The 123,193-nt window shown below is 35.7% G+C and overlaps 1 protein-coding gene across 3 annotated transcripts; it reads left to right on the top strand.

Moving 5' to 3' along the window:
* Positions 1–9,898: 9,898 nt before the first annotated feature.
* Positions 9,899–122,806, top strand: LOC124639598. Of its 3 annotated transcripts, none has more exons than XM_047177039.1 (8): positions 9,899–10,152; positions 33,409–33,435; positions 64,787–64,819; positions 92,558–92,751; positions 94,382–94,563; positions 109,589–109,848; positions 110,496–110,720; positions 120,789–122,806. In XM_047177039.1, the coding sequence occupies exons 4-8, from the start codon at positions 92,587–92,589 to the stop codon at positions 121,883–121,885; spliced, it is 1,929 nt and encodes a 642-aa protein (XP_047032995.1). In that variant the 5' UTR covers positions 9,899–10,152; positions 33,409–33,435; positions 64,787–64,819; positions 92,558–92,586; the 3' UTR covers positions 121,886–122,806. The 3 variants fall into 3 exon arrangements, with proteins under 3 accessions (XP_047032995.1, XP_047032994.1, XP_047032996.1); XM_047177038.1 differs by having other exon boundaries at positions 109,589–109,863; XM_047177040.1 differs by lacking the exons at positions 9,899–10,152; positions 33,409–33,435; positions 64,787–64,819; positions 92,558–92,751; positions 94,382–94,563 and adding an exon at positions 108,602–109,241 and having other exon boundaries at positions 109,589–109,863.
* Positions 122,807–123,193: the final 387 nt, after the last annotated feature.

The raw sequence follows: 123,193 nt of genomic DNA, 5'->3' as shown, positions 1-123,193 counted from the left end.
TCTGCACCAAATTTCATACAAATCGGTTCAGTAGTTTAGGCGTGAAGAAAAGACAGACAGACAGACAGAGTTACTTTCACATTTATAACATTAGTTAGGATTAAAATGTGGGTGAATCAGTAAATACGTGGGTTTCGCTATTGTCGGGGCTGCGGGATTATTCGAAAGAGTTACCGCGGCCCTGGTACATAAAAGGCCTACGAAGGAACATGATGGGTTTAGTCAGTAAGAGTCTGACACTCCCTCACGCTGTTAACCCAATGGTTTCGCTATTGTTAGTCAAATGATTACCTACTAATGGCGGTAGTTTTTTTAAATACCCTGTAAAACAATAACTGTTTACTTTCGTTTTTGTTAATAAAATGACTGTCTACCAATAGTTTTTTTTTCTTAATAAATACAACAATAAACAAAAGTTGTTTTAAGAAAACTGACGTTTATGTCGTCGATGAACTTGGTCGGAAATGTCTCTTGTTTTTTTTTTTCTTCTTCCTTGTCATTGCAATCTGTGTGGGTGATATTCATCAATAGGTACTTATGACATGATGAATCGTGTGTGAGGTGCAGGTCCAGTCACACGCCCTCTTAGTTTATGTTCTCCCCTTATGTACTCCCTTTGTATTGTTGTCCCCTTGTAGGTATACTAATGTACTTCCTTATATATATCCCTTATGTACTCCTCTTATGTACTTTCTGATATACTCCCCTTATGTACATCCCTTATGTACTCATCTTATGTACTTATATACTTCTTTATGTACGTACACCCTTTATATACTTCCTTATGTTCTCCCCTTATGTACTTCCTTATATACTCCCCTTATGTACTCCTCTTATGTACTTCCTTATATACTCCCCTTATGTACTCCTCTTATATACTCCCCTTATGTACTCCTCTTATATACTCCCCTTATGTACTCCTCTTATATACTTCCTTATATACTCCCCTTATGTACTCCTCTTATGTACTTTCTTATGTTCTACCCTTATGTACTCCCCTTAAGTACTCCCATCATAATAAAATATTAGATATAAATATTACCCCAGATAATAATTCTGTGTTTGATTCCATATACCTAATGTCATCTTTAATAGACCAATCTTGGCTCTAATGAAGTGATCATTGGTCAGATGTCAATTGCCAATGACCCATATTGTTTATTTGAACGCGCTTATCTCAGCAACTACTGGAAAAATATATGAAAAATTATTTTGGTGTTAGATATAGCCCATTCATGGGGAAAGGCTATATAGGGATAGGCTACTTTCAATCCGAGTGCGTAGAGTAGTTCCCAAAGGATGCGGATGAAAACGCTGATGGAAGCTAATAGTACCTACCTATAAGTTACCTATGATATAGGTATAATTCTTATCTCTGTAATACATACATAGGGAGTCTTTTCCTATGGTTTTACTGAGTGAACACTATCAAAATTGCTCCATACACATACTTACCTAAATATGACGTCTCAACAACACAGTTTGAATTTAGAACGCAACACATAATTTGTAACAAAATCCACGTCCACGGCTCTAACTATCGACATAATTCAGCCTTTAATAGAGGTGCACCTCTGATTATCGATATAAACATGTGCACAGCTCTATAATAACGTCGGTATGTCGACTGGCGTATAATTTACTGCGGACGTGTCGACTCTACGGTCAAAGCAGCGGTATATGATAACGTTAGACCGTAGATCATAGGCCTACGAAGGTATTATGTTATGATAGAAAGATGTGATACTTCTAGCCGACTATCGGCTACGGAGGCTGTTCTCATGTAAGGAGATTTGCCAACTGCGCAGGACATATAGATATATAAGATATATAAGATAGGACACAAGCATTCGCGCAGACACAGGTGCACTGACTATTCCTTCGCTCTCATAGCCCATGGGACGGCAATCCCACACGACCGGAGAGAGAGCAGGCGCAGGACCGACATTTACGTGCTCTTCGATGCACGGGTGTATCAATCACCAACTTCCAGCTCCGGGCTACTTTGTGAAAGTTTCTAAAACCCACAAAATCGTGCTCAGCAGCCGCACTTGCGACAGCTAGACCAACGAGGCAAAGATGTTGAAGGTATGTCAAGTCAGTCAATCAGTAAATCAGTATTGTGTTATTGGTTTTCTGTTCTCTTCTCTGTTACGAGAATGTTTTAGGTAGTTTTTAAGTCCTATTTATTTACTTACAACAAAAATATGTGTATTGTTTTTTTTATATTTATATAAACATGTTTTTTAACTGCAAAGGAAATAATCAAAACATGTGTGCACGTTAAAAATATGTTAAGTATAAAAACATGCTAAGAATGTTGCTTATTTTATAAAATCAATTTGTTTTGTAAATACTGTAGGCGGCGACAAAGGTGACAAACACATTGTTGCTCGTGACAAACGAATTGTTTAGCTTCATGCTCACTTGAGATGAAAACTGACACTGAAGTAATGAATTGGGTCTTATCTTAAAGGCACACTTATCAAAATTGACCACGGCGAAGGAATCGAATTTTAGAATTCTTTACGATATGTGAAACCGCAAGAAACATTGTACATTTGAATTTGCGTGGCGAATTGAGAGTCACAGAATCAAATATCTGGTTGACTCTGACAGGTGTGAATTCTTTATTAAGTATGAAGAAAAATCGACGTTTTTCCGACCTGTGTCTACGTGGTCTAATCAAAACCGAGCCCTATTCAAGCCATAAACCACTTTTCGCCATCAAAAAATCACCAAATGGGTGGTCAAAAAACCATCAGATACCATTTAAAGTCCTATCAAAATTATGGCCAAATAAACGTTGAAGATAAGCGATCGGAATCGTTTAGCACAATCGGATGTGTGTCGGTAACCTATAATTTGGCCGTAACCGAGCCGGCTTAAAACCGGACCGGTTGGGCACAGGTTGTGACATACATACAAACTTTCTTCGGTTCACAAAAATCGGCCCACGCGGGTGACAGAAAATGAAATGTGAATAATTAAAAGTAGATTTTTTGGGAGTGACTGTTAGTAACGGTTGACAGAGAGGAATGGAAGCGGAAAACATATTGCGCTGAACACAATTATAGATGAAACAGACGGGGCTTGAAGAAGAAGAATAGTCGTTTTTTGAAGTTGAATTTACATCCTAAGTTTGCCTATTTTTAAAGGAAATCATACTAACACATATCCATGGTATCACGTGCTTCCCGAGGGACCTACACCGCGCACCCGGACGAAATGTAGCCTATAATAGTCTTCAGGTTCTACCTTGTCTCTTACTAAATGTCATCTCAGTCGGCTCAGCCGTTTTAGCGTGAAAGAGTACCGGAGTACCTGACTTTTGGATTTATATACAATAGTTGTGTGTCTAGTCATTCTCTATTGACATAGTAACCAATAAAAGTTTATTTTTTTATTTAATCAGGACTGCGTACTGTAGCGCGTGGCGCGCTGGGAACCGGGGATCTTCAGGATATTCAATTAAAACATTAAAAGGAACTTTAACTTTGGTTTATTTTCTGACTCGGGGGTGAAGTGACATACTTCAATATATAAAAACTATTCTATTTCTATTTATATCATTGTCCGGCCAGTATCAATTACAATTAATAAAACCTACTTCTAATCTACTTCAGTACTACATCTCTACAGTACTCTTACAAAAGGTCAGTTGCACACTGCATTCAAAAGCTGCAATTTAAATAAATTACGAATTAGATAATCCTCCTTTCACAAATATAGATTTAAAAGGTCTTTCTCAATCTATGCATAACAAATAATTAAGGTGATATCAATCAATTACTTGACACACAAAACACTTATACTTGTCTAATCGTTTTACGTAAGACTGTGTAACAAACTAACTTCAACTAACCGTTTCACCTGTGTCATGAAGGAACTAATACTTGCATCTGAATAAAAAGTAGTCCGTATATCCTTCTTCGATAAATGTGCTATGAACCTGAAATAATTTTTCAAATCGGACCCGTAGTTCTCGATATATCCGCATTCAAACAAACAAAAAGTCTTTAGCTGTATAATTTGACTATTGGTGTTTGCACAATAGGAATGTGACAGTGGTTACGTGATTATTTCTTGCACTTAAATGGTGTTAATTCGTATCTACCATTTGTATTATAATATATCATGCTTGTTCTTCTCAGTCTATAAGGTACCTAGTTACTTATAATTCTTAATGAGAAAAATTTTAGAGTATTAATCTGGAACTTCCCTTACTTATTTTGTGGATATCTTGTTCTTCATCAGACTTTTCGGCACTACTATTAATTTTTGCAGGGGCTGACAGGGCTCTCAGAATTATCTATCAAAACACTTTGCTTAGTAAGCACAATTTGTTTTGCATCCATACCCATACCATGCATCTAAATCCCTACTAATATTATAAATGCGAAAGTAACTCTGTCTGTCTGTCTGGCTGTTACGCTTTCACGTTTAAACCACTGTACTGTTTTTAATAAAATTTGGTACAGAGATAGAGTTGGCCTTGAGAAAGAACCGGAAAGAACATAGGATAGTTTTTATCTCGTACTTTTGAAGAATTCTCTTGGAAACGCGATATAACCGAACTCTACGCGGGCGAAGCCACGGGCGGAAGCTAGTACTATTTATAAATTAAAGCCGACACCTATCCTACAACTGGACATTATACGTAGGCACACAGCTTATGTTTTTGCATATTTTTTCAATAAAACTCATCTAAAATGGACTCGCATTCCCCATTAATCATCTTCCAATATATAAATAAACGGTATTCAAGCATTCAGTATAATTTTCTTTTAATTTAAAGGCTACTAGTTTGTGCCGGCGGCGTTGCCCGAGTTTTTACACACATTATATTTTATAGCACTTAAAGATGGTTTTCAATTATGAAAAGATTTTTTGCAATCCATTCAATATTCTCAATAAATACAGACACATTAAAATTTATTATTACAATAGTTTTGTCCAAATTAAATACCGATATGCGATAGGTACATAAAAATGTTTCTTTTCCTTGTATTCAATATGACAAAATGTTGTGCTCTTTTTTTGGATATTTTGCTGTCATTTGAGAGGTAAATACCTATGTAAAAAGAAATAAATTTAATTTAATTAAGAATGAAAATAAATTCATTTAAGCAATGCTTGAGTTAAGATAGACAGTGGATATCACAGCTGCCAAAATTATATAACCACGCAGCTGTACGTGTATGATATATTATTGTAATATTTACTAGTTTCATAAAACGCGAGTGAAACTGCGGGCACAGTAAATCTAGATACAACAGTTTATCAACTGCCCGCGGCTTAGATTGGAATGAACTAATTGTTTTACAGCTCGATCTAATTAATTCGAATTTGTTTGACCTTATTGGCTCGTTGTTTAGAACTTAGTACTTACTGCAACTGCTAAGTTTCAGGTTTACGATTCCATTCCCAACTTTTCTTTTGAGAAAATCATTGTGATATATTGTATTACGCTATTAAATAATGTCAAGTTAGTGGCAATTGTACTGCAAACGTACAGAAAAAGTAAACTGAAGAGTAAGATAAAACGCCAAGAGCAGCGTAGGACCTCCTCAAACAATGTGGTCAGACGAGGATGTTTTGTGAGGCTGCAATGGCCGCAAAAGAGGCGTCGAATCAGGGAAAAGAGCAGCTATTACCTACCTTTCTCCTCGGCCGCAGCAGACGTAGTGGGTGTCTCAGGGTGGCTGATCTCCGGCCACCATAAGTCGTTTCTTTATTTCAAATTAATAAAAATAATTAATCTTACAGAATAACAGCTGATATGGTATAAATTATTTTTAGTTAATTACCTCATAGTTTTCATAATTTTACAACTATATTGATGACATAATATTTTGAAACTGACCCGATGTCTATTGCCATGTGTAATAATATTACAAATATATGCATAAAATATTGCATTTTTGTTCTCACGCTATGCAATATTTTGCATTAATTAATTTACTACTGTTTCTAAATTATTGGGCCCCTTGTGAAATGTGCATATTTTTAAGATGAACGCTTTCCTAATGTGTTTTTCTAGAACATGCTTGTTTCAAGATTAACCGAAATATTATGTTTCGTAGTGTTTTTCAGAAGGAGGTGCAGTCACAAACCACCGATGTTTTTTTTGTTTTTTGGAAATATGTAATGGATTTGCCGTTAACAAAAGTAACGAAAAACTATGTTCGACGAGCTTATTTCTATAAAACTTGGCTCCCTAACCCTTCCCAAACTACGATGGGGTCGACTTCCCGTCTAACGAGGTGAAGCTGTGTAGCAGCGTTATATATTCCTATCTATATGATCATCTGACCTAATTAGATACCTAGTACGGTATACATTTAAAAAAAATTCATGACCTAAACTTTATATACAAGGTTCGAAAGCGCATTTAAACACATTTTTGTAAGCCTTCAAAAATGCCGCAGTCAAGTAAATGCTACAAACCCAATTATATAACAAGTTAATCCTACCAGTTAATCCTGCATTGATGATCACGGACAACTTTCACTGCAGTTATCCGTCGCTACCTTTTGATCCTTGATTGGTAACAAATTGTTAATAGCTAATCAATTAGCATAACTTCACTTACTGGTTCTCTCAAGATGAACTTAATCTGCATACAAAATGGTGAAGAATTTTGTAAGGAGCCTTATGGCGTTGAGAAAAGACTTGTAAGATGTAGTAAAACTTTCTTTTAGCTTAATCATTTGAGTTCACTAACGGCCAGTTTCTTCATCAAAAGTTAAAGTTAAAGTAATGTCTAAAGTAAAAGTAACGGTCAAATACGTTTTTTCAAAGCTAAAGTGACAGCAAAACTAATAGAAAATTGAATTTGACCGTTACTTTTACTTTAGACATTACTTTGACTTTAACTTTGGCTTTAACTTTTGATGAAGAAACTGGCTGTAAGAACTCTAAACTAATTTTGATCTAACTTTTTGCGGCTAAAACTATAGTTTAATAAGGGTGAGTTGCACCATTTAACTATAACGATAACTAACCACAACCAGCCGTATAGTTGCCACCCATTGGTCAAATCGGCGATTAGCCAATTGAAAATTGTTCAGTCATCGTTAAAGTTAAACGGTGCAACTCACCGTAAGAATATGTACTTACCTGCACGGAATAAATATTCGAAATATTATGCAAAATATTCCCTTGCAATATTAACTTAACAAAAAAGCAAAGTCTCAAAACATAGTGGTATAAAAACCCTAGTCTGTTCTACTAGAACGAAATTAAGTTATTTTAATTGACGCAATAAAAATAGTTTTGTATCCAAAATTGATGTTTAGTGGTAAAATATTCATGTCTACGATACGAGTTTTAGAGGCCTTACCTATTTTCGGTATTTTTATAGTAAATGCTAAAATAAATAAAATTTGAATTGTTTTATATAAAGACTCTATATAGACCTAGCCTATTATACCTGAAGCACTCGGAAAAGTAGCCCTTATCCTTTTTCAGGCTTTAGACTGATAACATTTTAACAGGCGAATTAGACAAACGAATTAACAGAGCTATCTTTCGCATTTAAATATTAGTAAGAATTTAGGCAAGCATTCATTTCCTAGATGACCTAATACGTTATTGATAATATTTCACAGCCAATTTGTGATAAAATCGCGATGCATTTTGAAATTCTTTATTCTAATCTGAATAAAATTCCAATAAAAGAAACAATTTTATACAAACGCCAATGATGATATTTTATATAGGTATTCATATGCATGAAATTAGATACTGTATGCTAATAGCATTTACTTACAGAAGAGTTAGGACATAGTGATTTTGAATTTTCCGTGTAATTTTTGTAATTACTGGCCTATTTCTTGGCTAACTTAATAAACTAGTTTAGTATACTCCTTTATATACTCCTCTCACTTAAGATACCTAATCAAAGAAATGCTCAGGACATAAAGTCCTATTTATTTACTATTTATCAATAAAAGTAATTGATAGGTACACTTTTTTTGTAAATGTACGCTTTATTTAGAAAGCCAAAAACTTTGAAACTACGGCGTTTACATTTTCCAAAAACCCCCAAAAGCTTTACCTTATACCTCTGCTTACCCCCATTTTCCTACACATACATATAGTACCTATACATGTATATTTGGGTGTGTAACGTTTGGCAAACGCTTGGCACGCATGAATGTGGAATAGCTAGGTGGAGCGTGGAGAGGTGCCGTCCGAATAACGAGGACAAGAGATGTGTGTGCGGGCTGAGTGAACTTGATACTTGTTAAGATGCTGTGGGAGATTGGAGAATAAAAAGTGCTTTCCTACCAAAACCTCTTAACTGATTTAAATGTCATGTGGTACACTTGTAAACCTAAATATTTATTTGCTAAGCTAAATATTTATTTTGAATTTTTTTTTAAGATTTTATTTTTGATCAAAAAAGTTTTTGATCACTATGTACCAGACTAACAAATTATACTTTTTTGAAAACTTGCTACTAGGCGATTAAGTGTGTCATTTGTATTAATACTAGTTATTCCAATTACCTATCAATTCGACAAAACTAGTTCAATCATGCAATCGGTTAAGCGTTAAAGCGTGAAATGAAATTAACACATCACACGTAAGGCCTCGGCCTCGAATTTTGCGGGCAGCGGGGCGGCAGCGGCGGCGGCGCGGGAGCGGCAGAATCTTACGCGTATATTCATATGGACCGGCCCTCGAATACAGCGGCGCGGGAGCGGGCAACGAGCGGTGAGCTCCAGTCAAACGGTGACCGCCCGCGCCGCCGCCGCTGCCGCCCCGCTGCCCGCAAAATTCGAGGCAGAGGCCTCATAGCTTAATGTTAAGAATGTAGGTTTCATACATTCTAATTAGGCATTATTTAATTCTGTATATTTTGAAATTGATTAAGTACCCGTCTAATTGTTTAAAAATATTGGAGACTTTTCCTTATTATTTTATAGAAACGCAGTAATAAAATGATTACATTTTATTAACGTTTGGTCATTATTTTGACAACTTCTTGTTCTTCTTTCGAGCCTTTTCCTAACTTTGTTGGGGTCGGCTTCCAGTCTAACCGGATGTAGCTGAGTACCAGTGTTTTACAAGGAGCGACTGCCCTATCTGACCGCCTCAGCCTAGTTACCCAGGCAACTTATTAATCATTTTGACAACTATTGAGACATGATTAAACTAATATTACCTATTAAGAAGAAAAATAAACACTTAGCTACACTTTACTGGGAGATATAGGCTATATTTTCTGTGGGTAAGAGAAAAGTATTCATTTGGCCGTAATCTATTGAAGAAAGCCACTGTTAATCTCATAATAACATGTCAAAGACATATATCCAATACTTATGATTGTAATACTAGCAAAATAACTCTACTTAACTATTCAACTAGACTTGTAAGTTTTCCTAATGTCATTATTGTTTTAAGTATTAAACAAATAATCAGTCAAAGAAGCCCCAATACGCCAGTTCAAGGAGAAACATACAAAATCATGAAACTGGTATGAATTTCCTTAATTACGTTGATATTTTCATACGAGCCGGTTATATTACGAACTTCCTATTTGCAATTAATCATTCTAATTGTTTTGCAGCGGTAATTTCAAACGTTTAACAAGTTTTAGTAACGATATATAATTTAGTTTTAATGATGTTGTTTTATTTTGTGCAAATATGATAGGTAAAAATTTGTTTTTGATTTATACAGAATAATTTATCGTTTGTTTTTCAAATATAATAAAGTTTAAATACACCAATTTTATTTCAGTAATTACATAACTAAAAAAATCTCAGTTAAAATATTAATTCGTTCTTCAAGTATCAAGATCATTCGGTTCATCTAAAAATAAGTAAAGGTGAGGTGCGCAGACGCAGCTAGTGACGTGTCTTCTCACTTCTCCTGCCTCAGTGTGACGCGAGCCGCCGCGAGAGACGGACCTGTGCCCGACAGTCCCGACAAATAAATAATTTAATAATTTGTGTCGCTAACTGTGTATGTTCAAAAACAACATTTTAAAAAATATAGTTGTTTTAATATCGAACTTTTTCGGTAAGTTTTGTGAAAATATCCTCAAGGACAGTGTTGTAAAGATTTGTTAGTTAATTCCAAGTGTTTTTTGGTAACAATTTCTGTTCGATTCCGGGATTGCTTTTGTGGATTGAAAAGGTTAGTTGCAAAAACGTTTAATTTTATTAAGTTGTTCAAGTTTTTTTGTTTTGTTTAAGTTGGCTGTTGCGCTGTGCGATGAACTCGGTACAGTTAACTTAGACGGAACTTAACTATTTCTATGTGTGTGTGCGGCTCATTGTAAAGCCATTTTCTCCGAGTGTTTTAAGTAAATACTTGAAGGTCAATGGATGAAATAACATTACAAAAAACAGTTCTTAAGATGGTTACACAGAAGGTTGGTGACCCTTGTGTAGTGATTGTAACATTCATTTAGAGATATAAAAGTCGGAAAGTGAAGTTAATTCTGTGAGTCGAAATAAGCGTTTTCTCAAGGATAATGTACGGTAACTGGGCCAAGTTTTAATTGAAGCCAGAATTTTAACTTTCACACGAGTAAAAGTGAAGAAATTGTCGTTTGCGAATGTCAATACGAGTTTTGGGTCGTTTAGGTGTTGTATGGAAAGAAGCCTAGTGGCCGGTTTTGGAAACAGCGGATCAAGAATTATTTTTTGAATAGACTATACTTACTGATATTTTCATTTTGTTTTTATCTGCAATGGATTTTGAGAGGATAATAATTACTTTTGGAATATACTTGCTTCTGTATTTGTGTAGCTTTCTGGAGGATTTCCAAGACAATTAGACCCTTTGGCCTAGTATTTTAATCTCATAGGTATTTGTATAGCTAATATATGAAGAATGACTATTGATATTTATAAACAGTAACATAGAAGAAATAGGATATTTTGATAAACATTGTGATGAAGAAAGACATTTGGTCTTTCTTCAATAAACTTGACAATGTTATCATATAGGTACCCAGGTACAAAATAGCTTTCTGCAATGCTTCGAAAGAGAACCCATCATTTCTTACTACATCACTCAACATAAAAAACAAATGCCAATTAGAATAGATACCAAGCAACCAGCCATTTACAACACATTGCAGAAATATTCAAGAAACTAAATTTCAGTGTACCAAGCCGCAACATTACTTAATCCGTCTAGCTCAGTTATGACATAGGCAGTTGCTCTGCTAGTAATTTAATATAAAACAAAAGACGATTATAAACTTAGTTGCCTCGAAACCTAGATTCTTTACAGTCGAAATAATTGTAGTTTCTGAATGTTTTACAAGAGTTATAAAACTTGTCTTAATCTGTGGCTGATGTAGTGACTGTTTGATTCGGATAAGTCTGAGATTTTTCGTCCGCAGGAAATCTACATTTGTATGAAATGGGAAATTACATGAAGTAAAAATTATTGGAGAAATACAAAAAACATTTTAATAAAATCAGTCATTAAAGAAAAAATACTACCTATTAGGTACCTACTAAGTTACAATATCAACTTTCAATATCATTAGTCTATGTCAATCAACTGTCGGTCAATACTCTTTCCCAAGAAATGTTGACCTCAATCTTTGCTTTTCAAAATTCACAAAATTAAAAAAAAGGCTGAAAGTCAGTACTTTTTAACCTCAAACAGACAGATAGCAAGACTAGCAAGCGCAGACGCCGGAAGACGCTGGATGCAGGTCGCCTCCAACAGGTATCTGTGGAGATCTAAGGGGGAGGCCTATGTTCAGCAGTGGACGTCCTATGGCTGAGATGATGATGATGATGATGAGACAGATAGCTCCTAGAGCACCACTTATTCCCTTAGTAGGTGTTCTGGCTTGATAAAAATGAGGATCAAACTTACGGATATAATTAATCACAGACCTAATTTCAATAAAAATACACGTACTCTCCTAGTTACTATCCCTATGGGAACAAAAACCTTAATAACTAAAACAAATATTCTTAATACGGAAGTGTAAGGTTTTCTCCTCACTCGGATAGGAAATGGTTACAATAAGCGAAGCTGATAGGATTAGCATAGTTCACTGTAAACTGGTTTAGTATGTAACTAATCTAATATTCAGGGTTTTTAATGTACGTATGGGAGAATATTGTTTAAACGCTTTTTACGTAGTTACCTACCTATTTTACAAGTACGAAAGTATGTAAGAATGCAAGTATGTCTTTCACGCAAAAAACAATTAACCGAATTACATAAATATATAAATATACCTTATATAGCTTATAACTACATCATAGCATCATCATCATCATCAGCCTATCGCAGTCCACTGCTGGACATAGGCCTCTCCAAGTGCACGCCACTGAGATCGATTTTCGGCTTCTCGCATCCAGCTCCTCCATCATCATCATCATCAGCATCCATTCTCACATCATAGCATACCTATAGGTCACTTTTATCCAGCCCGCGGTATCACCATGGATGTGCAAATGTTGTTTCTTTGCTAGAGTTAAAAATACCTTATTTGCAGCCTTTAGATCTTTGCTTCCCAACTAGTAACGTCAATATAGCAAACATGTTACTTGTCTATAAAGAATATTATACCTCAAACAGACTCTATATGGCACTACTTTAACCTGAAAACAGACAAATTTTAACCATAAATGTTACTGAACTTCCTACCTATATTTTATACAACCTCATATCGTAACAACCAGCTAAAGAACTAAAAACCTAAAGATACGACCCGTTACATTATTTCCGTATTCACATAAGTGAATCTTAACGAGGCGTTAAGTAATTACCGCTTACATATATGTACGTACTTTAACTTCAAGCTATAAATTATAAGTTCTATTTTAATTGCTAAGTCAGTTATGAGGTGTCTATGTTATTTTTCAGTGGTAATTACCTATTTTATGGCCTGAAATATGGGAAAACGAGTTTGCGTGTTATATTTTGACCGTTGTCGATGAAATATGGATTGTAAATAATAATTAATTGCAATTTAATAATTTTTTTCCCAAGTTGTAAAAGCCATATCAAAATTGTATTTTTTTAGACAAGATTTAACGAAAAGCTGATTTATTTTTACGTCTGTGTACCGAATAATATAATTCGGTAGGTAGCGGGCGTTGCAATGTCTTTAAAAACTTTCCATCAAGCCTGTCTGGTTCTTACTAAAACAAGAAATAAAATAAGCCACACTGTTTTTCAATCTTTACCATTTTCCTGCAAAAAATCCTCAATAAACTTATGCTTACAATCGGTTTTGTCTTTTAAAAATCACACAGTTTTCAATGTTAAGTCCATAATAAGAATTTGTATTTTATTATTGAAGGGTGGGCGTTTCGGGAGCCGTCTTTTGTGACGTTCAAAAAGTCCTGTTTTGCGGCCAAGTTTGAATAAATTATTTTGAGTTTGAGTTATTAATTAAAAAAAAAATACTCTCTCAGAAAATCAAAGAAATATTATTTCCTAATTATTCTCAAAATAATAAAGAGATCTTATGTATAAATATGTTAATATTACACTAATAATCGAGCACAACATTAACCAAACCTTTTTCCATATCAAACTTTCTCTATCAAGCCCACACTATGTGAAGCGAACACACATAGCTACATAATATTACATTATAACTCGCCCCTTTAGTCATAGCGTGATAAAATATAATTAATACCATTTTATAGAAGGATTGCGATAGTGAAAGTTACATTAAGACTGGTCTAGTGTTTTCTGAGAGTTAGATTTAAAATTTCGCTTTTGAAATTGAGCTTGTTTTATATCCCAATGCTTCATTGGGCTTCTCCAGTAAGCCTGATAACTGGAGATTGTCTTTTCAAGGGGTATTGGGTTGCCCGGGTAACTGGGTTGAGGAGCTCAGATAGGCAGTCGCTCCTTGTAAAACAGTGGTTTCCAATTCAGCTGCAACTGGTTAGCCAGGAAACCGACCCCAACATACCTAGAGGGGAAAATGCTCGACAGATGATGATGAAACCTAGTAACAAAATATATTTCCTCAAGTTTTTGTCTTTATTGCTAATCAGTGGCATCACCATAATATAATTTTAGAAGTTACGTATGATTTAATTCATAATATCAGTTGGTATTTGATGATTCGAAACCGCATAATCGTGAATAAGAAACAGGTTAAAAACCTCTTATAATTTTGCTGCCTATTTTTCCTTATCATTTTTCCTTATCCTAAACTAATAAGAAATATACCAAAGTTTATTCTTTTGATATGATTTCAAGTTATAATAGTTAAATCGACTGAGGTAAACTTTGGCTAAGAGCTAGGTATTAGGTATCCAAAACACTGTTATATACTCCTTTTTATCCGTCTGCACGAAGAAATTCCCTCAAGATGAGCGATCTGGGGAAACTACAAGTTTCTAGCATTAAATAAAATATATTTTATCTAAAAATTCTGACTGTCCGTTTGCACGAAAATCACGCAAAATTACTCAAGCAAAGTCTTACGTAAGTAAAACATTTGTGTTTTGAAACTAAAGCTGAATAAAAGCAGCGAGTTTAGGCGTCACTACAAATGATTGGGATTTGAACCTGTGACCTTGCTATCACTAGTCAATGCCTTTGCGAGCTATCGAACTGTACCGTGTTATTGGCAGAAGTTTGGCATTCCTATTATAGACAGGCTTGTAAACACAGTTTTATCTGCACCTCAAATTTCGTTCTGTAGTGTTGGAGTAAAATCACGACAGACAGCGATAGACAGACATACGGATTTATAATTTAGCAGGGATGACTTCAGTGTGCGGGTAAAACCAGGTAAAATCTATAGTAGGTAATATTACAAAGCTGAAACGTTTGTTTGTTGGTTTAAGCGCACTAATCTCGGGAACTAATGGTAAAATATTTATTTATTTTTTCTTTATTGCACTCTTAACAATAAATATATAAAGAATTAAGACAGTTTATGTAAAACGGCGAGCTTAACCCAGAATTGGGTTCTCTTACAGCCTTAAAATCTTAATTGTTAGCCTATTTATCGAGAGTAAAACTTTTTATACAGCTGCAGGAAGTAGTTTAGTTTCTTTCAGAAACGGTCAAAACTTCAATAACAGCCAATATTGACACAAACCAAAATAATGTAATTAAATACCACTTTTGAACTAATTATACCAGACTTGTGCATTGAATTAAACCAAATTCAGTCGTTGATATTGAACTCAAAGATATTTAGTGACAGTTAAATAGTATTGAGTTCAAGTACACCCAGTCATAGAATGTCAGCAGGTGATCGAAAGGTTACAGGTTCAAATCCTGTCTGTTGAACTTTTGAAGAAGTTCGGCATTTGGTAATGTTAGATTTTGGAAGATTAGTGTTATTGTTTTATTCAGGCTGAATATCAGAAAGGTTGCCAGATTTTTAGCTGTAGATTCCTTCTTCAACTAGAGTTACTTACCATACTTTCAATAAATCATTTTTAATATTATAAAGCTACTTTACTATTTAAAAAATTGTCTAAGCCATAGACGGCCCACTTATCGAAAAATAATATAGGCTACTTTTTATTCGGGTACTCAGAGTGGTGCCAACAGGATATCGATAAAACCAAACAATTTATTTATTTATTTAACAGTTTTGTACACATAAAACACAAACAATAATAAATAATAGAAAAAAAATTACAAGGGCACACTATCCTTTTTCCAAGTCTTAAACTCATACTCATTGATTCTCATTAAAACTTGCAACCACAGAACCTCTACTACTCACTACATTGATAATAGAAACTTCCATTACAAACACCATTAAAAATTATCACACAATACCTCATTACAATCTCCAATAAAAAACCTCATTAAAACAAAACTGAATAAATTAAACACTTGATACAAAAATGTTACTATGCATCGTATTGTAATACAATTGTATTACTATCAACAACAACAACAGTAGTGGAATCTTGTTTGTACAAACAATTTGTATCAACACTGTTGATTGATTGATTGATTGATTGATACTGCAACATAATATTGGCATTGTATTGTATGTGTGTCACATTTGTAGTTTACTATAAGTCATTTTTAATATTGGTAAATACGGGTAGTCAGAGGCTACCCAGGAGAGGGTTATCCAGGAAACTGCTACTGGCTGGGTCAGATACAGTAAAACACTGATACTCAGCTGCATTCAGTTACTCTGGAAACCAGCCCCAGTATAAGTGATGATGCTGAATATTACAAAAATACTCCACTAGAGCATTATTTTAAGTTATGTGTCATAAAAATAGATACAATAGTGAAACACACAAAATACTGCTAATTTCAAGTTACTTCTAACAAAAGACATCAACGAGAGTTCAATACAAATTCAATTAATATATTGAATCAAATGAGTGTTTGAATTCAATAATTTATTTTTTTATTATTTTCATTTTTTTTTTAATATTTGTTTCGGTATAAACTTAAAAGTTACAAGCGAGGTCAAATATTCTTATAACTTTTTAAAGTAAGGTAAGTTTATTTATTGAGGCAACCTATAAAAAGTAATCAGATATAAACAGGACGATAACTGGAAACGACCACAGGGGGACATTTGTGTCCTTCAAAAGGCCAGGGCGTAGTATTCATATGAACCTGATGTGTAAATGTATACGATGTAAAATGTATATTGTATAAGGATTAAAACTGGTAACATTTTGTAGTTTATATTCATTATAAGAGGTCGTGGCTTATTTTTTATATTTTATGTTTATCAAATACTTTACTTTAATAGGAACTCGTATATAAATCTAAACTGTGCTCGTATGCCTATTATCTCACACCACAACCTTTTTTATAAAAACCATCATACGCTACGAATATCGATGCGTAATACAGCCTATAAGTAATAATAGTGTTTCTTAAGTTAATAATTATTAATAATAAGCTCTGCTAGTAATGTATGGGGAACGTGCGACGCGTGACAGGAAGGGCACGAACTGATGTTTATACAGGGTGTTATGTTTTGTCGCTTTTTGTAGTTGGGTGTAGTTTTTTGATACAAGCTCATTTTTTCGAGGAAAAAATTGATAACTTCTTATATAGAAATCATCAGTCTAGCCTTTGCTCAATTATTATGGGATCAGCTTTTGGTTATCTAAAAACGAATATGTTTTTTTCAAAGGAAACGGTGAGAGAGTCTCTCTCTTACCTACTGTGTCCATAAAAAACGTAATCTATTTTCTGCTATACATATATCCATAAAAAAGTAAAAGTTTTAAATAATATTTAATATTTTATCTATAAATAACTTTTTATCTTTATCTTATCTTTTGGTTATTACAAAGAAAACATTGTCTTATTATATAACAACATGACCAGACACACAGCAATAAAATATAGAAGTTATTATTTTTTTTAACGTAAAAACTTCAAAACCAGACACACAGATGACTAAGATATCCTTCTTTCACCAGACATTCCTAAACAAGTGTGGGGCCATAAAGTGAGCGATAAATTCTAACAATCTGATGAACGTTGAAAGTAGTAAACATGCAACATAACGCCCACTGAAACTTTCTTTCACACGATACACTTTATCTTAAACATGGCAAAATATTTGTGCGTGAGAGATTTTTTTTGAGAAAAAATTTTGAATTAATTGTGTGTAGTAATTATTTAAAAACTGGCTCACTGGGTTTTGGTGATTCACAAATGAAAAACAAAAAATTCGGTTAAAAAAGTTAAACATGAAAACTTTTTAACTAATCTGACCAAAACTAGCTTCCGTCAGCGTTTTCAGTGAAAACTACTCTGTGCACCTGGATAAAAGTAAAATGTAGACTTTTGTGATAAATGGGCTATCTGACATTAAATCACTTTTTCAAATTGGTTCAGTAGTTCTTGGGATTAGTGCGTTCAAACAAACAAACTCAGCTAAACTCATTTATAAAACATTTATCCTTGCCTCTAACTAACTATTATAGATATTATTCTATTTTTCACAAATTATATACTATCCTTTCATTTCTACATAACTAAAGAAATTACTAAAAATAAATAAAATTGTAATTGACAATACGAAACGGCCGCCGACCACCCGTAAGATGCGTAAAGCATATTTTGTCACACAATTTTGAACTCTATAACAAATGTTTTAAGACTTATAATTGGCTGTCAAGGTGGCATTAGGAGTTGGCTAGAAAACTTGAGCATAAAATATGAAAAACTTGTGTTCGGTTTTGGATATGGGATATTGTGTTCTATTGCTAAAGTGTAGGGTATAATTTTCTTTGCCAACATTATTACTGAGAAAGGACATAGGCTACTTTTTGCCGAGTTGCGGGAAGTTTTTTTCCCAAGACGCCGCTGAAACATTCGGGAAAACGGTTAGTATTGGAATATTATTATAGGCAAAGACTGACACAATTCTTAACTTAATATAATAAGTCGTAATATATAAGACTTGCGATCTTTATACAAAATCATAATAAACATACCAAGAATATTTACACGACTATAAATTACTGTCAAACTAACACCTAAGCATGCTAATACACAACAAAAACTCTAAGAATTCATGTAACATGTTGATTTGAGCAAACAAAACACGACATCACGCCACGTTAATATTTTACGAGACAGCAGTGTTAGGGTGCGTCTACACGGTGCATATAGCTGGAGCAAGTTAACATGCGCAAGTGACAAGAGCACGCGGGTGGGTACTTTGCTTTGGTACATGCGCGAGTCACTAGACCCGCATGTTTTTAAAATGCATGTAACTCGCATGTGCCTCAACATGCGCCTCAACATGCGCAAGCTGCTTGCATCGTGTAGATGCACCCTAATATTTTATGCGACACTAGTGTTATGAGCTAGCTCATTAATAACACGCATTAAACGATACCAATTATAACACTTTCTATGCTGACTAATTGACATTTTGAGCATCTTTTGTTTACAATGTTGTTAATGCAATAATGTTGCATGTTTCATTGTATAACACTGGTTCCTAGTTGCATTCAGTTATACTGAGAACCAACTTTAAACATCTGTCATCTTCCTAGCCTTTTCCTTTGAGGTCAGCTTCCAGTATAACCGAATATAGCTTAGTGCCACTGTTTTACCAAAAGCCTGTCTCACCTCCTCAACCCAGTTACCCGGGAAACCCGATACCTGATGGTAAGACTGAAAACCAACTCCAATGTAGTTGGGAAAAGGTTAGAAAGATAATGATGTTATGAATAGAATAAGTATTTTACATTTAAAAAAAAAGGCTAAACAATATGTATAATTTAATGTAAGTTCACCAAAATATTAATTCTGTTTATTTACAATATATATAAAAACTATCCTAGTAAAACAAAAAAAAAAAAACACTACAACTAGAACGCATCAAACAATTCATCCCCATCACTGGCATCATTTAATGTAGGTAAGTGAATTATATGAACTTTTATAAATAAAACTTTAAAACGGAGCACCTGAATGACAGAATTTTGGTTTACGACTTCAAATTAACGAGTACAGTCAGCCTTATCCGAAGTTATGTGGCGGCATTCTTCTGAAGATTCAATTAACCTTAATGTAATGTACCTACTTTTGTATATTAACCTGATAATATCGGTAGGATTCAATGCATCTTTTTACTGGGGACCGCTTTCTTCGGCAACTTGTTCAGAAAATCACACTTTACACATAATCAACTGTATGGATTTGGATGAAACTTAGCAGTAGTGTAGCTTATAATTCAGATTAAAATATGGGATACTTTTTATCCTGAGCACGAAGTAGTTTCCTTAGGAAGCAGGTAAAATCCTTAGGAAAACTAGTATTTATAGTTAAAAGGCAGGGACTAAGTGAAAATGGAGGAACGAAATACAGTAGGTATTTAACCATAATTAAGACGCACAGTTCTGTTAACACAACTGTTAAATAACTACCTAGTTAAAGTGAACCGTCCAGCTGCCAAAAGCACGTGCATTTAACTTATTGGAAAGCTACAAACGGACGGAGTTGCGTAAGTTTCGGCCGCTTTGTGGTCAGTGCTTACGTAGTTATGTGTTGGATTGATAGGGCTGCTATATTGGACAGTAATCATTTGATTTGTTCTGGGAAACCTTAAGTCTTATTTGTAATAGCTGTTGCCCGCAACTTCGTCTGCGTGGGCAATATAGAATAGTCAAAATACTACTTATCCCGTAGGTGCATTCTTTCACGTGACAGTATAATTAGGATTAGCACTTAGCAGTCGCATAGATTCATTGATCAAGGTTGTGTTGTGGATGTGACCATTTATCTAAACAAAAGAAGTAAAGTTTGTGACGTTGTGAATATCTCTGGATCTAGTCAGCCAATTTGGAAAATTATTACGTATGGTGCGTAAGTAATTTTCACAGGAAACAGCTATAATCTATGTCTATATGCTTTGAGTCTGACAAAGCTGTCATTTGTACATTTTCTGCAGCTGCTGCGACTAATCAGAAGCCAGAAAGTCTGTCAGTCTTACCATGGATAACGTCTTGTGTAGTTGACTGGATTGAAGATAGGTAGATAGGTAGTCGCTCCAAGCAAAATATTGGTACTCAAACAGATTCGGTGACTGGAAGCCAACACCAACAAAGTTGGGGAATAGCTGGATGGATGATAAAATGAGTCATCATCATCAGCAGGCGCATAGGGTAGAATAGTTTCACTACTGGGGAGAAACACTTGTATGACGGGGATTTTCTATGCACTTACTCACTATGGTAAGGCTGACCCCACATTAGGCGTGCGTGATCCTCGGGCGTGTGAGTAGCGCGGGCGTCGCGAGCGCGCTGCGTGAACGTCGCGTTTTGCTGCCCTGCGGCATGTGTGAAGAGTGCAAGCGACGCGCTCGCGGCGAGCACGCGGCGCTCGAGTTGCGTTCTTACCCCTTCGCCCGCTATCCCCGCCGCCTGCTAAACGCCTTAGCAGTTAAACGTCAAGGAGAGCGGCGCGTGCGCGCCGCGAGCGCGCTGCATATGCCGCAGGGCAGCAAAACGCGACGCTCACGCAACGCGCTCGCGACGCACGCGCGGCGCCCGCGTTACTCACACGCCCGAGGATCGCGCACGCCTAATGTGGTGGCCTAAGCCGGGACTCCACCGAAATGTTTGCATTAGTTCACGAATAGGCAAAATGTACGTATATGTGCGAGTCCACTTCATGTGTTCGTACTTGAAACCTGCAGTTTTGCCAAGATTTTCAAAATGTACGCTCGCAATTTGCCATTTATTGGTGGAGCCAGCAAATCAAAAGAAACATAAGTGTTGTATACTGTGCGTCACTACCGCACACCGGGAAAATTTCGCTATTGCGGAGGACGTTTATATACCATATTTTGTGTCACACGTAAACAGGACGACAGTAAGCACCCACCGAAACACTTTCAAAGATCTGATGAACAAACAAATCAGACCTGACTTGGTCACCTGGGGCCAATCAGAGCTCTATGAAGCGATCATACGCTTTGGCTCCTACTGTTATTGTAGTTTCTGAAAATTTAATCACCTCATTCAACGATGAATGTAATTCTGATGGTACTATTAAGAACACTTGCTTAGCGCAGAAGCTGACGTTAGCAGGTCAAGTCTTTTGACTTCTCGAATAGGATACCATTGGTTTTTGTGCAATGCACACCTGCAATGCATTCTGGATTAGGATAGGATATAGGTGGATAGGATTTGCAACAGAGAACAATTCTGTCTTTGTGATTAAATGACATCAAACGTAGTTTTATATAAAAGGTGTTTTTTTAGACTTGGCTCGGGCCTTACTGAGACTGTTCGTAATCGTGAACAGTGTATTTGCGATCAGAAGTTGAAAGTAAACATGTCTCTGGTATGCGGCGCGTAATTTGTACGTTTTCAGACGCATAAAGCATTTTACGTGTGTATGGTATTAAATCGAGAAAGCTCCCATTTCTTATCTGCACATTGTATCTGGGCTTGTTTTTAAAGCTACAGAATCCTACATTACCTACCTCACGCTTAGCAGCGCTTGCGAGAGATAGATCCTCATTTCTTCTAGGATTAAGTTTACATATTTTGCATCAGAAAAAATAATTAAGGTCTACTTAATACTACTCACCCAAAGTAATTTGTTTTAAGGCCACCACATTAGTGGAAGATAAGCTAAACTATGTTTATGAAAAAATCCTGATATGAACTCCATCTGTAACTTTAAATGATAATTAATTGTTCCACTAAAGTCATCATTTTTGACATAATGTTCAAAAAATAATTTAGATGGCACCGTTTTAAATTTGGCCGAGAACTATTAATTTTCCTTTCATCAAGGTAATAATTATAGTTGGATTTTGATGTGGCACGGCAAACTGACAAACACTATTGGAATGTCTATCGAAAAATTACACTTCGTGTTAAAATATGGTGAATTACGGAAAATACACAACTCTATCTGTTGAAATAATAATCCTTTTTAAAGAATGTATGGTAATATTGTCATTTACCACCTCGCTCCTTTGACAAATTGATGATGTATTTTATTTACCACAGATGGAGCTACTTTAACCTTGGCTAAACAAAATTTACATTTTTTTTTCTTCCGATGTTACTTATAAAGGTGTGATTTCCTGTGTAAAGATTAATAATAGGCCGATCAACTAATATAAGTACAACATTCAAATGTACAGTTTTGACAAATAGATTGCGTGTCGTAATATTTTACATCTTGAATTCACAAAATTAATCATATCTTTTGACAGAGTGAATCGATTTCGATGAAACAAAAACTAAGTAATACCCCAAGTTACGTAGAGTTTTTGTATATAAGCATTGTCTGCATTTAATTCGTAGATTTTACGTGAATCGCGAACAAACAAACAGATAAACAGACAAACAGACAAACAGACAAACAGACAAACAGACAAACAGACAAACAGACAAACAGACGAAAATGACAAAAATGATGGAAATGGGTTCTGTTAGTTATCCTTTAACATGCTGGCTATTTTTTTTGTCAATTTCTTCAATGTACAAAAATTACTTTTCTACAGATTTATTATATGTATAGATTCAAAAGAGAGCCGAATATTACAAAAAAAAATAAAATAAACAAAAGCCGGTCAATTTTAAGGACTGCCGAAACATCATAACATATTATTAACATATATCTCTTTCACAACAGCAGTACCTATTTTACATAGAATAACTGCTAATCTGACGTCCTCAAGTCTGTTACCTGAACACCCCGATACAAATTGGTAAGACTGGTTGTCAGGCTTTCAACTCGTTACAACAGATATGTTCACATTACAGTCGGGAGCCACAAAACCTTTGCTTCTGAAACTAAAACTAAATCCACAAACCAAGAAGGACAAGTGTTGCTTAACTTTAAGATTGATCGACCCGTGTAAACTAAGATAAATCTGGGAAAATCAATGAGCATCAGCCCTAGTTAACTTTATTGTTAGGATCGCTCGTATCAAATCAATGCGTAGATACGAACCTTTTTTCGCGGTTGTAATTTGATGTGAATGATTCTGAGACGTTTTTCTTTTTGTAAACCTGTTTTTTTGTTGTTTGGGGTATGTGAAGATCTGTTTTTGCTGTTTTGTGAACCTGTGTTTTTGAAATTGAAAGGTTAGGCTTGTACTTTATCAAGGCGAGGTGAAGAACAGAAGTGTTTTAAAACTTCTGCTAACCTTCCTATATCACAACACAGGTTCAATAATAATAATTTTAAAAAAATATATTTCCTTATTTAATTTTACATCTTGTTTATTAATACATTCTATTGGTTGTTTAAATACTTCTTTCAACTCGGCTTTGACGAAGTCAGGGACTTAAATAAGTCGGCCGCTAGAAACTCGCCCGGGTCGGGAAAATTAAATATTAGACCCGATTGGATACTCAAACAAGGGACAATTTTCCCTTACTAGGGTAAAGGTGAATTTTGAATGCTAGCCCCAGATTGCAATTGCCGAACGCACTTGCAGAGACTGCATGAAATCGGTCGATATCTGAGTGCGAACGCACATGTTTCATGTGAAATACATAAAAATCAGTAACGTACCTTAACTGACATACAGAATTTCATTCACGTCAACAACACAAGCAAAGATATTAAACTAAGATTAATGAACAACGATTGAATTTCGCCGACTGTAGCCACAAGTATGCATAAATTATATAAACCTTTATAAATAGCTGGTTTCTCTTACAATCAAGGAAATGTTACTTGAATACGTTAATAACTAAGGTTATTAACGTATTCAAGTTATGTGTTTTTAAATTGCAATAATTATAGAGCCCCCGCACACTGCAAATTTTAGTCGGCTGATAGTTTGTTTGGGCATATAAATCAGTATGGAAATGAATACACACATTACAACGATCAAGTATTTGGCCGGTATCAGACTGACTGTTTTTTTTTTTTTTTTTTTTATCGAATTTACGATTTTCTTAAGAAGGCGTTTTACATTATATTATACCAGTATTGTTTAATGGCATCTTTTTCTTAACTTGAAATTTGAATTAAATTGAAATTGAAATTACAACAATTAAAAAAAAAATTTTGGGGCGTTTTTGGGGCTGTCTCAATTCTGACATGCGAAAAGTGCTGCTTTTCAGTCTACTTTAATCAAACATTTTTTTATTATTATTATTTATTTGACCAACCGTCAGCCGACTATTTAGTCTTCAGTGTGTTTATATGTTTTTAAATGCTCCGAATGATTTGGTTTTCAATGGTAGAGCGTTTCCTATGATGTCATGGTGTCCTGTGTGTGTCCGTTTATGAATCGATGTTTATAATTTTTTGCATATTTATTTGGAGGATCTTTGTGAAAGAATAATAATGTTATGATGTTTTTTTCTGGTTATTTTACAATAAATAATAATAAAAAATTGTATTTAAATACGATTTATGAAATTATTTTTTTATTTATTGAATATGAATATTTACTAAATTATAATGGACTTTACATATTTGTTTTGAGTTTGTTTATAGCTAGAAAGCGAACCTGCTTTGACTAAAACAGTGCCCAGGAAGTTAGTATTGTTTGGGAAATATTTTTCTTGGGAAAAGGTGCAGATTTTTTCTAGTTTATGATTGCAAATGAATAACACATTTTTTACCACTGATAACTCAAAAATTTAAAAGAAAACTTCATTATAAGATTACCGAGCCTCCACACAAATGCCTAGTTTCTTTAATATTCAATGCTAATAATGCTATTCAATGTACCCAGTTTCCATGATACCCCATTTTATCTCTAAACCATGTAATCTATAGAACAGACGACAGTTAACAACTCAACATGTTTCAGTCTACATCACAAGAAAATTGAATCTAAACTGTGGGCGCCATCTTTAAATGGAGCTCTCCTTGTTCATTACAATCTTTGAGAGAGATACTGCAATTTACTGATTTTTATCTTTTGTACTACTATCTGCACCACATATTAATAGGTTAGGACTATAAGGAGATAGTCGTAATTAGGGCTGCCATCCGTCCGGGTTTCCCCGGATTTGTCCTCGTTTGGAGCCCGTCCGGGGGCCGTCCGGGCGGATTTTGAAGAAGTGTCCGGGGAAAACCCGGACCATTGTGTGAAATTAAAAAAATAATATGAAAATGAGGTCCTGTTTTTTTACTTATTATTTTCGGTCTCGTCCGGTGGAAAAATGTGATTTACGCCAAATATCCGGGTTTTTTGAATCTATGCCCGGGTTTGGCGAAATTCGAGATGGCAGCCCTAGTCGTAATGATATATTCCATTTTTAAAGTAACATAATAAAGAGCAAACTTTTTTTGTTTGTAGCCTAAAGACTTAGAAACGAATAGACCGATATGAAAAGTTTTTTCCCTGTTGGAAATCAACTTTATATCCGAGTAACATATTATGCTATATTTTATCCGGGTACGGACAGAAGTTCTCCCAGGAGACGGGCGAAACTGCGGGAAAACCACTAGTATTATTATAAATCAAGTAACTCCGGGCATTTGTTTACCTAACACATTGTAAACTAAACTGCCGGCTGATAGTTGGCTGAAACATAATTTTGAAGGTAATCATCCTTTTGAGTCGGGCCGACACGAGTTTGATACTTGATCCTTGTAATGTGCGTCAAAATATATCGACAATATATCGGCTGACTAAAAGTTTGGGGTCTTTCGTCATCTCGACACACTTAACTCACCACGAATGTGTTTAGTTGGTGAAACTCAAAATTTTTACATTTATCATGTCGTTAACTCGACACGTCAAGATTTTGATGCGTGTCCAGTTGGTGAAACTTAAATTTTTCACTTTTATGTTTTCGCCAAGTCGACACGTTTTATAATTTAACCCGATTTCAAGCAAAAACTACAGTCAACTACATTCATTTTCTGTGTCACAAACATCATCGGCCTCTGAACGTCCGCTTAGCACACGCTTGAAACGCGAACATTGATTCCCAAACTACTTACTACAAGTACTAGGAAACCATAAGTGCATTGAAGCCAGATGCATCAGCAACTTTTAATAATGTTCTACAATAAAATAATGGTATTGAAATCGAATCATTGTATGTCACAAGTCACAAGTACTAGGGTAACAGAACTGAACAGAATCGTTCAATATTAATCGGATTGAAAAAAAAATCGTGGTGGCCTAGTAGGTAAAGGACCAACCCCTCAAGTATGAGGGCGCGGGTTCAATCTCAGGTCAGGCAAGTACCAATGCAACTTTTCTAAGTTTGTATGTACTTTCTAAGTATATCTAAGACACCATTGACTGTGTTTCGGATGGCACGTTAAACTGTAGGTCCCGGCTGTCATTGAACATCCTTGGCAGTCCTTACGGGTAGTCAGAAACTACTTGTGACAAACAATGATTCGATTTCAATACCATTATTTTATTGTAGAACATTATTAAAAGTTGCTAATGCATCTAGCTTCAATGCACTTATGATTTCCTAGTACTTGTAGTAAGTAACAGAATGAAAAGTACCTTTTTAGTAAAAATGTTGTGAAGGAGTTTGGGAATCCATGTTCTCGATTCAAGCGTTTGCTAAGCGGACGTTCAGTGGCCAATGATGTTTGTGATACAGAAAATGAATGTAGTTGCCTGTACTTTTGGCTTAAAATCGGGTTAAATTCTAAAACGTGTCGACTTGGTGAAAACATAAAAGTGAATATTTTAAGTTTCACCAACTGGACACGCATCAAAATCTTGACGTGTCGAGTTGACAACATCATAAATGTAAAAATTTTGAGTTTCACCAACTGAACACATTCGTGTTGAGTTAAGTGTGTCGAGATGACGAAAGACCCAAAGTTTGCAGTGTACACAGGGGACTTTATGAAAGGAAAATAAAAATATGATTTTTAGAAATTTTGCAATAGGTAGTTGAGAGCATTGTCCCATAACCAACGAATAATCCTTATCCAGAAGAACAGAAGAAAGTTTCAACAATATTCGACATCACATATAACCAGAAGGTCGTATCACAGAACAGGTTGTCTTGTATCACCTTTATTTATACTGTACGCGTTGGCCTTAAGACAACATTCCTCTCTGATAATGTAATGCTTTAAATCTGTGTTGTTTGTTGGTTCATAAAGGTGTACTAGGGTTTTGTTGCGACTTCGCTTGGTTAAAATTTTAAGGATTATTTATTTGTCAGGTAGATAATGCTTGGACCCATTGAGATATTAAAATCTTCTATTCTTACTACCTTACTGATATTTTAAATGTGAAAATAACTCTATCTGTCTGTCGCCCCTTTACGCCAAAACTGCTGAATCGACTTGTATGAAAAGTATGCAGATAGCTTAGGAGCCTGAAAAAGGACATAGCTACTTTTGATGCGGTTGAGGGAACTAGTTACCTCGTAACTTAAGGAACCGCGGGGAACAGTCCCACAAGGTATCGAAATATTCAGTATTTGCAAACACACTATAAATATCTAATTTAGCTATTTTACATAACTTCAGAACTACCTTGATGACAATATCTCAATAGCAGGTACTAAATTCTCTTTGAATATTTAGGTAAGTACTGTTTTTGCTATGTACCTGTTGACTAAAAGACAGCATACACGAACTTGGGAAGCTTGAAGCCTCGGGCGCTGCGATGGACGTACAAGGCAGACTTTCTCCAGCCGATGACTCGCTTATTTCAATACGCTTATATTAGCGTTTGAACTCTTTTCACTAACCTGTTTGTATGTTATCTATAGAATTACTAGTATATGGAGGAATATAGGATTTATTTATAGAATTTGTTAAGATAGAAAACTACTTCACGTATATGGATATAAAGTAGCCTATAGGCGATTCCTGGTTATTATTTTACCTGCCGGCGCTGTGGGATTGTGCGAAATACTTACCGCGGCCCTGGAACACAATGGGCTTAAGAAAGAACATGATGGGTTTTAGTCAGTAAGAGTCTGACACTCTCCCTCACGCTGCACCCACAGCGGGAGGTACTTAGGTACCTGATAATTTTCCACCCCAATAACAGAATTTGGTAAGCTTACTAGTTAACTTAAAATAGTTTTAAAAGTTTTAGCTTAACAGACAATCATATAACAAATGGTCATTATTTAATTTGTGCCCAAAAAGGCTGGCTTTATAGCATTGAATTTATGTACATAAATATAAGTTCATTGTATCAACAAAACATAGTTGGTATGTATAACAAAAGGGATAAGCTATAGGTAGTATTTACAGCTGTTTTGATACTAAGATTAAAACGATTATAAATGTAGACACAATTAGTTTGTTATTGTTCAAATGACAACTTAATAATGACGCGTTTATATGGCATAAAATTACATTGTAATCGTACTTTTGATCATTAACTCTTAAGTTTATATTTATTTTCCTTCATGCGGGTTTTAACCTAACGAGCGCTTCTCCATAAGACCAACTTTGTGGAACCGTGCAAATAGTGTGACTTTTCATAGGTGCCTGCAAAGGCCTACGTGAAATAAAAAGATTTTGATTTGATTTGTGCTTTTTGAATACGTTTTCACCAGCACCCGAGGGAACTATTACTTCTTGCTTCCAGATAAGTAGCCTATGTGCTATAGCTAGCATTCAGAGAGTCAGCGTCCTGTATACTAAATTTTATCAAAATTGCTCTAGTCATTTGCTCGTGACTAGGGCTGCCATCCGTCCGGGTTTCCCCGGATTTGTCCTCGTTTGGAGGCCGTCCGGGGGCCGTCCGGGCGGGGTTTCAAGAAGTGTCCGACACTTTTCATGTAAGGAAGCATCTCATTGAATTTAAGTGTATGATAATAGTAAAGGGATTACAAATTAGGTTCGGGGGAAAAATGCGATTTACGCCAAATGTCCGGGTTTTTTAAATGTTTGTCCGGATTTGGCGAAATTCGAGATGGCAGCCCTACTCGTGACAAAAGTATTAAACATATGTAGGTACACGCTCACAAACTTTGCCTTTCTAATATTAGAGCAATAGGCCCGTTTTGTCCCTCGAAATCGGGATATGTCTTCATGTTTTTATAACGGCATTGGAGTATCCAGAATTCAAAACCTAAGCCAAAATTAACACTAATAGGTCAACTAACAGTCATCATAATTATTTATGTGACAGACACACGTACACCTTCTAATACAAGATTAGCGACCTATTGTAGTTCTCATAAAGAAATGATATTTGTGCACGTGAGGGAACTACTGATTGTAACTTGACATAGAACCATTTGTTAGCTCTTAAAACGGTTTGTACTTAGAGCACTTAATCAACTGGATTAGCTATTGCCATGCCTTCATCATCATCAGCCTTTTTTTATCGTCCCACTGCTGGGCTGCGGCCTCCTCTTACACGGAGAAGGAATGAGCGTTAATCACCACACTTGCTCAATGCGGGTTGGTGATTTCAGACATTATAGTCAGAGTTTAATTGAGTTGTTTTCGTTGACCTTTGATCAGTCTTAGGTTTCTAAGATATACTTACAAAGTAAATACAAGGTTGTACAGTCAGCTCCAAAAGTCGATGAACAGAATCAACATGACAAAACACCTGTTCACAATAAAATGCCATAAGTTATAGTCGCAACTAGGAAACACAATAGACTGTACACCAGAAACTTACAAAAGTCGTTAAACACGAGTATTTCAAAAGTATCTGTGCACTAGTATTCCTAAAGTCGCTGTACACCATCAATCCAAATGTCGCTGAACATCATTGTATCAAAAGTCACTAAACAGCAGTAAATACAAAATTAGGTTAACAAAGTATATTTTTAATGTTGCCGTGTGTTAATGTACTTTTGACGCTTATGTTGTTCAGCTACTTTTGGGACAGTGCTTGCTTGACCTTAATAATGTATGTTAACACGTTAGTATCTATTTTAATAATTATTTTGGAAATACTCTCTTTTGCAAAAAAAAGCGGGCACCTATGCGAAATCTTAGTTTTAAGGACTTTACGTGTATTTCAAAGGGTTTTAATGATTGTAGTATGTTTCTAGAATCAAAAGGGTTAGCCAAGCATGCGTGAGAGTGTATTCTAAATTTGAATTTTGTACAATTGCTAAGAAATTGGTTAAACCTTGTTTTGGACTAATTGCTGGCAGAAAGTTCGTCGGTGTTTTGAAAAGTTTTTGAAGTGATTTTCAGAAAACTGATAATGCAGTCTTAATTAATGTACCTTTTTGTTAGATCAAAACATTTTTGAAAAACTATGCGTATTTGATAAAATTTTCACCTGCTCTAAATGGGCTATACTGATGATTGATGGAAATGTTAAGAGTTTCGATATTTTAGTGTAAAGCGTTCTTCTGTTTCGATATTATACACACGTGTTTTAAAATATCGCTTTTTCATAATTAAACACTATTTAGAGGAGTATCAGTACATTGGGCTGCGACAAAACCAATTTAAAGTAAGCAGTGCCGATCGCAACTCGTCTTCTATCGTACTTTGACATTAAAAAATACCAAATTTTGTGATAAATGTTAAAATTAACCACATGAAAAATGATGAGGAGGGTTTAAGCTATCTAAAAAGTGTAATTATTGCCGCGTTGAAGCTCTCTATAACTCCATAGGTATCGGGTTACTAAAATTAATTAAAATTTCGCTGAAAGGCAGTCAAGAATTCAAAGGTATTGATTGACCGAACGTATGTTTCTTAAGAAATGAGCAGATAGCCAATTATTGTTATGATTTAAGCAGGAAAGTGCTGTAGATGCTAGGAAATCTCGGTGCAGGCAAGTTTATTTAATAAAATGTCAGTGGGATGAAAACACGCTATTTGAACGCTCAGACTCATAGATCTTCGGAGGTCTACGGAGTTTCCCAAGAGACGAGGTTGTTTGGAAATCATGGTTAATCACACGGACACGTTAATCTCGTGATTACGAGACCTTAAGACCTCGTGCTCACAGTCTATGCGCTATTTTCTGTATTTTTTAGAATTTCAAGATTTTTAAAAATGTTAAAGTCCGAAATGAGACGAGTTGTGATCGGCACTGCTTACTTTAAATTGGTTTTGTCGCAGCCCAATGTACTGATATTCCTCTAAATAGTGTTTAATTATTAAAAAGCGATATTTTAAAACACGTGAGTATAATATCTAAACAGAAGATCGCTTTACACTAAAATACCGAAACTCTTAACATTGCCATCATCAGTATAGCCCATTTAGAGCAGGTGAAAATTTTATCAAATACGCATAGTTTTTCAAAAATGTTTTGATCTAAGAATATTAAACCGACTTCCAAAAACACGAAAAAAGCAAAAAAAAAACTGGCCTCTGAACTCGGCCTAGAAATCGGTGTCTAATGGATGTTACTAAGTTAATTTTGCCACCGACTTCTAGGCCGAGTTCAGAGGCCAGTTTTTTTTTTGCTTTTTAGTGTTTTTGGAAGTCGGTTTAATATTTTTGTAAAAAAGTTTTTTATTTAAAGCTTTTCAGTGATACGAATAGTTGTCACTATCCATACAAGTGGAAAGTTCTCATCAATACAAAGAATATAAGTCCAAATACGAGGTATTTTACATATTCAGTTGTCGAGTTCCCTCGACCTTCTCTGGTCTCCATCATCAGGTCAAATCCAAACCTTCACTGTTGCAAAGGTCTCGTCAATACAAAGAACATAAGCCCAAACACGAGGTGTAGTTTACATATTCAGTTGTCGAGTTCCCTCGACCCTCTCTGGTCTCCATCATCAGGTTAGCTCCAAACCTTCACTGCTGAATAGTGCTTTCAGGTATACACCTGAGTGTCAAGTTTTTACCCTATGTATGCCTACAACTTTCAAAGGTTGCCCTCGATTTCTCAGAGTTTCCATCATCAGATCCTGACCTGATGACTATGGGACCAACTGGCAGCTATTCCGCGTCGAACGAAAAAAGAATCACGTAAATCGGTCTATAAACCTCGGCGTAATCGATGTACATACATAGAAAAAAAAAACATACCGGCCGAATTGAGAACCTCCTCCTTTTTGGGAAGTCGGTTAAAAAAGGTACATTAATTAAGACTGCATTATCAGTTTTCTGAAAATCACTTCAAAAACTTTTCAAAACACCGACGAACTTTCTGCCAGCAATTAGTCCAAAACAAGGTTTAACCAATTTCTTAGCAATTGTACAAAATTCAAATTTAGAATACACTCTCACGCATGCTTGGCTAACCCTTTTGATTCTAGAAACATACTACAATCATTAAAACCCTTTGAAATACACGTAAAGTCCTTAAAACCAAGATTTCCGCATAGGTGCCCGCTTTTTTTGCAAAAGAGAGTATTTCCAAAATAATTATTAAAATAGATACTAACGTGTTAACATACATTATTAAGGTCAAGCAAGCACTGTCCCAAAAGTAGCTGAACAACATAAGCGTCAAAAGTACATTAACACACGGCAACATTAAAAATATACTTTGTTAACCTAATTTTGTATTTACTGCTGTTTAGTGACTTTTGATACAATGATGTTCAGCGACATTTGGATTGATGGTGTACAGCGACTTTAGGAATACTAGTGCACAGATACTTTTGAAATACTCGTGTTTAACGACTTTTGTAAGTTTCTGGTGTACAGTCTATTTTGTTTCCTAGTTGCGACTATAACTTATGGCATTTTATTGTGAACAGGTGTTTTGTCATGTTGATTCTGTTCATCGACTTTTGGTGCTGACTGTACGTACGTACTACTCTCATATATATTTCAAATTGCTCTTCTTTCGCGTAAATTGGCAGTCTTTTTCGCTTATTTGCGCTTATGGTGGTTCCGGTTAGTTGAATACTCTAAGGATTCTTGTTCGTTTAGCACGTTGACCTGTCAACTTATTTATGTTGGAAGAATAGCGGCCGAAATCTGTTTTAGGGTACTCCCTAAAAGAGTTTGCGGACTTTGTATTTGTGTAGGCTCAATATATAGCTTGAAGCTATTTATAAATGTGAGTAAAGTGGAGTGCAAAACTTCGAGCGAATGATTTTAGGTTTGAAATAATTACTTATGTATTAATAAAAACACTTTTTTTTTTCAGATTAATGTGCATTTGCCTGTTCAAATTGTAAGTACAAACACTTTAATTTAACCTAAAACATTATTGAACAAAACACTACAACGCTTGCGTGAGACATCAAATATGTACTTCACGATCCTTAATTTCTTAGTGCGAACAAAAGAAACGAATATAATTAATTATATACTCACTCGACATTGACGACAATTAGCACTAGAACTTTAAGTATTATAATACCTATATTATGCTGAAGCAATTTATACATCCGTGTTCAGACATGTAGTGCTAACTTAACTCGTGACGTGTTTTCGATACAATCTGCTTTGTCGGGCCATTCAACTTGAGGACTAAAGCACTATATGTACAACTTTCAAATATAAATGAATTTATTTAAAATAGGTTTAAAAAAAGAAATTTTCGAACGTTAAATATTGTAAGAGATAGCCTCTAAAAACTCCCGCTCTTCACATTTTTCTTATTGTTTTTGCTTGCGAAAACTCATCGAAAAAGGCAACAGTGAGTTTTTTCATTACCTGCTATCCCACAGAAAGTCAAAGGCCTCCAGAGTTGCTTTAATTGGATATAGTGTAGCTTCCCGACTTTGAAATCGGTTCGATACCTCTAGTTTCGAAGGCTTTGACATCATCCTCCGAGCCTTTTTCCCAATCATGTTGGGGTCGGCTTCCAGTCTAACCGGATTCAGCTGAGTACCAGTGCTTTACAAGAAGCGACTGCCTATCTGACCTCCTCAACCCAGTTACCCGGGCAACCCGATACCCCTTGGTTAGACTGGTGTCAGACTTACTGGCTTCTGACTACCCGTAACGACTGCCAAGGATGTTTAATGACAGCCGGGACCTAAAGTTTAACGTGTCATCCGAAACACAGTCAATGGTGTCTAAGATATACTTAGAAAGTACATACAAACTTAGAAAAGTTGCATTGGTACTTGCCTGACCTGGGATCGAACCCGCGCCCTCATACTTGAGAGGTTGGTCTTTTACCCACTAGGCCACCACGACTTTTTGACCTTTTCGAAGGCTTTAGCCGCGTACGCACGTACGAACAAATTTGTTGCGTTACATGATATGCAACAACTTGGTTCGCACGTGCGTACCACTATCGAACATCGAACACTCTGTTCGTCAAACATGTTCGCGGCGATCCTTGTAGTGTGTTCTGTATGGACGGTGTTCGAAGCGCTTTAATAACTTCACAATCGACCACTTCCAACGGCGCCGTCATGGCTACTAAGATAGAGTTCACGACTGTTGTTCGCGAACTCGACTCGAACTAGGTTTGCGTTCGTGCTCGAATATGCCGTCCATACGTACGAACCAAATGTTCGGGTCTGGTGTTTGTGTTCGCTATGTTCGTGTTCGTACGTGCGTACGCGCCTTTTGACAAACAAACAAAATTAAGTTTCCTTTTTATTCGTATAGAAGTAGGTATATGTTAACAAGATTATTTTTATGTTAGTAAAGGTTCCGAAACTACATACCGATTTGAAAAAAAAATCTTCACTATTGGAAAGCTACTCTTCCCTAGTCACATACGCTGTATTTTATCCCGATACCGACTATAGCTCCTATAGTATGAAAACATCTGTAAATGAATTAGTATTTTCTTAGCCAGTACATTACTAACATAAATACACACTACCTCAATCCTGTTACCACACATTAAGACTTCATATAAAAACGCTCAGCCGTCACTTAATGCGTACTTTTACGTCATTACTGCAGATTATCGTCGGCGAGTGAAAATGATCTCAACTTAGCGCTGTCTTCACTGCTTAATGACGAGAGATTTTAACGATTATTTATTGAATTATGACGTGGATTTTTATTTTTTAATATCTCTTTAGAGATCACATTCCAGGTCAGGCAAATACCAATGCAACTTTTCTAAGTTTGTATGTACTTTCTAAGTATACCTTAGACACTAATGGCTGATAAAAAGGTGAAGGAAAACATCTGGAGGAAACCTGGACTATAAAGTCTGAAATCACCATCCCGCATTGAGCAAGCGTGGTGATTAACGCTTACTCCTTCTCCGTGTGAGAGGAGGCCTGTGCCCAGCAGTGGGACGATAAAAAGGCTGTAACATCAACATCATCTTTAGAGATCATAGTTTTTAGAAATAGGCTTTAATTGGAATATAGTCTATGGTCTTTAGGCTTTTATGATCTTAATTCTTTGAAACTTTTTATAGTCGATGATGCCGATCTATGAAATTTTCGATTTGTTTTAAAAGGTATTTTTAACCCGTCCTTTAACTAACCGTTTCTGGGACTAACGCGTTCAAATAAACCAACTTTTTCAGCTTTACGATTTTAATGCAGAAGCAGTCTTCGTAATGAGTTAAATGCAATCGTATAAAAGTTAAGACTTATTACCACTACGTCTTTTTTTTTCCTTTTCCTTTTTTTATTTATTTTCACTCAACAAAAATAGATTTTATTGAGCTGTTACTACATCGAATATCTCTTGGACTCAAGAATGTGAGTGATGTAATGTGACGTTAAAAGAAAGTTAATAAACTTGGCAATCTAGTTGTTTTAAATGTTTTTTTCAACAGCAAATGAGGCAGAGTATAATGAAACGAATCAATCGATTTTTGAAGACAGGTAAAATAATATTGTAAAATCGGTTGCAATATTTTAGGCCGTTACAACATCGTCCATATAAAAAAGTAATGCTTGCTTCAAATAGAATTATGCAGTATATCTGTGGCCTTAATAAGAATTAATGAAATGAATAAGATTCGTATACAATATGCATTAACAAAACTGATTACCCAAGATGTTACAAACTTCAATTATAGTAAGACCTCGTTATAAAAACATCGAGAGCAAGGCTGTATGTATACGTATAGCTACTGACAATATGTAATTGAAAAATAAACAGCCCAGTAACAAAATTGTTCCCACGCAATTTAATATTATATCACACACAGCAAATATACTTAGGTTCGAAAACGTGTGAAACATAAATTCGTGAAAGCTGACCGACCAAAGAGTTTCGAGCAAATAGTTTTGCACGTAAAACACCGCTTTCATTTCCTGACGACGCGTGTTTTCGCGCGCATTTTGACAGCTGTCAAATTAAACTGCTTTACGTCGCGTTCGTATTTAATTATTTTCTTTTTCTTTTTATTTGTTTTTTTTTTTTTTTTTTTTTTTTTTTTTTACATAGATATTAACCCGTGATATTTTTAATTGACTTTTTACAATATCTTAATAATAAATATACATATACAACATACAACTAACTTATACTACTTATCTTTATACAAAACTAAAAATAAAATACTATATACAAAATATATATAAACATAAAATATAAAAGAGCATCGATCAGGCGTCGAAGTATTCCTCCGCATCACTGTCCTCCGGAAACGTGCCCAGAAGACTGGCTGCATTGCCACGTTGAATGGCAATGCTAATTCTTTGTCCGAAGAATAAGCCAGCCCTCTGGTCACGCGAAGCGTCGACAAGCCTTTTCGCGATGTCCTTATAAAGTAACCGTGAACTCGGGCCCCACGGTCCGAGCGTTTCGACCCCAAACGGCTCAAAAGTATAGTTCCCAATAAGGTTACTATACTTGCGCCGCTTGGTGGTCTCTGCAGAAGCAGCAGCCGCACCAGCATGACCTGCCGTGCAGGGAAGATGCGATGGCGCCAGGGTGTCGACGCACGTTGCATCCCACACCAAGGGCCTACCCAACTTCCATGGCAACAACGTCATACCATCTGGCCTCTTTCCATCGTCACGTACCAGTCCATTAGGCTCTAACACGGCTGGCACGCCGGCGGTGGAAAGAGCACGACGGATAATGTCGTTAATGCTGGCATGCCGTGCAATACGACCAGCGCTTCTGCAGCACGACAGACCATGATGCCCGAGGCTGTCGACGGCTTCACCGCAATGGCAGCGATGCGGAGCAACACAGGGAGCGCCTAACCGTAAGCATGTAGCGATGCGGAACGTTGTGTCATCCAGCATAGTGCCTATGCTAGATGACGGGATCGCCTGTAACCAGAGGCCCGACTCCCACTCTCCCACAGCCAACAAACGGGCACGCTCAGCAGCACTATTACACGTATTTAATAGATTATTCCGTATAGTGCTACAGAGCGGCCCGTCCCATTGTCTCTGAGAGCAGCGGTTGCCGGGCAAATCCATATTGGGAGTAGCCATTTTCCAGGCATCCAGCGCATCGGTCAAACACGGTACTTCAACATCAACCAGTGCAGAAGACGACAATATCTTTCTGGTTAATGTATCAGTACCGTGAACCGAGGAGAGGAATGCCGGTAAACTAACACTTGAAATTTTGCGGACGCCGAGACCTCCCATGCGTATTGGGAGTGCAGCTTGCTGCCAGGCTCGATCGTCCAAGGCCACATTGAGGATGGAGGTGAGGGTGCTAATAATTTATTTGATGGTTTATTATTATTTATATGTTAGTTACGGTTTTCAATTAGAGTAATATAATTCCATTAAAATTTAATATGTAATGTTTGAATAAGTGTGAAAGCAAGACAGCTATCGTCGTGTTATTTTTGACTGGACATAGATAAAATTAAAATAACTGGTTCGTGGACCGGTCTAATTAGAATGTTTAATTATTGAAATATTTAAATTAATTAACATTATGAATTGGGTGGCTAATGAAGTAGATCTAAGATATTAAGTTTATTTTTAGAAGTACACGACTGTTGACTAAATACATACATATATAGGTAAAGCTATATTGTAGATATCCAGTAGTTTAAAATTGCTTAAGTACTTTATCAAAACATTAATCAATAAACAGTTCTCACGAAATAAATGCACAGTTAAAATTTAACCTAAATTCGCGACATAAACGCTAAATATCACAGTTAAATACACCTGTCACAAGAATGTTTAGTAAAAAACTCTTTTGACTTGAACCAAGTTAGTGTAGAGTAATAATTACCGTACTAATTTACTAAGATGATCAAACATGTCCTTGATTTTAAGATCTATGGTAAAAAGTTGAGTCATTTGATAATGGAGTGTATACATATTATTATCTGTGAGATTAACTCTTTATGGTCATGGTCTGTGTACTCTATGGAATAGTAAATTTTATTATCTTATTTTTTTAGTCGTAGAGATTAAATATCGGTAAAAAGTCATCAGGTGGGTAAAGCACCAGCCTCTCATGTATGAGTGTGTAGGTTCGATTCCAGGTCAGACAAATACCAAAACAACTATTATAAGTTTGTATGTACTTTCTAAGTATATCTTAGACACCAATGGCTGATAAAAAGGTGAAGGAATCTTGAGGAAATCTGGACTACAAAGTCTGAAATCACCAACCGCATTGAGCAAGCGTAGTGATTAATGCTCAATCCTTCTCCGTGTGAGAGGAGGCCTGTGCCCAGCAGTGGGACGATAAAAAGGCTGTAACGTAACTAAGTGTTTGTTTTAAGGCAAGTAAGGCTGATAATGTTTGTAAACAATTTTCCCTACGTTGATCTCCAGTCATACCCACATGCTTGGTTAAATTATTGCACGAAACCGCGTCAACTTTAATGTCGCGATTATCAAAGTTATCTAGATAAGCAAGGAGGTTTATTTTCAACCATGGATAACAAAATGACTAGCGGAGGTGCCATAACGGAAAATCTCCTAAAAAGTAGCGCGTCAAAACGCGGGTGTGCGGGGGACGAGGAATGTTACTGTTTCCGCCCTTATACGCCTTGTTTGGATCTGAAAATTCTTTATAATAGGTACAAAAAATCGTTGACAGATGTCTCAATGAACCCGAAAGCCTCGTTAGTTCACTCGTAACTGATCGTTTTCAGTTATGCTCACAGTACGAATTTGACCTAGAAGAAGGCGCCTGACCTACCTGCATTATGATATCTCCGCTATATTTGCTTCCTCCGTGGTTTCAACGCGAATGCATTTATCTAGATTTGCTTGGTTTACTTAGAGTTAATATTAGTGGTTACCGCTTATCTTTCCCTGGCTGTTAATAAAGTATACGTTTTATACAACAAGATTGCTATTCTGATAAATAGTGACATTTTGACACACATTTTGTGACATTTATGATTTATTATTTCAGTTATTATAATGTACATAATGTAGCAAGACAAAATGCAGTCTGTTTTTAGTTTTTTTTTTTTGTGCCTATATTAATTTAGATGTATGAAACATTTAACAGATTAAAGTCTTAACTTGCATTTTTGTTGTTATTTTTATATTTACCTTTCATAAAGCAATTTTTATTGCAATTTAATAAGCAGCAAAGAATCTTGAACACCCTACATCAAAATTATACGCAATAGTGAAAATAAATCGAAGTACAATCTGTACAATTAATATTAATGCAAGGAAATTAAGTCGTAAGGAAGAAAAAGTATTCAAATGCAATCACTTATTCATTCACTTGTATTCATGAATAAAAAGGAAATGATATGGTGTGCGTAACTTTGGAATGCGCGTACATAATAGATGATGTAGAATTTGTGTATGTAAAATTATGTGCCTGTATAAAATTAGACGTAAAAATCTGAGGGGAAATTATCTTATATATTCAATTACTAGCTTCTGCCCGCGACTTCGTACGCGGATCCTGTCCCTTATGCCAGCGACTACGGGGTCAGCAAAATCAAAGATCTGAATAGTCTGATATTGAATTTTAAGGACCTGTTGACTTGAAAACAACGGAATACGCATTACATACTTTAACGGCAAAAGCACAGCAGACTAAACAAAACGCTGAGAACTGAACCGCAATAGACGTGATCATAGGGCTAAAAGTAGTGATTCTAATAAGTCCGCATTTAAGTTGTGTGGCAAAAATATTACACGTATTATTACGTAAAAAAAATTAAATAGATGACAAAGTCGTGGTGACTTAGTGGAAGTCGTGGTGGTTTAATGGGTTGAGAACCAATCTCTCAAGTATGAGCGTGCGTCTTTGATTCCAGGTCTGGCAAGTGCCTGCCAATGCAACTTTTCTAAGTTCGTATTTACTTTCTACGTATATTTTGGATACCAATGACCGTTATTTGGAGGGGATGTTAAAGTGTAGGTTCCGGCTGTCATTGAACATTCTTGGCAGTCGTTATGGGTAGTCAGAAGCCAGTAAGTCTTACCAAGGGATGTTGGGTTGAGCGGGTAACCGGGTTGTTGAGGTCAGATAAGCAGTCGCTCCTTGTAAAACACTGGTACTCAGTTGCATCGTGACTGGAAGTCGACCCTAACATAATTGGGACAAAGGCTCTTGAGATAATAACGACAATAATAATGAGATATAGGCACCGCAGGACATCTGAGGCTGATGACGGGGAGTAGCGACCCCGCGGGGCTATATATACTGAGTTCTCCAGGGAGAGTATACCTACTGTGCCCCATCTCCGGCCGGTCGGAGTGAACCATGACGGGGGTAGGTCTCACGCCTCTGGCTTGGCTTGGCCGTCCAGAGTGGAGTCGCTAGAGCAGGATTATTAGCCCTGCTCGGAGGGTAGGTGCCTCATGGTAAGCACAGGGAGCGCGTAATCTGCGTTTAAAGTCCGCCGAGGTATCCTCACCTTTCAGGTTCCCGGGGGCCCAGTAAGTGAGGTGGCGAGTCTCCACCTGCCATTTTTACATGTACCTAATACATTGTCATCCACTAACATCCCATCACAATAGCCCAAGTAGTTTTCCTCCATAGTTATCAATAGTTTAGCACAGATCCGGGGATTGTCTTTTTTTAACGACGTCCACCGGGGATTGCCCTTGGGTTCACTTCTATAGTGTATAAAGGGATAATCGTCGGTTTTGTGTCACCATTTCATTAAAGTGATCTCAAAAGGGCTTCAGCGTGTTGGCTTCGGCCCCACGTTTGAATCCCAAAAATTCGGAACTCTGTAGTCCTGAGGTCTGGAAGAGACATACAAAATAATACTGAGATATAACGCAACAAAGTCGGAGAGTGGGGGCTCGTGACGCCACGTCTAGGTATGTAAAATTTGTACTAAGCAGTGACTTAACGAAGCGTTGTTGTATCTTCGTTATTATTTGTTTGTGAGAGAGAGAAAAGAAAAATACGTGTCCATTATTTTAAGGTTATCTAAAAGACGAACTAATTACTTTTTTTGATTCACCATACCTATTTCATAACATTCATTTCTATACATTTCAAGTGTAGTATTGCTCTTGAAGTTCCATATCAGGTGTTCCAGATCTTCGATGTTTATACATCAATAGAGAGTGCTTATCAGATTGAACCATTTTTGCTAAAACGTCATATCTTCATATGCTATAGTCTAGCTGGGCTCCTGGAGTTCCACATCAGGGGTTTTACATCTTCAATTTTTATAAGTCAACAGAGAGTGCTTATCAGATTGAACAACTTTTGCTAAAACGTCATACCTCTATATGCTATAGTCTAGCTGGGCCCTTGGAGTTCCACATCAGGTGTTTTAGATCTTCAATTTGTATAAGCCAATAGAAAGTGCTTATCAAATTGAACAACTTTTGCTAAAACGTCATACTTGTATATGGTACAGAGAAGCTGGGCTCTTGGGGTTCCACATCAGGTGTTCCAGATCTTCAAATTTATTATCTCAGCTGAAAATGCTCATCACATGAAACAATTTTTGCCATGGCACCATTTTTGTATCTCTTATAGTTTTGTTGGTCTGTTGGAGTTCTGCATCAGGTCTTCAAGTTTCGAAGATAAATTATAGCCTATATGTTGACCAGGCTTAATACTAATACAACAAAGAAAAAATCATTGAAATCCGTTCAGTAGTTCCGAAGATTAGCGTGTACAAACAAACAGACATACAGACATACAGACATACAGACATACAGACAAACAGACAGAATTTTTTTTTTGGATTTGTGCTCCATTACTGTTTCTAAACCCCACCCAATTATTATTTTTTAAATATATTCAATGTACAGACACAGTTTTTTTACAGATTTATTATATGTATAGATATTATTTATTTTAAATTTTGTGTATATCCTGACCTTTTTACATTGTAAATGTGATACTTATGGCGTTTGTTTGTTACGCTTTCACACTAAAACGGTAAAAAAAAATGAAAAGACATTTGGAGTGGAGATAAGTGTCAGTCTAAAGGCGAATAAAGGAAACATTTCTGGGGTCCAAACAGTAGTTTGACTGCCTCAACCCAGTTACTCGACCCAATATCCCTAGGCAAGATTGGTTATCAGACTCACTGTCTATAATGACTGTCAAGGATGTTCAAATGACAGCCGGGACCTACAGTTTATTATGCCCTCAAAAAAATCAATGTAGCCACAGATTACCATTGACATTCAACGGGACGAACTACCCAACGTCAAACCAAGTTCCCGATCACCGATCTCAAATCACTTTTACTATATACACAGTTGGTATGCACGCGATGAGGTGAAAACAATTGGTCCATGTATAATGTATATATACTTTCTACAGTTTACATTGCATACCTGACCTCGCGTCAAATCCTGTTTTATGGTGTAAGTTGACCGTGGCGCGAATTTTCTCTTTCATTACTTTTTTGTGAGGTATTATGAGATGAGATTTTATGAATGCATTTTAGTTTAAGTACTTTATTATTTTGATGGTTTATGAAGAAGAAATTGAAAATACTTTATTTTTCTAGCTACTGAGGTACTAAGTTATTACCGATTTCTACTTACTAAGAACTTCTCCGCGAACCCTGATAAAATATTCTACAACCTTCCTCAATACATGGGCTACGTAATACTGAAAAAAATCAAATCTGACCAGTAGTTGCTGAGACTATCGACGCGTTTTAGTAAACAAATTCTTCAACTTTATAATATAAGCATAGATATACCATGATAGCCAATGATATGACGCTTAATATGCCACCAGATTTTCTCCTGTTTACTACTCTATGATCTTAATCAATTCACTATCCTTACTTTTTCAGATAAACCTCAATACTTCAGCCATTTTACAGCCAAAGCTTGATAAACATAACCAGACAAGCTTTCGCATTAAAAATACCTAGAGACGATAATTCTCATATTTCTAGGCCATCTCTAATTAAGTAGAATTAGTTACCAGTCTAACCAGATGCAGCTAAACAACTGTATGTCCCGACCGCCTGGCATTTGACCTCTGCAACTTTATATACTGTTATATTATAGACTGTGGTCGTGTACCGTTTTGGAAAACTACTTTTCTATAAAAGGAGATAGTCGTAACGATATATTGCATATGTTAAGTGACCAGTTTAATTTGGAACGTGGTGGAATTTAGAACTAAATTTTACGTAAAGTGTTTTATAAAGAAGCAACCTCTCAAGTATGTGTGTGGGTTCGATTCCAGTTTAGACAAGTACCTACCAATGCAACTTTACCAAGTTTATATGTACTTTCTAAATATACCTTGGATACAATGACTGTATTTCGGAGGGCACGATAAACTGTAGGTTCCGATTGTCATTTGAATATCTTTGGCAGTCGTTACGGGTAGTCACGAGCCAGTAACTCTGACACCAGTCTTACCTAGGGGTATTGGGTAGCCCGGGTAACTGGGTTGAGGAGGTCAGATAGGCAGTCGCTTCTTGTAAAACACTGGTACTCAGCATCCAGTTAGACTGGAAGCTGACCCCAACATAGTTGGGAAAAGGCTCGGGAGATGATGATAATGAGTTTATACAATTTATTTAAGTAAGTAGCGCCGCAGTCAGGGGACAAGTTATTTTGGTATTTCTAGTTTTATCGTCGCTCGCCTCATTTAGAAGTCTGGTAGCGTTACCATTTGTCATAGTAAGTTTCCATTATTGTTTTCGTTTTTTTCGCATCCGTTAATGTTTAGAATACCCACAACTTAATGTTGTATTTTCTGTTATAAACATGCATTAGAATAATTTGAATAAATGACTAGCTTCTGAAATTAAAATTTTCTCATTATCAAGCACCAAAAGTAATAAAAATACAAATAATTCAGAAATGTGTCAAAAGTCGTACATTTCAATACCTGAATAGTCACGCATTTATTTCTTATTTAACCTTTGAAAAAACATTTTGTCGACGACATGAGTGACCTTATTGGCGTATAACCGTATCACATGAAACACAAAACTGTAGGCAATACGATAAAATGAGTCTTATTGAACTGTGAATCGATAAGAAGTTAGCTTTACGGAGTATAAAAAGCACTAAAAAACGTATTCCTGAGATTAAATACATTGTATATCTGTAACTTACGTTTATAAATAACGCTGAAAAGTTTGTTCATTTGCTTAAACGCGCTAATCTTAGGAACTACTGGAATGCTTTGGAAAATCTTTCAGGGTTGAACAGACTACTTATCAAGGGAGGGACTATTTTGTCTGGTGAGTCAAGTTGTTGTCATGGGCCGCGGTTGATACTGATTTAAGGATATGAAACTAATTAAAATAAGTAAATAAAAATTATAATTTGTCTTACATGAAAAAGTAACAAGAAGAAGCTATATACCTCTTTCAAAAGTTCTTCAAAATTTCATCACCCTTTCTTCCGCATCTGACCTACCGCTCTAGAAGTTAAATTCTCAAAAGTAGCACAAAACTTACATAAACGTATGCATTACGTTACTGTTCTACATACTCACAGACTAAACGAATTGAAGGTTCTATTGTCTGTCTACATGTCTACTTGATACTAGACAGTTTTGGGTAAAGGGGGTCAGATATTGCAGTCATTTCTTGTAAAGCACTGGTACTCAGATACATCCGGTTAGACTGGAAGCCGACCCCAATAAAAAGGGTCGGTGGATGAGACAGTTTTGGGAAAAGTACCAACCTCTCAAGTATGTGTGTAGGTTCAATTCCAGATCAAGCAAGTATCAATGCAACTTTTCTAAGTTTGTAATGTACTTTCTAAGTATATCTTGGACACCAATGACTGTGTTTCGGGTGGCACGTTGAACTGTAGGTCCCGGCTGTTATTGAACATATTTGGCAGTCGTTACGGGTAGTCAGATGCCAGTAAGTCTGACACTCAGTTCTACCAAGGGTGACCCGGATAACTGGGTTGAGGAGGTTGGATAGGCAGTCGCTCCATGTAAAACACTAGTACTCAGCTGCATCTAGTCAGACTGGAAGCCGACCACAACACTTCGGAAAAATGCTAAGCAAATAATTGGATTTAAAAGACACATTTCCCAAGTTTCTATTCAGCTCAGAATCAAGATTCTAAAGCATTTCATTTGCTAATGTTCTTTCTAATGATCGCAGCATTTCCTTAACTATGCGGAATGGACAATACCTTTCTTATGCAATGTTGGTAAAGAAAGCGATTCTATCGAACGTTAGGTTTTAGTTTTTTAACTTTTTTTCTGAAACGAAGAGTACGTTATGGCGAGATGTTTTATCTTAAACGAGTTTGGAACATAATATTTTGGTACAGATGTGGAGATAAGTGTTTTAAGGATTTTCAAGGCTACATTTTCTTTTTAAAATAAACAATATGATACTTTATGAGTGCAGAGAACGTTTGGAGATTTAGTTAAAGAGTGTGTACATCCTAGAAGCAAACTATTTCTTCTAATGCAGATTTGTTACATTAGAATTGTATCATGATAATGCAGAATGTTTTACAAAGTGAAAAAACTCAGACACTCCAAATAATTTTAGTAGAATTTACCATTCCGAAAGAAAAAAACTACTAAAAATATTTAAAGTTTTAAATTGATTCAGTAATTTTGGCGTGAAAGCCGGGCAGACAAACAGAGTGACTTCCATATTTATGTTATGAGTAAAAACAAAAGACAATCACTCTAAAACAATCAGTTTATTTCTATCAACTCGTTCAATAACTTTTCTTCTCACCGGTACCTACCTTTTGGCTGTTTTTATACAGGTAGGCGTGACTCCTCATCCGGCGCGCTAATGGCACAGGTTCGATTCCCGATCGCGTGCCGTGCTTAGGAATTTTAATACCCTGCTTTGTTGTTGTTTTTTGTTAGTATAGATTTTTTTGTTGAAATCTTACGTTGAGTCGTTTTGTTCGGGCGTGGAGATTTGAGCTGAGAATGGATTATTTTTGGATATTTATGTCGTGGATTTTTTCTGGTTTTTAGATTTTTGGGTGTAATATTTTTTTGTGAATCTGAGTTATGTGTGATTATATTCAGGGTCGTGTTTATGTATTTGATGAGAATGTGAGAAATGCCTTAGACGTCTTAGAAAAAGGTTTTTTTTAAGCTCAACTTTAAATTTTTTGATGTCCACCGCTTTCAATGAAAATTAATCACTGCAGGCAGGAAACGGAGGGAATCTAGGTAATAAAAAAATGTTTATTCCCCATCACCACAATTTTTTTTTATAAGGAATCTTTCTTTACACTAACTTTGTTAGGCTGTATTTCACTGTACATTACGTGTAACACAAAACAAAACCTAACCGTGACTTCATAGGAAAAAAGCTAGTCAGTTAATATATTCTTAGCAAACAAAAAATACCTAGCCGTATGGCTTGTCTAAATGTCATGTTTGCTAGCTAGACTGACAGGATAAGCTATCGAGTTGATTGCTATGAGCTCATCGCGAAATCTGATGTCATTTGCATAGTAGTGTTCTTGCCCGGCAAACTGTGTGTGTAATTGTGCATCTTATAGATCTTATACAGAAAAAAACGGACTTATATAGTAAGTACCTTCCTTAAATATTATTGGACTCTAGACTAATATCTTCTCTTAAGTCTGCCAAATACTATGCTGAAACCGCATCAGAGTCGATTCAGCCAAACGTGAGATAATCGCACAAAGATTCGTACATGCAGGTCAAACTTGAGAAGCTGTAGGTAAGACTCGAACCGGGAATCAAACCCGAGACCTCACTCACATAATGTAGTTCTTTAGCACTGTTTACAGGTACCTCGGTCTTACCAAAGGGTATCATCGCCTGGGTAACTGGGTTGAGGAGTTCAGGTCTTCTAAAATGCTGGTTCTCAACTGCATTCGAATAGAATGGAAGCCAACTCCGACATAGTTAGGAATGGTTTAGCCAGGTTTTAGAAAGAAGTAAACCAGCTTGTTATTTAAACAAACTTCAATTTTATATCATAGTTCCCTTGTTAAAGATAGATAGCAAAATTCTTTTGTTCAGCTCAAAGCTCAGCAGATAGAATGGTCTCATTGCCCGATTGGTCAGGCACTTGGCCGACTTACGGTATCGAGTCGCCAATTACCGAGAATCGATTCTTCCGGAAAATCGATGTGAGCGGTTACGTAATCGGTTTGGATCGAGTGCGGTTCGGGTAATGTCGGTTTTTAATTAAATGGCTTTTTGTTTGTGTTGCTGTTTGTTGGTATTTGTTTGTTTCGTCATAAGTGATAAGTACAAGTTGAATTCATTATATTTTTATTAACAGCACGGTATTAACACTTAGGTGTGTAGTTATGTCGGTTTGTTTTTATGAGATCGGGAGTAAATTGATACCATACGGTGACATAAGGTACGTTACTGCTTATGTGGGAACATTAGACCTAAGTTCGCCAGCAGTTTCTTAAGTAAGATAACTGTTTATTGTAGTATAATTTTGATTTTAACTTTGTGAGTATACGTTTTATACTAAGTTTATGTTGTCGGTGAACTTGGGATTCAATCTTTTTACAAATAACATGTGAAATTGTTGGATAGGACAGTAAATTATAAATCCTAAATTGAATCTATGTTTGCTTGTTATTTCATGATAAATTGACTCAATCGATTTCATTGACATTTGGTACAAATAGAAACAACATTTAATGGAACCCTAAAAAGTACGTACGTACGCTTCAATCTGGTTCTGTCAAATAGTTCCCTCAGGATAATAAGCGAAACTACACTTAACTCCAATAACATCTATTAATATTAAAAGCTATAATAACAGAGAAATGCATAGGTTTGCCTCTCACCAGTGATGACCTCTGGCGGCGAAAGCGCAAGGTCGAACTCGACTCCATTGATGTTTGCAGTTCTGGGTTCGCGTTTATGACAAAATTTGTTTGTTTGTTTTCTTACCAACATATAAATTTAGTTTTTATTTGTTCTTGCGAAAGAGGGATTATCACAGTTTACTTTAATAGTCACTAGTATTATAGGCAAACTTAAGAAGGAATGGAAATTCTTCATGGTAAAGTTAAAGTAAGGTCGCTTCTCTCGACTCCATTGATACATATTGTATATTCTGACAAGATTTGTTTGTTTGTTTGTTTACTTGCTTGTTGGTAAGTTTGTGTAATTGAAAAAGAGATGTTATGAATATTTTAGTATGTAAACTTGAGGTAGGTCGGAGATAACGTTAACCTAATCATATTTGTTTATATACAACCGAATCTCGAATGAACTTCCAAGAGCTGGATAAAAAGAGAGTATGTCCTTTCTCAGGCTCTGGACTATCTGTGTACTTTTAATTTTAATCGGTTCCATGTTCCATAGTTCATGGCGTGAAGTCCAGACAGACAGACCATCACAGTTAATTTTGCATTTGAAATTTTAGTAAGGTAGGAGTGATCTAAGAAGCTGCAAGATATTTCAACTTTTTACTTCTTATTTGTTTGTCGGTAAAAAACAAATAGTACCTAACCAGAAGTTTTTTATCGTCTTTTCTGTGTAACAGTAAAAATAAACCATGCAAACCACGAACACATCTTCATTGTGACTAAGTAGTTTCAATTCCATAGCCAAACTCCTTACTCAACAGGACACAGTCTACCCAATACAGTATACCAACCAACTGACCTACGGAGTACCGTAAAGCAAACGTTCGTAGACTGTGTAAAAAACAACGCGCGTAAAGGAATGCAACCGGTTGGACTAGCCTCGGTTAGAGGGCAGCTAGTGGACAACGTTACTGCCTAGGCCTTAGAGTAGGTAAACAACTGGATACGCCATTGCTATCTTTTTCTGTCAACAGTCATATACGTAAGAAACATACAGGGTTACCTGTAATCTATGCTAATAGAGAAAAAAAAATTTTGTTTGTTTGTAAAAACTCCGAAACTACTGAACCGATTTGAAAACTTCTTTCACTGCTGGAAAGCTACACTCTTGCCGAGGAACGTAGGCTATATTTTATCCCGGCGCGGATAGTAGTTCCCACGGGACGCAGGTAAAACTACGGGAAAACGACTAGTGATTGATAATTTTCATATTCATATTCATATTTATTTGCATACCATGTACCCTGTTAGGGCACAGCAAAAGAAGGCTAGAAAGTTTCACTTGATAGAGCAACTAGCTAGCTAGTTTTATTTTATGTTGGGCATCGAATATTTTACAGTTGCAGATCTCACTCATGCATTTTTCGCAAAATGCATGAGTGAGATACAATTTGTTGCGCCTAAATCAGCAGTCTTTTACGCATAGAAATGATGGCAGTTCCCGTTAGTTCAATGCTCTAAGAGCTATGCCGATTACATTTGCTTGTGATTGTTCGGACAATAAGAACTCTTTTTAGTTTATTTTTGTTACTTGTAAAAGTTGCTTGTGTACAAGTCTTGAAGTTGGGCGGGAAACGACCGCCATGATGCTTGAAACGATGTTAAAAGAAATGCGATCTTAAAAATATGTATTGATTTTTGTTACGCAGAACACTTAAAAGTTTTAAGGAATATTATATAGTTCCTCCTGTCTTTATCTCAATTTTATCTCGGGTCGGAGCAGCATGTTTTCTTTTTATCTTTTAAGCACAAACTGATACAAACAGCGGAAGAACTTATAATCCACTTTAATTTCGGGTTTCAAAAATAAAACCTTCTTTGCATCTTTAGCACACAAAAACAAGGTACTCAACGTGTAAAGGTGCTAATATGAGTAGTGACGTCACAGTTGCATCACTCCATTCAGGGCTTCATGGCCGTGCGCGTGAGCACAATGTGTTCCTATTTTTTAAGTAAGTTTGAGAAGTTCTTTTGTTTTTGAAATCATTACTTTGTGATGGGGTCAGGTTAATAGGGGACTACATTGAATGTATATAATTAAGTATGTAATCTATGTATGTAATTAAGGGTGTCCATGGATTCAATAGAATAAAAAGTATTTTACATACAAACAGAGCTCATTAATAAGGTTAAATCATATTTTATCTTTAATACAGGTAGCATTAGGACTGGTCAAATGCTTGTAAATATTTAACTGTAGTAAACTAAGTATGTAAACTTATGAATTCGTTCCTGAAACCACGTTGTAAATGGTAAAACTAAAACATTTATTTATAATTTTGAATAAAGTGAAAACATAAAATATTTTAGCGTTGAATCGCTAAACAAAAATGGCCGACTGTTTTACATGCATATGCTAAATTACACAAATATATTATAGTTAAAAATAAACATTACACTTTTAAGATAAATCTTATGTAACTTTTCAGAATTTGAGTTCTATCTCATTACGTGTTTGTTCATCCCGCGTTCACGCTAAAACTGCTGAGCCGATTTGACTATTTGCCAGACATAAGTATGCCTACAGCCTGAGTGGGGACATAGGTATCTTGTTATCTGGCTGCAGGAAGTAGATCCCTCGGGACACGGGAGAGACCGCGGAGAACTAAAACATTTCCTTTTATAACCAAGAGTAAAATTCAGTTGAAACCTGGCTAACTGCCAGATGTCTAGATGTCGAATCTCTAATCAATAAGATCGGCTACTGAACACCTTAGTAAAACAGCTACAAACTTAACCTTATAATCGACAGTAAAAACTTACTACACCATATTGCCTTTGTCAATGGCATTACAAATACATATTCAATGCGTAACATTGAAGGCGTGACTTTATAATTGCGAATTTTCTCTCACGTCCCGATAGAGGTCGCTTGTGACGTATTACTAGTACCAATGTAGGGCTAGTGACAAGTATATTGTAGGTATGCCTGGCCAAAGTAAGGAAGAAATTGTAAGTTGATAGGTCTCGGTATGTACCCAAAGGTTTAACGGGTTAACTGGACTGGACTGTTACTCAGACTTCGTCCTTCGTCGTACTGTCCGTCTGTCGGCAGACTGTATCTCAAGAACCTCCTTTACTAATTAACTGTAACTGTGGCTAGACAGAGGTGATGTATTATTGTTTCTACTTTTACAACTAATACCGTAAAATAGAAAAAAAAAAGAAATATTTTAGGGGGCTCCCAATCAAAAAAATATTTCGTCGACTCGCACTTGGCCGGTTAATGACTGGATCATAATATGACACAGCATTGAGTGTTCACATCGTACAAATGCTCATGTTTTTCACTCAAGTCTCTTGTTTAAGATTTATGTCAATCACAGACCTAGACCGACCTAGGCTATCAATCTTTTGTGCTATGCTCTATTATACCTCTAAAGTGTTTAAACATTATTGAACGTAGGCATATCGTCATCATCCTCCGAGCCTTTTTCCCAATCATGTTGGGGTCGGCTTCCAGTCTAACCGGATTCAGCTGAGTACCAGTGCTTTACAAGAAGCGACTGCCTATCTGACCTCCTCAACCCAGTCAAAATATATATATATTGCTATTAAATATTTTATGAATGACCAAGATTTTGTGTAACCTAGATAATTGCATCGTGCTTTTGTGTCAGTACCTGGAATTTCGAATCAAAGTAAACAATTTCACATGGCTTGAAGCTCTGAGTTAATCCCAGGAATAACTGCTACGATTAAAAATATTCTTTCAGTGTTAGATAGAACATTTATCGATTAAATTTTTATTCGAGTTGCGAAATAGATCCCGCGTGACATGGATCAAACATAATTAAGTATAATCATCATAATAGGGTTATTCGCCCTTAATTAATAATCTTATGTCGCACAGTATACGATTTGACTAATCTAGGGAGACAATAGGTATTTAAATGAAATGTTTAAAACTACATTTTTTTTAATCTTGTTACGCTGTCGAATACATCTTTTAGCTGATAACACAAGGCAAATAATCTCTTGTCACGCAAAACTGGTTTTAACAATGGGCGAAGTTACTTGACCCTATTCAGGTAGTCGCTCGACCGCTCAGTGTGACCGTTAACGCTAACGTGTATACATGTTCTTTGGTGTATTGAGTGCTTGTAAGTGTTTTTTTGTGATGGAGTCATCAAATAGAGGTAATTATCCATATATTAAAGTCCTTAAATAAAACCAAATTGTATGCTTTCGAACTGTAACACTCACTGAAAAAACACATCAATAAAAATGTATTTCTATTTTAAATTAATTTTTGTTTGGAGATCTACCATGTAGTCAAATGTAGTCAAGCTGTAAGTGTAGTCTTAAAAAAATCTCTGTGTTATATACTTTGAAGCTATAATAATTGTATTTTGCGATTTTTTGCGATTATATTTTTTTTTCGTTTTTTCTTTATAGATGCCAGAATGCAGCGAAAATCAATATTTGATTTTTGGCGTTCTATTCCGCCCAAAGGTCGATTAAATAAAGTAATCGACTTTGTGAAAGTGAGCTTTGGTAATTTGGTTGTTACCGAACACCAAGACGAACAGTTAAAAGCATTTTTGAAAAAAGAATGCGAAAAAATACGTGTGAAATGGGATCGCAAGCAAAGACGATTAGACTTGTTTTTAAAAGACTATGAACAGTGGCTCAGCGAAGATTTAACTTTCGCCATGCTTGTGGTATCAGAAAATGTTTCAATACCAAGTACTAGTGGTGGCAGGCCGCAGAAAAGTTTTGTGGAAAGTTCAAAAAAAACGAAGAAGAGGAAAGTTCAGCACTTATTAAATGACTACAGTAAAGATGAATTGATTTTCGCCGCGCAATTAAGTGTTAGAGCTAGTGGCAAACGTGATGCTGCTACATTGATTGAAGAATTATCTACAGCCTCGCCAAAACGAGCCACCACATATAAGAAAGCTCGAAGAATTATTAATACTGGAAAAGAACAAAGGCCTTATACTCCTGACGAAGCTTTGGCGTTGTTCATATCAAATAATTTCACTGTCCAGACATACAAAAATGTTCAACAAGAAGCCAAAGAAAGGGGATTCAATATATACCCTTGCTATGATCACGTGGCACAGGTTAAAAAGCAGTGCTATCCTCCAGTTGAAAATATAACAGTAACCGATATATCGGCTGAAGTAAGACTGGATTCTCTTTTGAACCATACTGCATTGAGAATATGTAAAAATATTCTTGGAGAAATATTAGATACAAGTGTGTTAAATTACACTTTGATATACAAATGGGGATGCGATGGGTCTTCGGGTCATAGCTTATACAAGCAACCATTTGAAGATACCGGTAGCACAGACGAATATATGTTTATCATGTCTTTAGTTCCAATAAGACTTGTAAACAATGCACAGAAGGTCATATGGGAAAATCCTCGGCCATCCTCACCAAGATTCTGCAGAGTTATCAAATTCATATATAAGAAAGAGTGCGAAGCATTGATCAAAGAAGAATGCCAAGGTATGGAAAATCAAATACGGGCGTTAATGCCAACTCTATTGGAAATCAGAGGCGTAACCATCTCAATCACGCACAAGATGATTCTTTCAATGATTGATGGTAAAGTTTGTAACGTTTTAGCTGAAAATAAATCGACTCAAAGATGTTTTATCTGCAAGGCAACATCAAAGGAAATGAATTCGGCATCAATGGTTAGAGAGCCTGATGAGAATATGTACCAATTTGGAATCTCTAGTTTACATGCGTACATTCGTACAATGGAATGTCTCTTAAATATTAGTTATCGCATGAACATTTGTGAGTGGCAAATCAGAGGAGACAAAAATAAAGAGACATTCAAAAAAACTAAAGAAGAAATAAAGGCAAAGTTTAAAGAAATTGGTCTAATAATCGACAAAGTTAAACCAGGATTCGGTACAAGCAATGACGGAAATACCGCACGAGCATTTTTTTATAATTATGCCACAACAGCGCGGATTACTGGTCTCAATGAAAACCTCATTCATCGTTTTGGGACAATTCTTGCAGCCATAGCTTCAGGCTATGAAATCGACACAGAAAAATTTAATGACTACTGTGTGGCGACCAGGGAGATGTATTTAAGTTTATACCCATGGTATAATATGCCGGCAACAGTGCATAAAATTTTGGTACATGGAGCAAATATAATAAAAAATTCGGTGATACCGATAGGACAAATGTCCGAAGAGGCTTCCGAGGCCAAAAATAAAGAAATTAGAAAAGCCAGATTGGGGCATACATTGAAAACATCAAGACACAGAAGTAATTATGATTTAATTAAACATTTGTTAACATCTTCAGATCCCTATATAACATTATTAAGAAAACTTCATCAAAAAAAAATATCTAAGCGTGATATAGATATAAGAATCTTATTAAAAGATTTAAAAAAATGTTATACGTTCAGTTTTGCCTTTTATTTACTACAACATTCACAACAAATGTAATAATAATATAATAGTTAGGTTCCCGAGTTTTGTCCCCCTAGATTAGTCAAATCGTATACTGTGTGTCGTTCAAAAGTTATAATTACTAGTCAAAAAAAAAATACGATAAAAGACAGTGAAAGGCTTAACAATGTATGCAATTGCCCTCTCCTTGGATTTTATTATCCAATAAAATACATTTCAATACATCCATAACGAGATAGAACGAATCAATTTCATATTTTTATATTAACTCACTCTTATATTCAATTGAATCGATATTAAAAATCGAAACAGTTTTTCAGATATCTCGATTCTGAATTAAATAACGAGTGAACTTCAAAAGCTAGTTTTTATCCTTTTTGAAGTTAGAAATTACTTATATTTTTGTGTTGACGTGAATGTCATAATAAAGTTGTATTTTTATATTCATTGAATTTTGTAAAAATTGCTGAATTACCTACATAATCATTATATAGAGTAAAAGTGTGTCTGAATATCAGTTATATACTTGAATGGGTACTGTTTATGAATTTCTAGCTTTTATCCACGTCCATTGAGAACTATTCCGCGCATTCGGATAAAAGTAGGCTTAAGCGATAAATAAACTACCTAACATTGAAAATGTAACCTAACAATGAGCAAACAAAATCTTCAGCTGATAATATTAGATGATAAAAACTATGTATCGGAATTTGAACCGGAGATCAATACATGGGACAAAAACACATAACTAACAAGCTAGAATGTACAGTTACTTAATAAAATTATTATTCACTACATACACTACTTATTATATTATTCTATAACGGTGATGTTAACTAATAATTTTGTACATTCAAATAGCTGTCACTTTAAATAAATCACATTCTAAATTAGATTTTACGATGGTAATAAAAAAATATGAGAAGTTACCAAAGAACAGATTAAAAAATTGAACATCGAAAAAATGTGTATATTCCTGATTATTCCTCTGTCACGTAAAGTTAGCGGCACGGATATTGAGCTCTCGTTGGAAGAGTGGGGATCGCTTTGCGCACCGTACGCATAAGGCAATAAGGCAGTAAATCGCTTCTGCGCAGGTGAAGGTCAGGGCTCAATATCCGTGCCGATAACTATATATACGGACTTTGATGAAACTTATCAGTAATATAGATATATACATCAGAATAACATGGCTACTATTGCGGAAAGGCCTTCTTCGGGAAGTGGGTGAAACCGCGGGAAGAAGCTAGCCAATCAATATAAGTCTTAATTTGGCCATACACACAAAAGGACAGATCCGTAGACCGTGGATAACTAACGTACATAGTGTACCTACATATGGAAAAGAATACTTTCTTGAAGAATTTGTAGGTACGAAATTATTAATTAATAATAATAATAATGTCGGGACACCTTTTTCACACACGGTCGGTTAGCCCCATGGTAAGTTATTAATTAACTTGTGTTATGGGTGCTAACACAACTGATAAACTACATATAGCTACATATATACATATTTATAAATACATATTGTAACACCCAGACCACGGCCAACAAGCGTGCTCATCACACAAATGTCGACCGAACCGGGGATCGAACCCGGGACCTCAGGTTCGGCAGTCCGGCATGGTGACCATTGCGCCATCGAGGTCGTCAAAGTAATTAACACGTCATATTTTTTAAAAATACACCTAACACTTGTAACCCGTCAGTGCGGCTCTTTGATGTCAATCCGTTGAATCAATCTATCAATCAATCAGTTTGAATCGTCGATTGATAGATTGACCCGTTACGTTCGCGCTCCAGTGAATGCTTCGGAACTAATTCTGAATTATGTCGGCGTTTGAATTGAATTTATTACTTCAACTTGTACAAGTGTACTTTTTGTATTAGACATTGAAATTATTGTGAAGAGCATTAATTAACTAATTAATAAATGACGGTATATCATCAGCATTTTTATCGTCCCACTGTTGGGCTGCGGCCTCCTCTCACACGGAGAAGGATTGAGCGTTAATCACCACGCTTGCTCAATGCGGGTTGGTGATTTCAGACTTTATAGTCCAGGTTTCCTCGAGATGTTTTCCTTCACCTTTACTCGGTCATCATAAAAGTTTCATTGGTACCTAATTGCCTGATCTGGAATCGAACCCATTATACTTGAGAGGCTAGTGTTTTTACCAATAGGCTATCATATCATAAACCACTAGATAATTGATAATATATTAGTGTAGAATGTGTCACAATATTTTCTCATAATAAAGTAATTTTCTTTGTACGTACTTAGAATCACGTACACCTATTAAATTAATATTATTTTCTGCAATGTACACATACACATAAGCGGTCAGACCACAGCGAGGTCGACAACATTTTAATAAATTCTAATTGTTATGTTATTTTGTTCCTGATTCTAACGTTTTCTTTGTTTGAAGAATGTTGTGTTTTGTAAACAATAGAATTTATTATACAAATATTTTAATTACATACGTAGGTACATCATATTTACTCATATTTGTGCTGGTCTCTTTATTGTGTTTAATTATTTTTATAAGAAATATTAGAGAGTTAATTTATATTACTTATCCCTAGCAATTCATTATCTATTTGCTGTTTCCCGCGCCTCAAGGGATCTTCTTCTTGCAACCGAATTAAAAGTAGGCTACCTATGTCCTTTCACAGGTTATATACTTATTTGAATGGGGTTTGTAGTTTTGACTTGAAAGCGTGACAAACAAACAGATAGAGCTAATTTCGCGTTTATAATATTATTTTAAGGCTTTCAACAAGACCAAAAATAAAAAGTCTATTCTAGAATATTCTATTCTATTCCCTTTTCTTCTCGTCAAAATAATACGTTCTAAAATAATTAATATTAGGTCAGTTTGTGAAATTATGTTAAAACCATTCTTTTGCTCACTTGTTCTATACTTTATTGCAATATCTCACAGCTGTGTCTCGGCTTTCCCATCTGATGAAATAAGTGTATATCTTTTGGAATCTATGATTCATAAAATAAATATCGCATTCCCTACAAAATGTTATCTTTGTAAAATATTTCCTGTTACAAATCTTAAAAGAATTCTCCACATTCCATCTTTATCTTTTACACTCGAATGACTGATATCGATCGAAAAAGTTACACAATATTGATTTTTACACTTGGTGACAGTAAAATTGGGTTAGTGACAATAATGTATTTTATATATTTTACTTATTCATTTAAATGTCTGGTTACTTATGAAGTTATGATATTAAAAATGTTATGTATAAAGCATAATTTAATATTTTAATTGAGTCCAAAGCAGACTTTTTGCAGTGCCTTTTTTAAATCTTTTTTATGTGATTATCAGTCACGGCTGCTGTCAAGTCAAGTCAAGTGTGCTGTATGTATGGGTATGTATTCTAAATCAAACAGTATTTAAAGACAAAATGTTAATAAACTTTCTATTCCACCAAGTTGATGTTTTGTTAATGGCTTACAAAGCTTATCAGGCACCCAGCTGATAGCAAAACGGAACTATCTGTAAGGACTTAGTGAGGAATTCTGCTACTTCTAAGCAACAAGCTTTATTGCAATTGTGACCTTAATGTTCAAGTAATAAAGTTCACTTCACCTTGAATGCGAAATGACAGTGAACATGGGCAATTTATTAAAAGCTGTTTGTTCTATGCAATAAGGTTGAAATTTCCTTAAATGAAGGAGTAAGGTAATGGGTATAAAAACTTCAGGAATGGTATCAAGACTGAATCTTTACGCTCTTACCGTTTACGGGGAAGATAGAGTTATCAATGCTTGTATCGACAGTAAAGCCACTGCATGTAAGAAAAAAATAATTTCAAAAATTATGTCCCTTCTTGAATTTCAATTCAATCACCAAACTGTAATTCATTACATAAAGAGGTACATATTTTCGCCTACCACTTGTAGAATCTGGAAATTATTGCTTTATAAATACGTGTCATAACTATAAAATTATACACAGCTTAGCATACATAATTAATATGAGCATAAACCGTGTACATTTACTAGTCAACAGTTAACCTTATATTCCTCGGCTTAAACACGAATGTCACACAGAAAATTATATTACATTTTATGTAGCCACAACAATACACATTACATTAATTACAACTAAAATAATATACATTTAGACATACACAATTTAATATACTGTATACCATCTTGCATACTTTAATAAGTAGCCAAATCCTCCAGACAGCTAAAACTAAGCTCTCAGCGTTCGGGTGCGCGCGCCGGTCGTTGACAGCGCGCGTGCCGCTCGCGTTTTTATTTAGCAATGTTATACAAAGCGCTGTTTGTTAGGTAAGCGAGGCAATGAGGGTCTTCTCAATTTTTTCTGCCACAGGGTGGCGCCACGTATGCGTCTGGTCCAAACAGCTGTCAAATAGTATGGAATTGTAGGGTCCGAACTTATTGTTTATTGAAATTCTGTTATATTGGAAGTGTTATTGATTTTATTATGGACTACGGTCAGAATAAGGTTTCCGAACTAAAAATTGAGCTAAGAGAGAGGGTGCAAAAGTCACTGGTACTAAGGAAAAGCTTGTTGAAAAATTTGTTAACACAATATGATTTAGTTTTTTTTATTTACTCAACCGCAATAGTAAAACAATAATGCAGTGCTTTAATTATAAAATAAAAAAAAAACACTAAAATCGTTCACTATTCATAGTAAAGATAAGCACTTTGACAGTTATCTGGACCTGACGACTCGGTGCTGCCACCTCGTGGACGCCATTTTAGAAAACCCTCATTGAGTAAATGCAATAGGCAGTTTTTGTACGGTGGAGATTAATCGATATTTTTTTGATTCGGCTGTTTTCTCATGTATTTTTAAGAAATTTGAAATTGTCTCATGTATTTTGAGAAATTGAAAAAACGCGCTACAATTTTGGATTTGGTACATATTTTTATGTAAAATTATGTATGTTTAGTTTATTATGTTTTCTTCTTAGAAATAAATACAGTAACAAACTTACAATTTACCTCTAACAATAGGACGCCAGATATCATGTCAAAGTTCTCTACTTTGGCTGCAAAAAACTGCACAATACCTACAAATTAGTATATTGTTAAACATACAGCCATGAAGTACCTAACGTATCCGAAATAGTATAGATACAAAGAAGTGGTGCTACTTTTTTGTGCACTAAGTGTACTTACAATAGATTTTTTTGTGCGGGTTGTTTTTGCTGTGTAGAAGTATGAAGTTTGATTTTAACGATACTTGAAAGTAAGTATAGTTTGTTTAAGGGTGCTTACATAAAGAAACAGGTTGCCGGTACAGACAAACCTGTACGGGTAGGTACCGATCAGTGCAGGTATAATATTTCAATTTAATCCTATTCACTCACTTATAAAGAAACAGGTTACCTGTTTACCTGTTTCTTTAGAATATTATACCTGCACTGATCGGTACCTACCCGTACAGGTTTGTCTGTACCGGCAACCTGTTTCTTTATGTAAGCACCCTAAGTTCAGAATATTTTAAAATGGAGAAGTTTACAAAAAAAAAAAACAATAGTCTTTACCACACCCGAAAAAAAACAACTTGAAACAATATGGCATTTTCTAGTCAAGTAAAGCAAGAAAATTATACAAAATGTTTCATGATTCTTTTATACATTTTGTATGCAGTCATAAAACAATTATAATAAAATTCAACAAAAATTCTGGTTGAAAAACTAAAAAACATTAGGAAATAAAAAGTATTTTCTTTTTCATCTAGGTTTTCTGTTCTAGTAATATTATCAGAAGATATTTAAAAAAAACTCAAAATCTAGCTCAATCACATACCAACTCATCTCCCATTAAGGAAATAGGCGTAAATATAACTGTCATTTGTCCGGCATCGCCTAGCGTACCTAGGCGTAGGCTATCTAGGCGTCTAACCACTAGGCTAGGACAGGAAACCTAACGGTGCCTAGAACTTAGTGCTTGCGAGCTAGCGTGCTTAGTTCCTAGATTTTATATGTTAATGTTGAGTAGACTTTCTTTCTTTAAAGAAACTCTAATTTTCCTCTACAACTTAAAATTTTTAGTGTTTTTTTTTCTGTTAAAGGATTATGATTGTGTTTTCACATAACATACTGTAAGATTCTTCGAAACTCGCCATGCCACGTCTGAAATCTCAATCTTTCTTTTAACCACCCGTAAAAAATCAAAAAGATTTGCCTATAATATTGTTAGTAGGGTCAAAACCGTAAAAGTGAACATACGTGATAGAGAAATAGTTAGCTGGATTTCAATGCAGCTGATGTCATTGGGCTTAAAGGTAGCCATTGAAAATTTATTTCAAACTGAAACCTACATAGTGTCGACTTCCTCCTCCTCCGTGCCTTTTTCCAAACAGTGTTGGGGTCGGCTTCCAGTCTAAACGGATGTAGCTGAGTACCAGTGCTTTACAAGGAGCGACTACCCTATCTGACCCCCTCTCAACCCAGTTACCCGGGCAACCCAATACCCCTTGGTTAGACTGGTGTCAGACTTACTGGCTTCTGACTATCCGTTACGACTATATAGTGTCGAATTGAACACTACTAATTTAAATGACATTGCTATCAGGGTTATTTAATGTAACCATGTAAAACCACGAGAAAAAGTGCGAATTAAAAAATTAACCTGTTTTATAGGAAGTGTTGTAAAACCTTGGATTAGATAAGGCTCTGTCGTGAGGTTTTTTCACTTGAATTCGTAAAATTTATTCGAAATACGTGCGCGCAATGAGTTGACACGATTTAGGTAAATGTTTTGAATTAATTGAGCGATTTTCGTAATAAGGAAAGCTAGGATTTTTGGTCAAGGAAAAATTGAATTAAGAATCATCTATATTACACAAATATTATTAACAAAGTTTGGATAATGCTAGCTTCACGCAAAAACTGCTCAACGTATTTTGATGTAGCTTGGCAGTAACATAGCTTATACATTTAAACATATCTCTCAGGGAAATAGTTCCTTTGTTTAGCAGGTGAAACCGTTCATATAAACTTGTATGTTACATATTTCTTTGATTATTGTAACACTGGCTGTATATTTTATACATTTACCGTCTTACCACAAAAACTTTTAAACGTCAGTTTAAGACTTGTCTAAAAAAATTCAGATTATGACGTTGACATATGGTTCATTTTGCAGCCACAATTTTTTTAGACAAGTGTAAAACCGATGTTTAAGTTTTTGTAGTAAGGCCATAAAACTTTAAAGTTAACAATTTGCAACTCTTGCAAGAAAATAAAAATACTGCACTCATGTTATCTGCAAAATAAAATACGAAAACGAAAATGAGATTTATGCTTTAAATGTTGACCACAGACAAAGATTTATTTGAAAATAAAATCTTTTTTCTCTTGAACATGAACATAAAAAAGTTGTTATGTGTAAGTATAACTTTTATTGCCAGTTTCTTTAAAGTTCAAGTATGTTTTGAAATACATTTTTGTTTTGTTACATTGTTCTTATATTTTGATACTTAACTTTATTTTTTTTAATACTTAACTTACTTTGTCAAGCGGTATTGTTCATGGTCTGATGCTATTCATCTTGATACCTACTCACTGATTAGTGCGCCCAAATAAACTATCAGCCGACTAAAAGTTTGCAGTATGCTAGTACTCTACAGCTGATTTAAAATTTACTCAAATTTAACGTAAGAAATCCCAAACGGATATTAAAATACTTTTCTATAATCTTGAAAATAATTAAAATTCCTAAATACTTATCATGTGTGAAGATCAATGGTCTAAGCTGAGTTCAATGATCTCTGCGCCCATAGAAGAACATTTTTGCCTCGGGCGACTAGTGATGTGCAATTAGGGACTTAGTCGATAATCGTGAAAAAAATATAACGTATAGTCGACTTTAGTTTTGATTGATCACTCGTTTCGTTATGATTGAGTTTCTGAAGCTTGTATGTCGGAAGAAATGGACGGATTAATATTTTGTATAGTTTAGTTCACTGTAATAAAAAAGGTTTTCAAGTTTTCAAACTTTGTTTTTGTTTATCTGTGGACTACGGCATGGGTTGCATAATTGTTTACTTAGATTTATGTTTTTTTTGTTATAAGTTGATAACTGTTTTTTATACCTAACAAATAAATAAATAACAAGAATGAAATACTTTTCAAACGGATTTCAACATAAAAATTGACCATTCCTCAAGCTTAAAGATTAAAATACAGACTTTTAATACTTATAGACGCAAAGCAACAAATTCCCTGAAGCGCAAAATAAGCTCTTTCTATAAATAAACAAACACAATTTTAGTATTTTTTGTGTTATTTTTTAGTCCTTCGTGGTTGCGGGTGCCGGGTATCGAACCCCGACCACAAGAAAAGTACAATGTGATTTATATCTATAGTTGTATTATTCTAGGTGTGTGTCGTGGTTTTACCCGCCCGTGGCTTATAGACCACCGCGTCGCATCGCCAGGTTTTAATTTTTTATTTTTAGTGAAATCCTTATGGTTATGGTGTGATATTAAATAGGATTAACTATTTAAGAAGTCAGTTTTCGATGTGAAAATAATAAATTTAACGCTTATTACATTCAAGAATGAGCAGATTCGGTTAAAAACCTTATTGAAAAGTTCCCACGTAAAAATATGCGTTCCGTCGCAGAGCGTTTGGGCGCGTTCAACCTACCTACATAAAACTTCATTACTTTGTCGATAAGTAGTCGGAACTAATAGAATCGATTACCCCAAATTCACTAATAGTCCCATCCCTACAAATTCGTCAAGGTTATTTTGTCAACAAAATTCGAAGTACCAGTACCTATGTTAAACTTGCAATACCTATTCAGAAGGTCTCTAATTAAACGTACTTTAGCGTTAAATCAAGATTTCTCATTAAAATATTACCTTTTGAGTACCTAGTTTCTTGACACAGTTTTAACACAAGTTTACTCGCACATGTATAGTTTTTTCGTACCTACATTTTGACCATCGTGAATTAGTAGGCAACTTCAGAGCCGCAATATTAAATGTCGAGTGGGTTTTCTGCACATTCTTATACTATGTCTCAGGTGTTTCTAAGTTTGTATGCTAATAGTGCTTATCTCAGGTCATTCACCCCGCGATAAGGGGACCACTTAACAGTTGACTGTCGTCTACCGAATGGAATTTTAATAGCAAGTAATTGACAAGTTACGAGTAAATTAAGTGTTAGTGGCAATGTTGGGTAATTTTAATCTTAGTTACCTTTGAATTATTAAGGAATAATACTAAAGCTACTTAATAAATAGGTAGGTACTTAAATGTTTAATAGGTATTTCTTAAACACTGTATAGGTGCACAAACGATAAACTACATATATTTAAATACCAGTAAAGTACTATAAACTACTTTTTTTTTAATATTTTTCTGGAGTTTGTTGCGCCACTTCTCTTCTTCCCCGCAATAACACATAGGAAGTTCTTTTTGTATTTTTGACGTTCAAAAAATGCTTTTTGATTTTCAGCCTTCTTTATATGATTTTGATTTTTTAAAGTAGGTACTAAAAGTTTTCGTGCTCAGTCGACGGCAATAAGCTTCTCACATTTACGTTATTTTGTTAAAAGTTTAAAACATTAGTCGACTCTATCCTTGAAATTAAACGTGCTTGCAACATCTTAAATGCTTAAAATCTTACTTATATTATTATTTAAATTCATGACACATTATACACAAATATTTGTTGAGTAAAGGTAGCCATAACAGCAGTTTCAGAGATAAGCTTAAACAAACGTCAAACATAGCTACTAAACAAATATAATAAATTAAACGCGAAGATAAAACGTATAAAACAGTTGCAAAACAAACAACTTTGAACCAATGGGTTAACAATTTAAATATAAGAAGAATTGAAATTTATATACCTGCCAGTAAGTCTGACACCAGTCTAAGGGGTATCGGGTTGAGGAGGTCAGATAGGCAGTCGCTTCTTGTAAAGCACTGGTACTCAGCTGAATCCGGTTAGACTGGAAGCCGACCCCAACATAGTTGGGAAAAGACTCGGAGGATGATGATGATGTATATATCTGAAATACTAATAATTATTTTTATTTTTGTTTCAGATCCTCGACTAAGACATCCATTTATATTGAAAGGTAATTAATGGACAAATATTCAAACAGCTAATCTTCTTACATATATGGTATAGTTTATTTAAAAATTGTAAAAAAATTAAAATGGTAAATAGGTATGGCTTATTTAAAAATACTTTGGTTTCCCGCAGATAATGTCAAAATTAATCTAAGAATATCTTTATCCTAACTCGAGTTTGAAATATAATTGTATTATTAAGTTCTTCTACAGTTTAATTCTGTCAAAAACTTGTCTGGAAGAAATCGCTTTCAAGCGACAAGACAGTTTTTCTTGCTTACCTATCCATAGTATATAGTGTATTGCCTATATACTTTTGTCTATATACAGGTATACAATAAAGAATCATCATCCTCCGAGCCTTTTTCCCAAACTATGTTGGGGTCGGCTTCCAGTCTAACCGGATGTAGCTGAGTACCAGTGCTTTACAAGGAGCGACTGCCCTGGACTGACCTCCTCAACCCAGTTACCTGGGCAACCCAATACCCCGTGGTTAGACTGGTGTCAGACTTACTGGCTTCTGACTACCCGTAACGACTGCCAAGGATGTTCAATGACAGCCGGGACCTACAGTTTAACGTGCCATCCGAAACACAGTCATTGGTGTCTAAGATATACTTAGAAAGTACATACAAACTTAGAAAAGTTGCATTGGTACTCGCCTGACCTGGAATCGAACCGGCGCCCTCATACTCGAGAGGTTGGTTCGTTGCCCACTAGGCCACCATGACAATAAAGAATAACAAATTATATTCCACAAAGTATAATATTTTAAATAAACAAACTTTAATCAAAAGCTTGCCAAGCTCGAAAGCTCCGTGGAAGTGACGTCACAACTTCCGTCGCCGGATATTACATCATAGCGGCTAGCAAGTATTATAATATTATTATATAACAATCAAGTTATAGGTAATGTGTAGGTACTTGTAAATGGCAGAAGTTTTATTCCAAAGAGATTGTGATATGTTTGATAATCATGATGAGATTATCTAATGAGTATAAGATTGATGAGTTAAATTATAGATGTAACAATATGGGCCGTGATCTTTACCAATTTAATTTTTATTTGGCTCTCAAACTGCTGAACCGATTTATTAAACAATTCTTTCACTGTTGAGAAGCTGCTAGAATACACTAGATACTAGACCGATAGAGTTGTACTATGATTCTCTAAATACTCTACTAGAATGCTCTAGATACTGGACCAAATAGGCAGTCAAAACCTTTGAATAATTACTTGTAATTAAATTAGCTATGTAAAATGCTTCAAATCACAGAAATCTAAACTGCCTCATTACTATCCGTTTCCATTCATTTTCTTACAAAACGCAGTAATATTTCACTTCCTAATGATTGTCGAGTAAAAGTATTCACTAAGGCTGGATGTACACAGGACTACAAAAGTTGTTTTCCTCTAATACTGTATACAATTTCATAGTTATTTACACAGGCACGCGTCGCCACATTTTGTTTTAAGTAGCTCGTAAACATCAGCACGGGTCAATCGATCTTATGTCAATTATGAGTGACCTATACCGTAAAGTTTAATTGTGGGTTCTATTGTGGGTCGTTTGTGTGTCAGAATTGAGGAGTTCAGACAGGCAGTTAGAGAGGTCAGAAAAGCACAAAAACCGTAAACTAGTAGATATGCTGTAAATCAGCACTTTTGTTTTGATTTGGAACAAGAAGTGACGCATCAAACTTCCCAGCAACACAGGTCTGTCTTTTTGATGAGTTTGTCAGTTTCAACCTGAATCTGTAGTTCCAGACTGCTAGATGAAAAAAGATAAGTTACATCAAGTAAGACTGCAAACCTTCCCTAACATATTTGGAAAAAAACCTGCCAAGTGCGAGTCGGACTCGCTCACGAAGGGTTCCGTACCAGAGCAAAAATTAGCAAAAAAAACCGGCCAAGTGCGAGTCGGACTCGTGCACGAAGGGTTCCGTAAATTACAGTTGAAAAATGAAAATGAAAATGAAAAATGTTTATTTGTCTCAAACTGTCACAATAATTTTATAAATGAGACAACCCCAGTAAGTAATTAATAATACTTGTGTTGGGGCTATCTCGCTCTTTCCCTTATGTAGCAAAATTGAGACTAGGTTTTACAATTGAAGACTTAAAAGTAAATACAGACAAAATAAAGTAAAAGTAAAATTAAAAAATAAACTTAAAATATGAAGCAAAAATCTTAATCTTAATCTTAGATTTTGAGTAGCAGCAGCTCTTTGTGTTTAAAGTGATTGTGTGTGTGTGCGTGTGTGAGTGTGTGTGTGTAAGTGTGTATGTGTGTGGAACGTAAGTGTGTTTGCCTATTATGTTATGTGTCGTATGTGTGCGTGTCTTCATTAAATGTATGTATAGTAAAAAATCGCTTACTGAAGTCTGTTCAAAATAAGTTCAGTCTCCTCGTAGGTGAGTGTTTTTAGCCACTCAGTTAATAACTTTTTAGTCACGAATGCAGGCTCATTGTGGAACCGTAGCTTAGTGTTAATTTTATTGTAGATGTAGGCTGATTGGGTTGCGTATTGGCGCTGGGCGAAGGTGGTTCTGACCCTTGGGGAGTAAGCCACTGCATCCCTTCTTCTTTCCCGTCCATCTCGACTAGGTGGAATAGATTTTTGTAAATATAAGGTAGTAATTAGATAATATAATTTCCGTACTGAGAGTAGGCCACTTTCTCTGTAAAGATCGAATGTGGGATATCTATATGGTTTACAGTGTATTACTTTGAGAAGTGACCTTTGGGCTCTTTCTAACTCAAGGAGTTTAGTTTTAGTGGCCCCTCCCCACACTGGTAAACAGTATGCAATAACCGATTGAGTGAGCGCAACATAGACCCTTTTGAGTGTTTCCTGTGGCATCACATACCTGAGATTTTTAAATATCCATATGAATTTACGTACTCGTTTCGTGATAGTCTCAATGTGGGGGTGCCAATTTAAACACTCATCGACCATCACTCCCAGGTATCTTATGGAAGAGACATGTTTAATGACTTGACAACTGCATGTTTGGTCTATAGAGTCAGAGCATGTGTGTATTCTAATTTTAATTTTAAATTCTGCACTTGGTTTGGACCGTATACTGGGGGAAAAGCAAATGTAATTTGTTTTAGGAACGCTTAGGGTAAGTAGATTTGCTTTGAGCCATCTGTCTACAACTACTAGTCCTTGCTCGGCATGATAGCACACAGCTTCCCACGTCTCACCGTGATAGACTATGGCTGTGTCGTCTGCGTAAGAGAAGATTTTCCCCCCACTGTTAGGTAGGTTGCAGAGTTCATTAATATACAACAGGAACAGTGGGGGGCCCAAGACTGAGCCCTGTGGAACTCCAAATGCAATGTTTTCCTCTTCGCTACATGAGTCACCTACTTTAACTAGCTGTCTCCTTGACTGGAGGTAACTGTCGAAAAGGGAGAGAGCCTTCCCTCTTATTCCAATTTCCTCTAGTCGTTGCACAAGAATGGAAACAGATACGGTGTCAAATGCCTTTTTTAGATCAAGGAACACTGCAACGCATTTATAACCCTTATCAACCTTATCAGCAATCTCAGACGTTAGTGCAGTGACCGCATCCAGAGTTGACCGACCCTGCCTGAAGCCATATTGTGAGTCAGAGAGAATTTTGTATTTATTTAGATAGCTTGTAAGTCTTCTATTTATTATCTTTTCTATTATTTTCGAAATTGCTGGTAAGACAGATATCGGGCGATAGTTGTTGACATCGCATCTGTCACCACTCTTGTGCACCGGTGTTATGATAGAACGTTTAAGCGCGGTAGGAAATATGCCCGTAGTAAAGCACAGATTAGTTAACTGACTAATAAGAGGAACTACTAATTCTCTAGCTAATTTAAGGAACCCCACAGGTATGCCATCCCACCCCGTAGCACACCCTGAGTCAAGCGACCCAAGTATGCTATCCACTTCAGCCGGGTCTGTCTCCAGCAACACGAATGAGTTACTTTGATATAATGCACTAGCGTTATTGATAGAAATAGATGTTTGTCCAGTTAGGGTTATAATTTCTTCCGCAAGTGTTTTTCCGATGGTCACAAAGAATTGGTTTACCCGGTTTAATGAGTTAATTGGATTTGGTGTGATGTGTAGTAGATGAGTGCTAGGTACCTTAGGGTTTTTATAATTAGTGATGTCATTTATTTTAAGCCAAAGTTGTTTAGAATTATTTAAAGAATCTGTTATTTGTTTTTTATGATATTGTCGTTTCAGTTTATTAATCAGATTAGAACAATATGTGCGAAAACGTCTGTAAGTTATAATTAAAATAACATTAAAAGGGTCTTTCCTCTTTTGTAACTGTAGTTTATTTCTAAATCTAATACATTTTAGAACGCCTACAGTTATCCAGGGCTTTAGGGTACGCTTGGAGCTGGACACTGCTATGATACAAGTGTTTCTGAGGAGGGATGTCCTAATCGCGTCTATTAACGCGTTGGCTAGAATGTTTGGGTCTCTATGCATGTTTATAGAAGTTATGTCTGTGCTTAAAAGGTATTTATAGGCATGTTCCCAGTTTGTTATAGTTTTATATTTGACATAATTCTTGTTATGATATGAGTGGGATATATTTTTATTTCATTTTTAAGCTCGATACAATTTTTCTGGGAACGTCTCTGTAGATCCTCCAGCCTATCTTCCAGGATGGTTATATATTCCCGGTCTTTTTTTGTTTGCAATTCAAGAGATTGTATCTTTTTTTGAAATTCATCATACAGGTTAGACAGACCTTCGACACTCGCTTCTATTTTGCTGTTAGATTGTTGAATGTCCTTTAAATTTGATGTTATTGTCGTCAGTTCATTCTTTTGAATGTTAGTAAATGTTGAGAGCATTTTCTTCACTTCTTCCTTGAAGCTGCTAAATTCGGAAATCAGTTTTTCCTCTTTTGTGTTTTTGCTTCGAACGGTAATGTAATTTGGGGGTGTCTTATCGATCTCCATGTCGTTCGCAATATCTAAATCTGATGATGATTTATTTAGCTGTGATGAAGACATGTTACCAGGACACTGTGAGTCACAAGTGATTGATACTATTGAAGCTGTCACTTGAAGTATCTGTCCATGCGAAACTATTTTCTGATGAAGAATCCATCAAAGGCAGTCTTACTTTTAAAAATAATAGTATAATCTATTCATAATTTCCTGAATGTTTGTTGAAGCATAATTTTATATGATAACATAACCTAATCCCTGTAGCTATGAATGATTAGAGCTATGACTGAGTTAAATCAACCTATCTCAAAAACTATAAGAGATACTTTGATCAAACCAAAAATCGTTGAAAGAGTTAATTAGCATGCATCACCTCTATTTTTTTTAGAATTTTATACCCCGTAGTTATAAAAATAGAGGGGGGGGGACATACTTTTTACGACTTTGAGAGCTGATATCTCAAAAACCGTTCACTTTAAGAAAAATGTTTTTTAGAAAACTTTATATCATTTTAAAAGACCTTTCCATTGATACCCCACACGGGTATGTACATCGAAAAAAAAAATTTCATCCCTCAGTTACATGTATGGGGGGCCCCACCCCCAATTCTTTTTTTTACTATTTAGTGTCATATTTTTGTAGCGGTTCATACAACACATATTCCCATCAAATTTCATCACTGTAGTACTTATAGTTTCCGAGTAAATCGGCTGTGACAGACGGACAGACGGACAGACGGACAGACGGACATGACGAAACTATAAGGGTTCCGTTTTTGCCATTTTGGCTACGGAACCCTAAAAAAACAAAATATTTATTTTATTCTAGTTTTCAGTATTTGTTGTTATAGCGGCAACAGAAATACATCATCTGTGAAAATTTCAGCTCTCTAACTCTCACGGTTAATGAGATACTGCCTGGTGACAGACGGACGGACGGACGGACGGACGGACAGAGGAGCGAAAACAATAGGGTCCCGTTTTACCCTTTGGGTACGGAACCCTAAAAAGACTACGCTTAAACATGAAAGGTCAAAATTGTCGGATATGGAAAGATTTACATACCCAACTGTGCAGGCTCTAAGTAATATTTCCGAGCTGAATCGAGGTTACGGTGTTAATGAGTATATTGTAGTCAATAGACATCAAGTGCTCATTATCATTAGCTTCGGCGCCTTTTCTCTAGTCATATGGCACGTCAGTAGGGAAATTGTGATGCGTGCCAATATGACTTTCTTTAGCTTTAACAGTTATTTATTAGAAAACTGTTGAATAAATTTAATGCCTAGATGATTCATCATTGATTCATATTTTTATTTGGAGAAATAACTTCATAAAACATATGCTTTAAAACTCTTTAATTATGCTTAGGTACTTAATATGCGATTAAATTTTCTAATAGTGCTTTAAAATTGGCTATTTAAGACTAGAAATCACAACTGACAGTTTACGATATAATGTTCAAACTCACATACTGAATTATTATCTCACTGCCAGGCAAAGGCCTCCCTAATTTATTCAAGCACAATTCTCCATCATACCAGTACCTATTATAAAAAATAACAACAAACATCAAAACAACGGAAAAAATATTTCACAACACACAAACAACAAAACAGAATAATTCCGTCAGACGCATTAAAGTATGCACTTGCAGTAAAAACTTATGCATTTGTGCATGTTCTGTAATTGCTCCGAGCGAGGTTTCCGACTTTCATTTAGCGTTAAATGCATGAAAAACGAATAAACAGGCGCCGTTGTACAGTGCAGTTATGTGCAGTGGGTTAAGTCAGAAAACACATACATTTTTTCTTTAATAACACGTGACGATTATAGGAAAAAAGCTAAAATAAAGTTAAGGTGTATAATTGAATGAAAAAAAAATGGAAGAATAGTTAAGAGATTCGGTGAATCAATTTTGACTAAGTTTTGAGTAAGCTAGAGTTTAAAATAAGGCCAAATTCGTTCAATAATTTAAATAATTACGTGTAACAAAAATACTATATTTTTTTTGTGTCAATCTAGGTCATACCTGTGCCACTCTTTAAATTTATATCAAGTCACCTTGTCAAAGCAAACTTTCTCATTTTAATAATCTACCAAATACAAGTTACAATAATCTTCACTCCAAAAGCCTTATCTATCTCAGTTCTATCAAAACTGTTTCCTTTACAATCACGATAATAATAGTTTCACTAGGTCACCTAGATTCCATTCATATTGTCTCAGGCTAAACAAAAGATGATCGAACTAAAATATAATTTCTCTTGACTTGCGTACGTGGGCACAGTTCATCAAAAAGTTAACATTAATTATAACATTAAAAATAAATATAATAGTTAACGTTCGTTAATCGTTTTAAATTAAAAAGTTGCAATTTTAACAAAAATAACACAATTCAAAATTAACTTCTTCCTCTTCTTTAGAAATATTTAAATTTTTTATGTTCAGTGTTTCGCACACATCAGTGTCAGTATATAATTTTATCGGAAGTTAACAAGAGCGTTAATTATTGAAGTTAACTTAAAAGTTAATCCTTTAAGCAGTTTTTCACTCAAACTCAAAAACGTTTACTCAAATTAAGCTGACAAACCAGCACTTTTAGAACGTCAAAAACAAAAGACAGCCCCCAAAACGCCACCCTTCACCACTTCGTATGTGTTTTTACTGGGAAGAAGAAGTGGCGCAACAAACTCCCCAGCAACAGTTAACTAGTCAGCCATTTGCAGATTTTTGTCGACTTGGTTTACTGAGTGCACTGCATTGTAGCATTTTTTTATGAACAAATGTATGTCTAGTAGTTTTATTTCATTCTGATTGAGTTTTATTGTGAACTGAACCTGCATTATGCATTTAAATGAGTTTATCTTGGTAAGAAAGAAAACTATCACTTTCATTGTTGATTATTTCTACGATGCATTTTGAATACATTAAGGCTACTTGTAGTGAAACTTTTGGTCGGCCGATACTTTTAACGAGCTAATGTAGAGATGCATGGTAATGCGTACATTAGAATTTACGTACATTAATGCGCAAGTCAAGCGTTTTGACGGCTAAAAATGTTGATGGAATCCACGATCAATATAAAACTAAGAGAGTAAGCCGAGTTTGGGCTGCAGTCTAAAAGAACTGTCAAAAAGCTATCTAACTTGTAATTTGCAGATCTTCGATAATCGAAACAGTTAGACTGTCTTATCATGGAGTATTATGTAACCCAATAAACTTAAAAAGGTTATAGTCCATCCGTCTACAATAACGGGCAACTAGAATCAAACTTATTTATATTTTTGACGTTCATGAGTGCTGGTTGCAGGCTTAGATGAAATAAAATTATTACCTGAAACCCAGCCTCCATATAATTGGGAAAAAGCTAGACCTACAAAAATTAAAAAAAAATGTGACATCAATGGTGGTCACCCACCTACAAACCGTTTGTCATTGCTTAACTTCAACAAAAGCCTTAATATAATACGATTAAATAACTCATACTTTTTAATCTAGGTGACAAAAGGAGATGGCCAAAAAAAAACCCAGAGTCGACAGAAACTTCGTATGTATGGTTGGATTCAGTATAATGTGTAGATTACAAAAAGTATTTCATATCATCTGAAAACCATGGGGTTCTCTTTTTACAAGGCTTTTTCGATGAAGATTTTAGTACATAAAAAAGCTTAACTAAGTTAACTTTACTGTTTGCTGTTCATTAGAAGTTGTGCATAGGGTAAAAACTTTACACTCAGGTGTATGTCTGTTAGCACTATACAAGAGTGAAGGTTTAGAGCTGAGCTGATGATGGAGAATAGAGAAGGTCAAGGGAACTCGGCAATGGTAAATATGAACTACCTCGTATTTGGGCTTATAATATTCGCATTGACGAGAACTTTGAACTTGAACTCAGAGAGTACAAATAATAATAAAAAAAGGTTTTTTTTAACTTTTAAGTTTTTTTTTTAATTAACCTTTGCCAGTTCAGAAGTTTACACATAACAGGGAAACCAAGTAGGTAAGGTCGGTACCTTATCGTATCTGCAATGGAGTGGTTCATGTCAATAGTGCAATGGGAGGGGGTCAAACTCAAGACCTTTTAATTACCAGGCAAACTCTGTAACTATGGTGATATTACTATTCACATGTATAATGTTAGTATACATTGTTTTTTATGGTCCTTTTTGGAAATAATCTTTAAAATCAACATAAATTCAACATAACCTATTTTTGTTAAAATATGATATAGCTCCTATACCCCATGGATTTCAGGCTGGACTTTTTGGCACCATCAAAGGTCTATCATAAAGAACCCATTGGTACCCATTTCGTTGCTGTCGATTCTGGGTTTTTTTACTATGAAAAATTGGCCATCTCCTTTTCGAAGTTTAATGGACACGTATTATTTCGTCAGGCGCGGAACTGGCAGCACGCACAAAAGAGGTTTTTATGTTTATTTCTATTTTTAAATATTTCAATAAGCGTTTATTGTGACACTGTTGTCGTGCTGAAGTACGTCAAACTTGTTTTAGGGTTCCGTATCTATATACCAAAGGATAAAGCGGGACAGTTACTGAGACTTCGCTGTCTGTAGGTTATCTCTTATGAACCGTAATAGTTAGATAGTTGAAATATTCACAGATGATGTTGCTGCCTTACAAAATGAACTGAAAAAAATAAAAACAGTATTTTACGGTACACACACATACATATACAGTTCTATAGGTGACGGTACAGAACCCTCCATCCGCGATTGCTATTCGCACCTCACTAAATTTTTTTATTTAGTATGAGTGTAACAGGTTCATGAATATTTTTGTAAGTAGGTATTTATAGTGCAATGCTTCTTTTGCTTGTATTTTATTTTTACCGCTCACATACCAACTTAAAAAACTTTATTATTTTACCTATAAATTCTTCTAAAAGTACATAAAGCTGTAATTTACTACATATACTATATCTACTCTTTCAAAATATTCCCCACAAAAAAAAAAACCACGCCAAGCTTCGAACGGAAAACAAAGCATTTCTATTCGCAAGCACGTACGCGCGGGCGCAGGCTCACCCACACACACGCAACTGTGACTAACGGACAACAATACGTTGTTAGGCTTCCACGGAAAACATTACTTATACTTTTACTTACTATTACTGGTTAAACTTGCTGGTCGACGAGTATTAACTTATATTATAGAGCTGAAGAGTTTGTTTGAACACGCTTATCTTAGGAAGTGCTGGAGTGATTTAAATATTTTTTCAGTGTTAGAGCGCCTATTTATGGGCAAAGGCCGTAGAATTCTAAGTACCAGTGTTTTGGGCTGCCTGATTGTTTGAAAGAGTTACCGTGGCCCTGGTACATAAAAGGCATACGACGGTTTTTAGTCAGTAAGAGTGACACTCCCTCACCGCTGCTAACCCACAGCGGGAGCGGTCATTTAATGATTTTAGACGTAGTTAAAAAAGTACCACTGTTTTACATGGAGCAATTTCCTATCTGATCTCCTCAACCTTGCCGGGCAACTCTTTTGGAAGATTGATTGTCCGAATGTCTGACTTCTGACTACCAATAACGACTGCAAAAATGTTCAAATTACAACAGGGAGCCTCCAGCTTAACGTGCCTACCAAATCACATGTAAACTTTAAAATAGTCGCTTAACACCGAAGAATAAATCAAATTCAAAGACACTATTTTCAAACTGACGTCTAAACTAATAAAGATAACTTAATTGTCAGACAATTAACTTGACCGTACTTATGTAACCGTTATCGCTAACTGTAGTAGTAACGGCAGAGCGGTGCCAATTTTAACTTTATTAAGGTGGTTACACACTTGTGTAAGTATGACAAATAATTGCTGTGGTATCGCGAAAGTATATACTGATATTATATAGCTGAATTTTGTTTATTTATCTAGTTTGATTAAAAGGAGTAAGCTCAAGAACTATTGGACAGAACACAGGATTGAAAAAAATAATATAAGACTTTTTATTAGGTTCAGTGACGCGAAACCGCACTGGCAAAAGCTTTTTGAGAAAAATATTCCAGCATATTGGATGACGTCAAGATCAAATACATTTTTTATCTAGTTAACATTGGACCAAAACATTAAATGTAATCCTACCTTTAGCTAAAGTCCCTCTCAGACGACACTATTATGGACGCGCGATGATATGGTCGTAAATGTCTGTTTTATTAGAATGTAATTATAGCACCGTATTATAGCTCGTAAGTCTGGTTTGAATACTTTCGGATTTTTAGTACCAGCCTCGTTTTTAGATTTATGCCATCCCCTGAAATACTTTCTTCCTGCCCTTTTATAATTACAGGGTAAAATTACCCGATAAATTATAACTGTAGCATACTTTTGTCTGAAATTATCCTCCGAGCCTTTTTTTCCAACTATGTTGGAGTGGCTTCCAGTCTTACCGGATTCAGCTGAGTACCAGTGCTTTACAAGAAGCGACTGCCTATCTGACCTCCTCAACCCAGTTACCCACGCAACCCAATACCCCTTGGTTAGACTGGTGTCAGACTTACTGGCTTCTGACTACTACTATACTTTTGTCTGAAATATAATGAAGTAGATAAATAAGTGATTATTGGTACAAAACTAAAGGTAAATTGGTTTGTTTATCTCTGCAACTACTGGACTATACCATTTATCGATGAAGTACACACATCAGTGTCTACGCGGGACTCGGATAAAACCGACTATTTTTATACCTTACAATTAACCAATACATGACAACTGTAAAAATATGGTATTACCTTAATAAATAACAGATGACTTAAGAAAATAACATCAACGATAGTAGAACCATGTGAGAGGGGCTTAACCTTTAGTCACGTGTAACTTGACACCGTTCCGTTCCACGCTCGCGTCGGAAAGAAAGAAAAAGTACTTACTTACATGAAGATAATTGTACGAAGTGTCAACGGTACATTTAGTGCCGTAGTGTTGGTACATTTGTATTGTTATTGAACTTGAAAGAAACAATGCACATTCGGATTTAAAAATTACAATATGTGGAATAATTTTCAACGTAGACAGAAATGTTGGTATTGTCTTTTTGATCGGCTACATTTTTCTTCAATACGCAAATTAACCGTATTCTTAGGTTAAGGAACCATTTGACCAAATGAAAACAAGATTGAAATGTTTATGTAATGGGTACCCCCAAAACCTAATCCCCTATTTTGCTTAACAATTCTTTTAGGCTGTTTTATATACGCGAACAATCAGATTTGACACCTGAAAATACCCATATGAAATTCCAGAAAACGTTTTTGAAGAAATTTTCAGACAAACTCCTATTCAGTATCCCCCTTACTTGTAAAAATCTCTAATCACCTTCTAAGCAACATTTTAACTAATCACTACTTAAAGTCTTAAGTGGTGATTAAATGTTAGTTATATAAGCTAGGGTTAAGCTAGGGTATGATCTCCTAGCCTTAATCAGAAATAAAACGTCAATTCGTATCACAATAACTTCTTGTATTCACTTTTAAAACACAATTTAATATCAATCGTAAGAAAATATAGTTTATCAGTCCACGAAGGAAGCGCATGGGAAGCGCGCGCTCTAACTGTCAAAATCTCTTTTTAGTGTTGTCCTCACAGTAGAGGTAGTGTTGTCCGTATAAAACTAAAATGATTTAGTATACTTCGGTAAATATAGTATAGTTCCTTAATGTATGAAAAGAGAATATAACAACACAGGATAATATTAGTCTAACATTCGGCCATTCTGACCACTAAGTTTGTCCTCAAACTTCTCAAAGTCAAAGTCAAATCATTTATTTCATTTAGGCCTTTACAAGCACTTATGGACGTCAAAATTATAACTAAGTTTGATTCTAGTTGCCCATTCCAAAAGTAGCTTCCTATGGAGAAGAACGGGCAAGAAACTCCATGGTTACTCTTTTTAAAAATAATATAGTATTACAATTTGTATGTATTGATACATACAGTAAAAGCATGCGAAGATCATGTAGAATCGCAAAGACAAATGAGAGTAAAGTGACAATTAAAATGCTACATGGTGTTCACATTTACAAATTGGTTTATATTTTGGTACAAAGTTAAAGGTCAAAGTCAAGAGGTTATTCGCCAGCAAGAAGTCATGACTGTGCCACCTTTACAGAGCTGCGTTCCTAGGACTGCCTCGAGGCCTTCACTCTTACTGGAGCCATCCACGCCTTCCAGCCAATCTAAACTCACGACATCTGCATTTGACCCCTCACCGCAAAGCCAAGAGGATGTCCACCAACAAGGCTTCACGATCGTGCCAACCTTCCAGAGTCGTATCTTTAACTAGGACGGACTGCATCGTGGCCTTCACTCCAACTGGAGCCATCCACGCCTTCCAGCCAATCTCAACTCACGACATCTGCATTTGACCCCTCACCCCAAAGCCAAGAGGATGTCCACCAACAAGGCTTCACGATCGTGCCAACCTTCCAGAGTCGTATCTTTAACTAGGACGGACTGCATCGTGGCCTTCACTCCAACTGGAGCCATCCACGCCTTCCAGCCAATCTCAACTCACGACATCTGCATTTGACCCCTCACCGCAAAGCCAAGAGGATGTCCACCAACAAGGCTTCACGATCGTGCCAACCTTCCAGAGTCGTATCTTTAACTAGGACGGACTGCATCGTGGCCTTCACTCCAACTGGAGCCATCCACGCCTTCCAGCCAATCTCAACTCACGACATCTGCATTTGACCCCTCACCGCAAAGCCAAGAGGATGTCCACCAACAAGGCTTCACGATCGTGCCAACCTTCCAGAGTCGTATCTTTAACTAGGACGGACTGCATCGTGGCCTTCACTCCAACTGGAGCCATCCACGCCTTCCAGCCAATCTCAACTCACGACATCTGCATTTGACCCCTCACCGCAAAGCCAAGAGGATGTCCACCAACAAGGCTTCACGATCGTGCCAACCTTCCAGAGTCGTATCTTTAACTAGGACGGACTGCATCGTGGCCTTCACTCCAACTGGAGCCATCCACGCCTTCCAGCCAATCTCAACTCACGACATCTGCATTTGACCCCTCACCGCAAAGCCAAGAGGATGTCCACCAACAAGGCTTCACGATCGTGCCAACCTTCCAGAGTCGTATCTTTAACTAGGACTGCATCGTGGCCTTCACTCCAACTGGAGCCATCCACGCCTTCCAGCCATCTCTAACTATGACTGCATCGTGGCCTTCACTCCAACTGGAGCCATCCACGCCTTCCAGCCATGCTAACAAATCGTCAACAATATAATTGCATAAACTCTCACTACGATAAACAATTTCTGCGAATATTTTCATTTCATTTCATTTTGAATCCAAACTGTGACTTGTGTACATTGCCATTTTAACAAATTGGCAACCATATACTTGTACAAATTCTTACTACGGTAAACAACTTCACGTCTAGTATTTGGACTTGTATACTTTATCAAAACATTCAAGTTTAACAGAGTAAGTTAATCTTACTATCACTGTGACTGCAACGAGGAATTCACTCCTATTTGGAGCTATCTACGCCTTCTAGTCATGTTAACAAATTGACATCAAGATCCTTCTATCAAGTCTCTCGACTTATGTACCTTATCAATACATTCAAATTTAACCATGACAAGTCAACATCAACATATTGGCATCTATATACTTATATATTTTCCTATTTAAATAATCGACTTGTTTTATATCCAGTCTCTGGATTTATATTCTTTATAAATACATTCCAATTCAACCATTTCAAGCCAACATCAACATATTGATATCTATATACTTATATAATTTCCTATTTCAATAATCGACTTGTTTTATATCCAGTCTTTGGATTTATTTCTTTATAAATACATTCAAATTCAACCATTACAAGTAAACATCAACATATTGGCATCTATATACTTATATCATATCCTATTTCAATAATCAACTTTATTTATATCCAGTCTCTGGATCTATATTCTTTATAAATACATTCAAATTCAACCATTTCAAGTCAACATCAACATATTGGCATCTATATACTTATGTCATTTCCTATTTCAATAATCGACATGTTTTATATCCAGTCTCTGGATTTATTTCTTTATAAATACATTCAAATTCAACGATTACAAGTCAACATCAACATTTTGACATCAATATACTTTTATCATTCCCCATTAAATAAACAATTCTCTATATCCAGTCTCCGGACTTGTGTAGGTACCTTACCAATACATTCAAATTCAAGCAATACAAGTCAAAATCAACATATTGACATGAATTCATTTATATAGTTCCCCATCAAATAAACAATTCCTTATATCCAGTCTTGGTTCTTATCTTACACATACTTTATCAATACATTCAAATTTCAATATTACAAGTCAATATGAACATATCGACGACAACATACTTATATCATCAATCATTAAATAAAGAATCCTATGTATCCAGTCTCTGGATTTGTGTACCTCATTCAAATTCAAGCAGTACAAGTCAACATCACCATATTGGCATCAAAATACTTATATCATTTCTCATTTCAATAGAAAACTTCTATTATACAAAGTCTCTGAACTTATGTTCCTTATTAACACATTAAAATTTATCACTATCATAATTCAAAGTGCAAATCAGTATTTACACATTGCTTCTGCTTATATAATTCTCATTACAGTAAACAACTTCTTTCTATCCAGTACCTGGACTACTGTACATTAACAATACAATATACAATTTCTTAATATCCAGCCTTAGATTCATAAACTGCGTCACTACACTTGTATTGATCTTCAATACAATATACAATTGCTTAATATCCTGTCTTATTTTATATACTTCACAATTACACTTTATTGGCACAATATATACAATTTATTTTTTAAGGACTTAGTTTCGAAGAATTGAGAGCTATGATAAATATACACAGCTTTTTAAGTAGGTATGTGTCAATGAAGATCTCTATAAATATTGATTAATAATATTATCACAAGCGGCTCCTTACACAAAACCGTCCTTACACAATTCCTTCGTGTATTAAATTCAGAATCATAAATGACTCGTAATTGTCAATATCCTCAAACTGGACAATATACAAATCTCTCAATTTATTACATCTTCTATCTCTGACTACAATATATATGTATACATATTTTATCTCGTTTAGTATCCATTAATCATCAATATGATCAAAGTAGCTAATACAAATTCTTTAGTCAGTTTCTCTGCCCATCTCTTATTTATATTCGTTATCTCACAACTAGTACAATATATCTTGTCTATTCAATACTCAATTCTTTATTAGCATTCCAGTCGCTAGTTTTTAATAATTAACAACATAATAAAATGAGAAATGTACAAGTAATTACATTTTTCTCTGTCCATCTCTTATTTGTATTAGAGCAATGCCTATGGTTGAACTAAATCAATACATGTCTTCTATTATTATTATTTAACAACACAATCAAACTCAATCAGACCATACAATTGTTACAACATTACAATTGTTTCTGTTAATCCCTTATTGTAGTGGTTAAAATATATAAATACATAATATCCATTTTCTTCCACGAGTCGTTTGTTTTCAGCAACAAACAATAGAACCAGCTAAAACAGTACATAGTGCATACCTTCCAACCTATGAACTTATCAAAAGTTTATTTATGTAGTCTTATTTCAATAATTCAACAATACAACCAAACTGAATTAGTATGAATCTTTCAATTCATTTCACATCTCAATACAGAGGCTCGTAAGAATTAATAACAGATAATCAAGGTAAAAATTGTACAAATCTTTAATTTATTCATTCAATTTTCTTCGTCTGGTATTGTTTTATTAATTAACAATTCATTAAAATCACTACACTTCTCAATTTAAGCTTTTCTTTTTAGTTAATACCATTTAATCAAATTATAACTCTACAAGTTGTAAAGCGTGAGTGGAAAAGCTTTCTGCTCCTTCGGAACTATATCCCTGATGAGGGATACGAAAGCAGAATTGAAGGTGGTGCCGTAGAAACAATTTTAATACAAACAAAGTGACAACAAAGTACCCCTGAGCCTAGTTTAACTCATGGTTCTTTATTTATGGTGCCTTAAAGTATTGCCTTCTTTAGCTGTGCCCTAACAGGGCCTATAATGGTACCTACTTAGTTTTAAGCCTCTTCAACATCTATTGTAACATTATGGAATGCAAATAAATATATATGAATATAAACATAACCACATGTCATCATCTTTAAATATAAGTTCCAATCACCATATAAATTGTTCTTTATCAGTCAGTTTTTTTTTTCAATTAATGGTTCAAAACTAATAGATACTAAGCAATGCTCTTTCTTAGTTGTTGACTGTAAAACACTTGTGGTTGTACTTACTGACTTGTTAAAGATGTTGTTGACACCCCACTGAATTCACTCCTCTGATCCTCCACAATCTTGGTTCCTATTTTATAAGTGGTCAGAATAGACTCACAACATCAATCAAGAAAATCATCATAAACTGTACATGTAATTTTCTGTGAGAGAAGGTCTAACATACAATATGTGCTGAAATTTAGTCTCAGAATAAAATGTCTTACCTCCCAGGAAATTACAAGATTTCCTGTCATAAAGAGAGTATAGAGAGAAATGTTAACTCGTATCGTTACCATCCATAAAAGTTCAGGTTCAGTTTATTTATAATAATCTATATGTTTTACTGAGTGCCCTGGTATGCATTCAACTTTTTAATGGGCTAGGACAAATTACTTATTAATTGCCTAGTCTTTTATTCTTTAACTGTCTCACATACTTCTTTTCCAGTATGGTATAATGTATTCTGATGGTATAGCTCCTGTGTAGTATCAGACAATTTTATGTATAACTAATGTTGTTTTGTTCCAACTCAAACCTATCTCTTATTGACCCAATTGCCATATTCATTTATTAAGTTAATAATATATAGACTGCTTTCGATTCAGATTTCAAAGCCGAAATTTCTTTATTTTGTATTTATTTGATTCTAGTATACATATCTTTAAGCACTTCGGGTTATTTTTAATGGTTGAGAAAACTGGTCTCAGCATCAAGTGGTGGATTCCAAATTAAAATGAAATCTTTCAAAAAGAACATATCTGATCTGGCTACTCAGATTACTGACACTACTGAGTTATATTTTCTTCTGATTAATTGACACTACTGATTTTTATTTATTTATTATGCTTCAGTCTGTAAAATCCTTTAAGTAAATAATATTTACTACAATTGCTGCATCTTTACTGTGATTAAACTATCCTTAATGTGTTACAGTCCTATAATGTACCTGTTAGCTGTAATATCATCCAACATTCAGATAGAATAAGCAGTTTAACTTTTTCTAGGTGAGGCAATTTACAGTTAATAATATGGAAAAGATCATTTAAAAAGATTACCATTTTTATAATTTTCACTTTAGATACTCTTTAAAATAATAACAAGCAATGATATTTGCTTGGAATGAAGTTTTACTTAACAATGATGTATGCTATTGGCAGTACCAAGATATTGGTAAAACATACTTACTGTCTGAAACATACTGGCTTGAAGCATTTAGTTTCATAGTTACTTTATTAATAAAAACCAGTTTAGTGTTTATAGTACTTTAAAGTATTTGATTATCCATTATTAATACCTGTTATCACCGCTTTGGATGTACATAGAATAGTCAAGAGCTGTGTCGCACGGTTTTTGTTGGTTGTCAATTAACCACTTTATTTTCTACCTCTATTTGTAAGTGATTATGATTATTTCAATTTTAATTATTGTAATATTGGCTTTATATCATGAATATCCTATTGTTATATCCTATTTACTTATTTTTATAGGTACTTCCTTTGTCTATTTCAGTAATGTATGTAAATAATGCATTAACACCAAATCGTTCACCAGAATACCGCGATACCCAATCACCAAACCATTCCACATTCCATTTTACAGAACCAATGTTGGTAAACGCTCGCCTATGGCACGAATTTGCAGTGAATATAACTCTTTGTGCGGGAGCTCGGACAATTTTGACATTTTCCATGATTCCTATAATAAATTTAAGCGCAATGTAAATGCCTCATATAAATTAAATTTTGCACAAAATTGACCAATTTGAATAGTACCTTGTCATTTACCTCTATCGATTCTTCTTCTTTTTTTTTTTTTATTATTATTTTTGTTATGCATAGTTTGGTTTAGTTTAATTTAAGTTATTTTTAATTTGAACGTTGTGCGCACCTGTAATTAACATATTTACGCAGGACTTATTACAATAGTTTACTTATATATGTGAAAGTATTTGTAAATAAGTTGTTGGTGTGCCTAAATAAATAAATAAATAAATAAATAAATAAATCGTTTGGCCATCATCCCCATGAACTATGCAATTAGCTTTACTTGCTTTATTTACTCTTTTCTCATGAATATTTTATGTATTCAATGTGTAGCAAAAATAACACCATACATAATTACTCAGGATATAAATGTTTACCTCAGAGTATCTGTCATGTTCCCAGCTGGTTTATGGATGTCTAATGAAATATATTGTTGTACATTTACTCACCTTAAAAATGTATGCATCAAATGGATCAATAGCAAACTCTGTTCACATCCATGTAAAACTGCACTTATGTGCTAAATTATATTTTGAATGGCACCCATTATGTACAACAAAATATCTATAACCTAGAGGAAACTCAGTACCGAAGCTCTGAAATGTCAGCTCAAATAGTTTTTAGTATATAGAGCTAAATGTTTCTGGTTTTATATTTGTATGCCATGACAAGTGGCAAACATGTTTTAAGCACATACCTTTAATAATTGTATTATCCTACATGCATGCACCTGCGTGTGTATGCATGTATACACATGTTTGGGCAATTAAATGATTGTTTTCTATTCCATGGATTAATTGGAATGAGAAAAAAAAATATTAATGCTTATACCTGATTGTCCAATGTCTCGGGTACCTGTTGCATCGCGGCGGAGAAGGTGTCTAATCGCCATCAGGCGTAGTGTGTGTCAAGCAGTAATCTACACACAAGAATCTTGTCTGGTCGTCGTCATTATAGGCTCCACAAGTTGTTGACCATGTCGCTTTGTTTTCCTTGAGTAGATAAGTCCTTGATACATTATTGCGGTTGAGCAATCAGTGCTGTGATCATCTCGTCTTCGTTTAAGTGTTTCGCATAGTGTGGCGTGATCATTAATTTTATTGTATTCGGAGCATTCGCGCCCCATTGGTAATTAGGCGTTTTCTGTTCTTCCCGCTTCTGATATAAGCTAGGGTATGATCTCCTAGCCTTAATCAGAAATAAAACGTCAATTCGTATCACAATAACTTCTTGTATTCACTTTTAAAACACAATTTAATATCAATCGTAAGAAAATATAGTTTATCAGTCCACGAAGGAAGCGCATGGGAAGCGCGCGCTCTAACTGTCAAAATCTCTTTTTAGTGTTGTCCTCACAGTAGAGGTAGTGTTGTCCGTATAAAACTAAAATGATTTAGTATACTTCGGTAAATATAGTATAGTTCCTTAATGTATGAAAAGAGAATATAACATACAGAACAACACAGGATAATATTAGTCTAACAGTTAAGACATGCTTAAGCAACGTTTATAAGTAAGAATTTTCTTTAACAGCCCTTAAGTATTACTTATTATTTAATTCACGTTTATAAGTAAGGCTGTTAGACTTTAAAACCAACCTTAGTTCAAGACAAAAAATATGTAGGTATATAACCAAATTCATTCACAATAACCTAATGACCGGTCCAAATAACCGCCACATTACACTTCACATTATAGTTGAAGTTCAAACAAACAATGCGATAGAACAATGTGACACATTGGGGCAAGTCGGTCGCTGCGTTCTCACTGGTGCGTCTGGAAGTCACTTAATTGTGTTTTGGTGAAAACGTGCGCGTGAGATTAGGGCAATGTAGATGAATTTTGTTTATGTAGATTTTTGTGTTAAGTTTAAGTAACGAAAGCTTAATGAATCAACGTAAATGTTATTTAAAATAAATCTTCAAACAGATTCTTTGAAAAAAATTGGATTTTTTTTTATTTAATTAATATATCGAATCTAGCGGTAAACCACATACTTATTTGAACTTATAAGCTCTACAATCTACATATCACAAAAACATTCAATGGCCACATTCTCCTATTTCGGCAGTTATGCAATTAGAAGCTTAAGTATACGCGTCGCCATGATAACCAATAGTAACCGCAGAAATGATGTAGATATAGAGCTCTCACTTTGATTATACATATATGAAGAATTAAAGTCAAAGAGTTTTGCCTGGAATACCTAAGATATATCAGCATAATCGGGTAACTGGGTTGAGGAGGTCAGATAGGCTGTCGCTCCAAGTAAAACATTGGTATTCTACTGCATCCTATTAGACTGGAAGCTGGAAGCCGACCCTAACATAGTTGGGAAAAGGGCTATCATATGGCTGCCATACGCAGTGTTGCTTTAAAAAGTGATCTCAGATTGAAAGAGAAACTCCATAAAAGGGCTAACTTTTACCAAACTAAAAATAAAATAAACAACAGCAACAGTCAATACCTCACCCGCAGGGCTGTGACATTCAACGTAATCAATATAATACGTAATATAAATTAAAAGTACGATAATGTTCAACGTCGTGATGCCCTCAGGCTTAGCGATGGAGATACAAAGAAAGTGTAGATGTTACATCACTAGATTTTATAAAACAAAGTCCTCCAAAGTGTTATTCAAAGTGATCCCCTTGTTTGCGATTAAATAGAAAATTGGTCATCGGATTTTGTGGTTTTCACTAAAAGAAAAGAAGTAGGTAAATAATAAAGATTCAGGCTTCTGCCAGCAATTTCACTCACCTCATGGGAAATACTCCACGCATCAGCATAAAAGTGACCTATAGCCTTACAAGATAAATGAGCTATCTAAAACTGAAATAATTATCAAATCCGTTTAGTTGTTTCTTCGATTAGCGCGTTCAAATAAACGTACTCTTCAGCTTAAAAGTCGCCTGTAACCTTCTTCGATAAATGGACTAACATTAAGAGTGTTAGTGCTGCAATATAGTAATTCCTCGTTGGTCTAGTGGTCGCAAGCGCGGCTGCTGAGCTCGAGGTCTCGGGTTTGATTCCCGGGTCGAGCCGAAATCGCTTTGTGGGTTTTCTTAAACTTTCACAAAGCAGCCCGTAGTCTGGAAGTTGGTGATTGATTCACCCGTGCATCGGAAAGCACGTAAATGTCGGTTCTGCGCCTGATCTCTTTCCGGTCGTGTCGGATTGCCGTCCCATCGGGTTATGAGAGTGAAGGAATAGGGATTGCACCTGTGTCTGAGCAAATGCTTGTGCACTATAATATGTCCTGCGCAGCTGGCTGATCTCCTTAAATGAGAACAGCCGCCGTGGCCGAAATCGGCCGTGGACGCAATTATAGTAATTCCTCAGATTAGCAAGTTCAAACATACAATCAAACTTTTCAGCCTTATAATATTAGTATAGACCTTCACGTACTTATTAGTAGCAGTACCTGATTAAAAACTTTTTCTTTCACCCATTAATATTACACAATAGGCCAATGATGTAATGACCGATGGTAAACACAAAAACAAAAGATGAATTACTTTGAGGAAAAGTAATTAAGTAACGAACTTTTTCACGTTAATTGGTACGTTTTACAAAACAACTGTGATGTTGAGAACGTGATTTTGTTCAACTCTAAGTGAAATTAAGAATTTGGATGATAAAAATAAATTGTAAAAGCTTTTGGTGGATACTTTGTCCTGGTGAGTAGTTGCCTATTGCCTAATCCAATTCCCTTTCCCGGTTTCGATCTCATGGCACATTTATTAACTGCCTTATTTATTTTAAGTAATGTTAAGTATGCTATGTGATTTACATAATTTTGACTCCTAATTAGTGATTGTTTGTAAAAATATTTATATAAAAATTATAAAGCTGAAAATGTAAACGTTTGTTTGCTTTTGAAAAGTTATTTCAGTGTTTGATGGTTCTTTAATTGAGAATGGATACAGGCTGCTTTTTGTTTTTCTTATTTATTATAGTGTAAAAGTGTATAGCGAACTTTTAATAGATGCAACAATTTAAATCACCATCTATTTCAAATACGATCGAAGGTCCCACTAACTTTACTGTTAATTACATTTCTAAAGCTAACTTTAATGGGATATTTATACATTGCGCAGGCGTCGAACCTATACCCCGTCATTATCGACAAATTCATGTCATTTACACCTACGTGCCTTTGATAATTGTGCTCGAATGTCTGCAAAACCAAGCGAGGTATTTGCTTAAATTGCTTATATTACTGTAAAGGTATGAATTTTAGTTTTTTTTAGGTTGGTTTCACCAGAGAGCAAATCTTAGGATGCTCAATACTTTTATTGCATTCCACGTGCATTCTTATAGGTGGTACAAAACTGATTTTTTTTTTTAATAGGTAAGATAAGTGTCAAGCAAAGACGAGTGAATTCCGAGTATATTACCAACGGATCAGTAAATGAAGTTTATAATATCAATTCTAAAGAGTATTTTTAATGACAAATAGCCTTTCGGTACGGACTGTTAGTATAGAAGTATGCATGACTGTAGAAACCAGTCAATCAAATAGGTTTAACTTGGTAACTTAGAGTTTTTTATTAATTTTCGTTTATCTGGCAATTTAGATTTAATTATAATTTGGACTTTTACAGTAACATAACACTTTTAAAGGCAAAGTTTACCTATATCATTATTGTCACTTATGTTTGGCCGCCACATCTTGCCATTATGTAATCATTATTATAACTGGATGCATATAGTATACTATGGTGTTACGTATTCGTACGTAATCTGTTTCAAAAAATCGTTGCAAGATTGTCTGGTTATTATTATTTGACTCCATCTTCCGCGATTATCTGTTTACTTATAACTAAGTATTGCTTTATTATTTAAAATTATTGTATGCGTAACTAGCTTCCTCTGTTGCGTCCAGTGGAAACTACTTAACGCACTCGAATGAAAGTAGCCTATTGCCTTCCTTGATATTATGTGGTCTATCTAACACCGAAACATTTTTCAAAAAGAACCATTTAATACTGAATCTTAAGAAAAAAGTAAATAAAGTCATCAGCTCTATAATATTAGTAGGTCTAGATGAAACCAAGACACGAAAGGGGCAAAATAGCGCAGTAAAAAAAATTATTCACCTTTCTATAAAACGAAAAAACCATACAAAAACAAAACCACGGCAATCCAAGTTTTTTTTTGCCATCATTTAACATAACATGTCTCTAAAAAGAAAAAAAAAAAAAACTAGCTCTCTTAACCCAAATATGAACGGTCCATCAGTTAATACAGTGTCCATTATAACTCGTCAGTAATTTGACGATATTACGGTATTGGCGTGTGTGTTTTAGCGGTAAATAGTTAATAGATGGACAGGTGATGGATTAAATGGCCCCTTCTCTTGATGAGCGTGGCGAAGAAGTGGTTTGAAGGTATTTTGTGTGGTTCTTTGGATCAAATTGGATTATCAAAATTAAGCAGTTTTTAAGGCTTGAGTTTTGTAAATAAATGGTGTCTAGATTTTCGGCTAAGGCGGCTATCCTCATATACGGCAATCCGTTACCTCCGGAGAGAGATCAGGCGCAGGACCGATATTTACATGCTCTCTACATTTCCTTCCGAACTTTTGATTTTTCTTAAATACTGTCATCAGTCTTTTGAGCCCACCGCTTTCTTCCCGCTTTCTTTCTCACACAGAAGGATTGAGCATTAATCACCACGCTTGCTCAATGCGGGTTGGCGATTTCAGACTTCATAGGGTTTAAAATTGAAAAACTACCTTTATTTTAAAAGGTGGTTGAACGGACTCCAAAATTCAGTGCATCACGTAACGGGTCAGTAGCCGAAGCACCACGAAATACTAATAGAATCAACTGTAAAGTACATTTGATTTTATTTACGGTGGGCTACTGCGGTTTTGGTTTATCGGCCGAAAAATTACAGCATGAGGACATTTAATTTGCAAAAACATAAGTGTAGTGATGAGGTCTTTAACATCACTTTTTGGCTTACAACTTATGCAAACTGTTTTAAAAAATGAAATATTTGCTACTATTTGCTTGACTAAAGTAGAATAGGAAAGTTCTTTATATCACAGACTAAATAAGTAAGATATGTCACAGTTCAAACCACTGAATTGCTAAAAAAAGTCCAATTACTAAAACCTATAAACAATATTCAGTTTATTAAATCGCATTACCAAGTCAACTATCGGTTTTCAGTACATTTAAATCCGAAGAACCTCAATAAAAAAACATAAGAAATAATAATATAGTTCACGGCGTGATTTCAAATGTGTTATCAACCCAAATTAACCACAACAATTCAATTCCAAATTCAAATTATTACATAAATATGAAGTAAAGACAATTATCTGGTTGCCCAACTTCGGGTAACCAGCGTGTTGGTTGTAACAACCAATTAAAATGGACCCAAGGCTGGGTGGAGCAACCACGCGTGAGATATTTTTTATTAGCGTGGTTTTCTCTGCTCTTGTTTTTATCATAGTTCAAATATTAATTGTGTGTTTGGTATTAAGTTTGTAAATAGTGCATCTTTGTTTGGTTGCAAAATTATAGTTTTGTAATTATAAGGGTATATCGTTATTATGACGATTTTTTTTATCTAATAACTATCATTCTTATACGTCAATACCATTATGTTAGAAATAAAGTTTTGATTTAGGTATCAGTTTTCTTTCATATTTTTTTTGGGGTCTACACTACCCTACACTGTCTTACTTGGCTTTACCAAGAAGGTATTATTTATAAGGTTCTGAATATATGCCACAGAATGAATTTAAAAGTATAACTGGCACAATCGAAACAAATAGATTTTAAATACTATGGTATCGAATATGAATTGAAAAGTACCCAGTTTATATCGATATGATGTTGAAAAAAGAACTTCTATGTCCTAAAAATAGAAGCATTAAATTCTAATCATGTATTTTAACATTAGGTACTTTAATCCCCTATTAGGTAACAAGTTGCGTCCACAAAATATTATCAACGAATCTGCCAACTTTGTACAAGCACAGAATTTCAATACATACGCGTGTGTTGAATATCAAAAACTTGTGAAGCTAAAAATGGGACGAACTGTTTATTTTCCATACAAATAAGTCTACAGAATACCGGATAGTATTTTTTTAATTACTTTATGTATAACAGTCTGTTTTTAACCGACTTTGAAAAAAGGAGATTCTCAGCTTCCACTTGGTTAAGTCTATGACTAAAAAGCCCAGATGCACATTCATAGATGTGACACATAGACAATATTTGTTTTTAAATAATTCAGAAACAATATAGCAATTTTTTCGTTTTTTATTTCATCAAGTAAGTTAATGCTGAATTGCACTGTATAGGCGTGTAACCCTTAAACAATTGTTTTGCAAGTGGAATTTAGATCGCTTATTAAAATTCAACACAAGTATCAAGAACTTAGAATTATCGTAGTACTTATGGTAAATAGTCCGTTATATACTTATGCAAGAATTTCTGTAAAGACATCCAATATGATAAAAGCGTCTAGGACGATTTTGGCCACGGAGGTTATTCTTGAAGGAGAACAGGCAGCTAGGTAGGACATATTACAGTGCACAAGCATTTGCGCAGACACGAGTGCACTCACTATCCCACTTTCATAATCCGATGGGACGGTAATCCGTATAACAGAGAGAGATCAGAGAGGAGAGATGTTATGCTGCCAGTCGTACACCTAATCTACAAAAGATATTAAAAATATATTAGACATATCGGGAAATGTAGTATTTGTTGCACTGTTTGAACTTTCAGCCTAATTTCGTAAACCAAAACTTGATTTCATGATAATCAGGCCGATGGTGGTTACATAAAACCATCTATTTATTTATGAGTTCCATAGTTGTTAAGGGATCCTTTCGTTATTTCATTGTATTTTCACATCCTTCTATATTTTTTAGAATGTCCTGCATATCATAGAAATATTACTAAGCAAAGTAAACCAGGCTAATACCTTCATTTCTACAGAAGTAACTCGATGCACTCGTTATGCAATCCGATCTAAAAAGATGCATCGTATGTTAATGTTAATATGTTAACAACTATTACTTTTTGATGTCAAAACTTGCCACCATTATGAAACGTTTTACCACAAGCTTTTGAAATGTATAAAAAAACTTCCGTGTAATAGGAAATTCTGACGACTTATTCAACTATGAAGGTACTTATAGCAAATTGATTGGAAGTCAGCGGGGTTCCATTCTGACAAAAGTCTATGTGAAAATCACTATTATGGCGCAATAGAAAAGAAAAATGAAAATTTTCTCTTACCTTTCAGAAATAAAGATTTATTTTTCCCCTTCATTCGTTTATCTATAGCTACAAGAAATAACTTGTCCAAACTTATTTAATTACAGTAACAATATGTACACAACAAACACATGTAAAAAACCAAAACTTTTTTAGTTTTAGTTAAAAAATCATCCCCAACGCTGTCGACCTTGAGCGGTCTGCGTCAGGATCCCTGTCACAACTCTCCGATCCTCTCGAAATGCATACAGAAAGTTGCTACCTAATTGCTACCAGCTACCATTAGTTGCTACCCTCGTGGTTTTGAAGATATTCATCATCTAAAGGTGGCGTACTCAAGAGGCTGGCAGCATTGCCACGTTGGATCGCCATGCTTTTCCTTTACCTATTGCTATAACACTATATCATTTATATATCTTTCTCCTTGTTCCAGTCCCCCAAAGATGACATAAGCCTTACAAGATGGCGCTGCGAATGAAGAAAGACATAAAGAAGGCTTCCTACTACGTGTGGTTCCTGGGTGCGCAGGAGTCGCGCGGGCTGCGAGGCGAGGAGTTCGCTATACCTGCTATTAGGATATTGGAGGAGAGGGCTCGAGATTTGGAGCCTTTTAAAGTTACTCTGCAGGTAAATGTTGCTGAATTTCTGTAAAAATGATGTAAAGCTGAACACTGTTTAAACGAGTTAATCTTAGAAAGTACTGATACTGATTCAGTTTGAAAAGAAACAGTTTTAAGTTGCCTAGTTGTATTAAGGATGGCATAAACAAGTCGTTATTTGGATGTGCTTAAAGGTTTCGATGGGGCGCGGGGTGAAACCGCTGGCGGGTGCTATTTTATAATATCGATAGGAACACCCTAAACTTAGGAACTACCCAACGGACTTTAAAAAAAAAATATTTTAGTATTAGGATAGTCCACCTATCGAAGAAAGTATATACATATAGGCCCTTTTTTATCCGGGTACGCTATGTAGTTCCCACCTGATTCGGGTGAAAACACTAACGGAAGCAATAAGTTCATACATAAAATAGCCAATTACATCCTTCAACTGCCCTATCATAACTTTCGAGCACTTTTCTGAGAATTCTCACGATTCTCGTATTTCGTCACTTGGGTGTGTAAGGCAGTAAGGAAAAGTAAATAATGTTTATATAAAAGTGTGACCGCACCCAACTTCATTCTCGTTGACACACATACCAACGGACTTATGTGTTATTTGTGTTGTTATTAACCTTTTAAATTGTGTTTATTGACTATAGTTGGCGAATATTATGTATATTGTCTTAGGTTTATATTTTTGAAAGACAAGTGCATTTTTATCTTTTTTTTTTTTTTGCCATTTTTGTTGTAATTAAACCTGGTCCTTTATCATATTCTACCTTCCGCCCGTGATTTAACCAACGTCTCGTCCGGGTGGACTACTTGATAATACCAGTATATTATACTGGGATAAAAAGCAATATGCTTTTGTGATATATAAGCTATATTACTTTGGAGTTTCATCAAAATCTATTTAATAGTTTATCATGAAATAAGAAACCATACAACAATCCATACACACAAACTTTCGTTTTTATAATTTTAGTAGAATAAGTACCTTAAAGTGCACTATATTTCATTCGAAATTATCTTATTATGACCAAACTGACAATAACGAACAATACCCCTTAATTATTTTTGTCATAATACCTATAACAAGGAGCATCATTTCTCTCACTATCTATCAAGAACATATTTTGGAGTCGGAACATTGAGTTACATAAGAGATACCAACGTAAGAACAAGCGGTTCAATTAGAACTATTGTATAACTTTCTCTGGCATTCCTGCTAACTGAGATATCGATACATAGATACTATCAGCTTGTAACAAGATGTTTGATGAAAGATGGGTGATCATTATATGCCTTGTTGTATCGAGATGAAACAGTGTGGGTTCGATTCCCGGACTGGTGAATCTTTTTGAGAGTTTTTCCAAATAATACCTACCTAGCTGTCGTGTGCGAGACGTCTTTAGTATAGTTTAAAGTAAGAAATCTAGGTTTCGTTTGGTTTTTTCAATCAAATAAAAATCAAAAGTCATTTATTCAAAGTAGGCTGAAAATCAGCACGTTTTGAAGGTCAAATTTACAAAAGAGAGCCCCCAAAACGCACGCCCACCACTTCCTATGTGTTTTTACTGGGAAGAAGAAGTGGTGGAAGAAACTCCCTAGCAACTGCAACAGCAAGAAAATTAATCCACAACTCCTCTCCGCAGGTATCCCACAAAGGCCTGAAGATAATCCAGAATGTGACAGCCAAAGGCAAACAGCAGACTATCAAGCACTTCATCCCTCACGGCAGCATCACCAGCGCGGTGGTGCAGGCTGACGTAGTGGCGTGCGTGTTGTTGCTTTACAACCCGCTCACTGGCTGTCCCGTGCATGTCCATGCTTACAGGTGAGCAGTGTACCACTAGCACTAGCATTGTAAGAGTAACAGCCACAGAGGACAAAATAACTTGTCCTCCGTGGTAACAGCAGACCATCGAGCACCACCGCTTTTTTTGTTTAAATTTTTTGTGTTGGCAAAAATCATCAAATGACTCCTCCTGTGGGTTAGCAGCGGTGAGGGAGTGTCAGACTTACAAATCCACCATTTTCAAATCACAATTTGGTAAGAGTTATGCCTTGCCTAGAGCCTTGCCTAGAGTTATCGCGGCCCTCATACAAAAAGGGCTTAAGAAGGAACATGATGGGTTATAGTCAGGAAGAGTCTGACACTCCCTCACGCTGCATCCACAGAGGGAGGGGTCATTTGATGATTGCCCACCACATTGAAAATCAGGTTTTACTATACCAATGGTATCTTAAGGTTAAGCTGAAGATAATCCAGGGTAAAAAGCAGACTATCTTAAAGGTTTGTGGAGTTTTTTTTAAGGTAACCGGCAATCAGAAAAAAATATAATTAAAATAAAGGATTGGCGCATTTCTACAGCGCATTAGGTCAACGATTGTTTTAATGGGCACCATTGTTTTTTTAATAATCCTTGTTTTGGTTTCAGTCCCATTTTCATAAAATTTCCCATTGGAATAATAATATAAGAATTCTAATATTTTTAAACAAAATCAAATGCGTGTTTATTAGGTATGTGATTGGTAAATGCATGGCTTAAGTGAGATGAGTATACAAGGTGTTGATTTGCATTTGTGCCATACTTCAGGAGGAGGACATAAAATACGTAAATAATCGATTGGAATTACAATAGACGGGAAATAGCTAATATGCACTGCTTTTTTTGTCATTGTAATGTCGTAGTATTTCAGAAGTAATCCAATTTTATGAATGAAATTTGTGAATAATCGTTGCGTATGCTTTGTGTTTGCGTTTGTGTGAGGGTGCAGCACGGTTTTAAAGCCAATAACATACGCGCCAAGTTTAAATACGGCTAGATGACAATGACGGAATGCCGAAAAAAAATAATTACGTAACAATTTTTTTGTTCATTTGGGTCGAGAATCATTAGCATAATTACGTCCTTGAATATGGCACGGATGCAAATCAACAGCTTGTATAAATAAATACCTAAAGTAGAAATTAATTTATTTAGTTAATATTTCTTCTTCTTTCTCCTGCCCTGTTCCCAAATATTACTTGGGGTCGGCGCAATATGTCATTTTCTTCCATTTTCCCCTGTCACTCGTCATACTGACACTCACTCCCTTCCTATTCATATCATCTTTCAGGCAATCCATCCATCTTTTCTTAGGTCTTCCTCTTCCTCTCCATCCATCTACATTCATACTTAGCACACACTTTGTTGCATGCGTATCCTCCCTTTAGTTAATATTTACATAACAATTAAATACCAAGAGTTAATTTCAATAAAAAATACTTCAATCACCCATCAACCTTTGTTTCAAAAATAACTGTCGTGTCTAAACTATTGAAAATACCCATTAGAAATCTTATTTTGGCCAAAAACCCAGAAGTAAATACTTTAGTCTGCCAAAAGAAGTTAAAACAAACTTCTAGTATTATTCAAATAAATCAGTACAGTAGGAAACGGATGACATTTAGCACATTGTAAGGTCATACCGTTAATGTCAAGAGTACGATACGGAATACTGGTTTCGAACCGCACATTCTACGTACATCTTTAAGATTTACTGATTTTACTTGAAAAATAATGATGTCATTCAATCACGAATTAATTTTGCTTTGCTAGTTGTCGCAAGTGCGGCTGCTGAGCACGAGGTCTCGGGTTCGATTCCCGAGTCGGGCCGAAATCGCTCTGTGGGTTTAGAAGACTTTCACAAAGCAGCCCGGAGCCTGGAAGTTGGTGATTGATACACCCGTGCATCGGAGAGCACGTAAATGTCGGTCCTGCGCCTGATCTCTTTCCGGTCGTGTCGGATTGCCGTCCCATCGGGCTATGAGAGTGAAGGAATAGTGAGTGCACCTGTGTCTGCGCAAATGCTTGTGCACTATAATATGTCCTGCGCAGTTGGCTAATCTCCTTACATGAGAACAACCGCCGTGGCCGAAATCGGTCGTGGACGCCATCAATAGTTAAAAAAACTCCCTTCCACACCAGGATAAAGCGGAGCCTACACATGTAGGTACTTTCTAAGGCTCTAGACTCACTAGGTAATACATTATCAAAATTTATTTTTTTACTGGTAGACCAAAATTATTTTGGTAGAATCTGAAAAAAATTGTCGTTGAAGTCACATTCATCTGTCAAAGTCAAATTGTCAAAGTCAACTTTGTCACAATATCATAAGCTTGCCATTTTCCCGAGCGTCCCGTGAGAACTACTGCCCGTACCGAAATAAAAAAAAACCTATGTTATTCGGAAACAGTGTAATTTTCCAATACTGAAAGATTTTTTTCAAATCCGTAGTCAATCCGTTTCAGTTCAGTAGTTTCTTTTTGTATTAGTATAAATTAACATATTATTTTGTCTTACTTTCATCGTAAGCATAAGACGACCGATGTCTAGTCCCTTAACCTTTTGGTTTCGCACTATAACCTACACGCTATCTAGGCTATACTTAAGAAGCTATTTACCTAAAAACCTAAATGGCCATTGTTTTCTGATGCTATCACTGAATCATTACAACCATATCGGTAACAATACGTTCAGAATCCAATTTTATTTACTTCAGCACATAAACCTTCATTCTTATCATCACGCCTTTACGAGGTTAGCAGAACTATTATGAACTAGCTTTTGCCCGCAACTTCGTCCGCGTGGAATAGTGACTACCAGCAGATTTTTGATTTGACCAATAGATGGCGCTATATGTCCGGAATAATTTTATTTTTTTTTGTAATAAAAACTATCCTATGTCCTTTCTCAAGTTTCAAACTATGTCTGTACCAAATTTCACACAAATCGGTTCAGTAGTTTAGGCGTGAAGAAAAGACAGACAGACAGACAGAAAGACAGACAGACAGACAGAGTTACTTTCGCATTTATAATATTAGTTTGGATAGTACTAGAAATATAAGTTAAATTGTAGGTATATATAATATCAAGCTGTGCCAAATTAGGAATTTTTATAATAAATGCGATAGTAACTCAGTCTGCCTGTAGCTTCTCAGACTTCTGTCTGTCAGAATTCAAAACTACTGAACTGATTTATATCATACTAGCTTCTGTCAGCGGTTTCACCCGCATCCCGTGGGAACCTAGCCTTCCTCGATAAATGGGCTATCTAACACCCAAAGAATTGTTCAAATCGGACCAGTAGTTCCTGAGATTAGCGCGTTCAAACAAACAAACAAACTCTTCAGCTTTATAATATTAGTATTATAGATTTGGTACACAGTCTAGCTAGGGCCTAGTCTAATTCCGGTTTTGAGGACACTTGTCTCTAAATAACATAATTTTTAGGGTTCCGTGCCCAAAGGGTAAAACGGGACCCTATTGTTTTCGCTCCTCTGTCCGTCCGTCCGTCCGTCCATCTGTCACCAGGCTGTATCTCATGAACCGTGATAGTTAGAGAGTTGAAATTTTCACAGATGATGTATTTCTGTTGCCGCTATAACAAAAAGTATTGAAAACTAGAATAAAATAAATATTTTGGGGGCTCCCATACAACAAACGTGATTTTTTTGTTCATTTTTGCTCTAGTACGGAACCCTTCGTGCGCGAGTCCGACTCGCACTTGGCCGGTTTTTTTTGTTAATTACCTCATTTTCACCTTAAATCATTACTAAACTTGGTACAACCAAGTAGGTACTACACAAAGCTTACAAAGGGTGCCATCTTCCTAACATCTGACATTTGGTGTCGCAACTCCCGCGCGGATCCTTGTGCAACAAACTTACCGTAGCGTCCATTATTTATGTTGGCATCCACTATATCTCAAAGATTCACTGTAAAATGTGGTAATTGTTCGTGTTTTGTTTTGTTTGGGAATATTGCTAAGCTATACAGATAGGTGTATTTTTTTTACATATTTTTGTTTTATACGTATATATATTTTTATTCTAACCACCAAATCGCTTGACAAATAGCTGGATGCTTCTGACTTCTGAGCTACACTTGAACCCGATGGGTGGCTTTTTATGCCTATTCAGTAGCATTCATATGATGAAGATACCACTGAAAAGAAGATCAGTATTATAAATTGTAGCATTAATTACAAACTTTTGTAGTTTATGAATGCTATGTATATCAATGTTTTTGTTGTATGTTTTAAATGGTATTAAATAAAAAATAATAAAAAAATGTATATAAAAAAACACACGCATTCCGCATTCTTCCCGCATGTGGGTAAAAAGTAGCTTAAATCAAATTTCACACCCGCATAACACCTGTACTGAAAAGCTAATAGAATGGAATACTGCATGTCACTGCGATCAAATCTCAGGAACTTAATTAAAGTCAGCTGAGTTCCTTTCGTCCTAAAAGATGGTTGAAATGCTAAAATAATAAACATACCCACAATAAACTTAAATACCATATTTAAAACCAAGCTTACATTAGCACTAAGCCAGCACTTTAGCATCTCAATGAAGCAACGATGACATATCACGTTCTGCGCCTGCGCTGTAGAGGTCACAGCGACATCTAGCGGCGCAGACCGGAGAATTGGGCACGAGACCTACATAAGTTTATGGGTATTTTATTAATATTGTTTAGGAAGATTTTCTGCACTAATATTGTAAAAAGGAAATATTTGGTTGTTGACATGAAAGAGCTCTGAATTTGGTTGACCGATATGAAAAATTCTTGAAGCTACATTATCCCAGGTGAATATAGGCTATATTTTGTCCGGATAAGGGGAGAAGTGCCTATGAAACACGGATGAAACAACGGGAAACGGCTTGTTGTTAATATTATAAATGCGAAAGTCACTCTCTATGTCTAAAACTAATAAACCGCTTTCAATGTTTGGTAGAGAGATAGCCCAATGACTGAAAAAGAACATATGCTACTTTTAACGCTGTTCAAGCACTTTGAAAACTAGTGAATTTTTCGTGCGGCAACGCTTAAACTGACCACTGACGCTCGGCAAAACCCAGAAGTCTGAAAGCGCCATTCTTAAAAGAATAAGCATACAAGATGTAAGTAAAAGCAAGATACACGCACGGCAAAATCTCGTCTCAAGGAGCTCTTACATTAAAACCTTTTTCTAAAAAATTCCCACTTTATTAGCAAAAACTAATCGACAGATAGTAAGCAGTGTTTACGACAATCACTGCGATACGAATAGAGTTACGATTGTAAATTAAAAGCCGCGCCGGTTTAATGGCGGCAAAACCTAGGAAACCGGTAGGCAATGGCAATAACCTAGGAGTGTAGGGCTGTGCTAGGGGTTAGGAATAGGTGTTAGTAGCTGGAGTTTGTGTTTATTTATAACTAGCTTCCACCCGCGGCTTCACCCGCGTCGTGTGTTGATAAAAAGTAGCCTATGTGTTAATCCAGGGTATCGCACATCTACATACCTCAACTAAATCGGTCCAGCCGTTTTTGCGTGAAAGAATAACAAACGTACGTCCATACATTCTCACAAACTTTCACAATTATAATATTAGTAGTAGCATTCGATTAGTAGGATGGTAGAATTTATCTACGTGTAGGTATGCCGCTAATTATAAAACAACAAAAAAAAAAAAAACAATTGTGTCTCGTTTATATGTGCGCTCGTAAGTAAACAACGGGTTAAAAGTAATATAAATTAGTAAAAGTTTTTAAGGATAAATGAACCTACCTACCTCTGTATCTTGATATGTTTTTTACTCAAACCACTCGACACTCGATGGATTGGCAATAATATAGCTTGATTTACAAATTACATATAGACTACTGTATACCCTCAAGGCATGACTCTATAAAAACAACTTCGCAAATCGATTGAAAAACTAATCTTTCAGTGACCATGTCGTTCAATAAAAATAAAATAATAATCTAAAAACCTATAAAAACGCAAAGCCCTAACGACCGGCCCTACCAGTTATCTTCCCTAACGAGCTTGCTTAGAAGTCCTGCATAATACAGGCAGTTTTGATTAGAATTTAAATGAAAATCATGAAACTTGTCCCGGCGCGTTAAAATGTATAACCTACGCCATTTTATAAGCTTGTTGTAGACTCCATTTTGTTTTTACTGGGAATTTTAGATCGAACTTTTTTGTGTTGCGTGTAGAATGAGGTATTGGCTGTATTAGGATTGCTATTGCCATATCATATAGTTTAGAAAAAAAACGTCCAGAGTACGATATTTTACTACAAAAAATACAAAAAGTGGTAATCGGGTTTCACTGAGTCGTGGAAGTCAGATAGACAGTCGCTCATTGTAACACTGGTTTTCAGCTGCATCTGTTTAGAGTGGAAGCTGACCCCGACATAGTTGGGAAAAGGCTAAGCAGATGATGACGACGACTGAAAGTAGGTAAAACATTTTAACCTTTCTATGAATGGACAGATAGATACTTTCGCGTTGCAATTAGTAAGGATTACCATAAATTAAGATAAGTTAATAATTTTCTAATCATGATTTACGATTAATTCTGACGACAGATTCGCGAATTTTACACCAACAAACTCGTTTGCTACTAATTTTATGATAAATTCGTTCATTAATTCGAGGCGTGCCAAATACCATACATAATAATCAAGGATAAAACTTTCTAACGAACATAAATAAAGTCAATTTAGTACAAAGGTGAATACTGCGACCTTTATAAAACTAAAAACACGAGATTTAGAACTAAAAACAGATACATTGCTTTTTGTCTACACACAAACTTTTTTTATACCCTTTCACCGAATCAATAGTCACGTAGCAACGAATAATTCACGCAATTTGACAGCTCGCGACTTTTGACAGCTATTCCAAAATGGCGGGCTTTAGTAAAAAAATACTTTCACTCATTTCGTCAGTACAAATACGTTTTGGCGTCAACAATGGAACACGTTTGGGTGTTACAAATAATAGAAGATAGTTTGTTAATACCGCGTGAAGTGAAAATTAAAAATGGCTGCCGGCTGTTTTTTTTTTTTGTTTGGCACAATCACTTCTGCGTTGTGCCTTGTATCGATTTTATTGAATCGATTTACGTTAACGTTGTCGATTGTCGTGTAATTTGAAGTTGTTAGAAGCAATGACGGTGAGACTTTGTAAAATTACTTATTACATAGATTATAAAAATATTTGATTGGTCGGACTAAGGTCGGTATGATATCACCGTGACAGACATTTCGGGTACAAATATTTGCTTACCGGAACTGTGCAATGATTTACTATAAGAGTTACCTAATACTAAATAACAGGTTAACTTTTATTGCCATAATGATAGGCATAAGTTAAAAAATATTTTTAAACGTTTTTTGATTTGCATATTTTAGAATAATTTACTAGGTTTTTTTAAAGATTAACTTCGTTCATACCGACTACCTGCTACCGAAAAATGAAGCTTCGAAATGAGAGAAAATGCCACGCAAACACGAAAACTATGACTAGCATCAGGAAACGATCACTTAAAAAGCTATTCATATCAATTAATTAATTTAAATAGTAAAATAAATTAAAAAGAAATGTATATGGCTGAGTATTTTGTTGCAACAACCCAACTGTTATTCTTAATACTATTCATATTTTACTTTTAATAGTAGGTACCTATCCTCTTTTTTATAATATACAAAAGTATTTCTTTCAGCTTATAAATGAGAAAAAGGTATGTTAGTTTTTCTTGTAAATATCAGCTTACCTACTTTTCTCTCTGCATTGTTCCCAAGTAGCTGTCATTGAACATGCTTGGCAGTCGTTACGGGTAGTCAGAAGCCAGTAAGTCTGACACCAGTCTAACCAAGAGGTATTGGGTTGCCCTGGTAACTGGGTTGAGGGGGTCAGATAGGGCAGTCGCTCCTTGTAAAGCACTGGTACTTTTTTTTTTTTTTTAACGACGTCAAAAATCATCAAATCACCCCTTCCGCTGTGGGTTAGCAGCGGAGAGGGAGTGTCAGACTCTTACTGACTAAAAACCGTCGTGTTCCGTCATGGGCCTTTTATGTACCAGGGCCGCGGTATCTCTTTCGAACAACCCGCAGCAAAGCACTGGTACTTAGCTACATCCGGTTAGACTGGAAGCCAACCCCAACATAGTTGGGAAAAAGGCTCGGAGGATGATGTTCCCAAGTAATTTGGGGTCATCTAAATATTCTTAACTAAAGTCTATAAAGCACCCTTCTCTAGGCCAAAATCTCCTCGGCATTAAAAGAAGATTTCCACCTTGACATTCACATTAGAATGTCAGGTCGCATGACTCAGTCAGGTCACGTCAAACAGGATAACGCCTTAACTAATACATCATCAACCATTATAATACGACCTCACATCATTTGCATACTCATTTGTTCATTTATATTATGTTTTAATGAGCAGAGTCTTAAGACTTTTCGAATTATTTGTAAACTAGGCTCCGCTAGATTCTCAGCCGTGTTACTCGGAAACTACTCTGCATACACGGGTAAAATATAGCCTTCCTTGATAAATGGGCTACCTATGTAACACTGAAATATTTTTTCATCATGAAAAAAATATAATTCAGTGTGTGATATTGCGCATTCAAGCCAATAAACAAAATTATCGTCTTCCTGCCTTTAAATCAATTGTATTTGGGGTCGCCGCAGTATGCGTCATCTCACAAGCTACATTCCTGCTAGGTAATAGTCTTTTATGCATAAACAAACAAGCTCGTCAAGATTTATATTGTAGTCTTATTACCCGCCAACAAACACTTACTTCCTTTCTACCTTCACATATACTTTTACCTCTACATAAGCCATGCTGTCATCAGTATGAAGGTTGTAACGTCTGTAGGCGATCACCACAGCCTGTCGCTTCTCTCACAATAGACAGCCTCAAGGTTTTAGTACTATGTATCAGCATAAAGGTGCATACTTTGATAATGATGTGTGAATCGTTTAAGGTATGTGGTTTTTAATAGCCCTGTTTTGTAAAGTTAGACTAAGCTTTTGGTAATGATCAGCATTAGATTTTTTGAAGATTATTTATAAGGGTGAACGCGTTTGTTTGTTGATCGATTTGAAAAATTCTGTCTGTTATCGATAACCTCTTTATCGCAGTGTAGAGTAGTTCCCGCGGGACGTCCGTGAAACCATAGGTGGTAGCTATATTGTTTATCTTTAGTTAAATACCTTGCGAAATATGTTTCCTAGAGCACTTATTCTAATGAGTATTGTGCAAGTAAATAGAAAGTATATAAAAGCGAAGCCAAAACTTGCCTAAGAATTGGCAAAACAACTTATCTTACATAAACACTTTTGCGGGAGTTTTACAAACCCTTTATTCTGCAACTACGTAAAATGTTTGATCATCATCATCTGCCCAACCATAATCCCAAATACATATGTTGGAATGACCTACAGACTGGTTGTCAAATGTTGGCTGCCGTTGGCTACCTCGACCTCGACCACCAAAGATGTTAAAGTGACAGCTGGGATCCAAAACATGGAAGAAATGTCCTGACAAGATTGTCACACATCCACAAACTATGATTATGCATTAACTCGTAACCTTTTAGATTGATCCAAGTGGGATACTTAGCCACGAACTTTTATTTTGAAAGTCATTGCAGAAAAAACAAGAAATAAATATCTTTCTCAATATAACTAACAAAAATATTATTTAAAACTTAAGCAAAAGAATGCAGCCACTGAGCTCATTCGCCCAGAACAGCGCTTCTTCGCAGAATAAATATTGCTCAATTGTAATTCAATAGCGAACAAGCAAAATAAACAGATAAATTGCCTTTTGAGCTAAAGGTCGTTCTTGCAACAGAGTTGAGCACAATACTGTACTTAGAATTGCATGTATTTGTACATAATTCTTTACTTTCCGAAGTTTATAAGAAAAAATTTAGATTCAATCACCTAAATCGGCCGTAAGATTGCGGAATGTCATATTTTTTGACATAAGTACTTCTACAGTTTTTACCCCCTAAAAAAAGCCGGTCTGAAGTTGGTTACTAAAAGTAGCCATCAAATGGCTGTTTTCAGAGCGGTAAAACTATTTCACAGAACCTAAAGTGTTTTTTAGATTCTTTTATAAAAATAAAAAAGCTGTTTATTTCATGCAAAATACAGTTTTACACAAACCTTAATTTAATCTTAAACTGAAATAGGAAAGATTTTCCAGTTAAGGAGTTTTGAAAGATGATATACACACACACCTGTGTATATATCATCTAAAGCTCTGCTCATCTCCCTAAATAAAAGCTTAATACAAACTCCTTTTAACACAAATTAATATAATACAAAGGAATTTACAACACTCTGACAACCTTGACATTAAAATGTCAACATTCCTTCATCGAGCGAGTTTCGAACATCGTTCGGATGCAATCGGGTAACTTCGGATTTCTTCGTGTTTGTTCGTTTTTGTTGCTCTTGCGCATGTAATGAGATGCGTCGCCTGTCACACCGGAGTTAATCGGATTATTATCGATCGGTTCGTTTTAATTGATTAATTTTTTTTTTTGAATGTTGTACTTATATTTTTTTTGTAAATGTGTATTATAATTAATATTTAATATTTGGTACATAATAAGTAAGTTTTAACAGGTTCAGTTTATGTAAATATTTACATGACGTAAAAAAAAAGCCTTATTTATACATATATACAACTAAAAAGTGGCATCAAAAAACTCCTCATCGCTGCCCACCGGGAGTGTACCCAAGAGGCTGGCAGCATTGCCACGTTGGATGGCAATGCTTAATTTTTGACCAAAATAAAAACCAGCCTTTGGGTCACTTGAAGTGTCAGCAAGTCGGTTTGCCAGATCTTTAAAAAGCAGATGAGCACTTGGACCCCACGGCCCGAGGGTTTCAACCCAAACGGCTCAAAGGTATAGTTACCAACCAGGGTGCTATATTTGCGCCCTGTATATTGATTAATTTAATTCGATATGATTATGTAATTTATGAGTTGAAAGCTTTGGTTTGATCTTGCTGTGTGGTCCTCAATAATCGTGGCATTATTGGTCAATTCATTATATTGTAGTATTTTTTCAAACTGCATGTTTTTGTCAGTGATATGAGGTACCTAAGACCTGATTTCGATCTAAAATCACTATTATTACAAACCGAATGATCTGACATTTATTTCTCAACTAGTCTTTTATCAATTTTAATCCTATAATTTCAGTTGTCAGATTACAGTCATTCAACGTAGAATACTGCAATTAAAACAAAAACATACTCAGAAAAGGTTAGGCAAGTGCTCACTTTGACATTTCATATCATATCGCTACACATCTTTTACTTACTTCAATGAAGTTTATTTTCATGACGGTGTAACAGTCATCCAATATAATCATCAATTAATGTGGCATGCTATCAATTTTCTCGACAATTATCCGCTAACACACAGGTAGGTACTTCGTCGCGTTAATAACAGCAGCTGTAGAGATGTCTCTTCAAGAATGTAACCTTTAAATGTCGACAAACTGTTCTATAATATTTGTAGTTTTAATAATACGAATGTTGGTCTATAATTTAAAATTATGTGTGAAAGATAAGGACATAAAACTTGAGAAAAGTACAATATTAAGCACTATCAATGTGTGTTTATATAAAGACTGCAATACTCATCGTTAACAATTGGATTAAAGGTAAAATAATACTGCTAGCCATAAAAAGAGAAACACAGTCGAAATTGATAGCAACTGCGTTTTTCTTAAAAGGTTTCTATGATGAAACATAGGATCTCTTTGGAAACAATCACCGTCGTAATAAAACATAAATTCAATGGCTATAACATAAACCTTTTTGACATCAATTACGTCTAGAAATTCTAAAGTTTTCCGCAATGTTTAAAGCAAAAATATCTTTTACGACAATAACCAATGCAGCTCAAATCCTGCTCTCAATGATGAAACGAGAATACAAAACTACAATACAACAATGTAAGTACAAATACAAGTACAACCACGTACAGGTCGCTAGGCCCACCTACAACCTAGAACAGGTTCAATGAGAACCACTTCAAGCACGTACGACATTCATGTACAGATGTGTACAAAAAGCAATGTACGATTGTGTACAAAAAAAGTTTGTAGGCATTAGATCATAATGTGTTGTAATTAGTGGGGATATAAATAAATTTTGTACAAAAAGGTTTAAACAATACGAGGAAAATCCACTTTTATTAATAGTATTTCGTCATAAAAAGGTGTATTTTTTATCGCAATTTGGCAAAGGTTCTTTTTAAATTCTTTTGATAGGATAGTTTTTGATTTTTATTGTAAATATGTATTGTAAATATCTATGTAAATAAACCAGTCTTAAATAAAAAAAATAAAAAAAAAATCTTTTGATTAATAATTTCTTAAATACAATAATAATTTATTAGTTTGTATTTATTACTAGGCTTTCAAAGCATTGATTTACAAATTCAGTGATTCAGTATCGTGTCAGTATTAGCACGCAAAGGTCACATACATATTACAAATTCTAAGAATATCTGAATGAATCGAGACAACCTGTCGCAACGCAAAGGACATAGGTAGGCTTTACTGCTAACCTACTTTTTGAGGTCATGTCAATATATTTTACACATTTGCCATTTTCACGCGGTTTCACCCGCGTCCCGTGGATACTTCTGCGGCATCGCGATAAAATATGGCCTATATTACTCGGAAAGCGTGTAGCATTCCAATAGTCGGATTTTTTTAATCGCTCTATTACTTTTCGAGTTTATCCATTACGAAAATACAAACAATAATATTTTCTTCTTTTTAATATTATTATAGCAGTTTCATCAAACACTTTTGTCACTGACTGTACAGACCACCAGGAGCCAAATATGCATTAATCAGTTACTTAAAAACTTTTATAAATAATTTATATTTTATTATTTATTCAGATTAACACACTGTGTGGCATTTGGAAGCCGAATTTAATTTCTGTAATACGATTATGAAAAATCTACGGTGTGTTATGAAAAATGCAGTTATTATTAATTTTGTTGTAATTCTTAATTCTATGTAATAATTTAATGAATGAACAATGACATCATACAAAATCGAACACAGATTTATGTATTTACTTATCTAAACATCTGTTAAGACAATATTATGAAAATGTGACATAATATAATTTGAGTAACAAATCATAACACAGTTTTAAATAATTTCTGAAGTAACTCTTTACTGCATAGTTTTAAATTATATTTGAAATGCTGATAATATTAAAATTCTGAGGTTGTAGAAAAGGCAAACTTTTAAGTACTGAATATAACTTGCTGCTTCATGGAAAATAACCAACAAAATGAAATATGCTATAAATAAAAACTTTAATCATATGTAAATCCTCAACTTTTTAATTCAAAATCCCTACGACCATCTGTCACTGCTCTCATTCTCATCTAAGAAGTATTTATAACTATTTATATCCAAACTTGTATAACCAGCCAGTTACCCGATGACATAACTCTATGCTAATGCCCTATAACTCTATAGTTTATGGTAATCGCAGGGCCCGCCTATGCGCGGTCCTTCTTGCAACACATCCGTTGTGTACCATAGATACCTATCATATATTACGTAGTTTAAGATTAGCATTGACACTGGTGAACTTTGAGATACCAAGAAGCTTAATATTAAGACAATAAAATTCCAGATGAGGTTAAAATACTACCTCTCCATAAATTTAAGAAAACATTGCAAAAAATTCTAATTGAGAAATGTTACTACACGGTCGATGAGTTCTTAAATGACTAATTTAGATTTTGATATAATTTAATTCTAGATGTAATTGTAAAAAATTCTTATTTTAAGTAGTACGTAGTCCAAACTATATTTGTACGTCTCACCATAGACAGAACATAGCGCACTATTTTATTTAATTTTAAGATCTACACTTTATGTATACCTATGTTTTACAAATAATAAATACTTTGATACTTTGATACTTTGATACTTTGATACTAAGTAATTTAGTAATATTAGTTATGAGTTATGAGACCTTTGTGCGTTTCAATCTAGCGTACCTAATTTTCGAATGATGTAAGGAATTTAATTTTGTTGGTGTCATCTTTGAAAGGACATTGACGTAGTATATCGGGTTAAAGTTGAAATAAAACTTATTACTACTAGCCTGCCTATAGTCTAGTTTTCTGTAGATTTATTGTAAAGAGGACAATTCTTGTTTTTAATGAAAAAAAATAATTATTATTTCACAGTTGCAAAGCTACACTAGCCCTTGGCCTAGGTTATATTTTATCGTGTAAGGGCAGTAGTTTCTAAGAGAAGCCGGTGATTCAACAATGGTTATATGTAACTATAGAGTCTGCAACTTAAGAAGGTCGTCCCTAAAATTCAATACGCCCACATTTCACTATCACTGTCGCAACTGTCAATCATTTGACAGATGAGGCCATATTGCCAACTTTGACATTCCCTTTCGTTCGGAAGCTCTCGGGTTTATTCGGCTGCTCTCGGAATGCATGCGTGACTATCATTGAGCAACGCATACTTTGTCAAGAGCGATCGTGTTCAAACGACACGAGAGATGATGGATGTTGAAAAGGCTTTATTTTGTAATATTTATCTCAACGTTTCGCATGAGAATTGGCCATCTTGCGCGAACAATAGTTTTGTGTAAGATGTATTTAGTTTTAAGCACGATTGTGGATTGAAGTATGTAATTTATTGTGGTACTTGGTAGCTACTGATTGAGATGACAAAAACAAAGCCCATTACATTTATATACCTACCATAATTGTTTCATCCTTGTAAAAATAGCTCGTCCTCAGTTGTCATAACGTCCAATTCAATTTAACTTCAAGACTGAATTGTAGCTAATATTTATTCCAACACATTTTGACCCGTTGCATTTACTCTCAGTAAATGATGTATATGCATATTACTACATGCTTAAAATTAAAGATTTACCAGGCTAACAAAACCACACACATTTTCACTCACCATTTTTCATTTGTTCGCAGATGCGATTCAGACCACACAGCAGAAATGTTATACACCCACTTACAAGCGTTAATAGAGCGACCGGAAAACCAGAAGAAATTCGCGGACATCGAGCGAAAACTCCAGATGAGGGGGGCGCTACCTTCGTCGAAGAAGCCCCCGGATTCTTCGCTCGGGAGCGAAGTATCCCGCGAATCGGATTCGGGGAGCAACGAAGAACGTTGTGTGGCTAATTTGTATGACAGTTTGGCTGCCGAGTTGAAACAAAAGTTGTCTACAGGTAAAAAAGGATTAGGTCAGTTTGTTCTTTTTGATTTTTTTGTAGGTAGTTGCTTTGAGCCTGCTGGTTTGGTTGGTATGTAGAATATGTAGTCAGCTTTTTTGTATTATTTATTTATACATGAAAATATTTGGAAGAATATACGCGATTGGTGTTATGATTATTTTGAAAATCGTGTGTACAGCATATAAAGTCTATAATGTAGAAATGAAGATTATCTACTGATTTTTAAAATAGTTAAGCTTTTTAGTTTAACCCCAGTTATGATGAATTCAATGAGTATTTATACGTATTTTTATTATTTATTTACATTGATCAATGTAAGCTTCGCTTTCAAAAACCACAAATATCATTGTCACTTACACGCTTTTAATAAGTAATTATTTTTTAAGTCAACTGAAAGGTTTTATTATTTTGCCAATCATTTACACAAAAAACAAAGTCAACAAAAGACGAAGAGTTTTAAAATATTATTAGAAACAAAAAACTTTCGAAATTAACTTATTATTTATTTTTTAACCGATGGCTACCCAAAAAGCATCATTTTATTAAAGAACAATCCTGACACCACCAAAACAATAATTAATACACTCACTCATTTTCTCAAACTCACTCACCCCAACTCACTCACTCACCTACATTTCCAGGCAAGAGTCCAATCCTGCTGCCACCTCGCGACTACGACACGGTCCACCGTCAGAAAGGCAACCTTTCTAACATCGACACTCGTCGGTGCCTCAACCAGAACATTGTGGGGGTGAATGCGAGGCGTAAGCTCGAGTCTTCAGGAGGCAGCTCGGGGATCGGCAGCGATCTCGCGCCGTCGCCGGAGAGAAACGAGTATAGGCCGCATGATAATCATAGTACTAGTGGTGAGTAGATATCTTTTGTTTTTCTTTTCAATAAAGTAAATTAAAATCAATGCATTTTTGAAAAAAAGGGGACCAAAATTATGAGTAATAGTAACAGTTATAATAGTCGCAAGTAGCGACATCTGTGCACGGGGTTGTCGAGTTCGATTCCCTGGTTGGGCCGGAAACACTTTGTGGGTTAAGAAATTTTCGCAAAGCAGCCTAAAGTCTGGAAATTGGTGTTATAGTTCGGCCATTCAGAGAATGCGTTCCTGACACGTCGCGATTGAACTGACGACGTAATAACATTCATTGATTATTGATATAATAATGTTGTTTTAATGCTCCTCAATTGTTAAAACGGTAAACAACCAGCAAAAATATTTTTATCGTAACTGCAACGCCATTGCAAAGTTACGTCGTCAGTTCAATCGCGACGTGTCAGGAACGCATTCTCTGAATGGCCGAACTATAATACACCACACCTCAGAGTGTACTAAAGAGCTGTAGGTATCTTTTAAAGAGATTTAAAGACTTGGATATCTAGGCATTTCTTTGCGAGGTTCATAAGAAATGACCGTGGACAAGCAAAAGTTTCATGCTTATATGCTTCCGCCCGTGGCTTCGCCCGCGTCGAGTTCGCTTATATCGCATTTCCAAGAGAACTCTTCAAAAGTCCGGGATAAAAACTATCCTATGCTCTTTCTCAAGGTCAACTCTATCTCTGTACCAAATTTTATTAAAATCAGTTCAGTGGTTTAGACGTGAAAGAGTAACAGACAGACTAGAGTTACTTTCGCATTTATAATTTTAGTAGGGTAGGTAGTATCATTGCCTATGAGGTTAAGTTTTTGTCTAGCTATCAAAAATACCATAAAGTCTCTATAAAAAACCTGAAAAGGTTACTGATGGTCTCAGGCGGTTTATACCAAAGTAAATAAAGCTATTAAGTACTACATAAGTTAGAAAAAAAAACATATAATCGTACAATTAGGCGGTCGCGAGTATCATTATCGAAATGATTGTCTGATGTTTTTTATAACATTTCAAGATGAGCTCAAAAAAAAACATGTTTCCGCGTTCTCAAGGGAGATTGAAAAAACTTTTGTGTACTTATAGCGATACTGAAATGAGCTGGTAGCCAACGGTTTCACTCACGTCATAGGAGAACAACTTCCCGCAACCGGGTAAACTTAACTTTACTTAGCTTTAGTCTTAAGGTGTGTTACACCTTATTTTGTATGGAAATAAATTTAAGCACATATTCATTAGTGAAAACATTCATTGGTTTACAAAATAAATAATAAGAATTCTCCATAATTGGACTATCCAATACCGAAAGAGTATCTTTAGCAAATCGGTCTAGTAGTTCCTGAGATGAGCACGTTGAAGCAAATGAAATCTTCAGCTTTATAATATATGTTTATGTTCATTAAAATCTAGATAATCAAATCATTGACACGGTAACGCTAGATAAAGTTTCCTTCCTCTGGACGCAAGAGAAACCGCGGGAAGCATAACTTATTAACTACCTAAACAAAAAACAAACATCTCATAAAATCTAACGTATTATTAATAAGCAATTACATGGAGTTTTCTATAGGAAGTGACGTCACGACGTTTACGTCCCGGAGTGCGCCATTGTCTGTGCTTTTAATGGCGGATTGTAAAAAACGGAATATTATACCAGGAATTGTGTTAGATTTAAAATGGATTCAAATGGATGTTAAAGTTAGCCTTGCTGTGGTTATTAAAGGATGTGAGGTTTTTGGCTGAATTTAGGTCACTCAATTCTCGTTGAAAAGTGTACTAAACCTATACTTAATTTCAAGTGTAAATCATCATCATCATCATCATCATCATCATCAGCCTATCGCAGTCCACTGCTGGACATAAGCCTCTCCAAGTGCACGCCACTGAGATCGATTTTCGGCTTCTCGCATCCAGCTCCTGCCAGCCGTCTTGCGCAAGTGTAAATGGGAATTTGTTTTATTTTACACTATTACACATTTACACTATACGTGTTTACAGAAATATTTATAGAAATATACGTGTTTACATAAACACATTTCTAGATATACTTACACATTTAAGTGGATACTTAGAGCAGTAAATCTTCTACGGCTGTTAACTATGCCGATGGGTTGAGGAAATGGTGAGGAAAAATTAAATTGACTAGGAAACTGAAAATCTGGACAAATAATTCAAGATCGTTTTTCCTACTTGCGTAGTAGCAATTGCAAAGAGGTCGGCAAGTCAACAACTTGATTTTCTTAAATTAAAACAAAAAAAAAACTGGTACGTCCTTTAAAAATTTTCAAACCGTAGCACTTATAGAAACGATTGATACTGTGTATACAAACTCATTGCTTTTATAGATACCCACACAACATCATGATAGTACTTACTCTTACATATAGTTCAAGACCATAACAACCTTCAGTGTATCATTGAGAGACCTAATGACTTGTGAAATATTTACCTCGAAAATATACACACCTTCTCAACCTATACATCTTCGAAAATCACAAAGTAATTGCAACCCTTACACCTCAGCGATAGAGTAGAAAATTGAATGCATACACAATGCTCATAAGGTTCAATTTGTATTGTTCGTTTAATGGTAAAGAGGCTGTGTGAGTGAACTCGAGTTGATCCCTTTCAATTCGGGCGGTTGTGGTACCAACGCTTTTTTGAAAACATAATGTAATGAAATATTTTTATGATACGTTATAAAGTTAATTGTTTTAATATAATTTTTTGTTACGAAAAAACAAGTTGTTCTTTTTAAAAGACCCTTCCATTTTAGGGGTATCGAGGTTTGAAAATTTATAAAAATGATTTCAAACCTTTTCTAGGGGAATGGAGTGGTGACAATCTGAAATATTTTATGTAAGTTTTTTAAAACCTCGTTACAAATCTTCAAAATTATTTCTGTGAACTGAGCATAATATTAAGTTAAGGCATCAAGTAAAATGCTAAGTACTAGATCTTAAAATAATTCAGACATTATCGGTATGTTTGTCTTATACTTAACTCCTTAAATAAAATACCCATGACGCATAGACAATCTAAAGATGCATTCGACCATTAGCAGTCACATTTTCCAACCCAACAATGCAAGTATATTTAGTTAACTACTACCATCAACCACAGACTATTAGAAATACCATAGACAAAGGAATCACCCCAAAGAATAGGAAGGTCGTACATTGAAAATCTTTTCAGAGACAATAGTTATTTTTTCCTCTTTGGGAAAACTGCGTATAATGGAAAAGTGTATTCTGTCTCCCTCCATGGTATTGTTTTAATGCATTATTCGTGGGAATTACTAAACTGTGTATTTAGTATTTGTGTATGTGAAAAACATGCGTAGGTACTCTTCAATTTTGAGGTCAGTTAGCTATAGTAAACTTTTTTAGTCTGTGGTAAAGATATTGATACTTAGAATAGGTGAAGAGTTTGTTAACTTGAACGTGTTAATCTCAAGAAATGCGGGACCGATTCGACAAAATATTAGATAGCCCAATTATAGAGGAAAGCTACGGGCTACTTTTTACCCGGGTGAGGCGCAGTGGGTCCCACGGATTGCGTTTCAGCCCTGGTGACATGTGTAGCCATGTAAAATATACATCTATTATCATTGATGTAATGAGGGAAAGTGTGAATTTGACAGTGAAATAAAAATAAGGCAAACGATAACTAAAAAAAAACTGTATTTCCTTTGAAATATGATAAAAACGTGGGGTATTGCTAACGTGTATTTATTTTACACTAATCGTTTCTTAGGAAAGCCATGTCAATACATCAAACCATCTTTAAACTAAACCCACTAGATATTCGCAATCGTCGCCTGATTAAGCAACACTAATTAAACCCAACTCATTAAGAAGTCATATTTACAGAAATAAAACTAGGTTGAATACTCCAATAATTACCAAATAACTAGATATCCGCCAAAACATTCGATAGCTTGAGCAATAAACTCATTATCACAGAAAAATGTTAACGACTCACTCTAAGAGCACACGGCAAACTTTTAGTCGGCCGATATTTAGTTTGGGCTCATAAATCAGTATGAAGATGAATGGTAGTACGCACATTACAAAGGTCAGGTATTTAGCCGGTATAAGACCGACTGAAAACTTTGATTGGAATCAAGATTTTCTTTAAAAAGAAATGGTCAATTGTCGGCCGACTGTTTAGTCTGGAGTTTGCGAGTACGATTAATTTGCAATAAAATTATTATTTAATTACCGGATTGCTCCAGTTTTTGAAAGATAGTTTAATTTTAATTGATTTCAATAAAAGTTGATCGTAAATCATGAATTACGGTTTTAATAGTTCATGGTCTTGCGAATTGAAAAAAAAAACTGTGGCTTCTAAAGAATATAAAAGAAAAATAATTCCAGCTCTGAATTCAATTTCCAGTTTTGGAATTCTGAATCCAATAATTCTGACACCAGTCTAATCAAGGGGTATTGGGTTGTGCGAGTAACTGGGTTGAGGGGGTCAGATAGGGCAGTCGCTCCTCGTGAAGCACTGGTACTCGGCTACGTCCGGTTAGACTGGAAGTCGACCCCAACATAGTTGGGAAAAAGGCTCGGAGGATGATTTTGGAATTCTGAATACTTTTTCCAGAAATTGCCGTGGCTCTGGAACGCATTTGTCTAGAAGAGTCTGATACCTTCCGATCTTTCCTTCTTGATAATAGGGTTATAACCACCACACAACACAAAGTGGGAGATTACGACTAGAAACAATAAAAAAAATGCTCTAGTTGGCACTTCTTCTTGCTGACTCCTTGTGATATTTTTATTAAAACAATAAAATAAGATACTCGCAAAAGTCATCAAATATTCTCATACATATTGCAACAAAAACTAACTAAACAATTGCGCAAAAATAAAGTTTATTAAACTTAAACAATGGTTTGAAAGTCATTACGTTTTCCCATAGAGCACAGGGGGAATGAGCACGATGAACAATGAGCGAGTGAATGAATTGGCGCGCTTTTAGACAAAATGGCGGGATGGTGTGTGAGAATATTTTAGGTATTTTCGTTCATAGTAAAATAGGCAATGGAAACTAATGCCAATGTTTTTAGGTATTTAGGTATCTTTGTCGTTTCAAGCTTTTTTGGTTTTCACACTTTCCGTTTTCGCATAAACTTTGTTATAATGTAGGTACCTAATATTGCTCAAAAATGTCTCTTAGACAATTACGATTCTAGTTATTCCCATTTACATTATCAACTCATTCCGAAACCAATTCCTAAAATTTTTAGTTTCGAGATACACAAGTAATTACATAATTACAGGGTAATTTTCCACTTCAATTTATTATTATACACTCATCTAAAAACAACCATTACAGATTAAAGATTAAAACATGTGGTCCCATTACACTGTAGGCCCAAAAAACTGACCCATCCACATATTTTAAACTAGCTTCTGCCCGCGACTTCGTACGCGGATCCTGTCCCTTATGCCAGCGACTACGGGGTCAGCAAAATCAAAGATCTGAATAGTCTGATATTGAATTTTAAGGGCCCGTTGACTTGGAAACAACGGAATACGCATAACCATTAGAAACGTTCCATATATTTAATTTTTGTACTTTAACGGCAAAAGCACAGCAGACTAAACAAAACGCTGAGAACTGAACCGCAATAGACGTGACCATAGGGATAAAAGTGGTGATTCTAATTAGTCCGCATTTAAGTTGTGAGTGGCAAAAATATTAGGTACACGTATTATTACGTAAAAAAACATTAAATAGATGACAAAGTCGTGGTGACTTAGTGGAAGTCGTGGTGGTTTAGTGGGTAGAGAACCAATCTCTCAAGTATGAGCGTGCGGCTTTGATTCCAGGTCTGGCAAGTGCCTGCCAATGCAACTTTTCTAAGTTCTTAGTACTTTCTACGTATATTTTGGATACCAATGACCGTTATTTGGAGGGGATGTTAAACTGTAGGTTCCGGCTGTCATTGAACATTCTTGGCAGTCGTTATGGGTAGTCAGAAGTCAGTAAGTCTTACCAAGGGGTGTTGGGTTGAGCGGGTAACCGGGTTGTGGAGGTCAGATAGGCAGTCGCTCCTTGTAAAACACTGGTACTCAGTTGCATCGTGACTGGAAGTCGACCCTAACATAATTGGGACAAAGGCTCTTGAGATAATAACGACAATAATAATGAGATACAGGCACCGCAGGACATCTGAGGCTGATGACGGGGAGTAACGACCCCGCGGGGCTATATATACTGAGTTTTCCAGGGAGAGTATACTGTCCCCCATTTCCGGCCGGTCGGAGTGAACCATGACGGGGGTAGGTCTCACGCCTCTGGCTTGGCTTGGCCGTCCAGAGTGGAGTCGCTAGAGCAGGATTAGTAGCCCTGCTCGGAGGGTAGGTGCCTCATGGTAAGCACAGGGAGCGCGTAATCAGCGTTTAAAGTCCACCGAGGTATCCTCACCCTACAGCCGCTCATGTACCTGTTGCCCTCTTGTTGCTATTCAGTGACTGGTTCCCGGGAGCCCAGTAAGTGAGGTGGCAAGTCTCCACCTGCCATTTTTACATGTACCTAATACATTGTCATCCACTAACATCCCATCACAATAGCCCAAGTACTTTTCCTCCATAGTGAGCAATAGTTTAGCACAGAACCGGGGATTGTCTTTTTTTAACGACGTCCATCGGGGATTGTCCTTGGGTTCATTTCTATAGTGTATAAAGGGATAATCGTCGGTTTTGTGTCACCATTTCATTAAAGTTGTCTCAAAGGGTCTTCAGCGTGTTGGCTTCGGCCCCACGTTTGCCTCCCAAAAATTCGGAACTCTGTAGTCCCGAGGTCTGGAAGAGACATACAAAATAATAATGAGATATAACGCAACAAAGTCGGAGAGTGGGGGCTCGTAACGCCACGTCTAGGTATGTAAAATTTGTACTAAGCAGTGACTTAACACAAAATTCAAGCGTGTTGTATCTTCGTTATTATTTGTTTGTGAGAGAGAGAAAAGAAAAATACGTGTCCATTATTTTAGGGTTATCTAAAAGACGGACTAATTACTTTTTTTTGATTCGCCATACCTATTTCATAACATTCATTTCTATACATTTCAAGTGTAGTATTGCTCTTGAAGTTCCACATCAGGTGTTCCAGATCTTCGATGTTTATACGTCAATAGAGAGTGCTTATCAGATTGAACCACTTTTGCTAAAACGTCATATCTTCATATGCTATAGTCTAGCTGGGCCCCTGGAGTTCCACATCAGGTGTTTTAGATTTTCAATTTGTATAAGTCAATAGAAAGTGCTTATCAAATTGAACAACTTTTGCTAAAACATCATACCTGTATATGGTACAGAGAAGCTGGGCTCTTGGGGTTCCACATCAGGTGTTCCAGATCTTCAAATTTATTATCTCAGCTGAAAATGCTCATCACATGAAACAATTTTTGCCATGGCACCATTTTTGTATCTCTTATAGTTTTGTTGGTCTGTTGGAGTTCTGCATCAGGTCTTCAAGTTTCGAAGATAAATTATAGCCTATATGTTGACCAGGCTTAATACTGATACAACAAAGAAAAAATCATTGGAATCCGTTCAGTAGTTCGGAAGATTAGCGTGTACAAACAAACAGACATACAGACATACAGACATACAGACATGCAGACATACAGACAGAATTTTTTTTTTGGATTTGTGCTCCATTACTGTTTCTAAACCCCACCCAATTATTATTTTTTTAATATATTCAATGTACAGACACAGTTTTTTTACAGATTTATTATATGTATAGATATAGATAACATACGAAACGACGAAACCGACATATCTTAACTATCAACACCAGAGAGTAGTACATGACTAACGGCTGATCTTAATATTCTATCTATCTATTGATTTCCTTACTATAGATAGAATTTTGATAGTCGTGGTGGCCTAGTGGGTAAAGAATCAACCTCGCAAGTATGAATGTGTGGATTTGATTGCAGTTGAGCCAAGTACCTATTACTAATGCAACTTTTCCAAGTTTGTATATGTATACTTTTTAAGTATCTTGAACACCAATGACTGTGTTATGGAGGGCACGTTAAACTGTAGGCTCCCAGCCGTCATTGAACATCTTTGGCAGTCGTTACGGGTAGGTAGTCAAAAGTTAGCAAGTCTGATAGCCAGTCTTCCCAAGGGGTGACCGGGTAGATGAGGTCAGATAGACAGTCGCTCCTTGTAAAACACTGGTACCCAGCTGCATCCGGTTAGACTGGACGCCGACCCCAACATAGATTGGAAAAGGCTCGGGAGATGAGATACAGTTTTTGACAATAACCCCATACAAGTTACGACAAATTCCTATCTCTAGTAACCAAAATCACAGATAGATAAAATATTGGGAACGGATATTAAACAGTTATTGGAACCGCTATTTATTAAGAAATAATATATAAAAAAATCTGACAGGTGCGTGTCGAATCACGCACGAGGTTTCGTGTTGTAAAAATTGATTAATGGACGCAAGAAATATTTTTGAAAGGCTTGTGGTTCCGTGGGACCAAACTTCGTTAGTGTACTTAATTATTTTATGTGTTCTGGTGGTTAACATGGGTGGTCCATTTCCAGAGTAGATGGTGCGGTTCCCACGTCTCGGGGGATTTACTTACCGCACCCGGATAAGTCCCGGATAAAACCCGGATAGCTTGAGTCCTTAGTCAAATGTAAAAATAGCACCTTATTTAAATCTGATTCAGCAGCATATCTATAGGAATTTTTAATTCCGCGCCTGTTTTACAAATTAGAAACACACAGAGTAATTCAAAGAGTCACTAACAAAATATTTTATGGATTTTCCAATAAAATCCATCTTGTTCTAAGAAGAGAAACTGCAACTGACAATATTTTGAGTAAGAGGATCATCTTTTGAGTATGCCTGATAATTATAGAACTCTCTCTTATCCTTTAACTACCGAACTCTAAAATCTATCACAAAAAAATTCACGCCCAAAAACACACACAACTTTCATTTCAAATTTTGACAGCCCTAAGTCTACAGGTTCTTTTCTATGTCAATTCTTTATTTAAAAACAAGTTGCCGACTGTTTCGAAGATGGGGTCCCGTTACACGTAAAAGTGAGACCACTATGAGCGCACGCGCATACAATTATAAAAGTAGGCTAGGCAAATTTGAAGATATTTTTATGTTTTCCAATAGTGCTAAATACATAATAATTTGTTTTATTCTTGGGTAAATAAAAGCTTGAGGTCAGGTTGAATGTCTGCATAATATTAGAGACTTCAGAATTTTTATATTCTACCTAGATTAGACAGGTTTCTTCACAATCTTTCTGTCTGTCTGGCCTTGATGTCAAAACTTCCAAGCCTAATTAAATGTTTTATACCAAACATAGTCAAAAGCCTGAGAAAGGATACCTATAGGGTACTTCTTATTCCGATGCGGGAAATATACCCCTTGGGCCTCAGGTTAGGACGTGGGGGACAGCTAGTATGGAATACATAACAAGAAATATACCTACTATAACTAGCCTAATATGGCATCACAATGTTTCAGAGAATAACATAAGCCATAATAACATAAATAGCAACAACAAAAACCAATTAGCAAAACAGTTAGATATCTGCAAACCTACTGATCCCATTTCGAAGTTCTTAAATACCTAAAGAAACTCCAAAGAAGATTTTACTTAAAAAGTAGTGAGGAAATTTTTCAAAAGCTCTCGAGTCAACATGAATAGGTATGCAAATGATGCTCCTAACGTTAGCTGATGCAGTTTTTGGCACAAGTAACTGCAGTTGCGTCGTGCGATAATGCGGAACTGTGTGTTATCTGCGAAAAGTTAAGCGTGACGTTCACGTGGTTTACCGTTGAACTTGTGGCTTCATTAGTTATGTAAATGCACATCTTTGCAAAGAATAAACTACAAACAATTTGGAAACGAATCTCTCTCCAATTTCTTTATTGACAGTGTATTCACTGCTACTTCTGTTCTGTCCAAACATATGAATGTGACCCCTAGAAAAGTTTATGTGTAGGTCCACTTACTGTTTAATAACAAACCGTTTTCTCTATTTCCAGAGGAGGACTGGGCGGAGAGCACAGCGTACATGATGCACGAGGCATTCGACGCGTCTCCCCCTCGCCGCGCGCCCTCCCCCCGCCGCGCCTCCCCCGCGCGCCGCGCCCTCTCCCCGCGACACTACGAGCGCTACCCCGACGACTTCGCCGATCAGTTCCGAGACCAGCTCGCGCCCTTCCGCGACCACACCTTCGAGCGGAGGTTCCGACACGAGTCACTCGAACGCGTCAAACCAGAAAAGCCAGTAGAGAAGTTCCAGGACGACACAATCAACTACAGGAGACGATATGTCGCTGAAACCAAACCATCCAACAGAAGCATCGACAGAGTCGAAGATCGGAGGTTTGGCAAACTACAAAGGGGAGCCAGTGAAGGCAGCCTCAAAATCGCTGAAGCGTCGCCAAAAGACAGATTCAACGTCGCTAAAGAAAAGTTCATGAATCTTGAAAGGGAGAGGTTCAACAGGGAGCTGGAGGCGCACATGGCGATGCGGAGGAGCATGCTGGAGCGGAACAGTCGCTCAACTTCTTCCCCCGAGGAAGAACGGAGGGACGAGCGGCAGGACCGACACAGAGAGGTGAGCTCCCGGCGAGAGCCCGAGCGCTCTCATCGCGACGCGGAGCGCCACGCGCCCGAGCGCCGCAAGGACGAGCGCCTCGCCGAGCGCGAGCTGCCGCCCCGCGACCTCGAGCGACTCCCGCGCATCGGCAGGAAGCGCGACGACGTCAAGCGGTACGAGTACGGCGCGGAGGACTACTTGAACAGGATCGAGCCCAAGCCTCATAGAGACGAGTTCGACAGCTACGACCGGAGAGGCAGGAGGGAGCTCGACCGGCGCATCGAGGAGGACGAGATCATTGAGCCAGTGATCGAAGAAAGAAGGAGAGGGGATTGGAACGACAGGCAGCGAGCGTTCAGTCGCTCCCGGCTGTTGGACGACCAGCGCCAGTCGTACGTCGAGGGTGACAGAGAGAGGTACTATGACCGGGACTACAGAGACTTCCGCGAGCTGGCTGATCGTCAGCAGACGAAGTTCCGCCACAGCTACGCGGAGCCGATCCCGCGCGGCCGCCTCGGCACCGTGCGACCCTACTGAATGCCATAGTAGATACATAGATGATTATTTTGGAATATTAACACTGAACAACCAAAAACCACGTATATGTGAAGATGGACGGCGCAAGCCTGGATTGTTGACTATACCTGATTTATTCGTTATATATTAATGGACGTGAAAGTAACATACTTATGATTTTTGCTGACTTGTTCCCAAGTTTTGACAGAGGTATGTTATATAGGATGTAATCACATAAGTGCCTATCAGATAGTTTTTTTATTGTATTTATATAAATACTCATAAGTGCAGTAAATGTCACAGATATTATATATTAATTTTTGTAAATATAAATAAATAAAGTACCTTTGTTAATTTATAGATAGGACACAAATTGGAGACATTGTTATTTTATACAATATTGTTATAAAAAAAATGTTATTTTATCGAAGAAAATATCAACGATTTATTGTTTTTTGTCATTGGACAGAAAAAAGTTATAAATTAGTCTTTTATTCAATTTATTGTGAAATGTTTCAAAATTTATGTTACAGTTTCGAAAATTATTTAGATTTTTCAATTTAGTTTTCGGGTCGTTTCATTAAAAATATTATAACTACTTAAAACAACCAACAATAAAATTGTGTGTTTTTCAACATTAAAGAACACACCAACCACCAATTTTTTTTTGCAATTTTTGCACATTTTTATTTTCTTTAAAATGATTGTAAAAGATTTTTTGAAGTTGCTGTTTCTTTTTAGTTCAGAAAATGTATTTTTTTTTTTTCAATTATAAAAATGTAAATCAAATCTCTATTCAGTCATTTAAACATCATACAGTCATATTTTTTTTATGAAACGACCTCCATATTTGTAATTTATTTGTAAGTTAATAATAATAGATTGTAAATGAATATATCATGTTTTATGAAAGAATTTTCAACAATAAAAAAATTAAATATTCCTGTGTTGTTTTCTTTTTATTTGAGAGCGAGTGTACCTATTTTATTTAAAAAAAATGCGTTTTCCAGACCCTCTATTGATCTATTCTTCTATGAATAAGTAATATGTACACAGTAATATAACAGAAGAGAAACATGTGTTTTTTAATTAGAGCTCCTTAGAAATCCTACCTGCAAGGCAAACTACCTCTAAGGAATGTAAGGAAAGGAAGTGTCCTTGAAATGTTTTCCAAGAAACAAATAATACCCAGCTTCTATGTATAATGATCATTATATTTATCAATGTATTTACAATATATTGCACTTGCGAGCGCCCTTACATCTAAAATATTGCACAATTATTGCACACAATTGCACCGACTCATTGACAGTTTACATTTAAAACAAA

The sequence above is a fragment of the Helicoverpa zea genome, chromosome 19 (assembly GCF_022581195.2).
Source record: "Helicoverpa zea isolate HzStark_Cry1AcR chromosome 19, ilHelZeax1.1, whole genome shotgun sequence".
Lineage (NCBI taxonomy): Eukaryota > Metazoa > Arthropoda > Insecta > Lepidoptera > Noctuidae > Helicoverpa > Helicoverpa zea.
Note: the sequence above shows the minus strand (reverse complement) of the source record. Positions and strands in the feature narration are given on the sequence as shown.

Bases quoted from the DNA above. Each gene is read 5' to 3' on its own strand.
- LOC124639598 (XM_047177038.1), top strand. From the start codon at position 92,587: ATGGCGCTGCGAATGAAGAAAGACATAAAGAAGGCTTCCTACTACGTG. The intron at 94,564-109,588 runs GTGAGCAGTGTA...ATTTGTTCGCAG, and splicing joins GTGCATGTCCATGCTTACAG to ATGCGATTCAGACCACACAG. The intron at 110,721-120,788 runs GTGAGTAGATAT...CTCTATTTCCAG, and splicing joins TGATAATCATAGTACTAGTG to AGGAGGACTGGGCGGAGAGC.